The following is a 144,179-nucleotide window of genomic DNA, read 5'->3' as shown; positions in this document are numbered from 1 at the left end:
GTCAAAAATATGACAAAATATTCTGTAGTTCTGTTGCAAACGTCAGATTTTTATGTAATTCTGTAGTACTTTTCTGTAGTTCTCTAGATTTTCGGTAGTAAATTTTTTGTTGTCTGTAGTTCTGTAGCACTTTTCTGATGTAAATACAGAAATGTCTGTCCTTACTACAGAACGTTTTGTTGTCCCAACAGGTTTCCTGTTAAAAACCGCATTGAAATTTTGTTGTAACAACAGAAACCTTTCTGCAGTTTTTTCCGACTGGGCAGTGCATATGGTGCTGACATAATTTGTATGCGTAGCGGATAAATTAGAGTTATATCAATAAAATGTCCAAATCGCATTCATCCTTTCGATACAGGATGCGCGGAGGTGTTCGCCAGCCTTCTCGCCGAGACTACCAGGGAGCTGGGCTCCATTTGCAAGAGCCAAAAGGATGCCAAGAAGGTGGGTTATATACCGCGGTCCCGAATGGTGATTATCCTAGCATGCCGCGACGTCTATGCGAGGCGTTCTGGGAATATCTGAGCCGAGTCTCCGCTGACTATTATGACTGAAGCGCATTGCGCGTGCGCGCGGCGCGAACAACGTCGACACACCGCTGTCCATGAGTCACCACTCTGACTGTGATCGTGGATTACCAAATTCTTTGAACTTATTGGAATATTGGACGCATGTTGCCTGGCGCTGAATGTAAGGAAGCGAGCTGCAGCAACGTTTCTGACAGCATTTCACCGTTGAGTAAAAGAAGCGCCTCTATAATGAACTGTTATATAATATGTATAGAGAATAGTCTGATAATTAGGAGGTGCACCGGTAACGTAGCGTTGAAAGTAGAAGGGCAGATTGTTCAGAATTTTACTTACCTAGAAACATATACTGCCAGCCTGAGTCTCAGGCTTAAACCCTTCCAGGGTCGAATTTTTTTGAAAAAAAAAACTTTTCCAGGTGATCAAATTACTTTATTGCGGATTTTGAAAGTTCAATATGGGTAAATTCAAGGAAAAGTTGTGGAAAAATATTAGGAACTGTATTTTGGTGTCAACGTTGCTCCACACTGTAAACTCGGGAACCTCAGGAAACCACGAGAACAGGAATACCCCGTGACCGTCGATGATAAAAAGCTAACAGCAGCCCCAATAGAGATGGAAATCGGTTTCTGTGGTCCCCGCACCGGGGGTGGCGTTAAAGATAAAAATCAAGTTTTTGGCGCCTTCATTGCGATCATCACGGAAAGGGGGGAGGGCAACCGAAACCATCAATGGCGTTGCCGCATACCGGGCCACAAGCTGTAGCTAGGCATCAGTTCTGTTTATCTCCTGCACGGAAGCGCCCATAAATATAGAAATTAGGTTCGCGCCTCCGTTGCAATCACGTGGCGCAACCGAAATCGTGATGGGCGGCGGCGTTTCCGCTGGCCGGACCACATGCTGCAGCTAGGAATCACTTGTGTTTATCTTCGCAAGAAGGCAGTGCAATAACTTTCAAGCGCTTCTTGTACGTCGTAGGAGGTGGCAGCACGTCCCAGTAAGCATGCATCGTCATTAGGGCGCGAAATTTTAAACAGAGAATTGAAACCGTACCAGTACGGCAAAAACCTTGCGGGACGGAAAACCGTCGCAGTACATTTACAGCAAAAACCCTCAAAGGGTTTTACGCAGGAGTAGGCGTAAATTCTGAGAGTATCGTAGAAAAAAAAAGGCAAGTAAATACAGGAAACCGTATCTAATCACCTTAAAACCAAACCAAGGTTAGGACAAGTAAATTAGTTTGCAGGAAAGAAAAAAAATTATAAAGAAATATGTTGCAACAGAACTCAAAGGAATCCAACTTGACGTCAAGATCTGAATACATGTCAGTAAACAACAATGCAGTAAACGTATTTAGCTTTCAGGAAAGCCTGGTACACAATGACAATATTGCCGCATAGAAGACGACGCAAAAGATGACGACAAGCGCGAGCCTGGAAGTGAAAGAAGCTTGAACACAAGACTTGTTCTGGTCGACCATTCAAACCATCTATCGCTAGGTTCTCCTTGGTCTTCTACCGAGACGTGACACTGGTGGAGGTGCTGGGTATGCATAGGACTCCTTCCGGCAGTCCACAGCGGATCCCAAACATCGACACGCCTGTCCATCGTGCTAGCCGCCGCCTTCTAGGCCTAGCGCCGGAGTACACTCATCTGCCGAACGACTCCTCAAACGCCCAAGTTCCTAAGACCTCTCAAGCCATGGCACATACCAATCCTACACCGGTGACTCTACAGAACACCAAGGTGCCAGAGTGCTTTCGCGGGGAGTACTTGTACACTGGTAGGGTGGCTTGTTCGGCTTGACATTAGGAGATAAAATGTTCCACTAGTGAGCCGTTTTATGAACAAATGATTCTTTAAAAATGTTAGTTTTACAAGTGTGTTATTTAACCATTTAGAGTGATAGGAACATAATGTGCGTGAGAATCTGATTTCTTCTTTTTACTATTGAAGAGTGAGTTACACATAATGATTGCGAGCAGCCTGGTATTATTAAATGCATCAAGGCATGAATTGTATGAAATACGGGCCACTGGATGTGGGACGTCGCGCAGTTATTCAAATCGGCAGAATACATTGCGAGCTTTACTAGGTTGCCTAATATACGCTCGTAAATACTTGAACGCCGATATTGATCCAAGTGATGATGCACCCAGTGATGGCTGTCCAGTCAAGCTTGTCCAGTCAGTATTTTGTCCCCACTCCCCACATTTTTTTTTTCTGTCAAATGCTAAATAAACAAAGATTGAACGTCTGTTTGAGAAGGCAACTGTTGTACTTTGAAACAAATGCTTTGCATTATCCACCTTTTCATAATGAGCCTTTCTTTCCGTTGTTCCTTTCTTCGGAGAAGGGCGGGAGAGGTTGTGAATTTTTGTGCTCACAGCAAGGAATGTTAACCAAATATTTCTCAAAAAAAAAAGTGCGCGATTTTTCGGGCGCGGTGACAAACGCCATTTTCTATCGTAGTCGGATTACATGCGCATGGGACAACAGCGAAAATACAATTGCGGCAGATGAAACAGAGGAGCGCACCCACTGTACCTTCCACGGAGACGTGTCATTAGCCAACCTGGGAAGTTAGAAAGCGACTACACCACAACGGCTCGGCTAATTAAGGTCTCGCTTTGCCGTTTGTCTTTGAGTCCACGCGCGAACTATAGTAGCTCGAAAATCTGCACAGGCGCAGTTCTTTCGCCCACCCTTGTGCACACGCATTCACGGCGTTCTTAACCCGCAGGAAACCCCTGGGCCACCGCACGGACAGTGCGACCCGGATGCGCTCCGCAGCCTCGAGGACATGGTTGCTCAGGGCGAGCAGCTCCTGAACGAAATGCACGACTCCATGTGCGCCATGCTAGTGGGCTCTCAAGCTCCTCCGCCGCCCGCGCAGGAGCAGTAGCTGTCTCCGTAGCCGTGGATGGTGGCGACGGAAAATTGTTTCTGCAAGTCTGAGTAGGCTACGCAATAAAACAGCCTCACAAGCCGAAAGGGGTATTAAATTACTAGGTTTTGTTGTTAGGTTAGTCAACGTTTCACGATAAGGCGAGTGCCACGGAACAAAGCTAGCAAAGCCGCATTACGATTACCTTGTACTCGCTTAGTACCGCGCACGCAGGAGCCTCAAAAGAACGACGCACACATGAAACACAGAGAAACACATGAAGGCAGAAAAGGGAGAGCAGAGAGCTCGTTTCAAAGGGTGGTGGCCTTCGCAGAGTGAGAGAGAGAGGGCTGTCTGCTGTAGTTTCGGCCCATTCAGGCGGTCACTAGCCTTCGCAGGGTTGCAGTCGGCCGTCTGCAGCTTCGCCTCGGGTTTCGTATCGCGCTTTTGACACGCGGACCATACTGTCTTGAAGCCTTCACGCATATTTATTTTCTTCCTACGCTCTTCCAGTGCCGCTTATGTAGAGCGTTCTAGAAGGCACCATCTCTCATTTTCTACAAGGGGAACCTACAACGCCAGTCACTGTAGTGATTCTTCCTGTCTGCCTTACTTACTTATTTATTTATTTATAAAATACTGCGGACACTGAGTCCAAGCAGGGTGGGTGAACAGGTCAATCAAGGTACAAAAGAAAACGCAACACTTCAAAAAATGACAGCACAGTACAGCAGCAATTGGTTAAAAGTCATGGGACAATGGATTAACTAGCTGATTCCAATCTGTTATTGTGCGTGGAAAGAACGAAAATTTGTAAGTGTCTGTTCTAGCGAATATAGGGGTTAGGGGACTGGGATGGTGTTGACGAGTTTGTCTGGTTGGTGCCGGCGTTAAGTATGATGACGGATCCAAACCAAGTTTGTTATGTAATAACTGATAAATAAACTTTAATCTAAGCTTTCTTCTTCGATGTTCAAGTAGTTCAATTTTATTTGTCTCCATTAAAGTGGTTGGGGAGTCAGACCTTGCATATTTATTAAAAATAAACCTGACAGCTCTTCTCTGTATTCTTTCCAGATTTTTTACGTTAGATTTAGTATACGGGTCCCACACTATGCATGCATATTCGAGTTTAGGTCTAATTAATGAAGAATGACAAAGTAGCTTAATGTTAGAAAGAGCATTTTTTAGTTTATGTCTTAAGCAGCACAATTTTCTAAATGCAGCAGAGCAGATATTGTTTATGTGGGAGTTCCACGATAGATTGCTACTTTTGTAGTTGGATACTTGTTGAAGAGGGAGAGAGCCTAATTTATATGTGTAGCAATGACGTATGGTTTTTCGGGTTATCGGCATATAAACACTTTTATCAGCATTCAGAACCATGCCCCATCGGTCGCACCATTCGAAAACGTTGTTCAAGGCACTGTCCAGGTCACATTGATCTTCCCTATTTGTGACTTCTCTGTATAGAATACAATCGTCAGCAAACAATCGAATTTGCACTGGTGGGTTAACAACTTCAACAATATCATTGACATACAACAGGAAAAGCAGAGGGCCCAGAACTCTTCCTTGGGGAACACCGGATGAAACTGGGAGAGAGCCCGAACGTTGTCCCCCCACTTCAACAAACTGTTTGCGGTCTTTTAAGTATGCATTAATTCATGTTACTAAAATATCAGGAATGCCAATTTCTTTCATTTTAAAAATTAGTTTATCATGAGGAACTTTGTCAAATGCCTTGCTAAAATCCAAAAATATTGCATCGATTTGGCCTTTATTATCTATAGAGGAAGCGAATGAATGTATTACTGTAATTAGCTGTGTTACCGTCGAGAGTCCTTTTCTGAACCCGTGCTGGAAGCTAGATATCACGCGATTTTTTTTTTAATTTCGTTCACACAATGTGCAACTATATGTTCTAATAGTTTACAGCATGGAGACGTCAATGATGTGGGACGGTAGTTTTGCAAGAGAAGACGGTCTCCTTTTTTATAAACGGGAACAATTCGGGCTGTCTTCCAGTCATCGGGTATTTTACCCAATGACATTGAAGCGCGAAAAATTATTACGAGGAATTGAGCCAGAGTTTCGGCATAGCGTCGCAGAAATGCGTTTGGAATGTTGTCAGGGTCACATGACGTTTTGGTTTTCAAGTTCAGCAACATTGAAAGAACACCAGGATAAGTAATAACATTCACTTCGGCGGGGTAATACACTCGGCTATTGTCGGTACCTGTGCTCGGGGCAGAAAATACACTTTGAAAATAACTATTAAAATGTTCAGTAATAGCCTTTGGATCACATAACGTAGTGTTATCCACCAATATTTGTGTGACTGCTTTCTTTTTTTCACTAATTTAATTCCAAAACTTACTTGGCTCGGTTTTTATAAAGTTTTGAAGGGAGGTGTTGAAGAAATAATCTTTTGAATCACGTAAGGCACCTGCTAGATTGTCCAGTAATTCCTTTAGCACATCGGGATCTGCGCGTTTTTTCTTGTACCGTTTTACCCTTCGCCTCATTTGAATTGTACTGCGTGTCATCCATGGCGTTTCCTTCCTTTCTTTTTTGTGCCTGTTAGGTACAAAAGTATTGATACAATACAGATTTTTTTTGAAACTGTCCCAGAGTGCGCAGACATCGGCGTCATCGAAATCAACAAGGGAAGTTTCGAGATGTTCAATGATAGACGCGTCATTGGCACGCGAATAATCTTTAAACTAACGTGAAGATAAGTGTTCCTTTTTTGTTTGCCGTACTAGAGAAAAGGAAGCACTAATCAAGTGGTGGTCAGACAGGCCTTGTTCCGCAGAAACCGTAAAATTCACGATGTCGCGAGGGACGAACAGCAAATCTAACAATGAATTCGTGGGACCGACAATACGGGTTGATTCATGAACTATTTGCGTCAGGTTGTGGGTAAGCATTATTTTAAACAATATGCTGGCTTGCTTTGTGCAAGCACCGAGACACTCAAGAAGTTCCCAATCCACACCTGGTAAGTTGAAGTCACCTATCAATAAAATTTTACTGTTTTGGTACTGTAAAAGATTATTTTCTAGTTTAGTTAAGTAGTCAGTTCCAGAACTAGGGGGTCTATAAACAGCCTATAAAATAAAGTTTTGTCCCCAACAGGAGAGTTTCACACACAGGCATTCAATATCATGTACGTCATCTTGCAAAACAGCTTCAATTTGTTTCTTAATTAGGACAGCCACTCCAACACCCCTAGATTCCCTATCTTTTCGACATAAAGTATAAGAGGGAGGAAAAACGTCCTCATCATTCACATCACTGTGAAGCCATGTCTCAGTAATTACTGCAACGTGCGGATCATGGTGTAATAGCTCTAATTCGAACATGTCTGTCTTATTAACTAAACTACGCGCGTTGATGTTTATTATGCGCAAACGTTTGTTCTGATCTTGCACTTCTCGTCATGCTTTGTCCTGCTGATCTACTCTCTTATCCTGGTACACTATCTTAACGCGTTTATTTTGTGATTTATCCCAGAAAAACATATCTTTATCCACTTTTAGCTTGTCGTGAATAAGGGCGACCTTTTTTTTTTTATCCCTCTCTTCTTTCGCGCTATCCCAAAGTAGTTTTCGTGTCAGTAGCGTAGACTGGGAATAATCATTCTGAATTGATATTCCTCAGCCTTCTAGCTTTGTAACATTTTCCATTATTGTCTCTTTTTCTGCAAAATTCTGTAAATAGAGAATAACAGGACGTTTGTCGTTCCGACGCCCCAACCTATGAATGCGCCCGATAGATTGGCAACTGACTTGAAGCTTGTCCTCGAAAACTTCTTTGATTATTTTATCTTTCAGCGTAGCTTCTGTTTCCTTAGGTTCCTCAGTAATACCGTGAATTATGAGGTTGGACCGTCTGCTTCGATCTTCGAGATCGATAGTTTTTTTGCTTGAAAACCCATTACATTCTCTGGTTGGTTTGTTGGTTTGTGGGGTTTAACGTCCCAAAGCAACTCAGGCTATGAGAGACGCCGTAGTGGAGGACTCCGGAAATTTCGACCACCTGGGGTTCTTTAACGTGCACTGACATCGCACAGCACACGGGCGCCTTACTTTTCGCCTTCATCGAAAAGATGCCGCCGAGGCCGGGATTCGATCCCGCGTCCTTGGGAACAGTAGTCGAGCGCCGTAACCACTGCGCCACCCCGGCGGGGTCATTACATTCTCTATTGATTTCGAAGTTGTGTGTATTTCCTGCGGCTGCTCGGTGAAGGATGATGTTTCATTCAGCTTTTTCTCCATTTTTTGTATTAGGCTGTGCAGATCACTTACCATATTTACAGTCTTAACTAGCTCTGCTTTCATTTCACTGATTTCGGCTTGACTGGCCATCTAAAATTTGTTCAATAACTTCCTTTTGAGTCGGGCCAGGATTCGTTTCGATGTCGCCACAAAGGATCAACTTGCAAGCAATAAAACATTCATATGCCAAGGCAAGACAACGGCGGGGGCACGGCAAGACCACTATACCTCGGCAATCGCTACGAATGGGGCTCGAATAGCTACCAATCTGCAGAATGAAGAAGAGCGTCTTCGTAAGCAACATGTTGGGCCCAGCTCCGCCGTACCCACTGAAGGTGAATTCTTGTGTCGCTGCTTTTATACTCGTGGGCTCTGATGACGTCACGGTGCGATGGATGAATGCAGGCGCTGGTAAAACAGTGTCATCAAATGACGATACCGAGTCCGATGCGTTGTCGATGTGAGGTAGATTTCCATCGCAGCCATAGATGACATCGGGCCACACCTGCCCAGTTCGTAACGCGGCGGAACCCAGGATAACCTGCAGAACGTAGAAGAGCGTCCTCGTAAGCAACATGTTGGGCCCAGGTCCGCCGTGCCCACTCATTTATCATTTATCATGAAGTAAGAAATAAAACAAAGAAAATTTATGGACTCGTCATTTTTCCACATTGTCTCCTTGACTTGATATTGCCACGACTCAAGCCACAGGGAGCTGTGAAGGTACACGTAGACAAGGACCCGAGGATAAGGTCGGCTTCTAGCTCCGATAACAGTCCAGCACCAGCGCGTCTCTCAAGCCAACAGCCGCTTCATCGTCGTCGGCACCAAGCACGGCGGCCGCGCGGCGCTAGGCACGTGACATTGTGACATTATCCCCCCCCCCCCACCCCACCCCCCGCGAAAGGGAAACATCGTCCCGATGTCAAGGGGAGAGGAGAACAAAAATTAGCGGTAAGATGAACTGTACAATATGTTAAGGTCTCACTTGCAGGAAGCGTCAAGGTTACGAAACGCGTCGTTGGCGCAGCGCTCAGTCACGTGAAAAGTACGGCTTCAAGCGCGCCACGTGTACAATTTCAGGCCGCTGACGCCGAACACTGACGGTCACACTTCCATCTGGAACAACTTCGTAGTCATCGGTGTTTAAGTGGTGCAGGACTTTATAGGGTCCGAAATACCGGTGTAGCAGTTTTTCGCACAAGCCTTTGTGGCTCAGTGGAGTCCACATCCACACTTGGTCCCCTGTGTGAACTTCCGAAGGTTATAGTGTCGAGCGTCGGTGTCATGCTGCTCCTTGATGTGCAAACGGGCCAGCTGGCGGGCTTGCTCGGCCTGTTCCGCGAAATGGGCGACATCGGGTTCGACCGCTTCATCCCCGCACGGGAGCATCGCGTCCAACATCGTGCGGGCCTCCCTGCCATATACGAGATGGAATGGTGTATACTGCGTGGTTTTCTGCAGCGCCGTATTGTAGGCGAAGGTGACATACGGCAGGACCTCGTCCTACATTTTATGTTCAACCTCGACGTACATTGAAATCATGTCCGCCAACGTTTTGTTGAGTCGTTCCGCTAGGCAATTTGTTTGTGGGTGATAGGCTGTTGTCGTGCGATGATCGGTATGGCTGAGAGTTAGTGTCCCGCAGTAGCCGATCTGTATATGCCTTACCTCGGTCAGTACTGATGGTCGACGGTGCACCGTGTCTAAGCACAATGTCATTCATAAAGAAGTGAGCAACTTCCCCGGCAGTACATCGGGCAAGGGCCTTCGTTTCAGCGTAGCGTGTCAGGTAGTCGGTGGCGACTACGATCCACTTGTGTTCATTTGAGGATAACCAAAAATGGGCCTAAAAGGTCCATGCCCGCTTGTTCGAATAGTGTGAGGGGTCGCTCAATAGATTGCAACATGCCGGATGGCTTGAGCGCAGGTTTTTTTCGCCGCTGGCATTGTCGACAAATCTGGACGTAACGTTTAACGCTCGTAGTAAGATGTGGCCAGTAATAGTTCTGCCGGATTCGGTTAAGGGTGCGGGTAAAGCCAAGATGACCGGAAGTTGGTTCGTCGTGGCAGGCCAGGAAGATTTCATGCCTTAGATCAGCCGGTATGACTAGCAAGTATGTTTTTGCCCTCGATGTAGAATTCTAATAAAGCGCCCCGTTGCGGAGGCAGAACGATGACAGCCCTCGAGGAAGGTACTGGGGTATTGTAGGGTGCCCACCTTCGAGATGGTCGATGATCAATCGCAGCTCGGCGTCGGCACGCTATCTGAAAATGAGGTCGGACATACTGACTACTCCGAGGAAGCTATCATCGTCGGAAGCATCTGGCGGAGGAGGGTCGACGGAAGCGCGGGACAGGCTATCAGGCTATCATCTGCTGCTCGGCGCCCCAGGAAAAGGATGCGTCATCTCGAGTCAGGAGTGTCAGAGGGCTGGTCATCTGTGCAAAGTTTTTAATGAATCGGCGATAATAGGAGCACAGACCTAAAAACCGTCGGACTACTTTTTTGTGGGTAGGTCGGGAATGGCAGCGACGGCAGCAAGTTTATCAGGGTCAGCTCGGATGCCGTCAGCACTCACAATGTACCCAAGAAACTTCAATCCGGTAAACCCGAAGTGACACTTTTGAGGCTTGAGAGAAAGGTTGGCAGACCGAACAGCTACGAGAACAGTTCTCAGGCGGCGTAGGTGTTCCGTGAACGTCGGCGAAAAGATTACCACGTCGTCAAGATAAACAAGGCATGTCTACCACTTCAGACCTGTGAGCACACTGTCCATTATCCGCTGGAAGGGGGCAGGAACGCAGCAGAGCCCGAATGGGAGAACGCGGAATTCATGGTGCCCGTCGGGTGTCACGAAGGCAGCTTTTTCACGGTCCCTCTCATATGCTTCAATTTGCCAATAACCACTTCTGAGGTCAATCGAGGAGAAGTATTTGGCACGGCGAAGTCGGTCGAGAGAGTCGTCGATCTGTGGCAGCTGGTAGACATCCTTCTTTGTCATACTGTTAAGCTTCCGGTAGCCAACGCAGAAACGCAGTGTTCCGTCTTTGTTTTTGACGAGGACGATAGGAGACGACCATGGGCTGCTTGACAGTTGAATGACGCCATCGGCAAGCATCTCTTTGACTTGCTGTTGGATAGCTTCTCTTTCCCGAGCTCGAGACCCACGATGGAGCTGTTTATGGATAGGTCGAGTGCCTTCATGCGTGATCATCCGGTGTTTAATGACCGATGTTTGCTGCACTTTAGACAAAGACGTGAAGCACAAAAACTCCAGCAATAGATCCTGGAGTTGCCTCTTTTCAGCGGAAGAAAGGCTAGAATTGATGTCGACAGCGTATACGGCATCATTTGGTTCGGTGCTAGGCGTAGCTTCCTCGGAAGCAAAACATTCAGCGACTTAATGCAGATGGTCGATGTGCGCAATGCCACGGAACAGATGTCGATGTTCATTGGAGAAATTGGTGGCGAGCACATCCGTCTCTCTGCCACGAAAGAAACAAAGACCTCTTACCACAGAAACTCCCAAGGCGAGTGAGACACTAGGCTCAACAACCCGGAGGCCGTGATGTGGCTCGCCGCAGTAACTGGCGAGGATGCTGGCGCGTGGTGGCACTGTGAGGCTATCATCGGCGAATCGCAGAGCGGAGTGGGACCCACGGTACTCATGCTTTTCGGTTGCCAGTTTAGAGGAAAACGTCACCAAGCGATTCGGGAGATCTATATTTGCACCGTGCTCAGGAAGGAAGTCGATGCCAAGAATAACATTGCGAGAGGATCAGCTTAGAACAAGAAACATTGCGAAAAATGTGTAACCTCGTACCGTAACCCGAGCCGTACACATACCCAGTAGTGCAACCACATGTCCGCCTGCGGTACGTATGTCTGGTCCGTTCCATGGCGTCATCACTTTTCTCAGCGTCCTTGTAAGCCGCAAGCTAAGGATAGACTAATCGGCTCCCGTATCAACTAAAGCACTGAGCTCCTTCGTGTCGACGATAACAGGGATGTCCAGGGAGATCCGGCTCCGACCAGGGCCTGTCGACATCGGTTCGGAATGAAGCGCGCGGTGTGGCGGCGGAAGCTGGGCGGCAGTTGTGTGGTCTGCGTCGGGGCAATTCAGTCGACACGGAGGTGATAACTGGTCGGCGATGCGGACGACGTTGGGCGATCTGGTCTGCGCGGCGAAAACTGGACGGGAATGCGGCGTTCGATGTCGGGGCGAATAGGGCGGTGCGGCGATGGAAGCTTTGCGGCGAATGGGTGTGCGGCGACCTCGCTCTCAAAGGTCGACCGGACCTAGTTTTCCCGACGAGGGCTCGAGGAACCACGGTGTGCAGCGGTATAACGTCGGCCAGAAAGCGAAGAGCGGCGTGGCGTAGGCGAACGCGATTCACGACGCGGAGAATGCGGTGGACTATGCTGGCGGGTGACGTACTCGGCGATGTCCTGAGGCCGCTGACCAGGTCGTGGACTAGGGTTGTCGGGAGAAAATCCTCTCAAGCCCATCTTGCGATAAGAGCACCGCCGCTAGAGGTGATGATGATGATGATGACCTCAGACAAAATGGCACATACCCACGGCGGAGGAGGATTGGCCAGGGTGCATTGTAGATTGTAAATATTTATGTTCAAGGACTGGAGTATTCAGATAAATATGGATGTGTAACTAGAATTTGGAAAAAATAAAAAGGAAAAGACAAGGTAATGAAATCGTACCTAGGATAGAAATCTACCTGTTGAAATTATATAATCATGAATAAAATCGCACACTGGTTTTAAGGCATATCCCTTGATGCTTGCCCCGAAGGAGAGGAGAACTGGAATGGTTAGTGAAAGGCCTAATCTCGAAAGGGGAGTTGCTAAGTAAATTTTGCGGAGAGATGCGAACCTCCGGCAGAAGGGAAAAAAACTGATCTACGGATTCGATTTCTTTGCAAGACTCATAGAGGTTAGTAGCAGTTAGCCCCGAACAACATGAATACAGATTTAGTTTCGGTAATCTGCAGCGCAAGAGAGTCGTAGACACTTCACATAGCCTTGAAACACAAATGCTTCCCGATTTCGTGGAAGGAACCTTATGGTGCGGGAGGCCTTGCCTGGGGTAGCCGTAGGATGATGATGGTCGTAGGTTGAGGTCTGTACCCTCACAGGAGGATCGCACCTAGTGCATCCTTTCTTCCGTATGACAAGGCAAGCTAGAAATACAGATAAAGAGTCAACACACCTTCATGGGCAGTACTTGTCCCCCCCACCCCCCACTCGAGAAAAAAAAGCTAAACGGAATTAACAGGTCGCCACAGTCTCCTATATTCATGACTTTTTCCGTCATTCGAAATAAATATTGAGCAGTGTAATTACGTGTACCTTGTATTTCTGCAGCCGCAAGCTGTCCGCAAAAAGCCACGGTACGCCTTGTATGGGTCAAGGATGCTGTCAATTTTTTTCTTGGTCATTATTGTTCACAATGGCCATTGTGTAAACGATAGTCTATATGAACGTCATATAGATAAAGGGAGGAATCACTGTCTATCTTTTCAATCACTGCAGCTGCCAACCACAAACCAAGCCTTGAAAATTTTTTTATCGCTAGTAAAACTTGTAACTGGCTTGCTAGAGAGAGTTGAAGTCTTTCAAATAAGTTCAGCCAAAAAATCTGCCTTGCCTCACTTATTCGCAAAGAAAAATAAAACTGTTTCCTTGCACAAAATTTCCGAATTGCTGGATATGCGTTGTCTGAATTCTCTTTAAGCTTGGTACAATATTCTGTCATTCTGTCCATTGAAAACGCAAATCTGAAATGTGAGGAGGAAGGAAAAAATAAAGGGAACGGCAAAGAAAAGTGCCCTTCGAATTTTCTAGCGATGACAGCAGGGATAGGCTGTCAGAAAGAAACAATAACCTTAGAAATATTACTAGGGATTTTAGTCAAGGCCAACTCAATGGCCAGAAACTCAGCAGCGAAAATTGGCATATAGTCTGGGACCCGAAATAACTCCAGTCAAGAGCCTGGGAGTATATGGCAATAGCTGCTTTTTCATCCTGCTGAGACGCATCTGTAAAAATGGCAATATGACTCAGAAAATTGTCTAGGTAATCCTCTATAAGGACATTTAATACATTGGCAGACAACTGCTTAGCATTCCTTGGGAGGGTGTCATCAAATGAAATTATAGTTCAGGCCGCCGGTGGTTAACTTGTACCTAAGAGGTTACTGCATGATACTGAAAGTTTCGACAGCAGGGAATTAGTAAACACAACCTGAGGGAGCTTATACCAAGGCCAAATATTATCAAAGAAATATGATGGGATCACTCCAGGGACTGGCTCCAAAAACCTTAAATATGTTCGTATACAGTTAGAAGCTGAAACCGCGAATTTTGATTAGGTATCCGAGCTTCCAAGTATAGCAATGCATTGGCCACTGATTTAGGCAGACCTAAACAAAGGCGCAGAGCTCGTCGTTCCAAAACAAACAGGGGCTCAAGCTTGTACCTTGACGGGAGATGCGACCCGACATGCCCAAATTTCAACCGCGAAAAACCCGCCAATCAAGCTCACACATCCTCTGAGGATGAAACAATATCCCCCTCCCCGGCGGGCAGTTTGTCGACGCCCTCTGCGGGAAGCTGGGGCCAATTACTCACCAGCCAGACAAGACCCTGAAACTTGTCCGGACTTCCTAGGCCGGTAAGGACGTCGCACCAACCTGGAGGCCGCACAGGACCCACCTACTCTGCTTCCCCACAGCCGTGGCAAATAAGCGTGTACAGCGAACGGCATCTAGCCAGGGCACTCGAGTTCGAGCTGTCGTCTGATGCAGGCCGTAGAGAGGTTTCGCCGAGGAACTACCACATATCGCGCCACGGGCGCCTTTCTATCTAGTCGGCGTAGCTAATGCGGTTGAGCCCATAACGAACTTGATGGTTACACGGATTTTGTTACTTGTATCCAAAGTGTGCATTAAGCGGACTTCGATTTCAGCCAAAAAGAATAGAATTTTGACAAACGTGACATTTACTTCTTTAAAGGGTCGATCACTTGTGCCCGTCTCTTTCTTCAAGGCAGACACCATCAAGACGCTTGCATAGCTCCCCGGCGGGATCATATGATCTTGGTTGGTTATGGAACAGCGCAAACGACGGAACATAGTGAAACAGAGAAAGATATATACACAGCGCCTGTGTATATATCTAGTGGGCTGCTACTCACTTCCCTGATTCTCCATAAGATAGCGCCGAAGCTACCAAACAAGATGCGTACACTTGATCTTGAAAACAAAAATTGGCATTGGCTTAGCTCGCCTATGCTAGGATACGTAGCGTTAGCTAAGGTTAAGCTGATTATGCTTAGATTTCCCAGTACGTTTAGCCTTCTCATGTTCGTTCTTCGTATGCTCAACCGCCATTGCCAGGTAACTACTTCGGGATCAGATGAGTTTAGCGTCTCCGCTCTTCTGCGCCGCTGAGCAGCAATTTCGCTCTCCTTCTCCATGGCTATACCACACTGGCAAATGCCCGCTATATATATATATATATATATATATATATATATATATATATATATATATATATATATAGATCAATTAAGGGGAAATGAGGGTGCTCGTTATAATACATGAAGGAAAGAAGCCAACAGTCGGCGAGACCAAGGAAAGCGTTGGGGATGGCACTTTATGTCTTTTTTTTTAATGTTTACTTGGATAATCCCAGAAATTAGTAATGTAATCTGTTTAGGGGAAAGATAATTAAACACAAAGTAGAAGAAAAAACAACGTGCCGATGGTGGGGGCCGAACCCACGACCTCCGAATATCGCGTCCGGTGCTCTTCCAACTGAGCTACATCGGCCGCTGTCCCCCCTGCTACTTGTTTGGGTATTTATGTTGTCTGTATACGAACCTTGAGAGTGTTCACCAGCGCCACCCTCAACCATAGCGGCGGACGTAGTACGTCCTTTGTTACCGCCAGCGCCACGTAGAACGTGATCAAGAGCGAGGGCGAAAGCTGTGCTAGAACCATCTTACGCTACCTATGGCTTCAAGACTGCCAGAACCGAGACCCCCGTGAGCTATAAGCAGATCAATTAAGGGGAAATGAGGGTGCTCGTTATAATACACGAAGAAAAGAAGCCAACAGAAGCCAACATTAAAAAAAAAAAGACATAAAGTGCCATCCCCAACGCTTTCCTTGGTCTCGCCGACTGTTGGCTTCTTTCCTTCATGTATTATAACGAGCACCCTCATTTCCCCTTAATTGATCTGCTTATAGCTCACGGGGGTCTCGGTTCTGGCAGTCTTGAAGCCATAGGTAGCGTAAGAGGGTTCTAGCACAGCTTTCGCCCTCGCTCTTGATCACGTTCTACGTGACGCTGGCGGTAACAAAAGGACGTTCCACGTCCGCCGCTATGGCTGAGGGTGGCGCTGGTGAACACTCTCAAGGTTCATATACAGACAACATAAATACCCAAACAAGTAGCAGGGGGGACAGCGGCCGATGTAGCTCAGTTGGAAGAGCACCGGACGCGATATTCGGAGGTCGTGGGTTCGGCCCCCACCATCGGCACGTTGTTTTTTCTTCTACTTTGTGTTTAATTATCTTTCCCCGTAAACAGATTACATTACTAATTTCTTAGATTATCCAAGTAAACATTAAAAAAAAAAGACAAAGTGCCATCCCCAACGCTTTCCTTGGTCTCGCCGACTGTTGGCTTCTTTCCTTCATATATATATATATATATATATATATATATATATATATATATATATATATATATATATATATATATATATATATATATATATATATATATATATATATATATATATATATATACCCCTGATACCTCTGCGCATGCGCGGCGCTATTAAGCGAATCCAGAGCAGCCACAGACTTGCCCACTACGCAACGAAAGCGCACAGCTGGGCACGCACCGGCATCTCTGCGTCTGCCGCAGCTAAGCCGTCACTCATCTGGAATGCGCTGACAGCGCATACCGGCAAGGTGCGTGCGCGGCTCCGGTGCGCCAGCTTAGTGCCGCGTGACGTCACTGCTCCTTGCGCTTGCGCAGCACGGCTCTCCAGAAGCCACGCGAAAGTGCTCAACCTCGACCAGTGTAGCTAACGGTGTAAAACTATGTTGCTTGCGTGCTGCTGCAAACGACAGCAGCGTTGAAGCGGAGGAGGGGAGGGGGGATCCGACGCACGTGTTCATGCCAGATTTGGTGGGCGGGTCAGCAAGGTATATGTCATGACTCATTCCAATTCCTCCAAGCCATGACTAGTAATCAGACCTCAACTCAGGGATAGTGGTTGATCACCGGCCTTCTAACGCTGTCTTTTGTTGCGGAAGCAACACTCCCTAGTCGGTGAACCATTTCGCGGAGCCCCCGATGAGCCAAACTGCGCATGCGCAAGGAGCGACTGACTGCACACGTAGCACAGCTGGAGAGCCGCGTCGGAGCCGCCGCCGACTCCTCCGCTGCGCGGGTGACCCAGAGGTGCCGCCGCCGCCGCGCCAGCTGCACATGCGTCAGAAGGCAGTGACGTCACGCGATTCACAGCTGGCGCGCCGGGGGCCGGGGCCACCGCCGTCTTCTCCTTGGCGCGTTGACTCAGAGGTGTGCCCGACATCGAGGCACCTAGCTGGGTCCAATCCTGCTCTTACGCGCCTCTCGCCCCCAAATTGGCGGAAGTGACAGTATGAGCACAGTTCTCTATTATAGTGCCCAGGGGTGAGAGGTATTTAGTAGCACAATAGCAAGGGCTCCTCTGCCTTTGACCAGCCTATAAAATTTACTTAAATTGCATACGGTATACGGACCCCGCACACCGCTACCTTATATGGGCCCCTGCTCATCAGTGTTTGGCAGGAAACGAGGCAGCAGACGCAGCCGCCCGCGCGCTCTCTCACCGGGCTGTTTTCTCCTCCTACCCGATCAGGAACCTGATTTTAATCCGGCCTACACCTTCAAAGCTATCACGATGTACTATTAAAATTGTCATCGCCTTTACCCCAGCCCATGTAAAGGTCTCAAAAAGGCGGATGAGCGGCTCCTTCTCTGCCTTTTCACCAATACATTGCTGTACCCGGCTGCCCTCATTTTGACCCCTCCTTTAGTGGCAGCTGCCCACACTGTGGAGCGGTGTCTTCTGACATCTATCTATCACATGGTGTGGGCCTGCCCCTCCAACCCGGCTATTCCCCCCATCCCCAACCCAACCCGGGAGAACTGGGAGGCGGTCCTGCTCGGCTGCCACGACTTACAGGCCCAAGAAGCCTTAGTCGGACGCGCCCGAGCGGCGACAACCGCCACTGGGGTCCCCAACTAGGGACCTCCACCTAGTGCTTGTAAAGACCGGTCCCTTATGGGCCGATCCAAACATACCTCCTGGCCCTTGTGTAAATAAATGTTCTTACCACCATCACCTGCCTTTCACAGTGCTGCAGATATCTTGCGAGACGAAGTATAGAGGTGCCACCGCCGCTTTCGCCGGCCGTGCATGCCGAGCAAAGGCGGATTGCCTTAGGCGAGCAAATCTTTGTAATTCGTTGTTTCCGCAATTCTACTTGAGATGGTCATTGGTCAAACTACGGCCAATTATTTGAGCACTTGCCACTAATATGTTTTTCAACGATAGATGATTTACCTAACCGGAGTATAGATGCAGACACCGACTGATCATGTATGATTTGGCGGGAAGCGTGCCTTTTACGCGATAGCGTAAGGGCGCCGTGCCACAGAAAATCCGGTGTCGGCAATGTTGTTGTCCGTTCTAATGCGAAAACCCACAATGAATGAAAGAAAAAAGTGAAAACATGCTCCGCGCGCGTGTGTGTGTGTGTGTGTGCGTGCGTGTGTGTGTGTGTGTGTGTGTGTGTGTGTGTGTGTGTGTGTGTGTGTGTGTGTGTGTGTGTGTGTGTGTGTGTGTGTGTGTGTGTGTGTGTGTGTGTGTGTGTGAGAAATGCTATTGCGTAATTAATGGTGGAGTCCCCCGTCGTTGCATCGAACGCAAACAGCGCATTCCGCTGAACGTGCACTGGGACACATCGAGTTTTAAGAAGTAACGTTAGTGTGTGTGTGTGGTTTGGTTTGTGGGGTTTAACGTCCCAAAGCGACTCAGGCTATGAAAGACGTCGTAGTGGAGGACTCTGGAAATTTAGACCACCTGGGATTCTTTAACGTGCACTGACATCGCACAGCACACGGGCGCCTAGCCTTTCGCCACCAGCGAAAAGCGGCCGCCGAAGCCGGGATTCGATCCCGCGTCCTTGGGCACAGTAGTCGAGCGCCCTAACCACTGCCCCACCCCGGCGGGGTAGTGTGTGTGCGTGTGTGTGTGTGTGTGTGTGTGTGTGTGTGTGTGTGTGTGTGTGTGTGTGTGTGTGTGTGTGTGTGTGTGTGTGTGTGTGTGTGTGTGTGTGTGTGTGTGTGTGTGTGTGTGTGTGTGTGTGTGTGTGTGTGTGTGTGTGTGTGTGTGTGTGTGTGTGTGTGTGTGTGTGTGTGTGTGTGTGTGTGTGTGTGTGTGTGTGTGTGTGTGTGTGTGTGTGTGTGTGTGTGTGTGTGTGTGTGTGTGTGTGTGTGTGTGTGTGTGTGTGTGTGTGTGTGTGTGTGTGTGTGTGTGTGTGTGTGTGTGTGTGTGTGTGTGTGTGTGTGTGTGTGTGTGTGTGTGTGTGTGTGTGTGTGTGTGTGTGTGTGTGTGTGTGTGTGTGTGAACAACTTTTATTTCCACCAGAATGCAAACTCCCTACTCCCCACCCCGGACGCAAGGGGACGGGGGCCGGGACCTCCGCGATTAGAGGCAGGCAAAGAGATCTTGGTTCCTTGCGACCTCTTCCACCAGGTGGATGGCTTGCTTCTGAAGAACTGGGTCCTTGCTCCGCTGAAGGGTTTCCCAGGCTTCTCTATTAACCATTTTTGTTTTAACCCCTGCGGAGCTAGCATTCCCAAATTACGTGGTCGAGGGTCTCTCTCTCCCCACTTTGCTTACATTTATCGTCCTGTTTCTCATCTTTCTGGACGTGATAGTCCTAGACCGGGTGGATGTAATTCCCTGCCTGTAGACGCCGCCATACGGTCGCCTCTTTGTTGCTCAGACGCTTATCCGGTGGTGGCACCAGCTTTCTGCTTCATCTTTAGTTTTCGACTATTTCTGTGTAAGTTAATAGACGTTCGTCCAGGTTCTGGCGAACGGGCGGCTCCACGGTTACCCGGAAGTAGAGAGCTCGGGCTAACTCATGTGCCGCCTTGTTACCAGGAACAGACGCATGCGCTGGAGTCCATATTAAGCTGAGGTTTTTATTCAGCTGTTTTCCGGTCAGGATTCTCACAGCTTCCGGTGCGATACTGCCCTTTGCGTAATTGTAGATGGCTGAATGGGATGGAAAGGAGGCAAAAGAGAGGAGCAGACGCAAGTAGCGTTCGAGCTTATCGCTGACGTCATCGCTTGGTAGACCATAAGAGAAAATATATAAAATGAAAGAATAAACCTGAGCAAGCTAGTTTTTGTGTGTAAACGCTATCGCATTTAACCCTCATCCCGGACCTTAAGTTTATCGTACAATTAATAACTCTTTCGGCCAAGAATCCCTCCAGACTGACCTAACTAATGTCCAGAAATGGAGCGCGACATATGTGGATGATGACACTCAACCTTCACAAATGCAAGTCTGTCTTTCACTCGTCGCACTAAATCGTTTACATTTTCATACAAAATCGCCCACGTTCCAATAAAAGCGGTTACTCGTTCAAGTGCTTAGGAGTCACGCCACACGCTAACCCACGATATAAGTTGGCGCACACATATTTCAAATGCAATATCATCCGCGAATAAAATAGGCTTTTTGAAATGCCTCTTACTTCATACTCCCCAACAAATTAAACTTCTGCAGCTTAACCGAACGCTAATCCGACATAAGCTAGAATATGCATCCCCTATATGAGATCCACATCATACCTCATGAATGCCCTCGAGTCCGTCCAGAACCGTGAAGTAGATTAATTCACAATGCCTATTCATATCAAGTTAGCGTGTCGTCCCTAAAAGACGGATCTGCTCTATCAACCCTAGTGCTTCGTCGCCGCATCGCCAGCCTTAAACCTGTTTCACAAATTATTTTACAGCGCCCATGACGCAGGCTACATCCCACCACCAACTCGGGCATCTTATCGCACTGGCCATATTCTTCAAGTTGCCCGGCTTCGGGCCCATGCTTTCATATTCGCTGCCTCCTTCTTCTCACGAGCAGCATCAGATTAGAACGGTCTTTCCCACAGCATCGCGAGATTATACCTACCCACCAGACTATGTTGAACCCACATGGCAACCATTGTACTTATTTTTCTGTATAATCCACCCCTTATGTAATAATCCTGTGGGATTTTTTTAAATATAAAACTTAACTGAACTGAATTGCGTGTCCACCTCATTTTTGACTGCGGTGGTGTGGCGAGTAACCGGGATTTTCTTTTCGTTATGCTATAACCGAGGGGTGCCGTCGCGGTTGCTCGTTTTATCTTAGACGTAGTGCTATAGCCCTATTACATATTTTGACGGTGGCTCCACCTTCGTTAGAGCCCCGCCGTGGTGGTGCAGTGGTTAAGGCGCTTGACGATTGTTGCCAAGAATGTGGTATCGAATGCCGACCGCGGCGGCCGCTTTTCGATGGAAGCGAAAAGCAAGGCGCCCGTGTGCTGTGCGATGTCAGTGCACGTTAAAGAAAACTGGCCGCCGCAGCCGGGATTCAATACTGTATCCCTGGGCACAGCAGTCGAGTGCCCTAACCACTGCACCACCACGGCGGGGCGCAGAGCAATATGAGAGCATATGCAGAGTGGAGTGCATAGTCTTGCAAGATAACCTGAAGAAATTTGGTTTTCCATTAACAAACCTATAGATATGTTGCAAATACTAGGGCAGTGTACTTTTCTTCTAGGTTGTGCAAAAGGTTCTCATTAAAAAGAAATTCTACTGGGGAATTTTGATTGCATATGTAATGTGGCTTTTCAGTAGGATATCTTAGCAATGCTCTTCACAGCTTCCTTCTTATTTGCACACAGTCCAGCTTGAACCAACAATTCAAGCAGCTTATATGTACACCACATTCTGTGTCCCGATTTCGTAGAAGGAACCTTATGGTGCGGGAGGCCTTGCCTGGGGTAGCCGTAGGATGATGATGGTCGCAGGTTGAGGTCTGTACCCTCACAGGAGGATCGCACCTAGTGCATCCTTCCTTCCATATGACAAGGCAAGCTAGAAATACAGATAGAGTCAGCACACCTTCATGGGCAGTACTTATCCCCCCAACCCCCCACTCGAGAAAGAAAAGCTAAACGGAAATAACAGGTCGCCACAGTCTCCTATATTCATGACTTTTTCCATCATTCGAAATAAATATTGAGCAGTGTAATTAAGTGTACCTTGTATTTCTGCAGCCGCAAGCTGTCCGCAAAAAGCCACGGTACGCCTTGTATGGGTCAAGGATGCTGTCGATTTTTTTCTTGGTCATTATTGTTCACAATGGCCATTGTGTAAACGATAGTCTATATGAACGTCATATAGATAAAGGGAGGAATCACTGTCTATCTTTGCGTTCACTGCAGCTGCCAACCACAAACCAAGCTTTGAAAATTTTTTTATCGCTAGTAAAACTTGTAACTGGCTTGCTAGAGAGAGTTGAAGTCTTTCAAATAAGTTCAGCCAAAAAATCTGCCTTGCCTCACTTATTCGCAATGAAAAATAAAACTGTTTCCTTGCACAAAATTTCCGAATTGCTGGATATGCGTTGTCTGAATTCTCTTTAAGCTTGGCACAATATTCTGTCATGCCTTTGTTTCATCATTCTTTACGGGCAGTTTTCGCACTTTTTTTGCTTCTGTTCAGTCTTCCTTCTCTTTTCACATTTTTATTCCTCTCCTTCTCCCCTCTTTGATTTCAATGAACCATCTTCTTTTTTTTTTCCATTTAGAAGAACTCTGTCGCACTTTAGAATGGTGATGGTGATAGCTTTAATATTCTTGCACCAGATAAGGAGACCGCCTAGTAAACGAAGAGGCGTCCGTGTGCTGTGCGATGTCAGCGCGCGTTAAAGATCCCCAGGTGGTCGAAATTACTCCGTAGCCCTCCGTATACGGCTCTTCTTTCTCTCTTTCCTCAGGCGCGGTTGAGGTGTCCACAGAACACAAGTGAGACAGTTACCTCCCTATAAATAAATCAGTAAATCAGACCTGCTAGTCCCCGCCCCCGGTTAGGGCACTGTACCCCCGGTACGCAGGCCTAAAGGACGGTGGCCGTATAGTGACCAGGACGTCCGCGATTAGAAGCAGGCAAAAATGCCTTGGCTCTTCGCGAGAGATGGCTTTGACGTGACGTCACAATCATGTCTTGTAGCGCGGCATGAAATAGCCGCGGAATCTTCACTTGTAGTGATTCCTATTCTTGAGGCGGGATGGCTTTATGACACAGCAATGATTATATCGTTTTATTTACATAGCTCGCGCGACGTATCCATTATCCACAACCATCGAAACCGAAACTGGTGAGAAAAGAATTTATAATTATTCAGCAATCATAGGTGAATATGATGTGGTGATCCATGCATAGTAATGACTTAGGCATCATTACAAAGAATAAAACATGAACCCAAAAATTATGTGTCTACATTCCCTTAAAGGAATATATACAATGCCCGGAAACGAATGCGAGCGCATTTGTGGTTATACAGAGATGCCCCACAGCCACTAGTATTCTTAGTAACACTGTCTTTGGCCGAGAAGATATTTTAATTTGTTTTTAAATACAGGCCGGAACACGGAGGGTGGGCCGGAGAGAGAGAGACCTACTAGTTCAGAACTCATCGACAGCGGCATCATTATGACGCGTGATTGGTGGTGTAGTATAAAGGAGGCGATGTGTGTACTCACCGTGGTATCCGTGCTCACGATTTTGTGTCACTGGTTGCAAATACAGTGTTGTGCCTCGATTGGTGTGCCATCGCATCTGCTCTGCAAAGAAATGGTCAAAGTCTACTGTGTGGTAGATTTTTGCCCCAGTAAAACGGGCCACAATGTTGTCCTTCACGGCTTTCCAACCGAGGAAACTCAACGAAAGGCATGGACCAACTTTGTACGCGCCACTGGACGCAAGGATTGGACCCCTAAAAAGAACAGCAAAATTTGCTCGCTGCATTTCTCTTCGGACTGGTACCATTTGAACCCGGTGCTTATGACGAAGTTTGGTTTGTCAGTGAAGCAGACGCGCCTGAAACCTGGTGCCGTGCCGAGCATATACTGCACTGGTCCTGCGGTTCATAACGTCGCCAAAGCGCCAAAACGTGCAGTACGCCAGGTTGGTATGAACCTGCTTGCACGCGGTGCCTTATATTTGACAGCTATGATAAAATAATGCAGGTGAGCGTCGAGTCGGAGTGCACGACTGCCGGGCAGCAAGCCGACAACTGTGACAACCTATCGTCGGAGTCTGCAACTGCTGGTAAGTGCATTCATCGCAAATGTTTATTGTCTTGCTTGTAAATAATAAATTTCGGAGGATATTCGTACTACTCGATCCTAGCGTCGTCCTCGCGAGCAGACCCTTTACGTAATCCGCGTATTCGCGCTGCGGCCATCGTGGTCATATTGTACTGGCAGCTGTGAAGCTCGTCATGTGCTGGCTAAAATTGCGGGTCTTCAGGCAACTTCAGAAATAGGGGTACACGGACATGCGCGCTGCCGCTGAAAACGCGCAAGTATAACGTGCGGGGAGCACGGGGCATGCTGCATATTCAGTCGACTGCAGTACGACTGCCATCGTCAGGACTGCTCATAGAACTTGCTACGCTCAGATCATTTCTCGGGACATCGTTCATTACACGTGATAAGAGCCTTTTCAGTCTTCAACTAGGGTATCTTGCGCCAAATTTGCGTCCTTAATTTACATGCGCTGACTGTACACTTTGCCTTACAGAACTGGCTGCACTAAGCTCGAACAGTGTGCCAAAGAAAGATGAAGGGACTCAAGTCTACAAGCAGGTTGCAGTGAAGTCAGCGCAGGCAGCTTTGAAACCAAGAACATCATCATTTGCCACACAAACGGGTAATAAAAGCAAAGGAAACAGGTGTGTATTGATACTCATTACTTGAAAGCAATGGCATTCATGTTGAGTTAAGAAAGCTAAATATACACTGCTGTCTGTGGATCGGGAGGCAATCTATTCTATTCTGCCATAGGCATGCGCAGAGGGGGCGCGCCCCCTCCCACACACACAATATCTAAGGGGGTGCCAAGTTTGCCCTCATACATTCACTCTGTTGGACTTACGATGTCATTTTTAGTGCCGGGTTATGACCATGTACATTTTTTTGTTATACTGGCAGCCAAGGTGTCATGCTGTTGCATAACAATCCATCTTTTCCTCTGAAAAGCCAGAGTCTTAGTTGAGGAACCGTTTCGATTCTGCATCTATGGCAATGCTTGTTTTGTTTCTTAAGCGCAAAATATTTTGAATGTGCTGCTATTCCATTACATCAAATTAAATGTTGAAAGGGGGGAGGGCGCTGTGGTGCAACCTGGCTCCCCCAATGAAGAACTCTACGCACACCCATGTAGTCTGCAATATGTGACTTGCAATAATGTATTTGAAGTATAAAAAATGAAATTGGATCATTTACACCTGCTCACATCAAGCAATTTTTTTTTTTTTCATCTTGCCAACATGAAGGTGCATTCAGTGTGCCCTAGTATGGAACATCTGCTGAGCTGCAGGCTTATTCACAGCCAGCTGAGTCAGCTAAGGGGGGACATCGTGATTAAACAGGTGCTTACATTATAACTATACTTTACAGAGTGCCATGCTGCTGACTTGCATGGTGGTGTTCAAGAGCATAAACCAGCGGTGTTTATCACCCATACCTTCGGAGCCAGAGCCGTCACTCGATTGTGAGGATGACCCTCATGACGAGACATATTTGCCTACACCGGACACAACAGGAGTGTAAGTGCTTATGATTTGTTCTTCAAGCTAGCAGCACTACTGCAAAGCTTTGCACTTGTTCGGCTAGCAGAGGTCAGTTTGATATACTAAGGCTTAATATAAGAGATGGGTTACCTGTGCTTGCACCACATCCTGCACACAATCGTATTTCAGCAGTTAGCATATTTGTTTTTCTGATTAGCCTTCTACTAGGTGAGTCAGCAACTTTGGTTTGTCAGTTTGCTGTTTTATTATGCATTGGTGTCCCAGCTTGTTCTTCCTGCTATCTTCAGTGCTTTCAGTAAATGAAGCCTTTTCATGCCACTTCCATTTGTGTGCGCACACATTATGCCTATTAAGTTTGGGAAAAAAAGACTGCATAAATTATTAGTCATATACAAGCACTGGCCTGTTGGCCTTCTTTGCAACAAAAACATGTTTGCTTAATTTATCATGAATTCTTGCATTAAGTGTGTCTGAAGGATGGACTTGGAAGTAGCAAAATGTGAAGGCTTTCACACATGCATCTCACAGAGAAACGTTTGTTTACAGGTCGGATCAGGAACCTCTTCCAAGCAGGAAGCTTGTGGTGTATGAAGGATGCCTGTCGGAACTGTTTAAGTTCTGCAATACCTGTCGTCACCCTATTGAAACTACACTGGAGGTGTGCACGTTATCACTTGTCATGTGCACTTGTCACTTCCCTATGCTGGGAGGGTCACTTGCGAACTTGGTTCAGCCAGCCCAATTTGCTTGCATTTCCCTCACTGTCCTTTGCATATATTAATGTTTGGCAACTACATATAGCAAAATTACATGCACGGAATGCGGTTTTGTGCAAAAATGTCTGCATAGGCATGCTAAGTGCATATTGCCGCAAATATTACAATGCCCACCACTAATGTGCAAACACATTCTCCTTTCGTTTTAGATTCTAAACCTGTCCTTATTGTTGTGATGCAGTGTTCCTGAAATGGGAGTCCACAAAGCCAATGCGCGCACGCATGCACGCGCACACACACGCACACACAGTTTGACAGGGTTAAGAGAACACAATTCAGAGCCAGTTTTAGTCCCTAAATGCAAAAGAAATGCGAGAGGAGTGCATGCAGAAATGGAGCGTGTGAGAGAGGGAGAGAGAGCGTTTACAATGTTTGTTAATATGCCAGCATCGGTGAAACCTCAACTCTGGCAACTCTGCTGGATGGGGCTGCAATGCAAAGCATCTCAGGTGTCTGTTGAGGGAGCAGCACTGCACTGAGAAGAGTTGAATCCTCTCTAGCGGCATGCATACCAGCACAGAAGCCTCGCCTCTTCCACAGTCCTCTGCAGGCTATGGTGCGCTGGATTATCAAGCGCGCATATCTAGAAGCCAGTTTAGCCTCGACTCACTCTCAGTTCTGTGACTTTCTCTCAGAAGCGGTAGCAGTGCCCACAGCATAACCGTCCCCCCTCATCCTGCTGCACACAATGTGGTGGTGTTGACACATTTGGAAGACAAAGCAGCTTTTGTTGCCATTATTACTTCTCTGGCCTTAACTAATATGTATATATTCAAACGGTTGTGGTTGGGAGGGGTTGCTTACCAGTTGACATTACCAACCTATTAGTCATCCATGCTTGCATTGCTGCTGACCGATTCTTTGCTGCCAGAACTGCTGCTTGCCAGAGGATCAAAGGTGAAGTGGTTTGCTGGGTTCATTACGTCGCCATAATTGCGGGCAGCAAGACCTTCCCCATCGCTCTCGGATGATGATGACGAAGACATTGCTACCAGCACGCATATGCTTCTCTGAGCAGATGAAAAGCGCAACCCTTGCGTCACTAAATTGTATGTCTATGTGACCACAGCGATCGAAACCGAAACTGGCCGCAATAAACGACCTTGAAATTAATTACGTTGTTCTCAAGCTTGTCATATCGCATTTACACCGTTCTGGACACTAGGCTCCAATTAAAGCAGAAAGCTCGAAACGCAAAATTAACTTGTCTGTAGTCCTTTAACAATGATGGCTATTCCTAACCCCCATTTACACCAAGGTAAGCTAAGTGAATTTAATATTAGTGCAGGCCGGATTGCTAGGCTCTTAAAAAGTATGTTTTAGGCATCAGAATAGGTGTCTGAAAGCACATTTGAGGCATCGAATGATAAGGTACAAATGATTTCAGATCTGACCATCTGCACATACATCTGCTACAATATAGACAAGGGAGATCATTTGAGATTGTGAAAATAGCATAAACTTTAGGATTAGAGTATCTTTTTAAGGCTTTCCCACTGCATACATACATACATGTTGAACAATTCACATGCATAAGCAGGGCAAAAGTGTTGGAAGCTGGCCTGGCTGACAAAATGATGCTCACACTGTTGCTGCAGGTTAATGGCAACTTTGCAGTGTCATTAGAGTCTCGTGTTGATGGAGGAAGACCAGCAGTGTCAGGCATCGTACATCTGCCTTCACCAAAAGCATTGTGATTGGCACTGGCAGCCAGAGGAACGATTCCTTTGACCACTATCAATGACATACCATTGCTGAATGAAGCTGTCTTCACAGACATTCATCCAATCAACATCAGCCGATGAAAACTGCTGGGCCTTGACCACTCTTATTTAATTGGATGACACACTGGCTACTTGGAATTTCAAGTAGACACGCTTGCCGACATGTGGGTTAGTCGTAGTTAGCCAGTTCTGGTTTGTAGACTGTTGAGTGTCCTGCTGTCTGTTTATAAAAAAATGTTTATTAACATTTGTAAAGAAAACTTAAGCTTAGAATCGTGGTCAGTAGAAAGAGCACACATGATTAGATAGGTTGCTATCATGAAAAAATATGAAAGGCCGATTACTTTTGATTTTGCCTTCTACAAAGAAAAATACATTGTTCCACTGCTAGGAAGTTTAATGAAACGTGGCAACTAAGGTTACTCACCTGAAACCAGAGCGATTCGGAAATGGCTTTGGAAATATGCAAAGACCAATAAAGGGGATGAAAATGCGTCAAACTAAGCATCGAAAAGCTAGTTGTTGATGGCAAGAGAAGTTCCACTCTTCAAGCATAAACCAAGATATGCGCTGGCTTTTTTGTGTCTTGCCACTCGGGGGATGGGGCAGAAGTAGAAAGGGGCAGTACGGTGAAGTGGTGGGTAAAGCTCGAGGAACAGGGTGCAAGTTAGGTGTTTGAAGTTAAGTGCAAGTTACTGGGAGATGTGCTGTGCAGAGAGATGGCCTGATGTGCAGGTAATACTTCAAGGCTGTACACTGTGGACCCAGAATGATTTATGGCATGAAAAGGGCCTTTCAAGTATATTGGGAGACTCGAGGTATGCCTGGTGATTTCAGTGTAAGCTGGATCAGGGAAATGTTAGCTGGCTGAAAAGACTGTGCAGGCTGGATACTCTAATTACTAGCTGCTGCCCAGACTCAAGGTTAGCTATAAAGCAAGTGTCACCTGGCATCAGTATGACATTGAGCTAACACATTTCGATGGGGGCAAAATGGAAATGCGTCTGTGTGCTTTGCAATGCATTTCAATGCACTTTAAAGATCCCCGGGTGGTTGAAATTACTCCGTGGCCCCACACTAGGGCTCCTCTTTCTCTCTTTCCACCTTCACTCCCACCTTCCTCCCTACCCTTATGATGATATGCATGTTACTACCTCATCTTTGCTCACGCATTTAATTTTACGAAAGGCTGTTGAAGCTATTATTCTTATGTCTGTCAAATGCAAGCCTGCTTAGTAATAGTTTGGCAAAGCGCATTCACAGTGTGCCTGTATTGCTTTGACCAAACTTGTTCTTGACTAGTAGGTGACCCATCCTTTTACTTGGCCTACTGCATCGAGAAACACTGAAATATTCGTTAGCTCTGTAAACTTGTAACTGGTTCGGCAAGTAGTGAAAGCAGTATCTCTCAAAAGTTTGTAACAAGACATTTTTCTGTGAAATTTTTTGTGCTGTGTGCTTTCTTTCATTTCTTTTCAATCCATTGTTGCGTAAAACAACTTTATGTATAGTATATTATATTGTTTTGACTGTATGCTTCATGCTGGTTTCTTTTTTGCCTGTCTTCCTGCAGGTCATTCCCACAAGCGTACAATGTCTAGGTTCCCCCTGTATGTCCCAGAGTACCAGCTTGGTTTTGTGACTACAATGCTCCTTTGCTGAGGAATTGTGGGGGAGTTGAACTGAGCCCAAATCTGGTAGATAACACATAATTTTTCTCTCATGTTGCTTTTGTTTCAACAGCAGAGCAGTGCACTGCTACATGTCAGATGAGACAATGTTGAGATCACGTGAGGCATACTAACACAGCAGCTGTGTATTTGTTTTCTGCCCTGCTGGCTTTTGTGGCAAGCTGGCATAAGAGTCAGAATGAATCATAATTGCAAAGCAGTGATTACGTTGTAGATTTCATATGCCAAATGTGAACTCAGGTCCTTCAATATGGCATAGTTATCATTCTCCTGTTGAAAGCCATGCCTTCTAGCAGAAACTGAATCATAATATATTATTTGGCAGGCAAAGATGGATTCCATGCGGTGAGCCATTTATAGCAGTGCCTGCATCATTAAAGTGAAGACAAAAATAAATAGGAATGTATAACTCAAAATTTTGTGCCCATATTTATCAGTGACTTTCATAAACCTTTCAGTAAGCTTTAATTAAAGTGATGTGGTCACCTTGAATGATTGCATCTATCATTTCAGACTTGAGCAGCTGTCTGCAGTTTTTGTCAGCTTAAAATTACTTTTCGATCTGCATGTGAGAGAGTAATTGTAGTGAATCCTCATTTGGCACCATTTTATGTATGTGTATTTTGGAACTTCTATGAATGCTGTTTGCAGATTTAGACATACTAATAATCGCACTGGCACTGCAACGGGCATGTCTGATTGTTGCCATGGCAGAAGCTGCTGTTTTTATGTGTTTTTGGGCAAAGCTGAGCAAGAGGACCTGGGCTTCGTGCTGGCCACGGAATGTGTATTTCGTTGGTGGTGAAAAGCAAAAGATGCTCATCCGGTGTGCGATGTCAGTGCATGTTAAAGAGCTCCCGCTGATTGAAATTACTCTGGAGCAGTTCTATATGATGCCTCTCACTAATTTTCCTCTTTCAATCTCTCCTTCCCTTCCTAGCTATCATGCCACAATTGAGGTGCCCACTGTCCACCACACAATAAGAAAATACAACAGTGCCTTCTTATTCTTGAAAATCTATTTCTTTGGCTTGACAGCCACTGTGCACACTTGGCATCTGCTATTGCTTCTTACAGATGCACAGGATTCATCACCAGTCTGCGTATAAGCCACCGTGACTCAGACTACCGCAGTCTTGGGTGGTTTGGGGTGGCCTCACACAAGCTATCTTTTTTTCATGATCTCCTTGTCCCTAGTTCCTCTCTGCCAAAAAACGGCCTTCGTACGGCTCAAATCCGTCTTTTTCACAAGGCCACTCTGCGCATGCGCGGCCAGTAATTTTTTCTGATTTATAAATCACAGTAACTTCATTATGTCAGAATATTTGGACAACCCTGCAGTGGCCACAGGATTGGAGGAGGTCAGTTTACATCCCCATTCCAAAGAAAGGCAGTGCCAAAGATTGTTCCAACTACCGCACGATCGCGTTTATTTCGCATGCTAGCAAGGTGATGTTGAAAATCCTCCAAGGTAGGCTGCAGCAGTATGTGGATCGGGAGCTTCCGGACGTGCAAGCTGGGTTTCGCAAGGGCAGAGGAACTAGAGACCAAATTGCCAACCTTCGCTGGATCATGGAAAAAGCAAGAGAGTTCCAGAAACCCATCTACTTCTGCTTTATTGATTATTCGAAAGCATTTGACTGCGTAGATCACAGCAGATTGTGGCAAGCTCTCCAAGAGATGGGAGTTCCAATTCACCTCATCTGTCTGCTCAGGAACCTGTATGAAGGGCAAGAGGCCACAGTCAGAACTGGGCATGGTCTTACTGATTGGTTTCCGATTGAGAAAGGAGTGAGGCAAGGCTGCATACTGTCGCCCTGCCTATTTAACCTATATGCAGAGTGCATCATGAGGAAGGCCGGTCTGGACGAGTCTTCAGCTGGAGTGAAGATTGCTGGAAAACGTATCAACAACCTTAGATATGCGGATGATACCACTTTAATAGCAGAAAGTGAAGTGGAACTCAAGAGACTTCTGATGCGCGTACAAGAAGAGAGTGAGAAGTTTGGGCTTAAACTGAACTTTAAAAAGACGAAGATCATGGCGTCTTGCCCTATCAAGTCCTGGAGCATCAAGGGACAAGAAGTGGAATCTGTGACAGATTTTCTCTTCTTGGGCTCCAAGATTACCTCGGAAGAAGACTGCAGCCATGAAAGTAGGAGACACCTGCTTCTGGGAAAGAGAGCAGTGGTTAGCCTTGACCGCCTAGTAAAGAGCAGAAACATTAGTCTGCCAACCAAGATCCGTATAACTCGTGGTATGGTCTTTCCAGTTGTGATGTATGGATGCGAGAGTTGGACTGTGAAGAAGGCTGACCGCCCAAGAATTGACGCGTTTGAATTGCGGTGCTGACGGAGACTCTTGTGTGTTCCTTGGACTGCCAGAAGATCAAATCAAATCAGTCAATATTGTCGACCATAAACCCTGACTGCTCATTGGAGGGTCAAATTCATAAGTTAAAGCCCAGCTACTTTGGTCATCTGATGAGAAGAGAGGAGTCGCTAGAGAAAGATTTGATGTTGGGAAAGGTTGAGGGTCGCCGGAGAAGGGGTAGGCAGCGAGCGCAATGGTTAGATGGCATCCTCGAGGCACTGCAGATGAAGTTATGTGATGTTAGGAAGATCGTGAGAGACCGGAAAGTGTGGCGTGACATGGTCCATAGGGTCACGAAGAGTCTGACACGACTGAACGACTGAACTGAACTGAACTGAACTTCATGATGAATTTCAGAATGAATCATGACGAATACATGGTCGTAGTAATTTTATCGGATGAATACCTGTATTATGAATGTCAGCATTTGAGATAAAACTTAAGTAAGAACGATGTTTTTCCTTGTTTTCGTCAAATGCTTCACTTTGCACACTGTCGAGAAGGCCCGCTTTACAAGACGGCTCCGTCACGTTTTTAGGCTTCACTGCTCAGGCTGCAGAGTCAAGCGCTGTGGTGAAGTGCACAGTATGGGAAAACTGAAATTTTAGAATATTCGAAAATTTTGAATACCAATTTTTCAAATATGAATCAAATAACAAATATATTCAATTCATATTCGAAATTTCAAATGTTTGCAACCCCTACTGAAATTAAATTTTGAAGAATTTAAGATTTTCACTTGAACTGCCATGTCAGAATGTTAGTCCCTCAAATGCATCACAACTAAGAAACAGTTCCACAAAGCTGCAATCGGTAAGTAGGCCACCTGCTGTGATCATGTTTCATGTTTTTGCGACAAGTTCAGGCATTTGGGTTTGCCAGAATCACTATGCCGCAGTCATGCACGGCCGCATTGGACGGCAATAAATTGCCTCGGCTATGCTACGAAACAAGCATGTGGTGGGTGTGTTCCTGTTGCAACATCATGATTCCAGCAAAACAAAGTGGCGTCTGCACTTTTTGTGAAACCATATTTGTGGCTGAAGGACTGATTATTCAATTTGGCCTCAAGCTAACACGTTTTATATCGGGTCTTATTTCAGGGAGCTTATACAACATGCCAGCACATTGTCATGCAGCAATTTTTAAATCTTGCTAAATTTATTCTGAAGAAATGTAGCCACGATAAGGACACAGTTAAGTAGGCATTTCTCAACATGCTCAGCAACTTTCGCAGTGAAATTTATTTGGACTGGTTAACAAACTAACTGCTTAATTATTTTAATCAGGAAATAATTAAGGCACATAAATTTATGCTAAGATGATTCAGGTAAATGCTGCAGTAGTCAAATCATGAAAGTGTGCTTTGTCATATTTTTTAAAGTGGGGCAAAATTTGTAAGGTGTGGATTTGGGCTAGTAACTGGTGAAACATAGTGAGCTCAAAAGTGCTGAAGACTGGGACAAGAAAAGCACGGACAAGTGCAATCTTGTTCATGTTCTTTCTTGTCCCCATCCTTGGCTCTTTTGTGTTTGCAGGATTTGTGTTCTGTTAGCAAATATGAACATACTTATGATCAGGAATCTTATTTCTCTAATTGCATATTATGTAAAATTGTCATCAAAGCACTTTGGTTTATATACATCCCAAAGTGACTCGGTCTATGAAGGACGTCATTGTAAACGGCTCCAAAAGTTCAAACCACCTGTGGCTCGATCTTTAACATGCACTGACATTGCACAGGAGATGGGCTTCCTCCAGAAGTTCTAACCATCTGGGTTTAAGTGCTCCGATATGACATGTATACACAGGCACCATTCTTTTCGATTCCATTGAGAAGTGGCTGCTGTGATTGCTATCTAACCTGCATCCTATGATCAACAGTTGAGCGGCGCCCGAGCACTTCGCCACCAGGGAGGGTCACAATGGAATGTGGTATCAAAAGCTGTGTCTTCACACAGCTGATCAAGATGATGCTTTGATCGGTTGCAGTGATCAAGTAATCCTCAAGCTACCAAAGGAGAAACCAAGCCTCAAGCCCGTCTTCCACATTTGGCAGCACTTCCCCCTGTGTAAATAAACTTATCACCCCCTGTTCTGATATCATTTATGTTCACGTTTAATAATATTAATTGCAAAATTTTTTGCACCGCCATATTCCTTTTTTCAGCCAAATACCAGCTGCTTCGCTTTTCATTCATGGCACTAGAAGAGCTATTGCTTTTCTTGAAGCATTTACATGTGTTTCCCTTTTATGTGTTCATAATCCATCATATCAAAATAGCATAAATGCTAGTGGCATGGATGCCTTCGTAATACAATTAAATGCTCTGGCTTTGAGCTACCACCAGGCAGCAATCAGCTGATGTAGCATGTTGCATCAGCAGAAAAGCTTGAAAGGCGAGAGGCCGACCGTATGCTAATGCGGGCAGGTGGCCGGCACGTCTGCGGCACATGGTTGATCGAGTAGAATAGTTCTGGCTGGAGTCTATTGTTGAGATTTGGCCAACATTAGGCCATTATGAGTCCCTAATGCTGGCCCTGGACCTGTTGCCAGTGTTGGACCAGCTGTTTTAGCGTGAGAGTAGCATACTAACAGCAATGTCATGTCATGCTACTACTAAAGCTTCCGCACTGCCGAAAAGCTGTCGTCTATGTGTGTGTGGCCGGTCATGCTAGCAAGCATGCCTCTGGCAGGTGACATAGCCAGCACTGACTTTTTGCCTTGTGCAATATCACGAGACCACATGCTTTGATCAAATTGGCAGGAGCTGCTAACTTATTTATTTTGTGAGATGGGAATTGGACCCACTAGCGGGGCCATCGGAAACCCGAATCAGACAAGCTATTCTTGGGTCATGCAGGTGGCTATATGGGTGGCATGTTTGTACAGCTTGGTTAAAAGCAGGGTTTATGCGTCTCGCACCAGCAAGGTTTTGCAACATACACGATATGGTATGTCGCCCGAGTTAAACCAGTTGAAATCAAGCAAAACCATGGAATGCCAAACCATGCAAAACCAGTGGTAATTGCCACGATAATTTACGGTTATAGCACCAAACTGCTCAATCATCTTTTGTTTAGTCTGCCTCTGGCAGAACTTAATGAGAAAACATATATCCCATTAGCACACAAGTCGGCGGCTACGTCCATGGCATCGCGAGTATATCCTTATTAGCTCTATGCATATCCTAGGTAAAAATTATTGCTTCTCGACATTTGGTTTATTGAACTATGTGTCTGGTCGGGCATTCGTTGGTGGGCGGATTTTGTGACGCCACGGTACCACGTTATGGCCGAATTTGCAGGCGCTATCAAATTGCGCAGCACATTCAAGGTCCATGGCACATTGGACTTGGGATTCGAACCCAGTACCTTTGGATCCTGAGTCAGACTCTTGGACTATTCAGGGCATTGAGGTAAGGAAAGCGGATCCAAGCTTTATTTCTACGTCTCATTCCTGCCGACTTGAGCAGAATATATCACACTGTCCTCCCCACGAGCATATGCCTGAAACGGACGATGATTTCGGCGTTGTCATCAGTGTCATAGAAAAGATCCGCACTATGCTTCAGCTGACTGACTTAGGCAATACTGAATTGCAACGATACGAAAGCTAAGAACAAAAGTATAGTGAACTAGAATAACAAACATGTAACAAATGTAAAGCTGATGTATTATGCTCCAGCATTGGCCAAAAGTAGCACATCTGGCTTGTTTCCCTAGCAACATTGTACGTTTATTTACATCATGGCGGACCGGCTGACGCAACTTCAGGATGCCGTCAATGCGGTTAGTCGACCGACTGTGCTTTTCTTACTTTTACGCGTCAATTTTATGCTTGATGCAGTCGAAATATACGTCGTAAAGCAATCATTCAAAACTGAACAGTTTCTGTGATCAATCGTCTAAATGCGATTATAAACCACACACGCGTGTTGCGCCGGGAAATGTCTTCGGCAACAGTTTCGTGTTTATTTTGACCAGTGATTTGTTTTCTTTGGTTGCAGCAAGCGGACAACTTCTGTAATAGTATTGGCATCTTGCAGCAGTACGCAGCGCCGAGCAGCTTCCCGGAGTTCGAGAAGACTGTGTCTAAACCAGGACAACAACCGCAAGAAGGTGAGGCGTACACAACTCGCTCGCTCTGTGCTTGAAAGCGTTCGCCGCAGCGTCCGTCATTTTTCGTCGATCAAGTATGCAGTGTTTGGAACAGAACACTCCTCGAGTGATATTGTCGCGGTCAAGTGTCTTATATAGAATAACCTTTCCCAAGTGCCTTTGTCGGTATCTCTTGTTCTTCCTTTTAAGGCTGAATCGCATGCACGCGAAAACTCACGCGAACGCGAACGCGACGGCGGCACGCGTCGCGCGAAGCCTTCGCGCGAACAGAAATGCATGTGTCGCTTGGCTCGTCGCTCGGATCTGCCGAAATAGAAAATTTCGCTCGTTCGCCCGGAAGTAACCGTACGTCACTGCCGCTCATATTTCACATGCTTTCTTTATTTTGTCGTGTTGCATTGTGATTGTGCATTACCGCGTAAACATTTCGCTTTGTACGAACAATGGTGGATAGCCAAGGATTCAAAGAACGTCTAATCGCAACCGAAACAGTAGAAAAAAGGGGTCACGTGATATATTCGTGCCGATTACAGTGCAAGTTCACACACATTCGATACGGTTTGCTGTAAATACATTTTACTTTGCCATGTTGTCGAAAAATAACGCCAATTCTTGCAATAGTTATGACTCTTGTTAGATTTGGCAATAGTTTTGCGGTGTACTAAGCCACTAAGCCAGCCAAATGCCAGCGTTGTCGTCGTTTCGCTCGGTTCGCGCTGTCGCGTGCATGCGTCTTCCCCAGTAGGCGACGGAGCGAACCATGATCGCTTACGCCGCGCCGCCTTGTCGCTTCGCTCACTTTTTCGCTTACATGCGTTTCCCGCTTTAGATTACCCGCAGCTCTTCGCATCGCTCATAGCTCGGACGGCGAAGGATATTGACGTCTTGATTGACTCCCTTCCAAGTGAAGAAGCCTCGCCGGAGCTTCAGGTACTGTAGCTGTTTTTTCATGTTCCGATGACAGCATGTTGCATTTCTGTGTGCGGTTTAAATGTTCTCCGTTGCTTTTCACTGGGTGAAGTTGTTGACGTGAGTCCGTTTCACAGTACTGAACTACATTGAGTGAGGCCTTGTTCGATTCGTAGTTCCCAAATGTGAGTCACTGGAGCCGCATGCATTGCACCAGTGCTGCGATAAAAAAAAAACAACAACAACAAAAAAAAAACTATCAGATGCGGAATAATAACTAGGTATGCTGAAAATCACCGAGAGGTCTGCGCTTTTTTTTTTTTTTTTGCGCTGATGGAGTTTGATTTTAATTTCAATAATAACTTGATTTCGCATGCATTTCCATAAAAAGGTGCCCTCGTAAAATTTTCTTGAGACTGCACAAAGTGCTGCGCTGCAGTTTAAGCTGGTGAATGAAGTGCTCAGCTATGGACACTGAGCCTTCAGGTGAGCCTTCAGCCTGAGCCTGTGGTGTTGAAAAATTAATTCTTGTCTAGGTTTCAAACACTGTACCACTGCCTTGTTGCGGTGGATATTGTATCACATATGCTGACTATACTGCATCCCAACATTTTTGGCACTGGCGCCAAGGCCACAAAGCCAAAATGCCCTTTGTTCTCCACAGTGGTATATTGCCCTGGCTACAGTTATGTAACAGGCACTTGGTTTGGGCTAGTTGGTAACAATTTCTTGAATACGTAGCGCAAATTAAGACAAGGACAACACAGAAGTAGACAAGACAGAAGTAGATAGCGCCATTCTATTTACGTCTCTGTTGTCCTTGTCCTAATTTGTGCTATGTATTCAGGAAATCCACATTGAGAATGTATCTTTCTCTTTCCCCTATAACTTTTGCCATCCTCCTTTCCTCAGCTATTTGCAAAGCCTCTTCAGATAACCAGAAATGCAAGAAAGCAAACTGGTTATCTGAAGAGGCTTTGCAAATAGCTGAGGAAAGGAGGATGGCAAAAGTTATCTAGGAAAGAGAAAGATACAAGGTTCTCAATGCGGATTTTCAGAAATTGCAAGAAGAGATAAGAATGCCTTCCTGAACATACTGTGCCAAGCAGTTGAGGACAACAGCCAATTGAGGAACACAAGAGCACTGTATAAGACAATCAAAGACATCAAAGGAAGATTCTGTGCTAAGCTGGGCATGATAAAGGACAAACGAGGCAGGGACCTCACTGAAGCCTCAGAGATAAAGAAGAGGTGGCAGGAATACACAGAAAAACTGTACAAGAAGGACCCGGATGTGTAAACCCAACATAAGACGGTTGTGATTACTGATCTCGAGCCGGGCATCCTGAAGAGTGAAGTTGAATGTGTCTTAGCCAACCTTGCTAAGAACAAAGCTAGTGGAACTGATGGCATTCCAGCTGAGTTGCTTCAAAACCTCAACCATGACGACGCTGTTAACGTTCTGTATACATTATGTCAGAAAATTTCGACAACCCTGCAGTGGCCACAGGATTGGAGGAGGTCAGTTTACATCCTCATTCCAAAGAAAGGCAGTACCAAAGATTGTTCCAACTACCGCACGATCGTGCTTATTTAGCATGCTAGCAAGGTGATGTTGAAAATCCTCCATGGTAGGCTGCAGCAGTATGTGGATCGGGAGCTTCCGGACGTGCAAGCTGGGTTTCGCAAGGGCAGAGAAACTAGAGACCAGATTGCCAACCTTCGCTGGATGATGGAAAAAGCAAGAGAGTTCCAGAAACACATCTACTTCTGCTTTATTGATTATGCGAAAGCGTTTGACTGCGTAGGTCACAGATGATTGCGGCAAGCTCTTCAAGAGTTGGGAGTTCCAATTCACCTCATCTGTCTTCTCAGGAACCTGTATGAAGGGCAAGAGGTCGCAGTCAGAACTGGGCATGGTCTTACTGATTTGTTTCCGATCGAGAAAGGAGTGAGGCAAGGCTGCATACTGTCACCCTGCCTATTTAACCTATATGCAGAGTGCATCATGAGGAAGGCCGGTCTGGACGAGTCTTCAGCTGGAGTGAAGATTGCTGGAAAACGTATCAACAACCTTAGATATGCGGATGATACCACTTTAATGGCAGAAAGTGAAGTGGAACTAAATAGACTTCTAATGCGCATACAAGAAGAGAGAGAGAAGTTTGGGCTTAAACTGAACATTAAAAAGACAAAGATTATGACGTCTTGCCCTTTCAAGTCCTGGAGCATCAAGGGACAAGAAGTGGAAGCTGTGACAGATTTTCTCTTCTTGGGCTCCATGATTACCCTGGAAGGAGACTGCAGCCATGAAATTAGGTGACGCCTGCTTCTGGGAAAGAGAGCCATGGCTAGCCTTGACCGCCTAATAAAGAGCAGAGACATTACACTGCCAACCAAGATCCGTATATCTCGTGCTATGGTCTTTCCAGTTGTGATGTATGGATGCGAGAGTTGGACTGTGAAGAAGGTTGACCGCCGCAGAATTGACGCGTTTGAATTATGGTGCTGGTGGAGACTCTTGAGAGTTCCTTGGACTGTCAGAAGATCAAATCAAATCAGTCGATATTGTCGACCATAAACCCTGACTGCTCATTGGAGGGTCAAATTCTAAAGTTAAAGCCCAGCTACTTTGGTCATCTGATGAGAAGAGAGGAGTCGCTGGAGAACGATTTGATGTTGGGAAAGGTTGAGGGTCACTGGAGAAGAGGTAGGCAGCGAACGCGATGGTTAGATGGCATCCTTGAGGCGCTGCAGATGATTTTATGTGATGTTAGGAAGATAGTGAGAGACCGGAAAGCTTGGCGTGATATGGTCCATAGGGTCACAAAGAGTCGGACACGACTGAACTGAACTGATTCAGGAAAAGATACAGTTATGTGTTTTCTAATAGAATGTAGTGTACTGGTGACACTCATTATTTTGGTCATATTTCTAATATGCTGCACATTTTCAACATTAGAGTGAATTTCTTTTTTTTATTGCAACAAATTGGATGCATCCAGTTAAACACAGTTTCCATACCATGGGGCCAGTTACACTATTGATAGAGGGAAGAAATTGCGTGATTAGAAAGGCACTTCGTTACTGCCCTATGGCCAAACTATTTCTGGAGTTACTCAGATGCCCTGCTCTTTTACCTTTCTCGTCGCAGCCAAAAAATGTTTCCTCGAGTATAGGATGGCTAACAGTTGGCATGATGAGGTCAGATGCATAAACCGAAGCTAAAGCAGTGTTATTTCAATGGATCAGGCTAATCAAGATGGAACGGGATTCAAGCAAACAGCTTTTTGTTTCTAGGTGTGGAGCTGCCTTCGGGTGAATGCTAACTGCACTTATTACCCAGTTTGCACATGTTTGCCGATTGCCTGAGCACACTTTGTAGTTGCCTACTTTTCGCCCTGTGCTGCAGCACAAGCAGGAACAGGCTTCAGGCCAGCCTAAATGAGCCTCTCTTGTGTTGTGCACATGGGTGTACAGTCAAAGAAGCCAAGTTTTTATTTTGTCCTTGTATCATTCGCTTTGTCATTTCTGATTGCAGAGTTAAAGTGGGCTGCAGTAACATTGCAAGGACCAAGAAATGTGAAAATCTTTTGAGCGAAGTTCAAATTTATTTGCTCATGAATCAGTAGGTTATTTTGCCTTTGGTAGGGTTTCTTTGCAGGGCAAATAAACGCTCATCTTAGCTTGCTTGAGTGCTCACATTCTTCATTCTCTGGTCCGAGCAAATTACTGCACACTGTTCACGGCACTGACGACCTTACTAGCTGTCTCCATGCAGCATACAGCAGCTTCCAGTTTATCACCTCACAGCATCTTTTCCTCTCTGGCAGGAGCTTTAGGAAATTTCTCTTGTCAAGAGTCAGAGGCTAGTTCGTGTTCTGTGTTATGAAGAACTTAGCGCAAATACATAGACGCGGACGAAGGAAGCGCATATTCACATCGGTCCGCGTCTCTTGGTTGGAGTGTCAAAGACAGAGATGACAACTGCACAATGACAACCAGCATGTCGTTCTTGTTGCATAATATTGGCTAAAACTGCATTTGTCATTGCATAATAAAGCGCAGTGCACATGGTTATATTAGGAAACTTGTGCTGTATAAATACTTACAATTTATATTCAAGCATTTAAAAGCAGTAATAGCTGGCTGCGTTTAATTTAAGCGTCGGAGGAGTTTCTATGCTGCTAGTGTGCTTCAAGACATGTGCACAGTGTATGTCGCATACATATGGACAAATCTGCATCACATATACTTCAAGAATACAGGCCCAGACCAAGCAAGTGAAGTTGCTCCGAGGGCGAGCTACTCCTTGAAGCAGAGGACCCCAGTTTTTTGTGGAATCAAATATGCTTAAAGCGATTCATGGTTACGTGTTCCTTTACCTGGTTGCGTGCTTCAGTCACTGTCTCTTCGTAGCCATGACAGCCTTGGCAAGCATTACAGCACCAGCTGTTAACGCGTAGGTTTCTGGCCTAAATATAGGCTGTCGATGGCAAGGAGTGGCGCGCAGTAGTGCAACCATTCCAACCATATGGACTATCCCAGAGCAGAAGCATAGTCTGCACTGACATTGTAGCAGAATTGACATCACCTGCTTCTCACTTGAAGCCCCTGCATACCGAGAAGTAGGAGACAAAGATGGAGGGAGGAAGGGCAGGACGAAGGCACGGAGGAGGAAAAAGAAACAACCCGTAAATTTGGCCTTCATTAATATGCAAGGGGGTAGAAGTAGAATTAAATGGGATGAAATTCAGGAGCAGCTGCAAACTGGAAATTTTGTAGTATATGGTGTAGCAGAAACCCACCTTAGAGACAGTGAAGAACCTCCACACATTGAAGGATACTCATGGCTGGGGTGCAATAGAAAAGGGAAAGACCGAAAAGGAGGTGGCCTGGGGGCGCTAATCAAAGGCCAAGATTGGAAAAGGATAACAGAAAGCTGCAGAGAACATATATGGCTCCAGGGTAGAGTGGGAAACCTAGATACAATACTAGGGTTTGTTTACCTAAAAACAGGAAATGACTCGAATGAGGAAAATTCAGAACATTTCAGATGTTTAGCTAAAGACATAGAGGAATTTGGCCAGAATAAGGAAGTGATAATCTTAGGGGATATGAATGCCCATATGGAATTTTTTGATGGAGCTACCGATACGACAGGCAAAATGTTAGGAACATTTTGTGAAACCCAGGATCTCACAATAGTTAATTCAGAAATAAAGTGTGAGGGAAAAATAACATGGGAAAGAAATAACTCTCATTCCACAATCGACTATTGTCTGATGTCCCACAAGCTGTATGACAGGTTAGTAGGTATGGAAATTGATGAAGAAGGGGCGAAGAGCTTAGGAAGCGATCACAAAAGAATTAAACTCCAATTTGGCGGGACAGCGGCCGCAACAAAAATGCAGGTATGTGAATGCAACCAGAAACTCAATGATATGCAGTTGGAAAAAGGGTCAAAGCGCATTGAAGACATAGTAAACCAACAACCAAATAGAGAATGGACATACGATGACCTAGTAGAAGTATTTAAAAGAGAGCTAAAAAAGGGCAAGATTAGAAGAGGAAAGAGAAAATATAAACCAAAAAGCTGGTGGGATGCTGAGGTTAAAGCAGCCATAACGAGGCGTCAAGAGGCATCCAGAGAGCACAGATTAGCAAAGAAGAGGGGAGCCACACCAAGGGAAGTAGAATCCAAATGGGAGGAGTACCTTGAGAGAAAAAGGGAGGCGTCAACCTTAATCCAAATCAAAATAGGAAAAGCTGGGGTCCAGTGGATGATGGACATAAGTAAAAAAGATAAAAATGCTGCAAAGAGGTTTTGGAACCACATAAGGCTACAAGCAAAAAAGACGGAAGGGGTCCAACACTCACTGACCACACAGGAAGGAAAAAGAGTGGAGGGAGAGGAAGCACAGGAATATGTTAGGCGCACAATAGAAACAGCCTTTGCCAGTCTGGAAGTGAATGCCGCAGAAGAAATGGAGAATAATGATGACCACAGGGACGAGAAGCAAGAATACAAGGAGATGACAGCAAGACAATGGGAAAGAATAGAACGGAAGGTCCCCTTGGGAACAGCGACAGGACCAGATAGCATACCCATGGGATTGATTACCAGATTAGGACAAAAAAGCAAAGTAAAATTGCGACAGTTGATTGAACAAACAATAAAGGGCGGTCAAGTACCAAAAGATTGGAAATTAAGCAGGATGAGATTAATATACAAAGGCAAGGGAAGCAGAGATAACATAAAGTCCTATCGGCCAATCACAGTTACATCAGTTATATACAGGGTAGCAATGCAGTTAGTAAAAGTAATGATGGAGGAATGGGCAGAAGAAGGGAATATCCTCGGAGAACTACAAAATGGTTTCCGCAAGGACAGAAGACTAGAGGATAATTTATTTGTGGTTACCCAGTGTATAGAAACAGCAGCTGCAAGTCAGAGACCATTATGGATAGCGTTTTTAGATATTAAAGGGGCATACGACAGTGTAGATCAGAAAAAACTGTGGGACCAGTTGAAGGAATATGGCCTGAATAAAAACCTGGTTCAGTTCATACAAGAAGTGTATGCAGATAATGAGGCAGTGATAGTATGGGGGACGGAAACAACAAAACCAGCAAAAATAAAAAGGGGGCTTAGGCAAGGGTGCCCACTGTCACCGCTGCTTTTCATGATATACATGAGCCAAATGGAAAGGCGCCTGGAGGAAAGTAATAAGGGATTCGATGCAAGCTATATGCAGGGAGGACAGAAAGTAACACAAGTTCTACCAGGATTGATGTACGCGGATGACATTGTACTGCTGGCAGATAAGAGGGATGGGTTGCAGGAGCTGCTTAAGATCTGTGGAGAAGAGGGCGAAAAGCTGGGACTGCAATTTAGCAGTGAAAAATCAGGAATAATGGTATTTAATGATGAAAGGGGGGACGTGCTGGAAATACAAGGCACCAAGGTTGAACATGTGGAGAGCTATAAATACCTGGGCATATGGATCAACGAAGGAAAAAATTACCTAGAAAAGCATGAAGGAATTATGATAGACAAAGGGAAAAGGAGTTCGGATATTATGAAACACAGGGCCCTCTGGAATTATAACGGGTATGAGGTTGTTAGAGGGGTATGGAAGGGTGTTATGGTACCAGGACTCACTTTTGGAAATGCAGTCCTGTGCATGAAATCAGAAGTACAGTCAGGCCTTGAAATCAGACAGAGAAAGGTAGGTAGATTGGCATTGGGAGCACATGGCAACACACCTAATGAAGGAGTCCAGGGAGATATGGGCTGGGCATCATTTGAGGTTAGAGAGGCAATTAGCAAACTAAAATATGATCAGAGACTAACCGAAATGGAGGAATCAAGGTGGGCACGAAAAATGTACAAGCACCTCTTCATGAAAAGCCTGAATACGAAATGGACTAACAGAACCCGAAAGCTCAGATTTAAGTACCTAGAGTTTGGAGATACACCGCAGCAAAACAGCAGCATTGAAAAGCAGGTAAAGGAGGCAGAAAGGAAAATGTGGGAGGAAAGAATGCAAGGAAAATCAGCATTGGGTATGTATAGAACTCGAAAACAGGATATAAAGAAAGAAAGTTTATTCGACAACTCACGAGGGAGCTCATTGCTGTTTGAGGCTAGGACAGGGGCCCTCAGAACAAAAACGTACAGGAAAAAATTTCAGGAAGTAGATATATTATGCGCGGCGTGCAGAACTGAGGAGGAAACAACGGAACATGTTGTTCTAAGGTGCCAAAAACTTCATCCTGCCCTTCCCGCGGAAAAAGCAGCAGATCTGGAGAGAGCGCTGGGATTTGCTGGGGAAGATGGACGAATGGATGAGGAACGCGTTCTGATAACAAAAGAGAGATTAGGGGATTGGTGGAAAAAGTCAAGAGAATAAAGAGAGGAAAAAAAAGGGAGGGGGCAGATACGGGCGAATTAGAAGCTAAAAATGGGGAAGAGATAAATATATTTCTTTTAATTTTTTGGCTAGGCGGCGCAAGCTGCCGCCCGATTCAAAGGGCAGAGCCACTATCATCCATCCAGAAGATGCAAACACTTTTTTTTTTAATTATTAGTTGTGCCATTTTTAATGCGATGTCATTAGTTGTGCCATGAAGACGAACACCATGGTAGGAGGGAGGCGGTTTTAGGGGATATTTTCCTTTCAACCTCCTGTGGATCTTAGGGGGTGAGTAGGAAACGCACCTCTCTGCTTTGTAGGGGAGGAGAGACGAGAGATGCCGGGCTGATAATGACTCAGCCAACGATGAAAATGACAGAGGATTATTGGCAGAGTGAATAAAAGAGCTTGCTTAGAGACTTAGAACGGGAGCAGTTAGGGATAAGGGTAGATAGAGAATACCTCAGTAATCTGCGATTTGCTGATGACATTGCCTTGCTAAGCAACTCGGGGGATGAACTGAAAATAATGGTTGATGACCTAGACAGGAAAAGTAGAACGGTAGGCTTGAAAATCAATATGCAGAAGACTAAGGTAATGTTCAACAACCTCGGGAAGGAACAGCAGTTTACATTAGGTAGTGAAGGCAAATATGTCCACTTAGGACAGGTAGTAACCGCAGATGCGGACCATGAAAAGGAAATAACAAGAAGAATAAGATTGGGATGGAGCACATTTGGCAAGCACTCGCAGATTATGACTAGCAGCTTACCGGTATCGCTAAAGAGGAAAGTATATAACAGTTGCATCTTACCTGTACTCACCTATGGCGCTGAAACGTGGAGGCTAACCAAGAGAGTTCTACTTAAGTTGAGGACAACCCAGAGGGCTATGGAACGAAAAATGGTAGGGGTAATATTAAGAGATAGGAAGCGTGCAGAGTGGGTCAGAGAAATAACTCAAGTTACCGACATTCTAGTGGAAATTAAGAAGAAATGGACATGGGCAGGACATGTAGAGCGAAGGGAGGATAACCGATGGTCGCTTAAAGTAACAAACTGGATTCCAAGGGAAGGAAAGCGTAGCAGGGGGCGGCAGAAAGTTAAGTGGGCGGACGAGATTAAGAAGTTCGCAGGGGTCAAGTGGATGCAGATAGCACAGAACCGGTTTAAGTGGAGAAATATGGAAGAGGCCTTCGCCCTGCAGTGGGTATAGTCAGGCTGATGATGATGATGATGATGAATAAAAGAAATGTTTACAAATAGAAATGGGACAAGTGCAGAATCAGAGCTGAAATAGTTTGGTGGCTAAAACACTATGGAATCGGAGTTGGAATCGATTGGTGAGCACCAGAAAAAAATGCTTCCGCCATTTCCTTCCCGTCAGTCCAGTTCATTAGCCTAAATTTTTATTCAGTTTGACAGTGTGTGCTTAGTGTGGCCTAACTGCATTCTTTCTTTCTTCTCACTGATATGTGCAAGGATACATCTGGGAATTTCTTTTTAACATTTTTTTGCGACCTACTTTGCGAAAATGTGACAAAATCGGGATTGATGGCCGGCCATATTTTGTGAAATCAGAATGAAGAACGCAGTAAATAATTTGGTAAACAGCGTCAGTGAAGAAAATTAATTTGTAAAATGTGTTTGCTGCTGCTCGCATTTCAGCGTTGGTTGGCATGAATTGTGACAGACCACTCACTGGGTATCCTCAGCACCTTGTCCAAGATTGAAAAGAACGCACCGTGCACCTTGAAGGGCAATATTTTCTCTAGGTTTGCATTGACCTTCAGTAGTGAGATGTCTTTTCACTAATGGTAAAAGTATGTAACGTGTGTCAGTTGCGGAATTCAAACTGATATAGTTTTTTATTAAGTACTAATCGACTACTTCTGCAGTGGCTCAGTCAGTGCAGTATTCATTGGCTGCGCCCAAGGTTACAGCATCAAATTCCAAGCGTGGCAGCTGTATTTCAAAAGGAAAAAAAAGTAAGAGACAACCGTGTGCTGTTTAATGCCAGTGCACAATACAGAACCTCAGGTATATAGTTATTTTATTTATTTCAGGATACGGGTGGGTGCAAGATGCAGTCAGATTCTGGATACAACAGTTGAAAATGATCCGGAATCTTCCAGTGTGGCTTCCTTCATAGACCACATGTAGTCTAGGGAAATTTAACCCCACTCAGAGTACCATACCATACTATACCAGTGACAGTATCCTGAATTAGATTGTGCTGTGTGCATGCAGTATCGAATTTTGTCTCTATTTGAGCTTTATGGCGCATTGCTTATTGGTCGCTTAAAGCCTCCTTTTGCTGCTGCTGGTATGGTCTCTGTGTGGTTATGGTGGGTGGTGACGGGTGCAGGCGGCCAACCTTCGGCGGCTGGAGGTGGAGAACCAGGAGGCAGCCCGGCGGCTGGAGGAGGTGGTGCAACAGGGGGAGGCACTGCTCGAGCAGATCCAAAAAGCCCTGCACGACATTGCCGAGTCACAGCTGAGCATGCAGCATCTGGACGATGGGACGCCGCCGCCACCACCTAGCTGAGCCACACACTGGCCGGCTAAAGCAGTGCCAGTGACACGTGTGAACTTTTTCCAAAAGAACTGCACTCTCCAAGGCGCCTCCTGTGAGCAACCTTTGACCCAAAGTGAAGCAGGAGGTGGTGTGTCCTTGCAAGTGCGGGTTCGGCCCAACTTGTTAACTCAAAAGTGGGTGCTCCGTGCTGTTCTAGGATCTGTACATTTGTTGAGCTTTCTCCATTTTTGTCTCTCTGTTCTGTGTTTGCTGCTTTGACATAAAGGACTTTTTTTTTTTTTTTTTTTTTCGTGCAAGTTTTGCAGTTTACCACTTGTCACAGTGGCTTGCTGGCTGTGGGGTTCAGATGGTGAGCCGAAGACCAAGGATTGAATGCTGGCCATAGTTTTCACATTTCAAGAGATGAAAAGTAGAAAAGACACCCATATGTTGTGCAAAGACAGTGTGTGTTAAAGAACCATAGGTAGCCTAAATTTATCCAGAATCCTTCTTTACAGTGCCCTTCGTAACCCATGTTAGGTAGTATTACATATGCTTTGGTATGCTAAGTACCACATACCTTACCTTGTACCATTCCACACCTGCCGTTTATTGCTTTTCTGTTTATTTTAAGAGTGGTAGCTGACTCACTTTTCAGCGACAAAAAAAATCTGTGACATTTAAGTAGATCATGCTTGTTGAGGATGTGATAGTACTGAAGTCTTAAGTCGACTTAGCCTACTTTTTTTTTATCATCATTGCTCGCTGCATACCCTCAGTCAGTGCAGCTAGCTCAACAGTGTCATGTGACCTGCACACCTGCTAACTTGGTCATATGGCTTCACGACGCCACGCATCCCATGCCATTGTTGGATGATGTTGCACACCGCTCAGCCAGTGAGAGCCGAGTGAAGCCAGACATTGCATTTTTTTCTGCTTCTAATGCTATCAAATTAATAGGGGCTTGATCTTATACTGGCAGTGTAGCTATTTGGCCGTGTTGAATCAGTTTTGAAGATGCGAGACCAAACCATTGATTATTGGCTGCAGTGGCTCTCTCATGCCAGTAGGAGCCAACGTAATGGCATCTGTGAACTAAGATATCACTGTGCATGTTTGGCAACACTGGGTGCTCAGGTTTACGTCAGGGTGCTCCAAAACGGCACTTGTCTGCGATTATTGGTGCCCTAGCCGATTCCTCAACTCTCGGTTGATATATTTAATGTGGCGTGCACATACACTTCTAGGGACTTCTCGGGCAAGCTGCGTTGGTGCTGCTCAGTGCGAGGAGCTTGCAAATGAAGGAGAAAGGAGCTTGCTTTCAATAGGAGGGTTTTCAGTCTTCTTTATGCTGTCATGTAGCAACTGCCTGCATGGCATTAGAGTCCAGTATCCTCTTTTTGGCTTGCAGCGAGTTCACTGAAGGTACTGGTTAAAGTAAATAGGTTGGAGTAATGAACGGGAGAAGGCTAAGCCTAACTATTGTGTTTCTAATTTTTGTGCTCATATCATGCTGTTGAGAAAAGATTTTGCGGTGACAGCTCCTATGGCACCCTGCGAATTCAAACGCGTACCTCATAATTTACAGGGTTGCAATGTCCATGGATCGCAGTGTCATAGTTTATCAGATTCAAATGGACGAAGGGTTTCTGCTGATTGGACAGCCCTTTTTCTCTGCCACTGATGTCTTGACACAGATGAGGAGCAGAAACTAGATTGTTATGGCTCGTATGCCATAGCCTGCCAAGCTTTGGCCGTTAGTAAGGCTAATATGGCATAAAATTAGCTTTCCATCTCATTATTGGAAGCCGCAACATTTACGTACCTTCATATCTGCATAGGGACAAGGCGGGCAACGTAATCACGAATATGGACAAGGTAGTCAAAGTAGCCGAGGAGTTCTGTACGGTTCTCTACAGCAGCCAAAGTAGTCGGAACAAGAGTGGCAGTAGGGAAAGGCAGTCAGACGTTCTGCCATTGACAAAGGACGAGGTTAAGAAAGCATTAGAAACTATGAAAAGGGGGAAAGCAGCTGGAGAGGATCAGGTAAGTATAGATTTGTTGAAGGACGGAGGTGATACAGTGCCTGGTGTCATTGACGGTACCGGAACCATGGAAGAATGCAAACATTATCAATTCATAAGGAAGGGGACGCTAAGGACCTGAAAAATTACAGACCAATCAGCTTACTTTCTGTTAGGTATAAGGTATTTACTAAGGTAATCACTCCTTGAGGCGCTGCAGATGAAGTTATGTAATGTTAAGAAGATAGTGAGAGACCGGAAAGCATGGCGTGATATGGTCCATAGGGTCACGAAGAGTCTGACACGACTGAACTGAACTGAAAGGTAATCGCTAATAGAATCAGGAAAACCTTAGACTGCAATCAAACAAAAGATCAAGCAGGTTTTCGGAAAGGGTACTCTACTATCGATCATATCCATACCATCAACTAGGTGATAGAAAAATGCTGGAAATAAAACCAACCCGTATACATAGCATTCATTGATTACGAAAAAGCATTTGACTGAGTAGAAACCTCGGTGGTCATGCAGGCATTGTGAAATCAGGCTGTAGATGAGCCATACGTGAAAGTGCTGGAATATCTTTATAGTGGCTGCGCAGCAGCCATAGTTCTGTATAAAGAAAGTAACAAAATTCCCATAAAGGTGTTAGGCAAGGAGACACAATCTCCCCAGTACTATTCACAGCTTGCTTAGAGGAAGTATTCAGAGACTTGGAATGGGAGCAGTTATGAATAAGGGTAGATGGAGAATACGTCGGTAATTTGCGATTTGCTGATAACATTGCCTTGCTAAGTAACTCGGGGGGGGGGGGGGGGGGGGATGAACTGCAAATAATGATTGATGACCTAGACAGGAAAAGTAGAAAGGTAGGCTTGAAAAATCAATATGCAGAAGACTAAGGTAATGTTCAACAGCCTCGGGAAGGAACAGCAGTTTATGTTAGGTAGTAAAGCACTGGAAGTAGTAGGCGAATATGTCTACTTAGGACAGGTAGTAACCGTAGACCCGGACCATGAAAGGGAAATAACAAGGAGAATAAGATTGGGATGGAGCGCATTCAGCAAGCTCTCACAGATTATTACTAGCAGCTTACCGGTATCGCTCAAGCAAAAAGTATACAACAGTTGCATCTTACCTGTACTCACCTATGGGGCTGAAACATGGAGGCTAATGAAAAGGGCTCTACCTAAGTTGAGGAGAACGCCGAGAGCTGTGGAATGACCAAATGATAGGGGTAACGTTATGAGATAGGAAACATGCAGAGTGAGTCCGAGAAATAACTCGTCACAGACATTCTAGTGGAAAGCAAAAAGAAGAAATGGGCATGGGCAGGACACGTAGTGCGAAGAGAGGATAACAGATGGTCGTTTAGGGTAACAACTGAATTCCATGGGAAGGAAAGCGTAGCACGGGCGGCAGAAAGTTAGGTGGACGGATGAGGTTAAGAAGTTCGCAGGGGTCAAGTGGATGCAGCTAGCACAGGACCAGGTTAATTGGAGGAATGAGGGAGAGGCCTTCGCCCTGCAGTGGGTATAGCCAGGCTGATGATATCTGCCTAAATCTATTTTCACTGTGCCTTTCAACAGCAAGGCCTAGGCAACAGTAAAAAAGAAAACTATCCATCCGTGTTGTGTTGGTACGATAGCACCAAGATATAATTGTGCAGTTAACGGTGCTATTTGCTTCTTACTCTCACATACGTAGCTGTGTAATCAATTGTTCAAGTGATAATGACCTGACCAGAAAATAATTGAGGTACGCTATTTCGCTGGCTATCATAGGTCTAACTGGATATCCTTCCCGTCATTGTTTAGCAAAACGGGAATTGTGCGCTAGCCCTGCTATTCTGATATTGGTGCTGGGCGCTTTCAACACAAATCCATCTGGCATGTGTAGGAGTTCCTTGGTTCTCTCTTATAGACCGTTTTCGCGGCGAGGAGGAGAATAGCCTCGAATTAAAGCGCGCAGCGCCGCTCCTCCTCTCTGGTATGTGGAGATGCGGTGATAGCAGCAGGGGCGCAGGGCATTTTAGGTGGAAATCTCATGCGTTGCGCAGTCTTTTTGCACACAAATTGTCTTGAATAGCCGCAAAGTGTCTAAGCTGGTTAGCTGATGCGAGTGATGCGAATTATTTATAGCCTTTTTATATTTTGCTACGCTTTTTACATTCCCCTTTCTTTCCTTCCTTTCCAGATCTTTTTATTTCCGCCGGCTGCAGTTTATCTGCTAAGAGGTTCCGCAGCTAAAAAATCCTTTTCTTTACGCTGTTACTCGAATTAACAAGAAAATAACAACTAAAAGGAGATGAATAATAGAAGTTAAAGGAATAACAGCGGTGAGGCGCGTGGCGCTCTATACACTGTTCCAGTTGCAACTCTTTCAATTGGGCGAAGACGAGCAGCCTCTAAATTTCAAGCCCCAACCGAAAGCGTTTTGGGAAACAATGCAGATGATATTCCTTGCGACAGATATTTACTTGGTGCCGCCTGGGAAAGAACTATTTCGACGCAGTCACCTGAGGTTTATGAAAGTATGAAAGAATGTGCCCCCACTTGAAGACGATGCCTAATAATCTGGTTTTTAATTTATTATTCAGTAAACCAGCACTACATATTTTGTTTAGAACACGCATCTCGTAAGCTTTTGTTGCCGATAATAAAGGGGAATATGGTCATGCAATGGGAAAACCAACGATTTCTTGAAGCAAGCAAATCTTGCGACGACAAATGGGCTATATAATTGTTGTTAAAAGCAACTTTCACTGATGCCATTATGGGACATAATTTAAGGTCATTATTCCATAAGTATCAATTGTACCTTTTCTCTTTTACCTGGATGTCAGCATGACAGCAGCATCAGATGCACGCAGCTAGCTGCCACTCAGAGAAATTTCAGGATAGCATCTCCTGCCGTTGACAGCAGTCATCGCCACTCCCCACACGCACATACCGACAAACCGGTGGCTGAGTCATGTAGGCAATGCTGAAATCCGATTGTCTGGTAGTAGACGCTTGAACGTCTCGCCACAGCTGTCACTCAACAAAATTAGCATAGGGCTGAGTAAATGGATAAGAAATGGATAATGGATCCTTATGAATAAAACCCCGGTGAAGGTGTGAGAACTCCCGCAATAGCCGCCCAAGCAGTCAACAGTATATGAATGATCGGCTGACCCAACAAATGTAGTGCAGTTAGCATTGCTTCTAAACAAGAGATGAAATGGCTCCATTAGCTTTCTTTCATTGCTCAAATTGTTATGGTAGTGCGTCTCTAGAAATCGTTTAAGGATAAAAAGTAGATCGAAAGCAGCCCTGCCTTGCTTGCTTCACTGCCCTCGTGGCCAGTGGTGCACCACAGCCTCTCTGTGCCACATAAAAGTTGCACACTAATTGCAATCGGACTTGTAGCCTTTAGCTGACCAGATCAGGAACATACATTTTGGTCATTTCTGACCGAATGGCTTCTGCAGAAGTCTTTTTTTTCTTTTAGCCAGGTACTTTCAGAAGGTAAATACTTGCATGCGAATGCTCCGAAATGTCGAAGTGCGCTACTTGTCGCTTGTTCCGCAGATGGGGCCGCACATACCAGCATGGCAGTTCTCAGCTTGGCCGCTAGATGGCACCACATATACAAGATGGCAGTGCCCGTGATAAAACGGTCTATACTTAATGCAATGATGTGCATATCAGCCTTTCATTTTGAACACATCAAGCGCAGAAGACGAGATATGAACCTGAAAAGATAACAAATGACTGAAGTTTTGTAAAATATACCCCTTGGAGAGAAAAAAAAAGATGTATGAAAAACAAAATAAACATGCGGGTAATGAATGATTTGTGCCGATGAGCGAGTCCTGCTGTTTTTCAGCCTCGCACCCCGTGTTTGTGGTTAACATTTTGCAACTATAACAATTAAGCAAACTAAGCTGGTTTATCGCGATACAGAGAAGCATAAGAAAGTGCTTACTCAGTTGTACACATGATGAACATCATGAATGAACTCATAATGAATCAAGTGTGACTGAAACATGTCCTTACACGTAGCTGCTCTTACAGGGCATATTTCTTTGTTGTTTTGTGTAATGTAAGCAAGAGTCCTGCAAACCTGCACTATGGTTGGTGCATTCAAGGTTGCAGTCATGAAGACAAATTGATCTCGGAGGTCTCTGTATAAGAAGTGTTGAAGGGGAGGCAAATTTCATTATAGTGCCTCCTGTTGACGTCTTCTACAATGTGCTTTAGAATATAGGACATAAAATGGGGGCTCATCCTTCATACCTTTTGGCAAAGAGGGACACTGCTCTTCACCCCCCCCCCCCCCCCTCCCTCAGCTTATACTCTTCCAGGTTAGACTAACACATGGATTGACAGGACAGCCCCGCCGTTCTGTCCGCTTTGACCTCATAACTCGGAGGACTAGCATCAGACAGTGCATCTAGCACATGTATGCATCTCTGCCAGTGACTGCATGGATGGCGATAGTCTCATCTCGTTACCAAAGAGGATGCTACTGTAAATGCAAAAATATGACGGGTGTCTAAAAAGTAATGTCCCTCATTTTTTTTTCTTCAAACACAGTTCATTCAAATTTCGTGAAATGCAAAAACATTACACGTGCGTATTCTCCTTGACCTGTAATAATTTTCAACGTTATCCCGATCAACTTTTATGCCTTTGTGCCACAGCCAAACAAGGTTGTGCACGCCTTCTTTGTAAGAGGTTATTCCAAATACTTCATGGTGCCAGTCTTCGCCAGCCTGAAAACGTAAGAAGCAATGGAAAAGTCTGCTACTCTCTAAAGTTTGAAATAATACAGAAGCAGTTGTGCTTGCCCGCAACCCTTCGAGACTAATCTCGGCGCATCTCACGCTACAGAGAAAATGATAAAGTGATAAGATGAAAATGATAAAAAAAACCCGATGATATAGTAATAAGTATGGTATAGTGCAATTGCGCATATTTAACTGCTTGCTAGGAAATTCCATCCTCCTTGCAGTTGTGGCTTGGCACCTTATCTCTGTACATTGCAGATCTGGATTTCAGAACGAGAATGCTATTCGCTCTGCAAAGACATGTCTGTACCAGAAGGAAAAATACTAGTACAAAGGATTCACAACGCGTGCTTTTATTTGCTGGTGACACAAAGCCAAGCAGCTTAACAGAGATTGCATTTCAGAGCAGATATGTGGCTGCATTTTATAGTTTCATAATTTTTAATATATAGTATTTGAAAAAAGAGGGGAATGACTTTTTCCGCACCCCATGTATACTTGGGGCTTCTGGCTGCACCTGTGCAATTTTATCGATTCTTTCATGGGCCAAGATATAATTCATGCCTTTCATTTTGGCAGAGACATAAAGGCATCAAATGGCTGTCATACAGTAGAACTGGAATCTGCGGGCCCTATTTTATGCCTTTCAATCAGCGAGTGCAAACAAACAGCATTCAAAGTAAACACACATACTGTGCAAACAAGAAAAAGGAATGCCCCTTTTCTGATCCAGTAATGCATTTAGCATCTATTTTTGCAGCTTTCAGCATTCATACTGTCTGTAATTTTCTTTCCGAGCACAATGATCGCTGATCCAGCTTGATCTGAAATAAAGGGCACCCGCTATCAGTGTGCAGTCGCGAGCCAAAGTTCACCGGACAGAATTACGTGAAAATACTTACACCTGCGCACCTGTGCAGCCCAAACAGCTGGTATTAGTTTTAACGCATGTCCACGCATGCTTTAAGCTTTTCAACGAGTTCGTTTGCCTCACCATAAGACCAAATATTTCCAACTGTACGCTGTGCACATGACCATGAAGAAGATGAAGAGTACTGAAAGTGTATATTGGTGGCTTTATAAGTAAGTGCGTGGCATTTATTGTGGATGATCTTGCTGGTAGAAATATCACTGCTGTCATTGTTGCCGGTGGCTGTCGATGCACTCAGCATTTTGCCGCATTAATTTCATTCCTGGAACAGTTTCATTGTATCATTATTTTGAGAGTAATAGTAAACAACATATGTAACACAACATTTTCAATAATGAAAACAGCAGAAAGCCTTTTTCTTCATTATTTCGGTATTGGTCAGAGTGGCATGGTTAGGCTTTCTCCAATTTAGGAAAATGTTGTATGTGTTAAGCACAACATTTACTTTAGCAACAATTTATGGTTTGCATTAAGATGAGCACCTAGTGGTGGAGGTAACCAAGCTACTCTCTGTTCCGATTTTGAAAAGAAATTCCCGCATGTCTCCTCAATATGTGGCCCGTCACTCAACAACACGTAATTATGCTTGGTAATGAATTACTACAGCACGGCTAATGGAAGCGATTACTGCACTGGCATGAGGAAATTTTTGCTTTTAATACAAACGCGTTCAGCAGGTCTGGACCACAACTTGAATTGGTTGATTTTTCATTCACGTGGATCCTTTGACTCTCTATTCAAGGTGTGAACATACAAAGGACAAATAGTTGCTACCACAGCCATAGTAACTTGTGCTATGGCTATGGTTGAATATATTTTTTGCTAGATGAAAGGAGCAGTCTTGTCCCTCTGTGCTTAGCAGCACCTGAAAATTAAAATTTCACACTTTTATAATTGATGTGTACTTATCTCACCAAATATTTTTTCTTGTACAAAATGTGATCATAGTAATACCCGAGATTTGCCGAAGCCAACAGAAAGGTAACATTTGCAGTTTTGGTAAGTCTGAGCTCTCAAATAAAACTTCAATGTTTGGTGCCTGTACATTAACCATAGCAAAAAAAGGTGTCGTGAATGGATTCAAATCGCCTATTTACCTCAAGACAAGTTCAATACAGCATCCCCAAAATGCTAAATGTTGCCTTGGTCCAGACTGAGTAGGATAACAAAATTGTTAAAATAACATCTACTTATAAAGAGACAATACAGTCGGCTAGTAACGTCGTACTTAATTTAGATGCAAGGCTTACGGAATTTGCGAAGTCATGGCTATGCGGCGGAAAATGCTTCTTGCTGGTTGGTTGTAAAAAGACAAGAAATCTGCGGTAACCGGGGAAAATCGTGATGCAATTATAGGTTTTTGCGTCTCTCATAGCCTGAACCAATTTGGGCATTAATCCTGATAAACTAAACAACCAGCACTTAAGCGGAACAGGTACTACATACGAGCTACAACAGCGTAATGACAGCTGTATCGTAACTGACATGCGACAAAAGAGACAGTGAGAATGTGATCAGCTGATTTGTTACGCAATTACAGCACTTATAATACCGCGCCACCGAAGTTCAGTGAACAGCTCTGCTAGCGACAGTGTCGCGAGACAAGCAGCCCGTCGAAAAAGATCGCGTGACGGCTTGTCAACATATGGTAAACGCCAGAGGCCATTTACACGAGCTTCAACAGCCAATGTTCGGGTAGCGCACGAATTTGCAGCATTGAAGGTGAAAACAGCGTCGGATAGAAGATGCGCACAAAAACCAGACACAGATAAACCACTGCACTCAAGATCACGGACGACCAAATTCCATTCACACAACCCAACCATGCGACTCATGCATGCAATGTGGCAGTGCACGTAGTGCAGGCAGTGCAGGATGCGGCGTGTTCCTACGCCGGTGTATTTTTGCTGACAGCCGAAAACAATATTTTTAAAATAAAAAATATTATGACAACATCTAAAAATACAATTGTAATAAAAGCAGAAATATATGCAGTTTTAACATGGAACTACAGCGATAATAACTGTTATTGATGCGGACTATATTACCTCGGCAGATACATGGCCGGCGTACGCCATATTGGGTGGAAGTTTGTGCGTACGGGACTGTGACTAGAGCCACTGGAGGTGTTCCTCATTCAATCGTTTTTCGTGAGGAGCGTGTGGCCAAACTCCATCGCGAAGGAGCGGGATTCGGAGCCACGATGACGCAGTTACTACCGATACGGTTTCAAGAGCATTTACAGGTGAGCTGAGTAGACAGCGGCGATTTTGTCTCGCATTATAAGCCTCGTCTCGAAGTCATCAACCGGTACTAGGCCTAATGTGTAGACAGTCGCGTGGAGTCATCCTGGGACCTTTAAAAGCTGGCCCCGCTCGTTGGGCTCAGCTGGGGCCTCGACGCCGGCGGCTGTCGGCAACGATGCGAGACGCCGGCACGGCGCATTTTCCCACGGGTTCGAGCCGCCGGCAAGTGGGGACTAGCGGCTCCGATACGCCCCCCCCGTTGGTCATCGATGAGAAAGCGCAGAGACCCGATGGTGTGACAGCGATGTTTTGACCGGAGGCTGACATTCGGGAAGCGACCATCGGTTCGTCTGCTTTAATAGATCTGTGCTTTAAGACCTTTTTTTCTCAGTGCCGGGTACAGCCGGCGCCGCGTCCTTCGACGATGCGCTGCCTCTGCGAGTGCTGCGACCAAGGGGAGAGCAGAAAAGAAAACGGGTTCTCGACGAAGCCGGAGATTCCTTTGCTCGGTCTATCGGGAAGGCACGCCGCGATGGCCACTGGCTGCAAATTTAGTGGTCGCAACAAGATGGTTTGCAGCTTCATTCACGCGCTATGAGCGTGTCCGGACGTGGTTTCGGCCCCCCGGAACCTCCCCTCACGGTTTCGAAGCGAGGGCGAAACTGGGCCGGGGTCGGCTTTTGCGCGAAGGGTATCGATCACGGGCGGCCTCCTTTTTGTTGCCTTTCTGTGCGGCTGCTTCGCTGTCGTCCAGCTAGAAGCATACCGTTCGTAGAGGGTCCCGTCCTGAGCGAACAGTAAACATTACAATGCGACGTCGGCGCAGGGTTCGGAGCCGAGGCTCAGGCCGGAAGTCGTCCGCTCGCTTCGTCGTGACCAGCCGTGTAGCGAGTAATCTCGGAAGCGCGCTTGCTGTGAGCGGACCCCTACACTCCTATGTTTTTGTAAACAGCGCACGTGCGCGAGCGATATTTTTTGGCTCCTGGCCGGAGGGCCCCCAAAAATATATCGACGTTGCGTAGCGTCATCCACGCCTCTTGGTGCGCGTCTTTGTTCGCTCACGTGAGTTTGTATGCTCGCTTCTCGAGGTCGCATGTCCGGAAGAGAGGCAGACCCCGTCTCATTTCCCGTTAACTCCACCCACTACGCGCCAAGTAGAAATCAAACAAGCAAGGGGATATAAGCACGGCCGTACACACCCTTGTCTCCGCGCTCGATTAGCAGTATTCTTTGGGAATAGCATGTCTCGCGCGAGAACCTTACGCTTCGCGGCTCTGCAGTCTCGCCGCTTCTGCCTTTGAAACGGTTCGCTGCCGGTGCATTGTCGGCGGTTATTGTGCTGTCAGGAGGCTGCGCCTGGCCGTTGCTTCGCGAGCTAGCGGCGTGCTTGCGAAAGAAATAAACATAACGCCTCCTCTCTTCCACCCTGTCTAATGATGCTGGGCTTACTCGCTACTGCCGTCGCAAGACGCGTGTTCTCGCTTTTCGTTTTCTTCTCTTGTTGGCCGGAGAGAGTCCAGTTTTTTTTTTTTTTTATCCTTCCCGGTTTCTGTCATTTTGTTTCCATTTTCCTGCTCCGCCCACTGCAAATGTGGGCCACGCCGCATACGTGCGCTTGTTTTGGTTTCGGACGCGTGGCTGCATGGCAGTCTTCTGCTCCGGCGTCCCGATAGCCGCCCACCGCTTGTCGCGGCGTTGCTTCGCGGAAGTGGGCCCTTTTCCCCCTTCTCCGTTGGCAACGCCTTGCCTTTTCTAACTAGGATCGCAAGTACCTACGTCTGTAAAAGCGCACATCGCTTTCGCCCCCAGTCTTTTACGAGGGGCGGCCGTGGTTAGCCCGTGCAGTCTGTTACGATGCCTCCACCTCCCGGCAGCAATTATCGTTGGTCTGTGCCGCACGGACGGGTTTAGAGGAACCTCCTCCCCCACAATTCCTTTTTGCCCACCGTCGCTTCCCCGTCTGTGCGCCCGGTGTGGTTATCGTAGTCTGTTTTCTGGCTGGGCGCGCGCACCTCCGCGAGGTCCCTGTTCGTAGACCAGGCATGGTGCCGAGTGCGTTGCCCCTTCCCGAATATAACGCTTTTAACGCACTGCTTTCGGACTTGTCTTGTTCTTCCAAAAGTGAATACCCAACAGTGTTCACTCACTGTACCCTGAGCCACGGAGATTTGATTTGTGGGTGGGTGGCTGCAAACTATATGCTGTTCTGGTGTGCATTGGTTAGGCATTCATTTCAGGAGGTAGCAGGCATTTTGCTGCTCAGAAGTGGTCATATTGAGTGTGTATACTGGGACTCTAGAAGTCTAGGCAAGGCATTGCCAGCACGTATGCTTGGTTACGGTGTTCTATGCATGTTGTCTTTTTTGATAATATGCTTAATATTTACTTGTCTGCTGGGCAGGCTGCCATGGTTGAAATGCAGCTCATGCAATTCTGTTGCTTGGAATGCTTCAATGTTCATAACTTTTTGCCATATGGAATGATCATAGCTTGCATGCTGGAAGTTTTCTCCTGTTGTGGGGGCTTTCCATTCTGTGCGTATCATGCAACATTGGTTAAGCGGTAGCAAAGGCTAGCCCAGCTAGAAGGGACGGTGCAACAGTTGCTTATCTGCATCCTGTATTCAGATCCCAGTTGCCTGTTGGCTAGCAATCCTTGGAACAGTCAACTGACCTTCATTTTTGAAACCAATTAATTGGAATCGAGGCTTTTCTCTTGCTATCATGTATATTTGATCAATGTTATGCTTAGGTACAGCTTTATTTGGCAGTGCACATGCCTGGCAGCTATCTGTCCAGACAATCCAGTCAGATTCCAGACTTGTATGCATGTGTATATGGTGCTCGTTGCATGTGTATTAGTGTTTAGCTTTTCGTGCCTTCTTGTATTTATTATGTAAGGTGCCTCTTAAACTCTGGTCTCCGCATTACAAACCAGACTTGTATGCATGTGTATATGGTGCTCATTGCATGTGTATTACAGTGTTTAGCTTTTCGTGCCTTCTTGTATTCATTATGTAAGGTGCCTCTTAATCCCTGGTCTCCGCATTACAAACAAGGTTTTTGCCATCGGCTCTATCTGCCATCCACATGCGCAGTCATCTTTGCAGTTTTGTTTTCTCATACAACTGCTGACAGGAGGGCCGTTTCTGAGGGCATCGTGGCAATGATGTGCCCCACAAACATCGCATGCAGAGCCAGCAGACGTGAAAAAAATGTATCCACCCTTTATGTAATGGCTCATGAAAAGAGGTCTTTTAATGAATTAAAAATGCAATGAAATAAAATATGCAGACAAAAAATGTCAGCCCTACACTTGGTCACTAAAAAGCACTGTGTGTTGTCTTACTCCCTGTGTCCTTTCGAAAGTGCGCTCTTTTTTAGTGATCATGTACCAACTGGCCCGGCTACTCTCCTTGATGCTGCGCTTGGTGTCAGCTTTCTTGTCACTGCAGTAGTCATTGCAGCTGCAAAGCCATCAGCTTCAGGACTGTCTTGATTGGCTTGCAAGTGTGAAAGAACAGTGCTTTAATGGAATCCCTTGCCTCAAACTCGTGGCTGCTGCTGCTTCAGTACTGTAGAGTGTCAACCTCTAGTAGCATTTTTTGCTATTCCTCCCACTTCTGCAAAGAGCAGTCAATGGACTCGGTGTTAAAAAAATTTCAATGTGCGTAATAAGTATTAAGGCAGCATGCCTGCCTTTTTTTTTTCTTTCAGCCTGTACAGCTTTATTTAGTGCGTAGTGTTTCAGTGAATTAGATGGTGAAGGTGAAATTAGTAGAAAGGAGTTTGCTTTGTTGCCCAATAGGTTCGGGAGTTTGTGTCACATACTCTCGGCACGGTGCTCTATATTTCGCTTGTCCTAATGAGTGGTGTGGTGCAGGAATGAGTTTGCCCTTGTTTATGGTAATGTGCCGTACCTGGGCATGATCGGGATGCGGTCATTGTTTATCAAAAATTTGTTCGGTTTTGACATTGAAGGGCTCCGTTTTCATTCATGCTAGGTTTTCATGTGATGTTGCAGTTTTTCTTGGCCCACCTGTCTCTTCAGTTCACGTCCTTTGTCTGCTTTTGTGCCTAAACGTGTGAAGCTGTGTGTTCTTTTCGTGGTAGCTTCGATACATTTCACTTCGTCACCTGCCTTTTGCTTGTTTGATGTGGGCATTCTGTATGTGGTCATAGAACTGCATGTTTAGTGGATCTGTCTTGCTGGCTCGGAGAAAGAGAATGCATTCCACAGCATTGTGACTTGGAAGGCTGACAGAAAGCACGAGTTTTCTGTGCTGATAACTATAAAAGGCTGGAGAAAGTACCCGTGCTTTCTTGGACGCTTTCACGGATGCGGTGATCGTAGAATGCAGTTGGCAGGGAACTCCTCTCGGCTTGTTGTGTCAGCAGCAGTTCGCTGCACTCGTAGTGTTATCCCCTGCGAAGGGTGGGAGCTGCGGAGGCTGTCCGCCCCCTCAGAGGGGTGTCTGGTTTCTAGCTTCTGTTCCCCTGACACTAGGAGGGGGCGACAGCATGGCAGCTGCTGGCTCGGCAGCACATATGCTCTGCCATCATATCTTGGAGCACAGTATATTTGCTTAAAAGGGCAGAAACATAAGTCACATGTTGGAAGGTATCCGTTGCCTACAGCATGCTTTGTTTCATTTCAAAGCCAGAGACTGACAGGTTAACCTGAAAGGCTTTCCTTTTGTTTCATAGTATTTGCATTGAATAACTCCGTATGGAATGCTGCCCATTTCCTGTTGTAGCATGATCTGTTGCAAAACTAGCCCTGGTATGCTTGCTTTTGGGCCTCTCCTGTGAAGGTCTGGTTTTCCAGTGAGTCATGCAGCGTTGCACGCGGTACAAAAATTTGCCATTCTGCCAGCCATGACGATCGTTGCATCACTTCCATGTCTGAGGCAAGACAGGTTTTAATATGTGCAGGTGCACTAGGAAGGCTTGTGTGAGCATGGGAGTTCATCCTGCTTGAGTCTTCCTTGCATGCGTGTGGAATAGTTGGGTCTGCATTTGGATGTACTGTATCTATATAATTGCAAGCATGGCAGTACGCTTTTATTTGTTAAATCATCTTGCTGTCTCTCAATTCTTTTCGCTTTAAGCTTTGATTCAACTCCAGAGCAGCTTGGGCTTATTCTGTGTGCAAGCAGCATCTCTTTATGTTCTGCCCCTTAATATAAGTATTTTGAATCCAGAGATGAACAGTTTCATGTTAGGAATGAGGAAGTTTACATTCACCGGCCTTTGTAGAGCTGGACTGTTGCTCAGTTGCTTGCACTGCAGTCTCTAGTTCATTGTATTGGGCTATAAAAGGGACTGCGTGCAATAAACATCCAACACACTTGTGGCAGTGTCTGTGCTGGTCTCTTCACCCTTTTGCACTCTACCCGGTCACTTGGGTTTGTTGTTGTGGGGGTGCCTGATTTATGAAATGATAGAAAGGCGCGGTACAGCTTGCATCGCGCGAGTGCTTAACAGGAAATGTTCTGAAATATGGTGGTAGGGTAGGGACGGGAAGGCCGCGCTGTTGTTAAAATGGCAGGAAGCTTGGTTTTGCCAATGTTTAGGTGCTTGTAATTTTTAATTAGCTATCGATCCTAGTGTATTCTTTTAGTGGGGTTCAACAGCATTATAATGCTATTCAGCATGAAGAGTTCGCGTCTTATCAAAGCAGGTTGCCTAGTTCGATACCTTTGAAAAGCTGCACATAAAAGCCTCTGCAAGGGCAATGCCAAAGCGGCAGTGGTCCGGAGTGATCTCTATTGAGCATACTATTTCCACCTTGTGCTGAGATTAGAAAGTTGGCTTTTGGTAAGGCTCAATCAGTTGTAGCAAGAATCACCTTGCTACAAGTAATTTCACAGGTATTTACATTGCGTGTAATTGGGTTGCTCTTTTTTTTTTTTCTCAAGGCGCCCATCTCGAACACTGTTTACCAACAAACCCCAAGTAATCATACCACTCCTCCTCCACTTTGAAGGGAAATGGCAGGAATTATACGTAACGGACACCTTGCCCAATATTGCCCAGAGACCTGACCCAGTACAGTCTTTGTACAGCTTTCCCTCTGTGTGTGACCCTGCGCTGACAGTTCCAAAAAAAAGACAAATACCACACATACACATTGCAAGAGTTTGTGGCCTTGGAAGAAAAACAGATCACAAAGCATTTTATACAAGGGATTCTAAAACAGCTTCATATGTAGGTAGTGGTGTAGTAAAAGAGAAATGCAAAAAAAAAGTTGCCTCAGTTTGCATCAGTTTTCATCGCCGAATGCTGTGCCATCTCCTTAGCTGTAGAAAAATTAGTAGAGAGCGTCTTCGAAAAGAGTATAATCTAGACTCCCTGATCATAATCACAGCATTACTCTAAAAATGCAACAGGAACTAGCCCAACAGCAAGTTTTGCTTATGTTTTGCTTACCTTTGTTAGGAAATTAATCGACTGTGTCTAAACGGCCGAAACACAGGGTCACGAAATTAAATTGTGCTGGGTACCTAGCCACATTGGAATCAGTGGTAACAAGACAGCTGATGCAAGCACTGCAGCTGCCCTTAATGCTAAAATAGAAAAAGTAAACATACCACATAAAGATGTACAATTTGTACAGGGAAAACAGAGCAAAATAAATATTCTGGACAATGAAATAAACTCCACCTTTCGAAGTTCATCGCAGTAGCATTGTCACATTTGAATTGGATGCACACATCTGACACGCAATTTTATTCTGAAGAAAGAATATAAGCCAATATGTGGAGGCTGTGGACAAGAGCTCACAATAAACCACATCTTATTCTTGTGTAAAAAGCGTGAAAGACTAAGGAAAAAAAATATTTTGCATTTCTACATCTGACATACAATTACATCTGTCATTGCTCCTAGGGGAGAATGCACTTGTTAGTATGTCCTGTGTTTTTAGTCTTAAAAGAAACAGTGCTAAGCTGATTTCCTAATGTTTTAAACCTCCACCAAGAAAACTGTATACCTCGTGCTCGGCGCATGATAGCCTGAGTTGCTTATGTGCCATGAAGCATAACACAAACTAACAATTTTCATTATCATCCCATTAGTTCATTTCTGAAATTTCATTCCATTAATTCAGTCCGGGGGGAAGAGCTGCTGCAAGTCTTGCACTAGTTAGTGCTCTGATTAACTAGTGAGCACATGTGCTGGGTTTGCTGGCTTTTCTGCCACATTTATGCATTGTTGTGTCTTCAACTTGCCTCAGTTTATTCCTGAGCGAATGCGACATGTGCCTCTGTGTTGTTAAAGTAGCGCACTTGACCTGTATTGTTACTTATCTCCACACTGTGCTATCGCTACTCTCTGTGCAGCCGATATTAGCCAGGCTGGCCTCTAATCAATGTAATTGGTTATTATCTGATAGGTTATCAGCATTTTCCTTTCCTTCCCAGAGTGTTCGGGCATTGTCACCAAGGAATTCTGTTCACTGTTGGACTAGAGAACATATTGAATGTCTCTGCCTTTTCACTTCATGTCGTCTTGTGTAGTAAAATTGCTTAGAGGAATTGGGTAGATTAATGGTAGGCTTCCACTTCCAGTGCAGAGCAGGTATCTCGTTGGGCATATGAGAAAGTTAACACTCCATGAAGAGATGCTTTTTTTGCACTGGCGGGCTGTGCTTTCGAGCTTGTCAATGGTAAATAATATTGGTGCAGCATTCTTTTCTGTCGATTTACTTCTACTGCTGCACTAGTCTGAGGTGGCAGCATCAGCTTTCTTGAAAAAGGTTCTATAGAGGGGACTACACTTTAAGGTAAAGCATTTTTGCTTCATAGGTGGCATGAGCACAAAGAGATGCCAAAAATATCACTAATTGTTATCAAGTTGTTATGCAACTGTCTTTTTTTTAATGTTCAAGGTTGTCTCATACCATTTTACTTGTTCATTTGGCGTTCATCTGCAAGTCAAGTTGAGAAGCTTGTCTGTAGTACGGATTCGAACCCCCGACATGTATGCCTCCAATTCTATGCCGCCAATTGGGAGAGGTGTTCACCGAGAAGTGGGACAGACAACAGTGTGCCTTTCCTTTACTTAAAACCATCCGGTTTTCATTTTGAGGAAGGCACATTTTGCCAAACCCTGTGCTAGTCACTCGGTACTCAACTGCCAAGCAAAACCATGCCAAACGTTACTTTTGTTCATTTGCCCCGCCGGGGTGGCACAGTGGTTACGGCGCTAGACTACTGTTTCCAAGGACACAGGATCGAATCCCGGCCTCGGCGGCCACTTTTCGATGGAAGCGAAAAGCAAGGCGCCAGTGTGCTATGCGATGCCAGTGCACGTTAAAGAACCCCAGGTGGTCAAAATTACCGGAGTGTGGGAGTCCTCCCCTACGGCTTCTCTCATAGCCTGAGTCGCTTTGGGACGTTACACCCCACAAGCCAAACCAAACTTTGCCCTTTCTAATGGATTACTGCAGGTGATCGAAATCTCTGGAGCCCCTGTTATGGCGTCCCTCCTAGTCAGTCTCTTTGAGACAAACCACATATAAACCAAACCAATCTTATGGTGTAAGCAGTTAAAGGGACACTAAAGAGAAAATGAAGTTGGCTTGCATAGAAGAATGCCAGTTCCTGGTTACAAAAAAGCCACTCTTACGGAAAACAGAGCTGTTATAAGGCAGTAAAGAGGAAGAACAGGAGTACAGGTATCGCTGTCACAGCCGAAACGGCCGAGACTCTCAACTACAAATCGCGTGACGCGCAAGGGATCCCGGAGGCTTACAAATGCGAATTACGTTGCTCGTTTGAATGTGGTAGGTTTTGTCTCGACCTGGGGTGCATGAAATACGAGCTCAGAGCAGCAGATGCGCCTACCCTAAGTGCGTATCAAATGATCATGACTGGCACACACCTTCAAAGTATTCTCCGCTCCCCGCGCGCCAGCAATCACTGAGTCTCCTCTTGCGTCATGGTGTGCGTCATTCTACCTTGCTACGAAGTAGGAGAAAAGTTTGAGTTCGACTGGTGGGAACAAAAAGAACTCAACTTCTTATTGCAATATATCAGCAATAATTCAATTTTTTTGCTGCTGGATATGCGGCGACAGTGTCGCCAAATGCCGTTTATTAGATTTTGATAGCATATTTGGGTGACTTTAGTATCCCTTTAAATCCTGGCTGATGTTTTTAACTTGCTCCAGAAAAATGATTGCTGTTAAACTTGAGTCTATGGACACAGGATTAGGTACTTTCACAGGGCAGGCAAAAAATTTGCAACTACTGCATACTCCCTTTTGAAATGTTGGTAATACAGAGATGTTGTGGGCTTGCAAATGCATATCTCCTCACTTTATTGTTTTAAGCAGCCCACTTTGGTTGTAGTGGAAGTACAAAATTGTTTTATTGTGGTGGTCATGTGTAATCATTGGAGCAATAGTTAGGCAGGGGATGACTGCTGTGCCTACAGTCGGTTAGTGTGGAGGAAGGGAGGACGGGAAAAAATGGCTGCTGGTTGCAAACTGAGTAAATAGCCAGTGCGGTGTGGGGTGGTTCCATAAGTGAGGTTTACTTGGTCAGTTTAGACAAGTTGCTTGACAACATTTTTGTTCATGTTGGTTGTGCTTTGAATGGATTCACACACACTGAGTTTTGCGAGAAGTCTCTTGTGATGTGGTGCTGTCTGGTGTTCTCACTGGGCAGCGATGCTGATGATGATAGGTGGGGCAAATTAATGTATATGTTCCTCGCTGCTATGCTAGTGCTCTCTGTAACGAGAGTAGCCATAAGCTCACCTGACTGGTTAGAAATGGCAGATCTCACTCAAAACATGCTTCAACCTGCCTAACCTTGGTCTGCACTGTAGTGCATTGAGTTTTAGTTTAATTTGGCAGTGACCGTGGTTGCAGACTGATTTTCACTCTACACACCTGGCTTCAAATGTCACCTTAGACAAGGACGAAGGCATACAAAACTGTGAAACTGAACCGGCGTTTGTTTCCATGGGCCTGGCCTTTATTAAGCCCGGAAAAAAAGAAAAAAAAAAAAGCAACAGGGCTTTGCTGGCATTTTGTTCTGTGCTTCTTTTTTTTTGTGTGTGTGAAAATTGTGTGAGAAATTGAAGCCAGGCGTTGTCTGTCTTTACTGAAATTTTTATAGGTGCATTATCGCGGTGGAATGTCTGCACCACAGTCTAGTCCTTTTGTTACGCTTGAGTGGTGACCTATGTGCATAGGTGCAATATCTGAGACTGTGCCTCTTGGTTTTTATGGCTTGAGTGCTCCCTTTCCACTTCCTGATATAATCTTCCCAACCCCTTGGCAGATAAAGGAGCTATGTGCATTGAGTCTCCTTTTAATGTCAAGAGATGTGCTTAAGATAGCATGCAAGTAGTTGCTTTCCAATCAGAAGTGTTTACTACACATTAGTTTTTCAGTGGTCGGAATGTATGATAATATTCCTGTCTGAGGAATATACTTAAGGAACATTTAAAGGCCCACTGTCCACCCTCCGGTTGAAAATATTTTCTTCCCCGGTGACTGTGAGACTTCGCCCCTGGAACGCAAGGCCGCAAAATGTTTTTGAAAAGAGTAACTAATAACGCAGTTACAGCCACCGCAATTACCCGATTCTATCCTGCCTCTCTCCTTCCGTTCCCTCGCAAAGGTTTTTCACTCTCCTGCCAGAGGTCGTCTAGCCTCCGCAATACAAATTCCCCTTCCTCCTCCGCGTTTGGCGGGAGGTGGGGCGTGGCTCTCCGCGAGCGCGAAAAAAAAAAAACGGTCGAGGGAGCACGCGCCGCTGGATTCAGTCTGGCCGTGGCGAGGGAAAAGCGCGCTGCGAGCGGTAGACACCCATCCTTCTCCCGTCAGTCAGCGAGGCGGACCAATGGACGTCGTTCCCGGTACGTACGTCATTATCGGGGCCCGTCGGGCCAGCGCAGGAAGCGGTGAAGCTGGCTTCTCAAAGGAGAGCATGAGGGAGCTTTGAATTGTATTTTCGATGCTTTGCGGCGCGCGTCGCTGTAGAATTTTGCACAGACTATCTTCGGTACCTGATCGAAACACTGGGCTCTTTTTCTTAGAAGGGCCTTCCCTGGACAGTGGCCCTTCAAGGGATATATCCATGGGGTATATATGAATATTATGGTGTAGTTGTCTTTCATTAGTTGTCTTTACCATCACTCATTTTCCTACTAAAATAAACTAGACTGCCCCCGTCCCAGGCTGTGCGTGTTTTGGTGAAATGAGGCAGGGGCCCTTGCATTTATTAGCAAGGCACAGACATAACATCGAAGCCTTTTCTTTATTTTTATTTATTTCAGGATGAGCACACTGTAGTCACATTTGCTTGCATTCTTTCACTAGCTCTCTGAGCTGTTAAGTGCAGCCCATCCAGCGTCTAGGCAGAATCGAGCACGAGCCGTTTTTCTTTCCGGCTAAGAACTGGAGGGGAGATATCTGGGAAATGGACATTTTTGTTTAATTTTTTGCTTTTTATTGTATTCTTTTTTAGCTCATGGTTCACAAGGAAAAAATTATGTCCTACCTAATGAGTTTGAGACCGCTGCCTTGCAGGAACCTCTGCGGGTAATCTATTCATGCTCTGTTCACAGAACTCTGGCAGGTCGCAGTAACATGTTCCAGTAGGGTAAATCTGCTTGTCATATACAAATGCCCTTACAATCTATCATGACATTTACATATTTGCCCCATTTTCCCCATAACAGTTGAAGTACCTGTATCTGAAATTACATTGTAAACTGGCGAAGTTCTCGCAGAATTGTGTTCCCAAATCTTGGGTGCGCATTGATGTATAGAGTTTGCCAGGTTTGCTGAAATGCTGAGGACTGTCATTGGATGTTTTTGCAATATTGAAGCCATCCTCTTTAGTATTGCAAATGCTGCACTTTTGTGGAGCACTGGTATGACCGCTTTTTCTCTTGTGTGCAGCTCACCAACATAGGGATCAATGCAGCCAACGTGGGCTTCAACACACTCACCATGGAGTCGGACAAGTTCATCTGTGTCCGGGAAAAGGTGGGCGACGCCGCCCAGGTGGTCATCGTGGACATGGCCAACCCGACCAGCCCCATCCGGCGGCCCATCTCGGCCGACTCTGCCATCATGAACCCGGCTTCGCGGGTGATCGCCCTCAAGGCATCACGCACTCTGCAGATCTTCAACATTGAGATGAAGAGCAAGGTGAAGGCACACACTATGACTGAGGACGTGGTCTTCTGGAAATGGATTAATGTCAACACCATCGCCCTGGTCACAGAGGGGGCAGTCTACCACTGGAGCATGGAGGGTACGGTACTGCAGCTGCACAACAGTTATCGCATTTGCTTTTCACACCTTTTGTAAATCAATTCTCTGGAGTTGTACAGCACGTGCTTGTTCATTTAAAGGAGTATAGACACCATTTTTTGAAGCATCGGAAGGAATACGATTGCTTTCCTGGTTATACAGAGATGCTCCCCAAGCAATCCCAACCTCGCACGTTTCCGCGAAGATATTTTAATTTGATTTTAAAAACAAGCCAGGCAAGTACTCAGTTTTTCAAAACCCATTGGCATCGACATCTCTGTGACGAAAACGTGTACATAGGTAAACAACATGACGTCGTCAAACAACTGTGACGTGGAGTCGGCAAAGCAAAGAGCAGTGACGACACATGGCCGGACTCGAACAGCGCCGCCGCCGCTTCCGGCCGTGCCCTGAGGAAGAACTCCGCTTCTGCTCGCTTTACTCGATGGCTTCTTCGTTGGTGCATGTTACAATTACCTCACCGGTGTACGTATGGAGACTGCCTGCTAAACTCAGGCCCCAACAGCATGCCTGCACAAGTGCAGGGCTTACGGCAACGGTGCCTGTCGATGGCGCGCCGGGAACATACTGCGCCGCTCCCCACCTACCCTAGACGTCGCTAGCCCTAGCTGGTTTCACATCGAAGCGCCAGCGAAAGGCGCTTCGGAACGAGCTAACGCTGTAAAAAACGTCGGAGTTTAGCGCCGCTTTACTGGCAAGCCCATCTCGTAAAATAATTTCTTGCTTTGCGCGACGCCTTCAGCAGCGGAGCTAGCTGACATCAGGTGCGTCGCACCGGGCAGCAGCTGTCGGGAAAAAAAAAGTTCGCTTGTATCACAGTAAATATTTCTACCAGGACCTTCATATTGGCCGAATAATCCTCTCAATTTAATCGTGACTGATAGTCCTTTGTACAAACAGCTATGTAAGCGAATGAATATCGATCTGCGATAGCTAGATTACCGATAGCGGATGCTCAGGCAGCTATGACTTGGGAGCCGATCGCGGTGGCCACGGCTTTACGCACCCAGATTGCCTTGACTGCGCCAGATCGCGCCACATGCTTGGATGGCGGCACGCAGGCCTGCCGCGTCGGGACCAATCAGCGCGTGAACAGGCGTGAGCACGGGAGCCATCGGGAGAGCTTACGGGTTACGGTGGCTGATCGCATCATTACTAAAACATTTTTTTAGAACAGCTTGGCTCACAGCGTTGGCCAACCGGACTGATAAAGCAGCATCTTCACGGTTCCTTTGTTCAACATTCCTACCAGCTGACATTTCCTGCGCGTCAACCCACCAAGCTTTCGTGGCTGGTGCCGATTCCTGCTTCGTCGCAGGCAAGCGGGTCGGGATTTAAGTGCCCGGCAATGTTAGTAACATCCACGCTACTGGGCAAAACAACCTCGCAGTACTAATTATGCTACGCTGAAGCGCTGCTCGACGACGATATTTTCGTGCACGTGCGACAGCAAGCAGACGAAAAACGCGACCCGAATGCGTCATCAGATTTCGTGTTTACGCGATCACCAACCTTGCCAGTAGGGGGCGCTCGTGTGGCGTTCTCGTATCTTTGACGTCATCGCGCGCTCGTGTCCCAAGAGATCGAAACCGAAACTGGCCCTGATAAATGCACTGATAACAAATTAATTGATCTGTGCTGGGGCTTTTTGGGTCGCAGTCCCTCTGTTTTGGACCACTGTGGATCGATTAAAGCAAAAATACCGGAACAGATAATGTACGTGTCTATACTCCTTTAAAGTCGCTGAGACCACAAACTATACTGTTGAGTTCCAAGCTATATTTTCTGGCAGCTCCACTTTGTACTCAACCCACCGCTGTATATTTCTCTCTCTCTCTCTCTCCCCGTGCAGGGGATTCTCAGCCACAGAAGATGTTTGATCGTCACTCGAGCCTCAGTGGTTGCCAGATCATCAACTACAGGACAGATGCCAAGATCCAGTGGCTTCTGCTGATTGGCATCTCGGCACAGGTATGCTCCCTTCTGCCTTGTGGGATGTGTTTTATGCGCAAGATGTTTATAGTTCTCAGTCTGCTCTGTGCATTTGGAAGTATCAACCAAAGTTCGGCTTTGTGAGCATGTTTACTTTTCTTGGTGTTGGATTAAGTGCACCAAAAGGTTGTTTTGACTTGTGGCTCCTTTCGGACCTTAAGGGGGGAGATGGCTTCTGTGAGCAAAAAAAATCTCGAAAAAAAATCAATATTTCAGAACTAGAATTATTGAAATCTCCACCTTTTTCTACTGGTTTATAAGTGATCAGAACACTGGTCAATATTTCGGCTGTAATACGATTAAAAGATATATATTCGCACACACTCGGGGCAGATTTTGATCATGATGCAAAAACCACGCTCTTTCCGCGATACGCAGTTGTCACTCCCTGGTAATGATTGCTGCCATCTTTGTCTCGTTTGAAAGAGCAGCTTTTCATGTTTGATTTCGTGGCATTGCTACGCGCTTATGGCTGTTGGTTGTGTAGAAAAAAAGTGCTAAAACAGGCGACGTGCGCTGCTATTCGCTGGTCGGCACACAGGACTAAAACCTGTCACCCGATTGGCTGACATGCTTCCAGTTGTCTGCTTGTCGCGTCTGTGGCAGACAACTTCTCGCAAGAGTTGGTGGGCACCATCTTGTCGGAGTATCGTCGCTGGTGCATCTCGCAACGATGTCGGCGCCAAAGTTCCGAACGACGCACAAGTTCGGAAAAGAGAAAAAGTCACTCATTGACAACTTGAAGAACAAGAACTCTGCGGAAACTGCAAGCATCGCAGATATGTTCGTAATGCTCTGACAGAGTTAGGCCTGACGTCAATGCTGGCCGCAGGTGCATTCGCTGAGACACGTCGATGCTGCAACCTTCCGATATCGAAGCAATCGGAAGGAAAGCACATGCAAAACTTCAACAGGTGGCATTGACCCCTGCAACGAGCCGCTCGACACGACCTTCGCAGTTATCAGTTTGAGTTCCGTGAATGCGCTGCTAGCATATGTGAAGTGCAAAGTGTGTGTGGTGGTGATGTCAACATTGAAAAAATGTGGCAACTAATATGACCTTGTGGTGAAAATGACTATTTCGTGCGTGAATTGCAGCGACAATAATTGTGGGTGGAGTTCGCCGTGTGTGATCAGTGGACAAAAAAAAGAATCTGGCCATTGTGAACATTCTCGCCGCGTGCGATGCAGGCAACTGGCAATCAACGAATTGCGCTAAATGATATATTCTCTGTAATGAATATATCATGGCAAAAACATGGCAAAAATATGTGAAGCTGACGCCTGCAGTGGACTGTGCAGCCAAGATGACAGCCAACTGCGCGTGATCCGTTCGGGAGCTGTACTCTGAGCTTAATCTCCGGCACCTTGGAAATATTGGTTTCATTTTACGGCTCGTGGATGACACACGGCCATTCCTCGCACATCGGAATTTGAACAGTTATCGAACTTTTCACCGAACTTGTGCTTGATTATGTCGTGCTGAGTAATTTTTTTCGCCGCGTGTGAATGGGGCCCAAAAGATGACCCACATACCCGGCGTGGAAACAAGGCCGCAAATTTCAGGACACCAACAAGAAGGCCGGTGGAATGGAAGTAGAGGCTGCACTTATCCAAGTGATCCGTACAAGAGCACCATCTCTGGTACACGATCATGCTGTCTGTCTGTGGCTACATTGCATTTAAGAAGGAAGATTGCGTAAACAATGTTAAGAAGCGCATGGAAACTGCACTGTGCAGTGTGGTCTTGAAGCAGAGAGGTTCTGGTGAATCCCTTGGTGGCAGAGGAAAGCTTGCAGGAGATCTCATTTCCAAGTGACAGGGACGTCATGCAGCAGGCTGTGATGGCCACGTACCATCACGTCACATCTGATGTCACCTGCAACCACAGCTTCTGCCCAACAGGCCCAGAGTCTTGGTGCAAGCAGAATGCTGCAGAGGCCAGAGTTGAGACCATGCCGCTTCACCGACACAACCTGCCTCTTCATGTTTGTGAAACTTTGCTACCAGTCTATGAAAGGCTTTCCGACAAGAGGCTTCTTGAGCGTGTCAATCGAGGCAAAACCCAGAACAATAACAAATGTTTACATTCAATGGTTTGGGCACTTGCACGTTGGGAACGCCACGCCTCACTCTTCACGCTCCAGGCCGCTATGGCTGAGGCAGTGATGAAATTTAATACAGCGAGTGAAAGAGCTGCAGCTGACCCCCAGACAACAAAACTCATGCAGGAGAGATAAACAGAACAGTGCATGTGCACAGAAGCGCAAGTCTGCAGAAAATGTGCAGAGTACGCTGAAGAAACTCCAAATGCTAGTAAGCAATCTGATTACATTCCAGGAGGCTACAGTGCAGTCCACTTATAACGATATTGAGAAAACCTGAAAATCCGATCATTGTAACGGATTATAGTTTTTGTCTAGACCGGCGAGAAAAAAAAAAAAGCACTCCCACGCATTTTTCCATGTATGTAGGCTTGCTTACTACTAGCAATGAGTAAATCTGAGCAATGCTAATCATTGTAAAGAGGACTGAACACTTTATTAAAGTACACATCAATAGCCATAAAATAACTTAAGCATACTTAAAGAAATCGGAAATTCGCACTCGCTTGGGCAGCAGCTGAATCTTGACAATCGCTGTGAACATCGCTTCCAGTAGCATGTACGCTGGCGGCAGTCCTTTTTGCGTTCACGAAACAGATTACCAGCAGGATGAATTGAAGGACATAGCCTTGATGATAATTAAAACCTTAGAGTGCGAATGTCTTTATTTTTTCACGAGGCTTCCAGCCTTGAAACCCTGCCAAAAATCCCGATTAATCTGCAGTTTCATTTTGTGAGCTATCATGCCATCAGCCAATGTGGTCGCCGCCATCTTCCACAGACGCAAGGATTTGTGATGGCGATGACAATATGGCTGCAGCTGCATCCTTTGCGCAAATGCGATGATAGTGCCCATTTCCTTCAATTTTCACCGCATATGTCAAGTTTTCACGTCATTGTCTTCTTAATATTTCGTTTTATTGAATATTTTGTCGAAGTTTCGTGTTAGACTCCAACCGGGCGGCAATAAAGCTATCATATCTGATGTACTGCCGATAATCGATCATTATATCTGGTTTATTTTTACATAGGGGCAATGGGGAAAATGATAAATCTCAAGAATTTGATCGTTATAAGCGATATATCGCTATATCTGGTATCATTGTAAGTGGACTGCACTGTATTAGCAATTTTCCAAGATGGATAATTTAGACGTCTTCTTCTAAAGACATCACTCTACTTGTTTTTCTTATTTTTCTCAGAACAGAAATTTTGGACTCGGAGTGAATTTCAAAGTGACGTATCTCGGCATTTATAGCTGAGAGAACCACAATTCTTTTCTTAGCATGTAGCTAGGCTATCCAAGCATGCAATGTTGGGAGCAGATTTTTTAATTAATGCTCTAAAATTTCAGAATTGCATGTTAGTCTCAATGTATTGCACAAATTTCATTCTGCTATAAAATCAGTAAGGATGGGAAAATTAGAAAACTGTTTCCAACATTGCATTCCATTTTCTTTCTAGAGTCTGACCATGTACCATTTCTGAGCTTTTATTTTTTACTTTTCTCTCTTAGTGAACAAGAGCGGGCTAATTAATTGTACGTAGAGAATTGCCCTATCAAAAATGTAATCACATTTTTGAAATCAACATGAGAAATTAGTTTAGGATATGCAATTTCATTGAGTTTGGTAGAGAAATAAAAAATTTCTCCAGAAGCAGTCTTCCCCCTTAAAGGGATGCTGAGGATGAATTTGGGATGGCTTGTATTGGTAGTGCGTTCCATCCTAATGACAGAACAGCTGCTTTCTCTAGAAACGGGGCTTTTGTGTTGTCTCACACGATGCTTGCAGTGCTGTGAAAGACAGGGGAACCCTGGCTCATTCAGGATCATGCGCACTATAATGGGTAATTGCGCAAGCACAATAACCTATTATAGTGTGCATGAACCTGTTTAAACCAGGTCGCCCCTGTCTTTCGCAGTACTGCAAACATCTTGAGACCAAGTACATAGGAAACATGAAACAGTGAAACAGAGGTAGTGTGTCGCTTGTCATACTTGCAGGTGTGATGTCAATGCCCTGTTTTGACTGTAGGTCTGTGTCTGGGCCACAGTCATTCTCTCCTAAGCACCGAGCACATTGTGAGGTGAATCAGGTGGCCGGGAAAAAAGATAACTTTTAATGCTTTTTTCTCTCGGCATTGTGCTTCCGAAGGAATGTTGATGTAGCCACAAAGGCCAGTCTTTTTTGTTACTGACCCTATCGAATTGAATGGAGTTTTGTTCAGTGATCTAGTGTTCAGAGCCAGAGTAAGTTGCTTCTCTTTTGTTGCCATGCTCACTGCGCAGCAAAACCGGGTAGCTGGAGCGATGCAGCTCTACTCAATGGAGCGCAAGGTGAGCCAGCCCATCGAGGGCCATGCAGCTGCCTTTGCCCAGTTCAAGCAGGAGGGCAACACGGAGCTCTCCACCCTCTTCTGCTTTGCTGTGCGGACTCCCCACGGGGGAAAGGTGAGAGGCATCCTCCTCCTCACCTTTTGCTGTCATGCTGGAGGGAAATTTGGGGGGTGCTGCACTTTGTTCACCAAGAGGATCACTAGTTTCACCTTTGACACTTGTCTAAAGCGTTTTGGCTTAAGGCTAGTCCAGATTGTCATGCCTTTTATTGGTTTTTTGTCTTGGTACAAGGTCTGCATTGTCTGGTTACTTCATCTGTCATGAAACGCTGCTAAGGAGTATACTAAACAAAACTGCATATGTTGTGTGTACTTCCAAGCTTTAAAAGTACATGTCTTGGGACAACTTCTTGACAGGGACGGTACATTTATTGCACAGGGGTTAGGAAAATGTATTTATGGTAATTTGCCTGCCTTTCGTTAAGGACATCTTTCTTCCTACTCCAAATGATGGTTGTAGGTATCAGCCTCTTGTATGTTCCTATATATAGCACGTGATAAAGTATGTTTCTTATATGTAGCATGTGAGAAAAGTGATCATATTGCTGAGTAACTAACTGTGGCATAGGGTTGTCATCCTTCATTAGCTGCTTGCTCAGCACTAACTAGATCAGTGCTGTGTTAAGGGGGGACAAAACTATTTTTTTTATTTACCAATCAAAATTGATGCAACTTGGTGGGTTCGTGTTGTTCTTTTTTCTTTTGTGATCCAATTATTTTATAAAATAATTACACCAATTAGTTTAATTCTTATAAGAACAATTACAAAATGAGCTCTGGAAAAAAAATTCATATGAACACTTTGCTGGACACTAGAAAGAATAAGGAACACAATGTTGCAAACAGTTTTTCGATTAAGCAATTATTTCTTGTTTTATTGCATAAAAAGTTCAAAGGTCAAAATATAGCATATAATTTTCACAAAAAAATGCCATTTTAAAAATTTGAACAAGAAATTAAAGAATCTACTTGCAACATTGTGTGCTCCACATATTTGGCTTCATGCTAAAAAAGAAAAGAAATAGGTGTCGAGATATTAAGGCCTCAAAACTACAAGTGGTCGACAATGCATGTTTTGAGAAGAGCAAAAAAGAAACAGGGGAATATTTAAGACATTCAGTGGTGCAGTGCTCACATTTACAATTTAAAAGGGCTAGAAACCTCCAGGAATGTAGTCTGTTTTCTTTGCACCTCTTTCATTTTGATTTGCAGTTGCAGCACATTCAAGTGTCACTTTTTCGGCTGGGCGAGTCACATGCAGGCAGCATATATATATTTTTTATGTACGTCATTTTGCTACGTTCTCGCATCAAGACCGCGGTGAGGAACGTTTATTGCGGAAAAGAAATTTAATTTGGAGCTGTTTGCTGCTTCCCAGTGCTCTGCATTGCACTGGAAGCAAGTGCATTCACTAAGGACTATGAACATGGATGAACACTAAGGACTATGGATCGGCGCAAATGCGCCGTGAGCTCTAACGAAGACGTGTCCCGCAGTTTACGCATTGAAGAATAAGTTTGACTGAGGTTTCTTATCCCTGTTCACTTTTTTAAATGCCAATATCGCCGCCGTATGTTTTACGCTTCGCCAATCTCTGCAAATTGTTTAGACCTGACGATCGTTAACTCCGCCTCGCCAAGCGGACTGTTCGCCGCGCTGCCATCGTCACGAAAACAGTCTACCAGCTTCGTTGCTGGAGTTAGCGCTAGTTCAAGCTTTTTTGTTTTGAGCTTGCCTTTCTGCTCATCTGCGGCCTGCGATATCACTGTCGCGGCGGGTGTGACAGCTGGCAGTATCCCTTGCTGGGGAACACGCTAGGCCTACTTCAGGCTCGTACACACGATCATTCGGCGCACGACTTTTGTCGGCCTGAGCACGCACAGCAGGGGCAGTGCATCACTTGAGATGATTAATTAACTATTTTTTTTTTTTCCACTTTTTTTTCAAATTCTTGCCGTGAACGCACCTTGCGGTTCGGAACCAAGCGCAGTCGGCGTCACGTCTCCGCTGTCTCCCCGCAGTTCTGGCCCGCGGTGACGCCTTATCGTCAAAAGGCAATGGGATTGCAAATGCCACGCTTTCTTTATTTATATTTTTTATGCGACCAATGGGCGAATGTAAACAGCAGAGGCGGCAATTTAAAGATGAAAGGCGGCTCTTTCGAATGAGACCAAGATGGCTACGGTGCCGCGCACATAATGGGAGCTACGCTTCGTGCAAAATGGTTGTTTCGGGTGTCGTTTTCGGCCCAAATTTGGGCGACATTGATTATATAACTTGGCATCGTGACTAAAATACCGACCCTAGAGATGAAAAACTTGGCAGATAGGAAACAGCTACTGATTTCGCAAATCACATTTTCTAAAGTGATTTTTTCGTGATTTTTTGGTCCGAAAGATTCGTGTCCCCCCTTAAAAGTTCACGTGAAGATGCTGGCTTCGTTACTGCCAGCATATGATTGTTATTCTGAAGCAAGCTTAGCTTGTCTCAGCAGCCCTTTGGCATGTCTTCATTGTTTGGGAAATATTCACGCTTGTTGTTCTCATTGTGGCCTGTGTTTTTGCATTACTTCACCTTCGCTTTATTTAAAAATTGGTCATTTTTGCTTGCTTACTTGTTAAGTATGCTTAAAAACAGCTTGTACAGGTTTATGTTGACCCAGCTAGCAATGTATCAAGCTTGTTTGGTTGTAGCAGCCTTTTTGGTAGGTCATAAAGACTGGTTGGACATGTTTCTGACATTCATATCATTATTTGTTGCCTCCTGGGATTCATTCTGGACGTGAATGAAGCTTTTTTAATCGCAACTAAGCCTTGCTACAGTTTTGTAGTTTGTTTCAGTATGCTTACTGGTGACTAATATGAGCATTTACTGCCGAGTCGTGCATAGGGATCTGCTCTTTTCATGAATAGGTCTTTTAATTTGTGACCTATTCTTTCTTGCATGCAGCTTCACATAATTGAGGTTGGCCAGCCACCAGCGGGCAACCAGCCATACCCAAAGAAGGCAGTGGATGTCTTCTTCCCACCGGAGGCCCAGAACGACTTCCCCGTGGCCATGCAAGTGAGCCCACGGCACGACGTCATCTACCTCATCACAAAGTACGGCTACGTGCACCTTTATGACCTGGAGACTGGCACATGCATCTACATGAACCGCATCTCTGCTGACACCATCTTCGTGACAGCACCCCACGAGGCCTCAGCGGGCATCATCGGTGTCAACCGCAAGGGCCAGGTGCTCTCGGTCAGCGTCGAAGAGGAGAACATCATCCCCTACATCACTAGCGTGCTGCAGAACCCGGACCTGGCGCTGCGCATGGCGGTGCGTAACAACCTGTCCGGTGCCGAGGACCTCTTTGTGGTGCGGTTCAACACCCTGTTCAGCAGTGGCCAGTACTCTGAGGCGGCCAAGGTGGCGGCCAATGCCCCACGGGGGGTGCTTCGCACGCCCCAGACGATCCAGCGCTTCCAGCAGGTGCCCAACCAGCCCGGCCAGACGTCGCCGCTGCTGCAGTACTTCGGCATCCTCCTGGACCAGGGCCAGCTGAACAAATACGAGTCCCTGGAGCTGTGTCGTCCCGTGCTGCAGCAGGGCCGCAAGCAGCTGCTAGAGAAGTGGCTCAAGGACGACAAGCTGGAGTGCAGCGAGGAGCTAGGCGACCTGGTCAAGCAGGTGGACCCCACGCTGGCCCTGTCCGTCTACCTGCGGGCCAACGTGCCCGCCAAGGTGATCCAGTGCTTTGCAGAGACTGGCCAGTTCCAGAAGATTGTCCTGTACGCCAAGAAGGTGGGCTACACGCCCGACTACGTGCTGCTGCTGCGACAGGTGATGCGCCTCAGCCCCGACCAGGGCACAGCCTTCGCCCAGATGCTGGTCCAGGACGAGGAGCCCCTGGCAGACATCAACCAGGTGAGGAAAGTGTGTGCTGGTTGGGGGGAGGGTGTAGGGACTGCTACGCTTCGTCACCAGGCCAAGGGGCCTCTGCCATACATCTACTCTGCACCTAAAACCCTTTCAGGTGGCAATTAAACCTGTTGAAAAGAAATTTTTTTTTGTGCTGTGCGATGTCAGCGCACGTTAAAGATCCCCAGGTGGTCGAAATTACTCCGTAGCCCTCCACTACGGCTCCTCTTTCTCTCTTTCCACTTTCATTCCCATCTTCCTCCCTTCCCTTACGGCGCGGTTCGGGTGTCCACAGAGCAAGTGTGACAGTTACTGCGCCTTTCCCTTCCTGTGAACCAATTTATCTTTTATTTATCATGCAAATTACAAGTAGACCAGGTAGAAGTGAAATGCAAGGAGTAGCACTATAGTTTTTCATGTTTTATTGTGTCCACATAAGTGAATATGGCACCTCAAAATGGCTACATGTATGTTGCAACACTTTGTTGCTTCTACTGATTGTTAGGCATAACTGTCTGGGTGTGAGGTGATATAGGTTTTAGAGAATTTCTCAAGATGTCAAAACATATAAAACAAAGTTCTGTGATGACAGGCATTGGAAAACTTCGTATTTGTGGTTTCAACCTTGGCTGTTGGATGTGCATCATTGGTGTCTGCACTGTTTGTGAATTTGGTATGTTCTGAACCCAAGGCCAATGGTTGCTCCCATCACAGCGCACTTTGTCCTCAGCATCTGTTCATTGAGGCCTTTTTGAGACTATCTTTCACTTGGCACTTTGAGTGTTGGGGACCTCTGTTGACAGCTTACAAAGTGGGAGCTGGTGCAGGTGCCAAAATTGCAGAGCTGCCAGCATTTGGATCCAGGTAGCACGTTGCAAAATATTTAATTTTCAGAAATTTTGCAGGCAGCAATGGTCTCCACGCAGGAGAGGGCTACATGTATGGCAGTAACGGTTCAGTGAAGATATTTTCCTTAGAAGATTCATCAATAAATGTTGGCAAACAGTTCGCCAGATGTGTTCTAAGGGGAAGGTAAGAATTCTGGTAATGGGTGAATGCACAACTAGCCGATATTGTTCAGCTGGCCTTGTTATCTTTGTAGTCGTTGCTTTTCTTAATCATTGAAGTCTGTCAGACACAGCTCCGTTGGCAATTTTCATTAGTGTTTGAGCATTCAAATGATCCAATTTTCCTCTTGTAAGTGCATGGTTCTGAATGCCTGCTAGCAATAAGCTCATTTGGTGCAGCACTAGCCTGAAAAAACGTGCATACATTCCAGACCCTTTGGTATTTTGGTCAAGGTTCCATGTCGACATTTGTAGACTCAAAATTCTTAAATTCGACTACACTACCCTTTTTTAAAACTCACAGCGCAACAAACTTAGGACAAACGTATAAAGAAAATCTGTATCCTGTTTCTGAGGTGAACTGATTGCGAAAAGGAGAGCTACTTTCTCGTCCTGTTGTAACAGGCTAAGACGTCCATGTTCATTTCCTTTAACTGAGACACTTTGCTGTAGCTGGAAGAGATTGTACGGCAGGGAGGGTCAATATGCTACCGTATTTGCACGATTCTAGCTCACAAAGCATTTAAAAATACATGCACGTTAGTCAGACTCAAAACTGAGAAACCTCTAAACCGAAATCTCAAAACCTGAAACGAAGCAGCTCAAAACCTTCGCCTGAGCTGCTTCTGTTTTTTGGTAGAGCATTTTTTCAGCTGCTGTGCGTGCCTAAATGCTTAAATCGTGGTATTATCCAGAAACGCTGTCGGGCGTTTCTGGCCGTGACACAGCCCCAGTGTCGGCTTGGTTTCAGGGAAAGAGCATAGTGATTTATATTTTATTGATTGCTATACAAATTACATAGTCAATGGAATCTGCACATTTCAGTGTTCTGCAGGGGTTGTTAATTAATTTCATTATTACCGTGGGTATAATTAGATAAAGGATAATATAAAAAAAACTGCTCGATAGTTCTTGAGTCTGAATCTAAGCTCGGCTCGTATTTATAATCAAGAGCCATCGCTCCAGTCCGCAGTCGAAGGTCCCGCGCGGTCAGCCATCCGAAAGTAACCGCGCGCACGGAGAGCGCACTTTCGGTGGCCCGAACAACTGATAGAAATGGCACGTTGTGAAATAAAGACGACAGAGGGAGATGAAAAGAGGCTAAAACAACCTCCTTTGCTGCTGCTAGCCGTAAGCAAGGGCGCGGCAAGAAAGCGAAAGCAGTGATCGAGTCATGCGTCAACCTATTGGAGAGGCAATGGCGCGAGCCCCTGAACATGCTTCGTAGTAGACTTGCCAACATAATAAAAATAAAAATCAGCACATCTGCGGCAGATAGCAGAACAATCCTTGAGCCCGTAACCGCACGTATGCGCTGCTAAATGCGCACGCCGCGTGATCACTTGGTGAAATAGAGTAGTGCTCACGGAGCGACCGCCCCCCCAGCAAAGAAGGGGGTGGGGGTGGGTGCGGTCATACCATACTCTTCAGTATGACTGCCGCCGACCGCGTGCTTTCGTTGATTCATTGATGCAAGAATGAGCGACTCTCTCAAAAGAAAAAGAAAAAAATTGCTGCTTTTTAACCTCCACAGCCGCCATAGCATACCTTCAGCCCGACGGCAAGAATAAACGTCTCTCGCAAAAAGAAAAAAACTGCTATTTTTTGGTGTCCGCGACCGCCGTAGCGTACGTGCGTTCGGCACGACACGAAGCGCTCATCGCACGCCAGCCGCCGTGCCCAGAGCGTTCACAACACACACTGGAGAAGCGTTTGCCACGGGTTGAGTTAGCTTGTCCGCGCATGCGTAGTGAATGCTGCTGCAAACGAGACCGAGAAAGAGAGGAGATAGATAAAGCTCAGCAGAAGAGTGGGCACACCCTTGCACTTCGTTCTATCGCGTTTTTCCCCTCTCCCGAACACCAGGGCTGCGTTGGTTCCCTCTCGTTCCTTCACACACATGACTTGCAAACGTCACGTGCTAGCATGGCAGCGATCACCGCAGATGCGTGCGCTTTTGGGGAAAGGGCGCGGAGCTGCCCTAGACCAGCCGTCGCCGAGCTGTCCTCATTCCCTCCGCGTGTGGCTTGAAAACGTCACGCGGCAAGCGGCCGAGGGGATGGATCATCTTTGGGGGAGGCGCACCGTCCAATGCGTGGTGCGGAGTTCGATATATCAAACGACCGGTGAAATTTAATTCGATATAAGACGCAGCTTTCCTATACTTTTACATGTCATTTTCAAGGGGATATTTCGCGAATTCGATATAGCCAAAATTCGAAATATCCGGGTTCGATATATCAGTGTTCAACTGTAGTCACTCTTGCATTTAAAAAATGCGCAATTTCTATGCCATAGATAGCACTGAAGATTTGTGGTTTTGAGGCAATAAATATTGCTGCGCTTTACAATCGGGGGCGTGTTAAAATCTTGCAAATATGGTATTCATATGTAATTCGGAGGCACAAATTGACCTTTGAGAATGTGCCTTTGCTTAGGTTGTCTATGTATGTGGCTGCAGTGCCTGAAGGATTTAAGGGTGCATTCTGGGTCTCATTGGTTTGGGAAATCCCTGAGAGAATCTCTTGAATCATGACTGCATATTTAGTTAAACATTTATTTGAACGCAGTTCAGTGAAGTTCAGTGGGATGAAATGCTTGATGTAACATATTACATTGGCTTCACAACTTAATGTCAACAGAACCGTAATATCTTTAATCTCATAATAGCAACATATATTTGATTGCACTTTCAACGTAATGAAATTTTATGTACAATTTTTATGTAAACGATGTAAAAAAAAGCACACGGCTCGAAGGGTTGAGCAGGGCGCTCACCGAAGTGCACACCAGAGTGCGCGTTTCAAAGTGGGCACCACTCAGCTAACAGGTGTGGAGTGCATGGCAGATAAAAGTGCAGTGATGGAGGAGCTGTACGGCCAGCTGCGCCATCAGTTTGTACGGGTGAGGTAAGGCATCACGAGCATCTGTCAATCCACCAGACCAGCTGAGTTCTCCAGAGAAGTTGCTCTCACAATCTTGCCAAAACAGTGCTGCACCTGTGCCCAACAGAAGCAGCTCTGAGATTAGATTGAGATTAGTTTATCTAATATGTGAAAATCTGTAAAACAGAAAAGGTTAGCGAATTCATCCATCTGATAACACCACAAAGATGCTATGTACAGTACAACATAGTTGATAGATTTCTTTAAAAAATGTGGGGAAAAACGTATTCTGGAAAATGCATGAACCAAACTGCCTGATTTTGAAAAAAAAATTTAACTGCTGAGATACAAAAGCACTTAGAAATGATTTTCTTTGCGTAATTGTAGATTAACATGTGTAGACATTCAGTATGCATAGCTTTATTTTTTATTTTTTTGCTCTTGCGAAATTTGGTGCGTATTTGCATAGTCCTAAGTGCTGAAGAGATTTAGTAACAAATCCGGTTTACAAAGGCAATGACGAGCTGGGATCTCTTTCTTGGTTACTTCCGGATGTTTTGCCCCCCTTGCAAAAGTGGCATGTGGAGAAGCCATTGCGATGTTGCTCAGTTTCTGCTCGTGCTGTGTCCCCTAGAACCGGTCCGCTCGTATGCAAGTGTATAGTTGTAGTTATTGAATGGTTCATTCCTCTGCCCCAAGGCACTGCAAAGAAGCCACCGCGTTTCTCCTCATGGAGTCGTGTTTCCGCGGTAATGGGCACCTGATATGCTGGCTCGTTGGCTTTCTTTGATGCTTCGCTCCTTTGGACCTAGGCAGTGTAGGAAAGTAACTGTGGCAGGTGGGTGCCACTGGTCATTTCATGTCGTGAGTTCTCGTTAGCACACGTCTGGTTGACTGCAGAGCTTATTATACGACCACAATTTGTCGAAATTTTGAACGTAGTAACCAGGAAATTGTGTTAACCGGTACAAACAGAAGTGCAACTCTGGGAGATGTTTTACTGCCCACGATTTTGGCCATATTAAAGGGGAAGCCATATGAACCGGGCTTGCGAGGTTCTACTGCACATACCCAGACCTGCGTGCTCCATACCTGCGAGCCCTCCAGAATCGCACAGGAGATTCCAGGCTTTTGACAGAACTTTTTGATTGCATGGCCACTGCCCTATGCGTCTGCCTGCACCTATCTGTGCTGGAATTTTTTTTTTTTTTTTCAAAACCAGTCTCACAGGATCTGCAGCTGCATCATAATCGCAAGCATCACAATCAGCAGCTGCACTTGCACCATCTGCATCGTTGGTTAGCTAAGCAGCCGGTCAGAGCCAAATGAAGCCATACCTAAAGTAGCTGTAGCTGATTGCATTTTGTTTTCTTCTTTAGCTGCTTCTGCATATTTTAGGGTTAGCTAGCATACTGGTGGTGCAGTGTGTCGAATTATACTCTTCGATTTCCATGCTTCGGGATGTTGAGAGAACGCAAACATTCTATATAACGTGCAGATGCAACTCTCTCCCAATGGCAAAGGATGATTTGACAGTGAAACTAGAACTTAGTTCTACTTATCAGTGTGCTACACAAACCTCCCACATTTGCCGCTGGTGAAGGGCCACCAGCCTGGATCATGCTTTGAGCTAAACCACTCCAAAACATTTTTGAAGCCAGCGAATTATACCATAAGGTTCCGGCAGCCTCCCCTTCATATTTTTTAAATAAGATGGGGTTTTTAAGAGTGGCTTTCAAAGTTAGCCAGCTGGTGTTTGTTGTAGGGGTGCTTTATGTGGCTGGAAGCATGGCTGAACGTGCATCCCACGTCATGCATGTCAAAGCGTGAGGTGTACAGTTTTTCCAAAACCTTTGCATCAGTGTGAGGATTGGATTGTGGACTTTGATGCTAACCCACTGGCATTCATGTGCCCACTGTGTGTGCCAGAAGCCTGCAAGTGTTGCCTGTGCATGAGGGGTGTTGGGCTGAGAGTACCCTTTGCTATGTATGCAGATTGTGGACGTGTTCATGGAGTCCAACCTGGTTCAGCAGTGTACAGCATTCTTACTTGACGCCCTGAAGAACAACCGACCCTCGGAGAGCAACCTCCAGACGAGGCTGCTCGAGATGAACCTCATGACGGCACCGCAGGCAAGTGTGGTTTCAGTGGTTACTGGTAATCTCACTAGTGTTTGCTTGGCCTATATCAAAGAAGCAAGGCGGCGGAAGATGTGCGCTTACCCTGTCTCTTTCTCCGGATGCAGGTGGCGGATGCCATCCTGGGCAACCAGATGTTCACCCACTACGACCGTGCCCACATTGCCCAGCTGTGCGAAAAGGCTGGCCTCCTCCAGAGGGTGAGTCCTTGGCCCACTTCACAACACTAGGCTTGACAGTGGGTGGGGTCTGTCGTGTTTTAATTGGTCTCTCCTGGAGATGCTGCTAAGTGACCAAGCTGCAATATTTATTTGAGGTGGCATGGGCACTCCATTGATGGAAAGTATGGGACATGCATTTTGGGCTAATGCCCATGTTGGGGGTTCATACTTCCTTTGTGCGAGGCATCCTCTCACTGCGACTGCACCTGTTCTTTCCCCCTAGGCCCTGGAGCATTACACTGACCTGTACGACATCAAGCGGGCCATTGTCCACACTCACCTGCTGAATGCTGAGGTGAGCCCCCTGTTTAGTTTCCCTTGTACTTCTACCATATACGAGGTTCGTCCCTGCTAAGGGTTAGAGACCTCTGCATTCTTCCAAATTGGAAGCAAATGGATGCTTTTAGGATTTATGTCAAGTACTGGTTAGTGTGTTCTTCTGTTTCGCCTACTTGAATGATTAGTCGGCATCAACTGTTTTTGGCTAATGCTAGGTTGTGAATAGGAAAGTCGTCAATTGCCACAAATAATCAAGACCAAAGTGGTTTCTGCAAGGTGGCTTTGGTGTAATGTAGATGTTGTAACCAGTCAAAATAAATCTCAATGATGTAATTTTTTTGAAGCGCTGCTTCCAGTCCAAATAAAGAAAATGTTCCTTCCACTTATCGAATATCTGCAGGAAATGAAAAATGCTACCTCCTTGCACATTTGCAATTAAAATAACTAATTCATTCCTAGCATTTAGTTACTGCGCACATGGATTCCAGACAGTGCACACTGTGGTACTAAATAAGCAAAATTTCTTTTCCTGCTGTTTAGAACAATTTAGCACAAAGGAAATTTACTGTGTCATGAATGATGCACCATGTGGTAAGGGTAGTTAGAAGCATTCAGCTTCTACGCTGGTGAAAAGTGCAGCTGTCGGGCTGACCTTGATCTTTTTCCGTCCTTGCAGTGGCTGGTGAACTATTTTGGCTCGTTGTCGGTGGAGGACTCGCTGGAGTGCCTGCGGGCCATGCTGACGCACAACCTGCGGCAGAACCTGCAGATCAGCGTGCAGGTGGCCACCAAGTACCACGAGCAGCTGACGACGGCCGCGCTCATCGACCTGTTTGAGTCTTTCAAGAGCTACGAGGGTCTCTTTTACTTCCTCGGCTCCATCGTCAACTTCAGCCAGGACCCCGAGGTGCACTTCAAGTACATCCAGGCTGCCTGCAAGACGGGCCAGATCAAGGAGGTGGAGCGCATCTGCCGCGAGAGCAATTGCTACAACCCCGAGCGGGTCAAGAACTTCCTCAAGGAGGCCAAGCTTACGGACCAGCTCCCGCTGATCATTGTCTGCGACCGCTTCGACTTTGTGCACGACCTTGTGCTCTACCTGTACCGCAACTCGCTGCAGAAGTACATTGAGATCTACGTGCAGAAAGTGAACCCGTCTCGGCTGCCCGTCGTCGTGGGCGGCCTGCTGGACGTCGACTGTGCCGAGGAGGTGATCAAGAACCTGATCCTGGTGGTGCGCGGCCAGTTCTCGACGGACGAGCTGGTCGCCGAGGTGGAGAAGCGCAACCGGCTGAAGCTGCTCCTGCCCTGGCTCGAAGGGCGGCTGCACGAGGGCTGCCAGGAGCCGGCCACCCACAATGCCCTGGCCAAGATCTACATCGACTCGAACAACAACCCCGAGCGCTTCCTGCGCGAGAACCCCTTCTACGAGAGCACCGTTGTAGGACGCTACTGCGAGAAGCGCGACCCCCACCTGGCCTGCATCGCCTACGAGCGGGGCCAGTGTGACCGCGAGCTGGTCCAGGTGAAGCACACTTTCTCTCTGCCCTTTTTAAATATTCTGTGATCACTTCAGCACTATTTTGTACTCCAAGGAGAATGAGTTTATCTGAATTTTGCAGTTATAACCAATTTCAGCAATACCCTGCTTTTTATATGTGCAGAGCTGCAACAAAAACAAATTTTAGGTCAGTCTTTAGGGTATGTGACAGCGCTAACAACTTCCGCCTGCAGTTTGTCTTGCAAATCTTCATTCACGTATGTGTACTTTGCTACTCGCAAATCCCTTAATCTGTACTCTATCTTGCTTGTACACGTTACTGTACATTGGTAGGCAGCAAAATTGCATCTAAGACCATCTGATAGATATTAAGCCCTGTCGCAGTCGGGCAATATGAGCATGCCTCTGTGGTCTAGGCATGTCTGACTCTGGATCCGTGTGTCCTAGAGGGTTCGATTCCCACATGAAAGAAGCGTCCAGAGTTAGCAGCTCCTGCCATACCATGCAGTCTAGTAACTTCTTGCAACCAGCGTGTATTGAATGAATGAGACAGACATGTTCGTTGATACAGGATGGAAACTCGTGCTGTGCACTAACCGGAAGTGCCAGAGCACGTTACCGCACTGGCTTGCAGGAGGTGTACAGTTTTAGCGATCACCAATTCACATTAAAGCGCGAACCAGTGAATATCCCGCCCATGTTGCCTGCCATCTACCGCCTACTCGACCGTTCTCTATGGGAGCTTCAAGCAAAAATCTGGCAGCAGGGAAAATGCAGGATCCGGGACTGTGACGCATGGTTTTATTTACATATGGTGCTGATGGTTTCTTGAGTGGCGGCTGAAGGATGATCATGCATTGGCAGAGTAGTCAATGGCAATAGCACTGAAAGAGCCATGGGACAGTGACTTAATTGTTAAAGGCATTGATCTCTGCTTGAAGTTGCCCTCTGTTGTGCTTTGTGTTTCACATTGCTCCCATGCAGCCAAGTGTTTATCAGAGGTTTTCAGGCTAGCAGCACTCTTAAAAGGCATTCATTGTCCCTCCCTGCGTGGTGGAAGAGCACTTCAGAAAGATGTTGTCAAGTAGGGATGGCACCAAAAGTGCAAGTCTGCTACTAGGAACATGATTGCCATAAAGCAAGGCTGTTTTGCAAAATATTGTGCAAACAAAAGCGTTTGCACAAATATAGTTGAACCTGGATACTATAACGAACCTCTATGTAATGAGTTCCTGAATTCAACTAAGTTTTTAAATTCCGCAATGCCACACCCGTTGAAACCAATGTATTTTCGACCTCTACGTAACGTAGGCGTTGCAGTGGTCAACCTTGATGTAACGAACGTTCGAAGCTGATCAGTCATTATTTTTCAAGCTTTTACTGAACATTTGCCCGAAGAAATACATTAATTTAAGGAATATTAAGGAAAAGAAGCCAGTAGCTATGTGAACGCCTGTAATTGCAGAAATCAAGCAAAATTGGCGATGATGATAGTATTACCTTCTAGCGCCGCTCCGTGGCTAACACAGCAGCCTCCTCAGGCGTTGGTAGTGTAATGCAACACCGGGTGGCATTAGTGGCTGCAGTTGATTTCTTGTTGGTACTGCATGTGCGTGTAGCACATGCAATTTTCGCGCACGTTGTGCATTCACCATCTTGTCTGTTCTGCGTCTTGTGCATGTCTCGTGTGTTTGCGGATTTGCGGTGTTGGTTTGCTCGACAGGTTTCGGAAGTGCTAGGCCAGCCTTTCTGCCCGTATTCGTGGGGCTCCGCTTGTATCTGCGGCGTCAGTTCGTCGTGGTGAGTTCAATGGCCAGAAAACGAAAAGTTTTGTCATTTCAAGACAAACTTGCCATTTTAAATGTGGTCTCTGCGGGCGAGAAGGACGTCGCTGTTCGTTTCAACATCCCAGCGAGCACCCTGTCAACAATTTTGAGTGCGGAAGAGATTAGAAGTGCAGTGGAGTCTGCAACAAAGGCTAAGAAAAGATTGAAACTGTCAACATATGATGATGTGGACAAGGCAGTGTTCACCACATGGTTTTCGGACATGCGAGCCAGGAATGTACCCGACCCATAAGCGGAGCGATATTACAACAGAAGGCTAAGGATTTTGCGTGAATCTTGGGCCATGATGACTTCAAAGCAAGCAACGGGTGGCTACAAGGTTTCAAGAGCAGACACAATGTCATCGGAAAAGTAATCTGCGGCAAATCTGCTTCTGCAGACAGCGATGTTGCTGCTTCGTGGGTGGCTGACATTCTTCCTGGAATACTGAGTCACTTCGAATGGGCTGAAATCTATGTCGACGAGACTGCTCTTTTTTATCAGATGCTTCCGGGCCGCACGCTAGCACTTAAAGGAGATGACTGCCGCGGTGGAAAGCAGAGCAAACTCCGCGTAACAGTTCTACTGTGCACCAACCTCGAGGGCACTGACAAGCGAGTCCTGCTGGTTGTTTGAAAAAGTGCCCATCCCAGGTGCTTTAAGGGGACGAAGCGTATGCCTGTGAAATACATGGTGAATACTAAAGCGTGGATGACTCGGGCAATATTTTCTGAATGGCTGAAAGACTTCAACCAGGATGTCAAGTGGCAAGGCCGTCAAGTTTTCCTACTTCTGGGCAATTGTGCTGCGCACCATGTTGAAGGCCTGTAGCTGTCTCTCATCGAACTGCACTACTTCCTAGCTAATTGCACATCACTAATACAGCCGCTGGACAAAGGAATAAACACTTTTAAGGGGAGATGTGGGTCTTAGAACGGTCGTAAATGGAAAAAAAAAATCGATTTTGAGAAAAAACACTTATTTTCTAAAGGTTTAACCTTTCGAGCACCTGCACTCTAATTAATGCTGAAGTCAGTCAGGAAATGTGATAAAATCAGTTATCAAAACATAACTGCAGTCGCGAAATGCCCCGTGAGAAGAAAAAAAATTTGTTTGAAATTCCCGTGCGCGCTGCGGCCGGCCGATCGCCGCCATCTTGGGCTTGGTTTGAAGCTGTTTTCTTTGTGCGCAATTTGCGCTATCTCAAAATGGCATCGCTTAAGTAGTATGGCTTCGAGCGCCGGTTTTCCGAAGGCTGTTTATGGTTTCTGACAGCGAATGACTAGCCTTACGGAACTTTTTCATTACGTTCTTGTGGTACAATTTTATAAAGTAAGTCTTACACCGTTGCATTCAGGAAGAACTGAACTGTGGAGCTATGCTATTTTTATGTTGCTAGGTTGAACTTATCAAATTTGGGGGAGAGTGATGTCGGCTAATTATATTTAAAAATTATGGTCATCGGCATAATTGGACATTTTTATATGGTAACGCACCTCAGTGATAATATAAATAGCATAGCTCCACATGGCAGGTCTTTGGCTACAGCTACATTTTAATCAGAGCCAAATAATATTGAAGGAAAGTGTCTCAATCACCCGTAACAAATGATTTAATTGGTCATCAGTTATGTTTCCATAGTATGAGAACTAATTGAGATATAGTAAAACAAATTATATTTTTGAAAACAGCAGGAAAAAATGCATACACACTAATGTCATTGTGATATCTCTAATAATAAAAAAATTTGTTTTAAGACCAGTGTTTCCCCTTAAATGCTGTTACCGGCGCCGACTGATACAGAAGCTTCTTAACATCCGTCTGGAACAGAAGCTGAAGATCGATATTTAATAGTCAGTTGAAATGCTTGCTGCCTCCTGGCAAGAAGTCAGGGCAGAAGTTATTAAGAAATGCTTTATGAAGGCAGGGGTTACAAAAAATGCACAGGCTGGTGCCGACGACGATGAAGAAGAGACTTCAGCTTCATCCGATGTGGCCGAAGTGTGGAATGAGCTACGCAGCAAAGGTGGTGTCCCAGACTACGTCGACCTGAGCGACGTTTTGTTTGCCGACAACGCTGCTGTAGCTACGGAAGAAATGAATGATGAGGCACTTGCCGAAAGCGTGCAGAATCCTGATGTCTGTGATGATGGTTCCTGTGAGCCAGATCCGTGTGACGTGCTCACCGCGAAGGTGATGAACGCAATCGATGTACTGCGCCGTTTCATCGGCTTGCTCGACAATGAAGGAGCATTTACATGATTTAGCTTCATTGGAGTGCCGTGTCGTGCCTTCGCTCACGCGGAAACAAGTAGATTATGCAGTTTATTTACTGTAAAATAAATGCCTGAAGGGTGAGTTCACCTTCACTGATATCTGAAGCCTTTCGGTTTCGTTTCTGCATCATTCGTGCAAGCCTTCATACAAAACCTGCATGTAACGAAAAATTGCGAACTTTTATCAACTTCGTTATATCCAGGTTCAACTGTAGTAAATTCTTTTTGGGCTACTTAGCAGTGCCATTTCAAGGTAGATTGCAGCAGGTATTCTAATCCTATGTCTTGTTGATCATTTTCTAACTAGTCCAGTAGAATATTGAAAAGCCATGTGTCCTGAGCTGCACAAGGTTTTTTTTAACAAGAGAATGCCAAATTTAACTTGCAGAGAGTTGCTTGTTCTGCAACTGCAGATTTTTTACGGAGTAGCCTAATGAGGGGACATCAGATTTTATTTTTGAGAAAAGTCAGCAGCACAGGCAATGCCAACAGTGTAGAGGGTTGCAGTTGAGTAATGTCTGGGAGCACTTGTCATAATGAATACTTTTTCAGACTGTGACCTTGGTGTTTGTGCGTGCAGGTGTGCAATGAAAACTCGCTGTTCAAGAGCGAGGCGCGCTATCTGGTGCGCCGCCGGGACCCCGACCTCTGGGCTGAAGTTCTGGCCGAGAGCAACCCCTTCCGGCGGCCCCTGATTGACCAGGTGGTTCAGACCGCCCTTTCGGAGACCCAGGATCCGGAGGACATTTCGGTTACAGTCAAGGCCTTCATGACAGCAGACCTGCCCAATGAGCTCATTGAGCTGTTGGAGAAGATCGTGCTGGAGAACTCGGTCTTTTCTGACCATCGCAACCTTCAGAACCTGCTCATCCTGACGGCCATCAAGGCAGACCGCTCGCGCGTCATGGAGTACATCAACCGCCTGGACAACTATGATGCCCCCGACATAGCAAACATCGCTATCGGGAGTGAGCTGTATGAAGAGGCCTTTGCCATCTTCCGAAAGTTTGATGTCAACACGTCAGCCATTCAGGTATGCCTGGCTAGGCTTTGACAGTAGTGTGCATGTTAGTGCTAATTGATGTAAAGCTGGGCAGCACGACCAGTTATGGATGGTTTGCTAGTGTTGCTGCAAAAGCATATGCAAGAGTAGTTTTTCAGTTGCAACTCATCATAATGCTTGTTTAGAGTGTGTAGTTTCTGCCACTTTTAGACACGATGACTTGGCAGGCTTTATGGCCTTCGGAGCACTGTCTCAATGTGAATGTTCCTATATTCAGATTTCATAAGGCCTTGTGCTGCATTCTGTAGACTAGGTTTATCAAGAGTAAGAATGGTAGGTTTAAAGGGACAGGACACTGATCAAAATATGTCATGAGACTGTAGTGAAAATGAAAACACCTTGCCTCGTGTATACAGATTGAACACTACAGCATGCAAGAAAGGAGGATTTGTCATTTTAATTTCACCCCGAAAATATCGTAAAATCATGGGAAGCGCCCTCTTGTGATAAAGCGCGGTCATTTTTGCTGTAGTACCCCACATGGCCGTATCTTTGGAAAATAGCACTATCTAATTACTTGCAGTCTTTTTATTTTGTTTCGGAACTTCTGGTCATGTTTTATATTTCTATATTTTGCCTCTCTGGTGCACCTATTAATACCACCCTTTCGCATTGCCTTATGTCCTTTTGGTATTAACCACTAGATGGCGCCACCATGTTTTTGAACTCCTGGATGAAGCAGTGATTAAAACTTTTGTCGACAGAGTGCACATTCTTATGCTTTAGATGTTGCGACTGAAATGGATGCTACTCGACATTACAAATGCACTTACTGTCTAGCTAAATCGCTTCTGTCGATGCCCAGTCGTTGGTGTTGCTGCTCATGGTTTCCACCATAGGTCTACATAAAAATGATGCCATGAACTGACAGAAAAATTCCCTTAAGATTTTTCTGCAGTGTTTCTAACAAAACAACTGTGGAATAGACTACTTGAGACTGGAATATTTCCATTGTGCCCTTCCATTCCATTGTGTTCTGTTTAAGCCACAGATGAGTTCTGTTCCAGTTCTAGTTGTCTTGAGGGCTGTTTTGAGATCTTTCCTAGGCAAGCAATCTGGTTAACGTCATCGTGCCGTCTCTGGTGCAGGTGCTGATCGAACACATCCAGAACCTTGACCGGGCATACGAGTTTGCTGAGCGATGCAATGAGCCTGGCGTCTGGAGCCAGCTGGCACGCGCTCAGCTGAGCCAGGGCCTGGTCAAGGAGGCCATCGACTCGTTTATCAAGGCAGGCGACCACACGGCCTACCTGGACGTGGTGCAGACGGCCCACAAGACAGGGTCGTGGGAGGACCTGGTGCGGTACCTGCAGATGGCGCGCAAGAAGGGGCGCGAGTCATACGTCGAGTCTGAGCTGATCTACGCATACGCCAAGACCAACCGTCTGGCGGATCTGGAAGAGTTTGTGTCGGGCCCCAACCACGCGGACGTGCAGCGCATCGGTGACCGTTGCTTTGAGGACGGCCTGTACGAGCCAGCCAAGCTCCTGTACAACAACGTGTCCAACTTTGCTCGCCTGGCCATCACCTTGGTGCACCTGAAGGAGTTCCAGGGTGCTGTGGACTCGGCGCGCAAGGCCAACTCGACGCGCACCTGGAAGGAGGTGTGCTTTGCCTGCGTGGACAGTGAGGAGTTTCGGCTGGCTCAGATGTGTGGCCTGCACATTGTGGTGCACGCCGACGAGCTGGAGGACCTGATCAACTACTACCAGGACCGGGGCTACTTTGAAGAACTCATTGCCCTGCTGGAGGCGGCCCTGGGCCTGGAGCGGGCCCACATGGGCATGTTCACTGAGTTGGCCATTCTGTACTCAAAGTACAAGCCGGGCAAGATGCGCGAGCATCTCGAGCTCTTCTGGTCGCGCGTCAACATCCCCAAGGTGCTGCGGGCCGCCGAGCAGGCTCACCTGTGGGCCGAGCTGGTCTTCCTCTATGACAAGTACGAGGAGTTTGACAATGCGGTCGTCACCATGATGCAGCACCCGACAGAGGCGTGGCGAGAGGCCCACTTCAAGGAGATCATCACCAAGGCCAGTGGTTGCTTCCTCTTCTTCAGGGACTGTTGTGTGAACCGGTTGTTTCCTGCAAAGGCTGGTTTCGGGTCTGTTGCACCGCTGAATAATTAGATCGCATTGAGAGCCTCTCCGAGAATATGTTTAATTGGAGCATATGTCGCCTCCAGTTTAATCTGTTCAGCACAAGGAGATGCTGCTTGACTGTGTGCCTTAACACCTTCCTGTCCGCGGGAAAAGGGTTGGTTTGTGGGTGGTGTCATTAATATTCTTTTTTCTTTAACAAAACTTGCTTGGTACAGTAATGTCTAGTATCAAATTGTAGATGAGGAATTCCTCTTCACAATGGTATTAGGACAATCAGCATGTTTATTGAACAAGTGAAGAAAAAAAGAACGCCTTCCTGTCCGCGGGAAAAGGGTTGGTTTGTGGGTGGTGTCATTAATATTCTTTTTTCTTTAACAAAACTTGCTTGGTACAGTAATGTCTAGTATCAAATTGTAGATGAGGAATTCCTCTTCACAATGGTATTAGGACAATCAGCATGTTTATTGAACAAGTGAAGAAAAAAAGAACGCCAATAAATTGTAGTTAAAAAACAACACACAAAAGCATTAGTTTTTTGACACACATAAAACAAAAAAATTTCAAAACATATGTTTTACAGCAGGGACCAATAAAACATTGCAGCAAACAGTATTTGCTGAATTAGGAAAGAAAACAGTAGTCGAGGTCGACCCCTGGTTAGCCTCTAGCGGAAAACACTACTACTGCCCAAAAGATGTTGTCACCCTGCAGATAACAGTTGAGACCTTCAAAACAGTGATTTCTTCAGATAGCGTGCAGCAAAAGCTGAACATTTTGGGGAGCGAACACGAAACTTGTCGAGGCATGGTTGTCGATGGTCCGGGTTGGTTTAACGTAGTTTCGCTGTCAGTGCTAAAGTCTGAAGAGCTGAATTTGTCTTCTGAGTCGTCACTGCTGCTGTTCGCATCCACAAACGAGTTCTCCGATGCGTCAACTTCCGCGGAACCGCGCCTTTTCCGTGCAGCAGGAGCACGCGACGTCGACACGATGATGTAAACAAGGAGTGCCGATCACCTGACTCTGGAGACCATCTAGACGGGCGCTGTTTGGTGGAAAAATTACATCAAAAGCAAAACTGAAAGTGTCTATTTCCCATCGAATGATGCCACTTGTCAAGGAGCGTTTTTAATGCGGGAAAATTTGAATCTTGAATCTTGAAACTATCAATGGGAATAGGCGCAGGCAGGAAAGTGTTAATGGCATTTTCATTGCTCTAATTCTGAACTTGTAGGGTCTAATACAGCCTTATTAAAGGCTGTTCACGCTCCTTGTTATCATACGAGGAAGTTACATTGGCTAAATGTCATTTGATTCATTGCTGGCAGGCTGAACTTATAAAAAGTGGGCTGTGCTTCTGACGCAGCAGCCACTTTTGTTGCTTTGGGAGATGGGGTTGCTGCAACACGTCCATTTATTGCGACGCCTGTTCCTAGGACATTTTAGTACTGGAGAATGTTGTTGCATTCGGCTTGGTCTGCTTAGCATGAGGTTGTGATGAGTCCTCCTGACCACTGAAGATGCTACCACGTTCTTCGTCCTTTTATTAACCAAAGACCATACTTTGTGTGCCAAACTTGGGAGTTGCTTCAAATTGTTGCATAACCGTGAGGACATGCTTTTTAGAGATCTGGTAGTGATTCTCCACCGGCACCAAATTTAGAGGCTTCATGGCTGCTCTTGAATGCAGAGGTGTGCAAAAAATTTGTTTTGAAGAGAACTCAAAGTAAATGGCAAATTGTCTCGAATAATTTCAAAGCAAATAATTTTAACACCTTTTTAAATCGAGAAAAACCAAACTGCGTAGTTATTTTCAAATGCTACATTTTATTGGTCCTGTGTAAATGGTGGTTTTCTGGTTCGAAACAAATCCGAAGGGGAAAGTAGTTTTGTTGCTGTAATTTCAAAGCGAATATCTCTACCTTCTGGCGCATGTCAGAATGTATTGACACAATAAATTTTTAAAACTGCGTTCACCCGACACACAAGGTCGTTACTCCAGAAAAGGGAGTCTGTATTGAAGCTCTGTCACGCTCACCGAGGCTGTTCTAACCTTTTGCAAAAATGTTCGTTGGAAATGGGAGGGGAGGTGATGCGAGTGCACACTCGAGCAGCATCTCACGGTGGTGGGGTGGGTGTAGTGTACAGCTGTGGGCGGCAGAAAGTGTCCGTCCGCAGAGGGTGTCACGCTGTCCCTGTCGAAGAATGATGTGATTTATGAGTAAAGGAATTTTTTTGAGGTAGAGTGAAAAAATGTCTCCATGTGCAAAATTTAATTGATGTGGAATTACTTGATTATAGCCATAAAAGTAAATTCGACATCGAAATTTTGCAAAAAATGTACAAAAATGTTGCAAAGCTTAAATGTCAGGACTCTTCATTCTGTTACGTCGAATACAGTCAGTGAAAAGTAAGAGGAAAAAATTAGTAAGGAAAACCGTGAGAGTAAGGACAAAGGAAAACCGTGAGAAAAAAGTAAAAGGAAAAACAAAACATAGGAAAAAAAATGAGTAAAATTTCAAATTAGTGATGTGGTTGCAGGGAAGGGTTTAGCTTACTGCATATAATGGAGATCTAAGTGCCTGCAACAAATTTTTGTTGAAGCCATGGCCACCTTGCCATTGTGTCTAAACTGCTGGAGAGGTGGGAGTACGCATGATTATTTTACTAACCAGGAATAGAAGTTGTTGGTGCAAATGGTCATGAAGTTGCAGTCATGCAATTCATTGCTCTTAGACTGGCCTTGTTCCCACATGCAGGTAGTGGTTACCCTTTTTTCGTTTACCGTATCTACTCTCATAACGCTCGTGTTTTTTTTTTTGTGTGGGGAAAATTGATGCCAAGTTGGGAGGTCAATAATTACGCGGGAAAAATTTTCGAGCGAATGTTTAGGAGCGCTAAAAGCAAATTTAAATAGATGTGAATCGGGATTCTTAGGCCAGCTATTGTAAATATAACCAAAACATTACTTTCAAGCAGAACTTACCCTTGTTGTAAAAGTGCAGGGTCACCAAAAGCACAAATCGCTAAAGCACTTTATTTGCAGCACGCAGCCTCATCACTACCCGCATTTCATGGTATAATGCTCACAGCAGTCCATACAGTTCTACTCTTGATCAGACTTCACCAAAGACCGTGTCGACACTGCAATCGCTGTCTCCAGAGTGTACTACGCAGAACTCGTTGACGCCAAAGTGCCTGTTGGCAGCGCGGTTGCTATGCTGTAGCCAGTATTAGAAAGCTTTCAGCTTGAAAGCAGCTGTGCAACTTGCATACCGCCCCATCGCAATGCAGCACCAAGAACACGGTAGACGGTGGAACAAAGCAAAGAACAGAGACGGAACAAAGGAACACTGACGAGATGCGGGGACACCTACGAGCATCATAGAAGTACAAAAAAAAAACGAGCATAACCTATGATGATGATGATGATCTACCCAAGCACGCTATCTTCGCCTTGTAGCACGTGCACACGAGGCCAGCTAGGCTCAGTAGCGCTCCAAAGATGGCTCTTGCTACTACTAGCAGACGACTCTCGCGGTGGAAATATTGGTGGTGCGATGATTATGTGAGGAAAAGCAAAATTACAATTTTTGACGCCCAATGTTGGGGGTGCGAGCATTATGCGGGTAAATACGGTACAGATTTGACTACAGCAGTCCGCATTTTGGCCGAAAGGCCATATTGCAAACACTCCATATTTGGCTCGCTAAAGGTATGTCATGTTGGGTGATTATTCGCTGCTTTGGCATTCGAATAGTGCCCCTTTTTTCTTTTTCTTTGCTAGGTAATCTGGATTGAAGAGCCTTTACAGTCTCTGGCTGGGATCATATTGTATCTGTTTGGAGAGGAATAGTTATTGTTAGGAGCACGGTATAAAAGTGAAATTGTGATCTAGCACAGGGGCTGGAAGTAGTATAGACGTGAGTGCTTTGAGACTTTCCTCCCCAGCTTGTGTCGAGCAACTCCCCTGTAGGAGAATGCTGATCCTCTTGTTTCCTGTGCAGGTGGCCAACATTGAGCTGTACTACCGGGCAGTGCAATTCTACCTAGACCACAAGCCCATGCTGCTGAATGACCTGCTGCTGGTGCTGGCACCACGCATGGACCACACACGGGCTGTGGGCCATTTCACGCGGGTGGGCCACTTGCCCCTGGTCAAGCCGTACCTGCGCTCGGTGCAAAGCCTCAACAACAAGGCGGTTAACGAGGCTCTCAACGGCTTACTCATCGAGGAAGAGGACTTCCAGGGGCTCCGCACATCCATCGACGCCTTCGACAACTTCGACAATATTGCCCTGGCTCAGCGGCTGGAGCGGCACGACCTGGTAGAGTTCCGCCGCCTGGCGGCCTACCTCTACAAGGGCAACAACCGCTGGAAGCAGTCGGTGGAGCTGTGCAAGAAGGACCGTCTCTTCCGGGATGCCATGGAGTATGCGGCAGAATCCAAGCATGCGGAGACGGCCGAGGAGCTCCTGGGCTGGTTTCTGGACGAGAAGAACTACGAGTGCTTTGGTGCCTGCCTCTTCCAGTGCTATGACTTGCTCCACCCGGACGTCATCCTCGAACTGGCCTGGAAGCACAGCATCATGGACTTTGCCATGCCCTACTTTGTGCAGGTCATGCGCGAGTACATCACCAAGGTGCGTGTGGGTGGTCTGCAATTGTGATCTTGTGTGGCACACGCATGGCCAGATGCAGATGCGTTGTGAAACAAAGCTGATGTGTGAAACCAGTGTAGAACGTGCCATATGTGCTATCTTTCCCAAGTTTTCACGGAGACTCCCAAATTTTAATTGCAATCCCCTATCATGTGGTACGAAACTGGGTTTTGCCAGAAGTTGTTGGGTTTTGCAAGACGCATGCAGTTAGTCACTAAAGCTCCACTGTAATCAGTTCTGTGCTTGTGGACCACTTTGGTACTGTGCTGCACCCAAAGCTAGGTTTATCCATTCCAGTTTTCCTCGAGTTGGTGTGATCATTTTGGACAGTTCCCGCCAGCCATTGTGAAACGGTCCATATCTAATTTCTCGCAGTGTGATCCAGTGCTTTTAATGCATTTTCTCGGTCGGAAGTTTGCTGGACCTGCGCTAAATCACTAAGGGCTCATCACGTGAACGGAAGGTGCACGATCGGGGTTTCACTGCTGTGGTGAGGGAGGCGTGCAAGTCAACTTCACAGGTCCGCTCCCTGGAGAGTGTGAAAACTGAAAGAAAAAAATGCATAAGGGTGATGCAGGCGCGGTTCAGTACCACGATGCACCTACTGCACCTACAGAGTCACCATGGAGTCTTCACCGCAGCCGTCTCTTCATGAAGTTAAACCCTATACAGTCGAACCCGGTTATATCAAACCCGGATATATCGAATTTTGGTTATATCGAACTCGCGCAATATCCCCTTGAAAATCCCATGTAAAAGTATAGGAAAACCGCGTCATATATCGAACTCAATTTCGCCGGTCTTTCAATATATCCAACTCTGCACCACGCACTGGAAAGTGTGCCTTCCGCAAAGACGATCGCATCACCCTTGGCCGTTTGCCGCGTGGCGTTTTCAAGCCACGCGCGGAAGGAATGAGAGGGGACAGTTCTGGACAGCGCCGCGTCCATTCCCCAAAGGCGCGCACATCTGCAGTTATCGTTTGCCGCGCACCAACACATGACGTTTGCAAGCCATGTGTGTGGGTGTGCCCATTCTTCTGCCGAGCTCTCTCCTTCAGCACGAGCTACGCATGCGCCAAGCCAGCTCAGCTGGTTTTCAGACAGACGTGGGGCGCTTTCTCCAGCGTGTGTCGCAAACCCTCTGCGCGCGGCGGCTGTAGTTATGGCGCCTGCGGACATTAAGAAGCGGCAGCTCTGTTTTTTTTTTTTTTTCTTGCAAGAGTCATTCTTTATCGTTCTGCTGTCCGCGCAACGTAGCATTAGATATGGCGGCTGCGGACGTTAAGAAGCGGCAGGCTGTTTTTTTTTTTTTTTTGGCGGGAGCCATTTATCTTTGCATGTATGAATCAACGGAAGCACGCCGTCAGCTGCTGCGATCATGACTCCCGCCCCAAGCGCGGCGTGGTAAATCGAACCAGGCTTGCGCAATCAAGCAATCATGGGCACTCTGCCAAGTTGGCTCCCTGCCACCGGAGGAGCTATAAAAAGATAAACGTGCCCTGATGTTAACGCTGCGCAACATCTTGGCACGCTGCCAAGAAATGAGCTGTGGATGCGACGACCGAAACGGAGTGACGCGCGCCATCGACATGCAACGAAAACGCTCGCGATTTTCTGCCGCAGCGACACAGAAACCTTGTTTTGAGCTGCCGCGGTGGCTCAAGCGGCCAGCGGGACGCAGTTCCATTAAGTTGGAAATTTTTCGCTCTGTCGCTGCCGCTCGTCGCTGAGATCGCTCAATCGCTTGCATGTGAGTGAGCTGGCCTTAACGCATTTTTATTTTTTTTTCAAATTCTCTGGTGCAAAAGTGGAGAGTGGGTTCATTATGCGAGTGGGTTGATTATGCGGCAAGTACGGTATCGTTTTTTCACATCGTAAGTGCCGTCACAAGCAAATTTCTGTATATCGAATTATCAATATATCGAACGTTTTCGCAATCCCCTTAGAGTTAGATATATCCGGGTTCGACTGTATAACACATTCTATTCTGAGCGCAGTGTGATAACATGATGCAACAGCAATTGGCATTTCAGATTGCTGTAATGAATTGCTCGTCCATATTTTTAGTTCTGATCAATTTGCAAGGCTGTGTAAATGTATTTCAAACCACTTTATGTTCCTCAATGACTGGGAGGGTCCACATGGCATTGCTGTTTCAGGTAGCTTAATAGTTGCTGACTTAATCACCTGTAGGACCCGGGGTGGCATTTATCTTGCCCGAATCTTTGTGCAGCGTGTGCCTGTCGTAGTGTACGTGCAGCAGATGAAAGGTGTTCGATTTCTCCTTTCTCGGTACAGGTTGACAAATTAGAAGAGAATGAAAACCAGAGGCTGGAAGAATCTGCACAGAATGAACAGAAGCCCCTTGTCTATGGTGAGTTGGCCATGTTTTTTTGCATGCAATTTCGGTTTACTTCATTAGCAGGTGAGGTCTGGTATTCTTGGTTGGTCCGCAGCAGGCTGCAGCTATGTTAAGTATTTAGTTCAGACTCTTTGGCGCCATAGTCAACATTGCTGGATTCACTTTTGTTTCAAGCCTGCGGGTGCTTACCATGCAGGTTCGTAGTGTTGCGACTGGGCTTTCGTTCACCCACAGATTTTTGGACTCCAGTCGTACTTGCGCTCTATTTTGGACTTTGCTTAGAAACTGTGATGCATCCTATAGAAACTTGTACTGTAAAAGAAAAATTGGGGTTGACGAGAATGTGGGTCTCCAATTTTCAAGAATGAAGAGTTCTTGAATAGCAGAAGTACTGATGAAAGAGATGTCCTTACCTTGAAGAAAATGACTTACCCGGCTGCGCAGTGGTGAGGTTATTTTCATTTCCATTTAAGCACTGCTCGGATGTGCAATGGATGCCAGATGGCTACAATGCGTGTGAGCTTTACTCGGTCATCATAGACACGGCACTGCGCAAGCTTCTAGTGTAGTCCATCCCCATTGTCATTCACTCTTGTCAAGCCGATAAGGAGGGAACAAAAGGCATAGCCAAATCCACATCCATAGTTATAGTCTGCTTATTCCACACCATTGGTTTTGCATTGTTCATCCAGCGGTTGTTGGGCCTTTTGTCTGGTGCTGTTTAAACTCCCAGTCAACCCAGTGTGCACTGTTGGCGTGCTTTGTTTTGGCACAAAGAGTGTGACTCGGCGGCAGTATTTCACAGCAAAAAGAAGATAACGGCTATAGCCACTGCCAAAAAAACCTGCAATAGAGCTGCAGCAAAATATGAAGTCGAGTTGTGCATTTGCGACTGGAGGAAGAAAAATGAGCATATAAATAACTGGGACAGGAGAGCATTTCGTGGTCCGAAGACTGGCTTGTTACCTTCCACCTCGAGACACAGCTTACCAAGTTCAGTGAGGAGCAGAGGAGTCGTGGCCACGCTGTTTTGACAGAGGTGGCTCAAATGGAAGCCCTGAAGCTGGCCCGGAAAATGAACGTTCCACACTAGTTTCATGCAAGCCGTGGATGGCTTCAGCGATGTGACGGCAAACAACGTTCTAGCGGCTTCCTGATGCTTACGTGGAAAAATTGTTGAGCTTTCAATGATATGTCATGAGACTTTAGAAGGAGCACAGTTACGGTATAAATGCAAGTAAGGGCCCCACCCCATACTTCCCAAAGTAAATATTTAAAAAAATTGTTTTAAGGACCACACCCAAACATTCCACGACCCTTGCGGGAATAGCCTTCAAAATGTACGAGTGCAGGAGTTTCCAGATGCCGCCCAAGGATGACGCCCGAAGTCACAGGTCATCATCATCATATTTTCCCTCCGCTGAGAGCTTCCACAATTCATATCTGCATCAGTATCCGTATCGCCAGCCCCGCCCACCCTGGCTTTGTTTTGTAACTGTCAAAAGCACATGAGTAGTGGTAGTGTGGTTGGTGGGGCCGTAGTTGCGACTGTTGTGTGCTCTCTGCTTTATTTTTCGTGAATGCCATCGAGGATTGCCATTCTAGCATGATGGGCAAGTGGCAGGCTTTAAACTGAATGTAGTGGAGTTTGCCATCGTTTAGACGTGACTGAAGACGACTTTTGGGGTGAACGTGACCAGAGCACAGCACCAGCTCTGAGTAGGAAGACTGCGCGTGACGATTGAACGGTAAATAAAGACTGCACATTCACTGATTGGTTGTTTTTACTGTGAAATAATTTTTTCGTATGTCGCATGTATGGGCTGCATTCTGAAGATTGGCTCTCTGATCTGGAAAAAAAAAGCGTGCCCCTTACACGCGTTTTTATGCTATTTGCGGTCTCTGGTGGGAAATGCTGATCAGACCGCAGTGTAGTTTTCAGATGCTGATGGACATGACTGAAAAAAAAAAAATGGGTTCCAAATCTGTCTTCGTGCTGACCTGCGGAAACTCCAAGCTGCGCTGCACAGTAATGTTATGCGCTTTGGCTGACGGGACGAAACTGCGCCTGTATGTAATATTCAAGTGCAAGACTTGACCTAGCACACCGCTGCCCCTAGGAATCGTGCATGCGGAAGAAAATTCCTGGATGAACAGTGGCCTAGTTGATGACTGGATCAGAGTAATCTGGGAATGAAGACCAGGTGCTTTGCTGACACGCGGTGGATGCTCGTGCTGGATTCCTTCAGAGGCCGCTGCACTGATGCGGTGAAGGTTCGCCTGGCTGAGACAAGTACCGACGTAGTCTTGCATGACGTCCATGCTACAGCCACTGGACTTGTGCCTGAACAAGCCATTCAAGGCACATGTGAAGCAGCCGTATGCCCATTGGATGGCCAACGGCCTTCATGTAAAGGCCCTCAGACAGATGGGGCGAGTGTGAAGGCCCAATATTCCACTGACCTGCCAGTGGATCGTGGACGCGTGGAAAGATACCGGCCGACTTGGTGCGTAAGAGGTTCAAAAGAATGTGCCACCGGTAACAGCTTGGATGTTTCCAAGGACGACTGTCTTTGAGAGTGGCGATGAAGCTTCGTCGGATAGTAGCAGAGAGAGCGGCAACGATTGAGAATTGGATAACCAGTGACATTGTGGCGGTTGTTTGAATAAATGTTTTGATAATGAAATGATCAGACTGTACAGTTGTATCTTCCTAGTGCTATTCTTTTAATTTTTTTCCCCAGATAAATGTGAGGCGTATACGCGAGGACGCAGAGTTCAGTTTGGGTGCGAGCTATATGCTGGAGCGGATTATACGAGAATACAGTATAGCAGTTATGTTTGGCGACGTCTCGCCGAGGCGGCTGATTAGTTAGAGCTGGGAAGGGACACTGTTCGATCCCAGGTGTGGCAACTGTTTTGATGGAGATGAAGTGCAATGTGCCTCTGTGTGCGGGAAGGTTAAAGACGATAGCTGGTTAAAATTACTTGCCTCCCCTTCGGTGTCCTTCGTAGCCCGAGTTGCTTCATAACACTGAACCCCATAAGCATCAAACCAAGCCATGGATAATCTCTATGACCATACCCAGTGCTGGGGGCTTTTTTCAAAGCCAGCTTGATGCTTATGCTGCTCTTGTTTCCTGCTTGCAGCCCCTGAGCCCCAGCTAATGCTGACAGCGCCACCGGGCATGCTGGGTGCACCCGGTTACGCGCCCCCCTATGGCGCACCCATGCCGGGATACCAAGGCTACAGCATGTAGGCGAACACCACACCGACCGCCCAGTGGGTGGCTGAACAGACTGCAAGTGACTCGACGCATCCCGCCCCCTTGTTTGGCCTGGCCTCTTCTGTAAACCCTTTTTCTTGAGCTCTGTGGTCGCAGAAAGGCTGCTTTGCCAGGCCGCGCCCCGTGCTTAACGCTCTTAATTTTTTTTCTTCCTCATTTATGGCTCCGTCAAGTGCAGTAGAAGCAACATTCCTCCCCGCTCGTTTTCACTGTTTCCCAGCCTGCTGGTTCCGGGCGCGCTATGTGTCTTGTGTGTGACTATTGTGTAACACATACTGAGTGTGCACGCATGTTAGCGTCTTGTTGCAAGAGTATCCCGCTCCTCCTTTCTTCGAGAGGCCAAGTGTTTGTAGCCGAGTGGTCAGAGATATTTTTTTTGCTTTTGTGCAGCTGAGCATCTAGCCACTCAGATTGTACTATGCCCTTACCTTATCCACTGTATGCTTGTGCGTATGTGTCCCCCCTCCTTGTCATTGTTGCGTGCCTGGGAAGAGTTGAGTTTGCGAGTGGGGCTGGTTGTACAGTATACATTTGGAGTGCTTTATCTCGTCTTTTAAATTTTCCAAGCCCACAGCACTTTTTTTTTTGCCATTATTCCAATAGCGTCGAGTGGCTGGAAGACAGGACCAGTGTTGCTATATAATAGTGGTGATCAAAAGGGGGCACACACACACACCGTTCACTCTCGTGATGTCGAAGCCGCGAAGGACTCTGCCTAGAGAAACAATCGTGGGGCAGGCCTGAGAACATGCAACTGGGTGGGGGGCAAGCCCCGTTCTGTGCATGTTTTGTGACAAGCTTTCTTTTTTTTCTTTGTCTAACAAAATTGAGTGCTCTATTTATGTACGTGCTGGCCTCTCTGGCTTCTCCTGTGGACTCGTTGGCTTGCAGCAAGCAGTGGCACTTGGTGCCAGGCATTCTGGGCTAATGAGCCTGTGACACAATATGCTTGCACAGCTACTCCCACGTGCTGGGGGAAAATTGCCTGTCTTGCAGAGGAGGAAAGGAGAGGTTTGCTGCCATTGTTGTGTGGGGAGGGAAAGGGAGTTGCAGACTCCTGTCCCTCAAGGTTGCAGGGACAGCATCATGGTGAAGACGTGTGTGCATCGTTTTTTTTTCTGTGTGCCCATTGTTTTCATTTTCTTCTTTTCATCTGAAAGTAAGAAAAGAATGAGATGCTGTGTGCCCTGCCTCTTTTTTTTCTGCCTCACCTTGGAATGAGAGACTTGTTATATATACATTATACATATTATATATATATAGGAGAAGTTTAAAAAAAAAAGAAATGTATGTAGTTTCTGAAGGAGAAATAAAATTGCGTCCTCACATGCTCCATGACCCTTTGGTCTTGTCTTTGTTTAGTGTTGAGACTTTCGACTAGAGATTAGTATTGAGTTTTCCTACTGCTATATCTAACTTCATAAGCTACGGTGTTGTACTGTACTGCAGTCCAGCTGTTAGGGCTTTGGTACCTTGATTACTGATTGCTTTATAAGAATATTTGCATAAGTAACAAATAGTAGTAAAAAGATGTGATTCAGTATTATTGCTATCAGATACTTGTTTGTTTTCTAGCTACATGATTTTTGCAAAGGGAGGCCTATTTGTATTAGATTTAGTTTGGAAAAGGTTCTGGTTTTAAGGCCTTACTTTTCTCGCTGAATTCTGATTGGAGAGGAAAATTATTGTGCACTGTTCGACATTTGTGCATAAATTCCTGGCAGGCCGGACTAACCTGCAGCCCCCCTTTCGTGGTGTGTTGTAGGGACGTGCAGCTTTGAGAGGTTAGTCTTGTATGCACCTTCCTCTGCTTGGGGTAGCTGGTGCAACATGGCGGGTTTGTTTGCTAGAAGCTGAGAAGGCCCATTGTCTCGTGAGTTGCATAGGGCATGGGATTACCGGTTGCCGTTGGCCAAATAGCCATTCAACTCTGTTAATGTTCACGCTTGCAAGGGTAACCTGCAGATTACTTTCCCGAATTGGTCTCTTTTGGAATGATACTTGTCAACCTTGACTGTGCACCAGCAACCTGAAACTGGACTGCTCACTTCTGCACCTCTGATTGGTTAGTGGTTTGTGACCAGCAGTCTCGCAGCTAGGAAATTAGCAGCACGTGACTGGCCTGCGGCTGTTGCTTTTCGACCAATGTGACTATTTGCAACAATCTCTTTTCAGCCAAAATGAGTCACAAGTGTGAACGGGCCTTAAATGCATCGTATGGAAATTGTGGCAGCCTTTCTATGTATGCTTGGCTTGGCCTGTTGAACATACTTTTGTTTTCAGGCTAAAGCCTTTCTCGCCCATGGTGGTTACCTCTCTGCGAGATGTGTTCTCGAAATTCAAGACACAATAGGTTCAGACGTCAGCCAAATTTCCCCAGTAAGGTTCTGATGAAAGAAATGAAATAAGGTAGAGGAATAGGAGGAAAGGCTTGTCATTAAGCTCTCGAGTGAAGCTAAGTGTAATCCTGTAATTATTTTCCCGCTTGTGAAATCGCGCTGTTGAAGTTTGCACTTTGTTCTTTTTCTGAATATTTTAAAGCGTGGGCAGTATTCATGATTGATTTTAGCAATAGAAGCCTGTGTTACCAGATGCTCAGCTCAAAAGTCGATATTTTTGTCTGGTCACTTGCTTGTGCATTTAAGGAAGCACCTGGTTCCATGCACTGATTTAAATTGGAGGGTTTAGAATACCCATTATCTCAATGTGTGCATTGGCAGCTTGAAGCAAAGCGGGGGGAGAAATCTGGCTCCACATTTACAGCTGGGTGGCTGGCGAGAGGAATACCGCAAGTGGTGGACCAGGTATGCCGCATGGTCCACCGTGTTTTCAACAGGCGCGGTGGGTTAGGATGCAAGGACGCGTTGCAGCTGGCGAACGGCTTTGTAGCCTGTCGAATCTTGTCTTCGACTCCCTGTCTCCACCTGCGGAAACAGGAGGATGCCCTTGGTCAAGCTCCACAAAGTCATGAAACGAGCCCTGCAGTTCTCGGTCTCTACCTCTACCAGCCGCATCATGACGCTGGGTGTGGTGAACACGGGAGCTTTGGGAGGCCCACCTCACCAACCAGTGCACGCGTCTGATGCAGGATTGGGTCGCTGCCTTCTAGGCCGACTTAAAATCCAATTCACAAAGATGTTTCATTTCCAATGTGTGACCTCTCCATATCCAAGGAGGACCTTAATGGCCGGCGCCTGGCGCGGGCGGAAGCCTTGGACCGCCATTATGGAAGCAAACCAGGAGACTTCTTTGTGGATGCCTCCGGCCCGAATCCTAGGGGGTGTTACACGGCCGCGGTCATCCATGAGGACTGCCTTACGTTCAAGACCCAGTCACCAACTCGCGCAGAAGAGGTTGCCGTCGCCCTCGCAACCTCCGACTCCTCCAAACACGGAGGTGGAAAGTTTTTTTACCTTCATGCCTCCAAATACATAATTATCGATTCGCGAAGGGCTTTTTGGAATGTCTAGCAGGGATGGACTACCCTAGCTTACCGTGCTAACCTAGACTCGGATCCCGCGTACCGATCTAGGTTTCCACGGGCATGAGGCAGTCGACGCCGCCGCCTAAGCGCTCTCCAGGGCATTTCTCACGAGGCCTGACGCGGATCAGGCCTCCACACGAGGTGGGAGGTATCCTAGTCAAGTAAAATTAATTGCTGGGCTAGTTGGAGCATTACTCATAAAAGGAAAGATTCACAGTGCTAACAAATAGACACACAAAAAGACACACAGGACAGGTGCTGACTCCAATTCTTTTTCGAAATTTTAACACCAAATCGAAACTTCTTCAAAAAACATGCTCCCACATTGTCGCCAACATAAGTATGCAAGTTTAGACCTTCCTATCTAAACAAAATTCAAAAGACCTCACCTCACAGGGAAGGCCTAAACTTACATACTTATGTTGGCGACGATGTGGGAGCATTTGTCTTCTGAAAAAAAGTTTATATGTGGTGTTGTTTCAAAAAAGAAGTTGAAGCCAGCGCCTGTCCTGTGTCTTTTTGTGTCTTGCTAGCGCTGTGAATCTTTCCTTTTATGGGCATCCCATCTAGTGATTGTAAGGATATGTGACCACATATTAAATGTTTTCACCACCACCTCCGCGGTCTCATTGTCACTCGCCAGTCAGTCGGGGGAGGGGGCAGTGGAAGATACGTCACTAGTGTCGCACGGGGAGCGGCGGACTGCAACGATGTGTCATCCATGCGCACACGCACATATAGTGCTCTAGAAGATTGGGCAGTGTGACGACCGGCGCCGGAGAGCGGGCCGCTTTTGCGATGACAGGAACCGACTTCCGCGAGAGGGCGCGACCTGCAACAGGGGTGCCACGTTCGGCGCTCGGCGCGTAGCCGCTGCGGGGACAGCGGAGGTACAGATAAGCGGCGCGGTACTGTTTGGAGCTATTTTCCAACGCTACGCCATTGGTGCAGTATTTAATAAAGAGGCTACTTGTTCCAGGGGCTTAAACTGATCCATGCAATTCCTTTACATCTCTGTGGAGATGCCTTGCACGCTTTGGTATTCCTTCAGAGCTGCGTGCGATGTTTGAATCGCTATTTGAAACTCTTTCAACGTTTTTTTATTCCTGCGGACAGCCACAAATCGTCAGATGAGATATTTGTACGCATTGTTTCCAACGAAGCGTGGACTTTTGTATTCGTTCTTCCCGTAAGGAGCGGTATTATACGCGGAGGAAAACAGTATACGTGAGAATCAATGTTTAATTGAGCTTTATGAGGGCCTTTGCGAATCTTTTACGAACACCTGCTTATATTTTGCAGCTTGCGCTTATCAATATATGACTGAACAATTATCTTAAATCATCAGCAATCTGTAATTTATCTCCTTAATTGGTGTTCTTTCTGCACCTTAATCACCGCTTACACAAATTACAGTGCGCGAGCAAAATATATTTATTCTTAACCATATGAATTGAAGCATTGCACTGGGTACCGGCGAAAATAAACGAACATATACGCCACTCAAGGATTTATTTTTTGTTAGCGATTAACAAATATATATGTCACGGACAATTGTTTACGTGCCGCTCACGAAAGGGTGAAACAGTTGTACAGATAAAAAAAAAAAAAAGTCAAGTACAGCTAGGGCAATGCTTCAAATAAAATACGAAAAATTAAACCAGTCACTTACGAAGGAATGCGGTTGTAGTGGGCACTTGAGTGTGGACGTTTAATAGCATATCAATGGTAGATGTACAGAGCAAATAAAAAAATAACACTTATAATTGCGTGCCACCTTGGCAAGTACTGCGGTTCTTGTCGCGCACCGAGAGAAAACGGAAAACTGCGAAACAAATGAGGAGCACCTAATAAGCAAGTAATTAATATAAGGTTAAATTCAAATTCGGACACTAATGCGTGTTTATTTTCGAGTGTGTGGTACGAAATATGAGTAATCGAATGTATTAGTTAAAGGACTATAATGGGGCGACTTGGCGACTACTCTTTACAGAACTAATCAGGCTATATTTGTTTCCCTAAGAAAATTATAACAAGGTTGATATTACACGTGAAATACTTCCAAGGAAATTTAATTATATTTTCCTTTGGGAATTGTTGTCGCGTTTCTTTGACTTCGCAAAAAGCGAAGCCGCAAAAGCACATGAAATTTCATTACTTCAAGTGTGAGCTTTCTGTTCCAAGCAGATAAAATGTTTCAGCTTCAACACTCTACAGGAATGTTGCAAAATATGAATTGCGCAGGAGTCCAGAAAGACCACCCGAGTCAAATTGTTGGGCAAACTGTGGCCTAGCTTCGAGCCTATTGCGCAGCTTTTGTTCATGGTGAGAAACCGAGTGCCGGTCTTACAACCTCTCTTTCGCAGCGTGTTAAAAGCTGATCGAAAATCCCGCCATAGTAAACTAAACGTTTTGACGTTGTAATAATGGTCTAGCTATTCTTTTTCATTTTGCATGTGCACCAAAACATCCCTAGAGCGATTTTCTGGGAGTAAGAATCACTTGCATATTGCCTGTTGCTTGAGCACGCAGAATAAAAAAAAACTACTTAGAATGAAAACATTTTCTGGGACAATGTTAGCGTCAAGCTATAACGCATTGAGATTAAATGTCTTAAAGGGGTCGTGAAACGAAAATGTAGCAGCCCAGTTGCAATTTTCCTTGCTTCAGTAAACATTAGGTATGCCTATTCCAAAATATCTCGTCGAAATATTGCTTCTGCATTTAATAATACCATTCTGAAATCAAAGCATTTTTGCGTTCCTGAAGCGACCATGCGACCCTGTAGGCCGGAATTAGAAGTACTCGCCTACGTCATGTTTAGCCTTTTGGAAACGCAGATATAATCATTATTTCCCATACAATAGTAGGTTGCTGTTAAAGTTAGCAAATAAAAATACATTATATCAATTATTCGCTCACGCAAACGCATTTCTTCAACAATACTGTCACGTGACGCGCGGTCGGCGGCGGCGGCGGAGCAGGACGGGTGGTAAAGCTCACTTTACGGGTGGTGTCTGCTTCTCGCTGCGCTCTGGAACAGAGCGAGAGGTGACGCTCAAGTTCAGATTTTCGGTAACGACGGCTATACCTCGCTCCGCCGGGTACTCCAAATGACAATGGTTCCAATCTAATTTGTTGTTGTTATTTTCTTTTTCTTTTTGTGAACATTCGTGATGGAGCACAACGTCTTGAGCAGTCTCATACCACCGGTACAACTTGGTTGTGCGGCCGCTGCTGTAATTTTTTTAAGTATTATTATTCCCGGCGTCATTAAAGATACGATCTAAATACGGTTCCAGGTCAAAGAAATCGACAAGTGTGTTCAATCCGAGTGGTGGGTGGAGTGTTTCAGGAGCGGGCGCCGCGGCGCGTACTCGTATAGTTGCCTCCGCGCTGCATCACTGAGAATAGCGTGTCGAGCTTCGCTTCCTTTATTTCGGCCGGATGACCTGAACTATGGCACTACACGGAAAGCCGGAAACCGAAAAAAAAAAAAAAAAGGTTGCTACAATGTACTTGGGTGGCCCTTTCACCCTACGCGTTGTCGCAGCTTTGCTCCCCCACCTTCCCGACGCCTCTCTCGTAACCTTTCTCAAAAAAAAAAAAAAAAAGAGGAAGCATACTTCCTACAACGTCTACAGTGCTCAGACTTCGCCTATTTTTCCTGTCACCGTTAGGTTCTGGGTTTAGGCGTGTTGTGCGTGTTTGAGTGCTCGATATGCCAACCGTGTACGTCGCGATCGATTGCAGCACGGCTTCTCCGAGTGGAAGTAACGTTCGCTTTCACAAGTTTTGGCACACCGATTGGGTTCATGTGTTCGTACTACTTTCTACTGGAAGTCCTAAATGAACCTCGGCGTCATTCGAAGCTCGGCATGGACCGGAAACGAAGAAAGCTCACCTCAAACGATGCGTCGTACCGACGCAAAACCGCTGGCCCAGTGCATTGGCAAAAAAAAGTGTAGGTCGCGTGATAAAGGCAGTAAACGTAGTTGCGATTTGTAGCCTTACAGATATGCTTATTTGAGAACTACTCGACTCGCAGAAGCCACCAGTTCTATTTGATTGTTTCCTGCCAGATTGCCCTCATAGCAGTAATATGCGCATTTTGGATTTTTTTTTATTTTGAGCGATACCGTGAGGCCAGCACAACAGGTGCCCCTACCAGCATATCGTACCACCCAGAACAGGCCCCTTGGTTCCACTTCGATCACGTTCTTTCCACAGCACTCATCTAGCCCCATAGAACCTGATGAAGACTCCAAAGAGGAGGATCATGTTGAGCAGAGCTCAGAATCCTTCACATCATTTAAAAGACATATCTAGGGTAAAAATTGTTCACCTCAAAAGCTCATACGCCCCATGTCCTTGCATTACGATGGTGTGATTACCAGATCAACCATCCAGGAGAAATGCATTCACGCAAGTGTTATTGATTGGAAAGGCGGATAGATTGGCTTAAAAGTTTAATATCTGACCTGCTACAGAAAGAGAAGAACAAAGAGGGTCGTGACTTGATTAAAATATAGGCTGTGGCTAAAGGTACGTCGGACGGACCCGATCAATGGTCTTAAAGGTACGTCCGACGGACCCGGTGCGTTTTTCTTCGGGATCCGTCCGACGGATCCGGGAAATATTTTTCAGAGGTACGGCGGTCGGACCCGATCGGTAGGGTTCTTCCGACGGACCCAACGCATTTTTCTCCGATATGGGCCTTGGGATCCGTCGGGAAAGCCGGACTCAGATGTGGTTGTAGCAACAACATGGTAGCCATATGTAGCCAAATCGAAGTTGGTATGAGGTGTACTACGCGCGGAGTAAGAAGTATGTACTACATACTGCATGCGTGAAATGTGAAATTACAAAGAATAGTACAGTGGCAAGAATAGTGCCTAGAATGGGTGATATACTACGTGATGGCATGATGATAGGTTTACGTGAGTTGGACCGCGGCAGGGTGGCAAGCACGACCAGAGCGCAAGCGCATGTAATCGCGGTGTTGACGGCCAGCCCGCGGCCCGCACGCCCGCTCATTTGGTCCTCGTTATTATGTGGATTAACGTCTACGACGGTCGTTATGTAATTATGTAGTTTTGATTCTTCAAAGTTTCCTCACTTCCATCTGTGATGAGATGCGTCACGTAACGCATCGCTTTCTGCTCGCATTGAGGTTTGGTGCTGCAAGTTCTACGTAGTACAAGCGGCGCTGAAAAAGCTGGGCACCGCCGGCGTGTCTCTAGCCCAAGCATCGCGTCATTCGTGTTTGTTGTACAACTGGAGGTGTGGTTTGTGCTTACCGTGAGATGCTGTGATTACGGATTACGTCCTACTAGAGTGCTGTGTGAGACTACGAAGAGTGCTGTGATGAGTGCGCCGATGTCCGGACGGACATCAGTGTGTCCGTTTATGATCGGCGATGTTGCACGTGCATGTCAGTGTTTATTAGGTGCAGTGGTAATTTATTTACACGCGCTGTGCAACAATCAGACGAAAATAAGTCATCGACAATTTGTTAGCCTGTACTACAGAGCTCAAAACTCGGAAAATGGGAATGCACGATGCAGTTTTCGCATGTTGGAACTTGGAGTGGACCGAAAAATAAGTGCCCAGCCCACACCGCCGGGATGCGTATTACTACAGGTGAAATGGTTCAGGTTTCTGTAAAATAGCTGCCTGGCACAGCACCTTTCTAAATGTTCAGGCTTTGTACTATTGTTGAAGGCAACTTTATCATTAATAAAGGAACGAATATGCTTTATGTGTTAATGACTAATGCTTTTTCAACATATGTTCATTTTTTTTTTCGTTTTTCCTTAGTTTCCTTTGTTTTTCATGCTAGACAAACACAAATAGTACACTTTTAAACTTGTCAGTCCAAAGCTGAACATGAATATCTGCCATGCATGTGACAGCTTTAATGCTAGAAAGGTTGACATGTATAGCATGTACGTACACGCTGCGACATCTTAGTGGCACGTTAGGCTACTTGCCCCAAGGTCGTGATGTTTAATACCAGTGATGGCAGTCGCACTTTGGTGCAGGTGAAATGCAAATGCTTCTGTTTTCTGCAAGATGTCAATTCAAAGTACAAAGCCCAGGCAGTCAAATTAGTCTGGAGCTCTCCACTACGGTATTCTTCATAGCTACATATGTCACTTTAGGATGTGAAACCCTACATGCCACAGGTAGGCTGCATTGTTTTTTAGATTTTGTAACCTCTCATCTATGTTTTGCAACATTTGGCTAATTTTAGTTCCCAAACAGTTGCTAAAGATGAAACCGAAGCAGTTCTTGGCATGGTTTGCTGCTTAGATTAATTTGCTAATTGCAGTTCTTTGAAACTTGCATCAATGCTGGACAGTTCAAATAGCAAGCAGTTGAATTACAGAAATGATGTGGATCATGCATTTCAGTTCTGACAAGTGGAAAGTAACGGTCCCCTCCTTGCATGCATAGGTGCCTTTAGACAAATACATACTCGGGTGTGTGATTGTGACGCATATCAAGGGTCAACAAAAGGCCATGTGGAGCCAGTGTGATATTCTTCATGAAGGCTAAAGTAAAATTGTACAACAGCTGCTGTACCATGCAGAAAAAAAATTGATCATTTAGTGTATGATTAACTGACCATGAATAGCATCTTACTCAGAGTATGATGTGATATATATCTGGTTTAGCATCCCAAAATAACTACGGCTATGAGGAACACAATAGTTGAGGGCTCCGGTATAATTTCGACCATCTGGGGTTCTTTTACATGCACTGACACCGCACGGTGCATGACGGCCTATTGTTTCGCCTCTATTAAAATGTCCCTGCTGTGGCTGGAACCAAATCTGCATCTTTGGGTTCAGCAGCCAAGCACTCTAACTACTGAGCCAGCACAACGGGGCCAAGTATCAAAATGCATGCCATTACATTTCTTTCTAGCCTGTGGTTTTCTTCACAGAACTAATGTATACAAGGAAAAGTAAACAGCAAGAAAACACTAGTTTTATTGCACATTATATTCACATTTCAGCAAACATTCTCTAGGAAAAAATTTCTCATAATGTTTTCATGGAAACCATGAACAAAACAAAACAATGCACTTACTCCACTCGAATTATTAATGGGCAAGGTTGCATCTATGCTACTACACTGCACTTATCACAAAACCACAAGCCCCATCTGCTTTGGCCAATCACTTGATGGAACTAATGGAGACAGATGTCGCACACCACAGACTGGTCGTCTCGCAACATATCTCTGCATATGTTGCATTTCAATTTCATGCCTTTCCACTTAGTTTCAACTGTTGCCAGCATTACTAGTCACCCATCTTTTCTGAAATTCCTTTTTACGCTGTTGGGTTCAGCATCCTTGTTAACGATGGTCTCTGGCATTTTAGATGCTATCATTTTCACATCTTCCTCATCTGGAAGAACGAAGGAAATGACAAGCTTTGAGCAGACAAAAAATTAGGGAGACTCCTAATCTCCACCTGTAAGGTTATGGTGTGCCAGCGTTAATGGTTCTTGTCTGCAGATCCCACTGTGGATTCTCGTTAATTTACATGCCCTTTGCTACAAACATTACTACTAATTCCTTAATTCATGTCTGTTATCTCAGATATACTCATTAGCATACGGTCGTAGGCTGCCCTGTTAGGTGATAGACAACCTGGCATAGACCTCTGTAAGCCTCAACCTTTCTTAATTGGAGCTGAAACGTTGAAGATAAAATATTTCAAATATAACTTTGTAAGCTTGGCTTAACAGCTCCTGCCATGTCGTGTGGCCTCGTGACATTTGGCTCGTGGCACTTTTGGCTTGTGCACAGGGGTCATCTGTTAAACACTGGTTAACATGCATGAAAAATACATTTTCACACAAACTGGTGGCAAATGGTCAAGTGGTGCACTGCAGATTCTGAAATGTATACCTATATTCATGCAAGGATCGCATCATCACATAACATGATCAAGAGTTCTATCAGTACCTGTAGTTACATAGCATTTCAATGCCCATTAAAGGACCACCTCAGACAATGGTTGTTGTTACCTCAAGACCTGTTCTAACAGCGTGCTGACGCCATTCCACTGAGCGATGGACATGTATATGCATACCCTAGATAGCTCATGATTGTGGATCTCATTTATTTCTATGACTTCCAAGGAGTTCCTGTCGTCAGAAACTTTATGAAATCGGGACAGTAGTCTTGAAAGGTGAAAAGAAATAACCAGGTTACCTTGACGCAATGCTAAATTACAGAGGGTGAATATGCTGCATGAAGATACCAAGAAGCTTGTACAAAGAAAAGTGAGAGTGAAATGGCAGGATTTTTGAAACATTGAAATAAACTACAAACTATACTTGTCAAACCTGTCATTAAAGAATGGAAATCATGCAGTAATCAAAAACACAACATGGAGGACATTTTAGGTCATCTTCACAAAACACATACCCAAACCTCACACACAGCTTCATGCTTATGAAAGAGGACAAACCAATATGCAAGGAGTGTGGAGATGAACTAACAATAAACCATATCTTACACATGCGCCAGAGTCGAGAAAAGAGGAAACATTTTGTACAATTTCCAACAGATCCATTTCCATCCCAGCATGATCCTAGGAGAGACGTGCAAATTTCCTGCATTTTTGGTTTCCTAAAATGTTCCTAAACAAGCTACATCCTAAAGAACTTTTAGTCATTACACACAAAATAAATACATTAAATTTTGTTCTTGGTGCATGGCAGCATTAGTCGCTTAGGCACCATAAAAATCAACACAATGCTGTAGTAAGGTGTACCTTGGTTAGCTATGTTATATGAGACAAGCTTTCGGCCTGGTGTGGTCCTTATTCACGTGACAGCGCTGTCATGAGGGTCTATGTCCCAGCGATCGGAAAGTGACCTATTCCAATAATTTTACAAACTGAAGGTGATTGTACAGATTTCTAAAGACTGGATGCTCAACTGTTTTATCAACGTCCGCCTGCTTTGACAGCCTGGAGTGAAACTGTTGAAGAGAATACATTTTTGAACATTTAACGCGTTTCTGAAGGCGTTGCTTTCAATTACGGGGCCAACAAAAAGCAGGTGAATGTCAAACGCCGCCTAGATAGGCTTTCTAGCAAGACAGCGGTGTAGCGTGGAAAATCGCTCCGCCGATCCATCGCTGGCGCCGCTGACTTGAAAGGCGAACTGTTCAAACTTATATAGCTACTGACCACACCTGAAACACTGAATTGCGCATGATCAAGGCAGAATTTCTCTAACACTGAGCACTGGTAGCTATCGATTTCGCGCCCAATATTGTGAAAATCTGTCCTCTCTTCGATCATTGATACGTCCACGGTTGAACATTTATGCTCCTCGGGGTAGGCCAGCCGTGGGAACATGGATGCGTGGTTGTAGCAACGATCGCTTGCATGGCACACTCTGCAAAATTCCAAGAGTCAGCTTCTTCAACGAAATGTGCAGCGCACATTTTCTACCGCGTACCTAAGCCCGGCGATGCATGCATATCGATCCCGATCGTTTCAAAGCTGCGCGGCCGTTCAGTCGGGTCACGCTAACCTCGAGCATGCGGGGGTTTAAACTACATGTACGCAAACTTCAACGACAAGAAAAAGATGCAGCCTAAGCACTTTAGTCTAGTAATCCCCTATATACCAAAGAACATTGCTGTTCACAGGGAATTCGGATCATTCACGCTTCCGGCTTTCCGGTTGTGCACTCTTGCGGTGCGGTGCAGTAGGTCTTCGCCCCGACGAGTCGATGTGCAGGCCTCTAGTAGATTCGGCATGTCTTCTGCCACGGCTCTGAGGTAGAATTTAAACGAAGAATTTAGCTAAAAACATCCTGTTTCCTCGGTCTGCATGTGAGGAACGAGCACAATGCCATTTCACATACATACTTTGGACTGCCGAATGTTCAGCTGCACGACGAGGTGTGTGTGTGTTGTGCCGGCGCTAGATCTTCAGAGGTCGATGCAGGACCTAAGACAGCGTAAATGCTAGGAATAGCTCGCTCGCATTACGGGCAGATCGGGGTGATAGTTTAGTGCGAAGCGAAAGCTGCTCGTGAATGTGCGTATCTCGATGCCAGCTGGTGGAGCTGGTGCAGTACGTAGCATATCGCCTGCAGCTATGTGCTTGACAGCGATGTTTGCCGTACACAACCCTAAGTGAAGACCGTGATCTATGTTAGAACGGATGCACTCTTCGTAGCACCTCATCGAGAGTCGCGGCTAGCTGATATCATAGAGGATGAGATCCATTCACGCGTAGCAAGCGGAATGGGGCCGCGTTCGACGTGCATATAGCCACGAGCCTGTATATCGACGTCCGCCGTATCTTTACGAGAATCGAATGGATCCGTCGGACGTACCTTTAGACACTTCGTAAAATATATGCAGAATCCTTCACATCATTTAAAAGACATTTCTAGGGTAAAAATTGTTCACCTCAAAAGCTCATACGCCCCATGTCCTTGCATTACGATGGTGTGATTACCAGATCAACCATCCAGGAGAAATGCACTCACACAAGTGTTATTGATTGGAAAGGCGGATAGATTGGCTTAAAAGTTTAATATCTGACCTGCTACAGAAAGAGAAGAACAAAGAGGGTCATGACTTGATTAAAATATATACAGGAATAGTAACTTGCACCACAGTCACGAGTCAAGTCCTGTGTCATGCAAGAAGCAGCAGAAAGCCTGCACAGCCTGTAGAGCTTTCCATTTCTGGCCAACCGGCCAATAAGTCCTCTGAGAGAGGCCTGTTGCCAAAACACTTCAAAGAAGTAACTCGAGTTATTGTTTTGCACGCATATACTGGGACACACCACTAGTACACGCTCCAGAGTCTCCGTAATGTCACATGTGGAACATTCTGGGCAGTCCGCCTGTCCAATTAAGTATAAATATTTGTGTGTGAAAACACATTTAGATGGTCTATGGAGAAAGCATGCATAATGGCATATAATTGGCAAGTGGGTATGGATCCACTAAAGCACTACCTTGTGGCCTTGAGGACAAGTAGATATAAGGAACTCAGTGATGTGTAGTGCCAAAGAGTGGTAAGGGTGTGGTGTTGAAAACTTCCAAAAATTTGTAATGCAGGCTTTGAAACTGTGAATTCACACCACTTCTAAAGTGGTTTCCCACAGATGTGGAAAGCCTCTTACCAAGGGGCCACAAGCTCAGCAGAGGTTTGTGGAGAATTATGCCCTTAAAAAAAAGATGAGTCATGTTCTGAGCGGCATCACCACAATTGTAGGCGACGCTTGCGGTGATACAGATCTGTGTATACATGGATAGAGTTGTAATATTCTCACCAGATGTATGTCAGATTAAGTTGCTTGAATCTACTAATTGATATCTTGGATTTCTCCAGTATCCCGAGAACATGCAAACGCACCAAAGGTTGAGTCATTACACACAGAGGTTGGGTGGGGTGGTATGGGAAGTCGTAGCGTGATAGCATTTGTAATTAATGGCAGCGGAGTGTACGTGAAAAACTGCTGTTCAGCTGCTCATCATCAGTGGGTGGCAATGGTGTTGTGCAAGTAGTCGTAAATACACACAAAGTGGTTCGTGTGACAATTATGTAGATATTGGGCAGGCACGTGACATTCTGAAGTAACAGCACAAAACGTGGATGGGAGCACAAGACGAGAAGACGACACAATGTCTCATCGTCTTCTCGTCTTGTGCTCCCGTCCACATTTTGCGCTGTTACCTCAGGATGGAAAACCAACAAGCCCAACCTGCTATTCTGGCTAACATGCCATTGTTTGAGGTGCATTGTGGCAGCCAAGGTTTATCCCAAACACCTGCACTTCTATGTACATGTTAAAGAGTACTGGGAGTGGTGCTCATATGGGTGTGTACCATTTTCCTGGCTCGGGCAATCAGATTGCAGGCGGGCTAGCACACACAGCCCAAAGCACATGTAGTAGAAGTTTGGACTGTCGAACCGCGAAGTCTTCAGTTCAATTCCTTCCCTTATATTTTTCAATTTGTATGAGTATCATACAGTCTGTGCTTGTATGGTTAAATTGCGAGGGTGTACATATCACCTGCGCTCCTGACCAACCTCACTCTGCATAAGTATTCACCAAGCAGTTTTCGTTCCATCAAAAGGCTTTCACAATATTCAGCGACACAAGCAGCTACTCAGACAGCATCAGTGTAGCATTCTTGGAGCTTCGCAAATCTGTGGATACATTGTTTACTAGCAAAACATGCACGGTATGTAGATATGTGTACTAGGACGCATAAGATACCGTGACAATGTGGACTGCCCTTACGTCTACAGCTGCCCTTTAATCCTGTTACATTCTAGCCTGCAGTGAATTCAGCAGCAAGGTTTCACAATTAAATCATCCCAACTTTATATTTCTAGACTTGACCCCAGCACCGACAAAGTTCATTGTATTACCAGCATTTTGGTGGCATATTCAACCAGCAGGCCAATTAACTCAACGTCATGCAGGTTCTAGTGCAGATGTTTTCATGCAAACTACGGGTATCATCAACGAAGGAGGCTTTACTATACATACCTTTTCAGCATGCTGTTTTATGACTGGTTAAAGTCTGGTACATTTCAAAGTATAAGGCACATATTATTGTATGCATGTCTACAGATTGCAGATTATGCTGGCTTGCTTCTGAATGAGACTGCAAAATGCTGAAAATAGTGGCCACCTTTCAAAGCAGCTTTTGCAGAAAACGGTTTGATTTTTCTATTCCCCATGAGCCACTATTTTTCGAGGCCGTGTAAAGGTGAACGCGGCAACTAGAAAATCTAGGTTTGTCAGTGCCACAAGGACCACCACTTTGTAGTACATTTGGGCATTATCTAATGTTACCAAATGAGTGTTAGAGACATGTTGCTTTCAAAATAATTTATTGGTTAGCCGCAGGTTCATCAGCACATACAAAATTTTTAGGCTAGAAGGAAGTTGACCTAGAGCAAGACATCTTTTATTCACGCTTCTTTGCTGTCTTCCTCTCTCCTAAATATACAAATGTGTATATACAGCTTCACAATCATGATGTGTTGAGGTCAGTGCTAAATAAAAAAAAAATGCATCCAACAAAGGTATAGTTAGAGATTGAGTACACAAAATTCATTCTAAGTGAGCCTATATATGTCTTGTAGATTCCAATGGAAGGCAAGTATAGCAGGGGGCAGCAGAAACTCAGGCAGGCAGATAAAAAGTTTGCGGGGATCAGATGGATGCAGCTGACAGAGGATCGGGTTATTTGGATAGATATGGGAGAGACATCTATACAAGCAGGTATATACACAACTGCACAATTATGATGCATTTGCGGTCAGTGCTAAAAAAAATTCCACCCATCAACGGTATAGGTGGGGAGTGAGCACACAAAATTCATTCTAAGTGAGCCTATATATGTCTTGTAGATTCCAGGGGAAGGCAAGCGTAGCAGGGGGCGGCAGAAATTCGGGCAGACAGATGAGATTAGGAAGTCTGCGGGGATCATATGGATGCAGCTGATGTATCTGCGGTCAGTTCCAAAAGAAGAAAAATTCTACCCATCAAAGGTAAAGGAAGGGAGTGAGTACACAAAATTCATTCTAAGTGAGCCTATATATGTCTTTTAGATTCCAAGGGAAGGCAAGTTTAGCAGGGGGCGGCAGAAACTCGGGCAAGCAGATGAAATTAGGAAGTTTGTGAGAATCATGCACCTGGCACAGGATCGGGTTATTCGGATGGATATGGGAGAAGCATTTGCCCAGCAGTGGGTGCAGTCAGGCTAGTGATATCAACAAGACTAACAACTGGATGAGTTGGTACTGATTCATCTTAAAACCAGCCAGAAGACGAAACACGTGAGAGGAGCACAAGACAAAGTTTGACTAACAACTGAAATGTTACTGAAGGAAAGAGGCAAAAGAAGATTCGCACAGAAATGCACGTGCACGAAAAACCCCCAAAGCAGTGAAAGCGTGGAAAGCAGAAAGGGTCTAAAAAATCAAAATCTAAAAAAAAAGCAAATTCCTTATGGTCAAGAACCACTCGTTACAAAAGGGAAGCCACAGATCCAAGTCCAAAGGCACACTATACTGCAAAGGCTAAGGACGTGTGTGTGGCTAAGAAATCGGTCAACAGTCTTTTGGGGCCTTTTTTACATGTGCATCTCTGTGCAAGTCTTCTTTTGCCTCTATCCTTTAGTAAAATTCCAGTTATTAGTCCAGCAGTCCTGCAATTCTCTCTTCTCATATTTTCCGGCTTGTTTCAGAATGAATAAGGTGATGACTCTACAAACCTTGCACAAACTGGAAACCAGTGTAACTGTCAGATGGAAACCTTTCCCTTATTTGGCTTGCATTACAAATAGGGAGGACTTTACTGTGATGTCTGCCGAGGCATCCCCAAAGCCAGTGCGCAAGCTGGCTGTAGCAGATGTAGTGGTGCCTCCTGTTGACAAGAGAAAAAGCAATATTCACTTTTCAGCATAGCAAAATGAAAATATGATTTAGGTCTTTTACAAATTTGAAAGTTATTCATGCATCTGTACAATTAATTCCCATCTAACAGAAGCTGTACAGTGTAACTTTCACTGTCAATTTATTCTCCCTGGAAGTATGGCAAACTTTGAATTCTGCTGCAGGTGATTGAGAGAGAATGAGACCCACCCAATATTAGAACTCCAGTGCAATCACAATTTGCTACTGCAGCAAAATAATGCCTGAAGGCAATGCAGCTTTTGACTGAAAAAACCTGGTAGTCGTCTTACACCCTCTATACTAGTGTTGTGGCCGATGTCAATGTCCACGCTGATATCATCCGCATAGCACGAAGATGTTAAGTATGCGACTTATGCATTAAGCAGCTCTGTGCATGGAGTCATTCTATTCGAAGGAGCCATAAACTACAAGTGCACTTCTGTCAACAGCTCTCCGTTGTTTTCCCACAACACGGCACGTGCCAAACTTTCTGCAAGTGCCGCAAAACTACTCTATAACTTCATTTGCTAACTGTAAAATTTCCAACACTTACTCAAACTGTGGAAGTTTCGGTGTACTGGCCTTTGGGAGAACGTCTTTCTTTTTTTTTTTTTTTTGGTTGTTACATTTCAGCACATGTAAAATGTCAGTGTCAAAGCATTTTGGAGAGGTTTACTGTGTGCAGGTGTTGATGATGGTATCAGTGAAGTCAATTTTTTTAATTATATTTGCACACTATACAACACTCACCTAATGCAAGTGGGTAAAAAAAAAACTAGCAAATAAAACTTTGAGTGCTGGTATGGTGATTGTTCTGGCAGCAAGTGGGGACAGGCTATAACAAGAGTTGTCGGGCTAGTTAGTGATCGTCTGCAGAAGCCAGTCCTGCTCTGTGTGTTTTTCTTTTCTGTGTTGTTTTTTAGTGCATTTTCCCACAGCTTCCGCAGGAGACAGGCTACTAGCACAGAGTCCTCCGAAATGAGATTGCTTTTGTACTTATTTACTGCATTTCTTGTGGCATTCCTTATGTATTTATGTTTTGAAGTGCTGCACTTGCTGAAGGTCATAACTGGCTAATAAAACAAGCAAATTTGTCCGGACAGCGTCCCCCCCCCCCTCGTTACTTCACATCAATGTGCATGCCCTTTCCATTTAGCAAGTTCACACTATCAGATGATGCGTGTTTTCTCATTTACTCGTGCATGGAATTAAGCAAACCAGTAATTTGCATGGTGAAACGTCATGCTCATGCGCTTCTACGAAAACAAGAAAAATATGAAAACCAGCGATGTGTTCGCGCTAACGTGGCGCAATATCAACACTGTAGACAGTGTAGATGATCGCAGGTAAGTAACGTTATAGGGGAAGCTTTATTTTATTAACACTGCCTTCCGCAATAGATTTCATTACAGCATTTCTTGCTCGAGAAAATGAAAAACAGGTGCCGCTTGTTCAAGTTATGTCGCCTTTCGCTCAAGGTTCTTACCTTGTGTTCTCGACTAGCAGTCCATGATCAAGAAGCATTTGGAGTAAATGCGGATGATCTGTAACACCCAGACGGCTGCTTCAGCTACGTAGTCGCCGCCGGGATCTCGCCAGATGCTCTCAAGAGCAGTCGGCATCGGCACGCACCGCCCGCAGCTGCACCTGTTCGAAAGCTTCGGTTAGCGATTGCGCACTCTCGCAACGGTCAAACGTAGGCTAGGCTGCAAGACTCGGACATACATACCAATGCGTAGTTCCGAAACGGCTGGGATCGGGAGGCTGACGGTCGGGGCTTCTGCAAGCCGGAGTTGTGCCGCGGTTACCGCGGCCTCTCGACACAAGTGTTACTGTACCGGTCGCTCGCAGGGTCCATCTTCCCCGACCTGGCACCCGAAAAGTTGCGTCGGCGTAAGGCTCAAAGCCCACGATGTAACCATGTTTTAACAGTAGCGACTATATTCTAGTTCACTATAGCAGCACAGCGACGCTGGAACCCAGGAAGGAACCTAGGCGTCGGCCATATTAAAAAACCCTGTGTGAGCGTAGAGTAGGGCACAATTAGAACCTCTAAAATACACCGAGCTTGGTCAACTTTGGCTCAGCAGGCTCCGGCAACGGGAGCTTCTCATTGGCTTAGCGCTATGACGTACTCTGTTGAGTTGAGGAGGACGCGCGCTAGGAAACCGAAATTCTATTTTTGTCGCTATTAAATCAACGCGGGCGATGAAACGAATCGAGGTATATTATATGATGCAGGACAAGGATTCCATTTAACTAAGCCGTGCAAAATTTCCGGAAAACGTTTCACGACCCCTTTAAGTACTGCCGGGTCCAGCATCGGCGTCAGAGGAAAATGGGAGGATAGTATCGAGGGTGTGTCGTGGGGAGCGGGCGTCTAGGAGGAAGAACGGACTGTATCCTGTGGTGTCATGCCTGGTAGTGTTGAATGAGTATGGGATGAAGGGAAGAACACAGTCCCAGTTTTTATGGTCAGAAGCGACGTACATTGAAAGCATATTGGTTATAGTGCTGCTGGTACGTTCTGTTAAATCATTCGTCTGAGGGTGGTAAGGGGTCGAATGCCTGAAATCAGATGCGCATAAACGAAGAAGTTCTTCTATTACATCGGCAGTAAACTGACGGCCTCTGTAACTTATCACAACTCCCGGTGAACCATGTCGCAACATGACTGAATGCAGCAATAAAAAGCGACACTATGTAGGCTGTAGCGGCGGTAAGAGCGGCCGTATCCCAGTAGCGAGTAAGATGATCCACGCATACAACAATCAAACGATTGCCTTTTTTTGCAACTTTGGGAAAGGACCCAAAACATCAACTCCGACTTTTCAAAAGGAGCCTTGGGTGGCATTAAAGGGTGAAGCATTCCGGGAGCTACACCAGTAGGACTTTTGTGACTTTGACACTAAGGACAGCTGGCCACATACTGGTCAATCGTGCGGCGCATCTGGGGCCAGTAGAATCGCTCCTGAGTGCGGTGCAAAGCTCTCGCCGATCCCAGGTTTCCGGAAGCTGGATTGTCATGCATGACGCGTAAAATAGGCAGACGGAGGCTTTCAGGTACTACCAGCAGGAACCGATGGCTAGTGTCTGAATAAACCTTCGTGTATAGCAGGCCATCACGGACACAAAACTGGCTGTTCGAGGTTGGATCCTGCGCAGCACTGAAGAAAGGCTTCTGGTGGTCGCTGTGTTGCTCTGTTCGGAAGGTGTGAATATCGGGAAAGCTCGCAGATAAAGCAGCGATGTAATGCTCGAAGTTTTTTTGCGTCACATTCTGTTGTGGCAAGTGACAACCGCGAGAGGCAGTCCGCATATGCACGCCGTCGGCCACTCTTGTATGAAATGGTAGAGTCGTATTCTTGTAATCGTAGAGCCTAGCGGGCCAGGAGACCAGACGGATCACGGAGATTGAGTAACCAACATAGGGAATGGTGATCTGTTACCACGACGAAAGGCCGTCCGTACAGGTAGCAGCGAAACCGCTGCACGGCGAAAACAGTCGCGAGACACTCCTGCTCGGTGATGGTGTAGTTGCGCTCAGTCTTACTTGGAGTCCGACTGGCATAAGCAATGACATGTTCGCGGTTGTTATAGCGCTGAAGGAGGAAAGCACCGATGCCTATACCACTTGCGTCAGTATGCACTTCCGTTGGAGCCGAAGGGTTGAAGTGCCGTAAAATAGGATGCGATGTTAAGAGAAACTTCAGTTGCCGGAAAGACGAGTCACACTGAGATGTCCACTCGAATCGAGCGTCTTTATGTAGTAGGCACGTCAACGGGTAGGCGACATCTGCAAAACGAGGGATGAAGCGCCGGAAATAGGAGCAAAAAACTGCGGAGCTCCTTCACATTACGAGGTTGTTGAAACGCGGCAACAGCTATGGACTTCTGAGGATTAGGCCGGACGCCGTCACCATCAACGAGGTGATCAAGCACCAACGCCTGTTGCTCACCAAAACGGCACTTCTTTGAATTCAGCACGAGGCCAGCTTGGCGCAAGCAGTTCAGCATGAGCACTAGAGGGTCGTTGTGCTCTTTGAATGTCCGACCAAAGACGACTACGTCGTCCAGATAGCACATACAGACCTCCTATTTCAGTCCGCGTAGTATAGAATCATGAATCTTTCAAATGTCGCAGGTGCATTGCATAAACCGAAGGGCATAACGTTAAATTCGAACCGTCTATCAGGAGTGATGAAGGCGGTCTTCTCCTTATCTGGTGGGTGCATCGGAATCTGCCGGTATCCAGACCGAAGGTCTACGCACGAAAAGTATGAGGCAGAGTACAAGCAGTCAATAGCGTCATCAATGCGGGGAAGCGGGTAGACGTCTTTTTTGGTGACTGAATTCAGGTGGCGGTAATCTACACGAAATCGCCTTGTACCACCTTTCTTTCCCACAAGAATTACTGGAGTCGCCCAATGACTGCACGGCACTTGAATGACACCCTGCTCAACATTTCACGAACTGGCTCATTGATTACCTTGCGCTCGGAAGACACCACACGGTACGGCTTTTGGTGAACTGGGTGCGCATGTCCGGTGTCAATGCGATGATTGGTGCGTGACACAGAAAAAGAGCGGGGCTCGTGGTTTTCAAGAAGTCAAAAAAGGATAAATACTTCGATCAAATATCTTTCAAAGCATCACGCTTTGTGACGTTGAGGGAATTACTAATCATACCTCGCAGTTGAGCATTCACTGGGAATGCTGCGACATGCCTCTCTGGTACATCCGTAACCAAGGCCACTGACATTGTCACGTCTTCTCTACAAGAGGCAAGCTTCATGCCAGTTGCTAAAATAATTGGCTGCGTGGGGCAATTAATGGTCCACAATCGCGTGCAGCCCTGGTTTACCGACACCAAGCAATGAGGGACCAGGAGAGATGTCTTCACGCAGTTCGAATAATTAGGCGTCACGATCGCATCAAAAGCTTCGGTCGCCCGGCGAGAACACGAAACTGGAACACACTGCACAGACATCGGGGACACAACAGCATTGTCGCACACGCAAAGCACGTCATCACAAACAAGAGGGTCCTCAAAGAAATCAGGCGGAAGGCAGCCTTCAACACTAATCTCGCCCGTGCGACAGTCTACGGTTGCGCCACACATGCGCAGAAAATCAATACCTAGAATTACATCATGTATAGAACGGGGCAGTACTACGAATTCCGCCGAGTACACGGTTCCCCCAAGACACACCTTGGCACTACACACTGCAAAAGGGTACAACAAATCGCCGTTATCGCCATGAAAATTTGCATTTCCATCCCATGAAAATATGACTTAGGGTCCCAGCTGGTTTTTAAACGATAAGCTTATAATCGAAATAGCTGCACCCGTGTCTATTAACGCCATTGCGGAAATACGGTCAACAGACACACGAATCTTACTTTTGAGCATAGTCACAGAAGGAGGTATTTCAGCGAGTAGCAATCGTTCTCCGGCAGCCTCACCTCCATCGGCCGCTGCGCCTATTTTCCGGCGGTGGTGACTGGGAGCGACGCCGCGGGGACGGCGAACGGCGGGTACGAAACGCGGGTGGTGGAGTCAGACTCTGGTCGGAAGCTGGAGAGTGGTTGCGCACGCCACCGGGCTGAAACTGACTTTGTGGAGGAGGTGGCCAGTACCTAGGGGAGTCAACTGGGTAATCACTCGTCGTGCTTGTGTACGTGGGTCGGTCATACCGTGATGGTGGACGACGGCGGCATTGTCTTGAAATATGGTCTGGGATGCCGCATCGGTAACAGGCAGGAGCAGGGTGGAGGAGGGTTTGGGCCTGAAAGGCCTCAATGTCAGGATGGCGATAATAGCCAGGGTCTCGCTGATCGGCAAGCCTGAGTGGTCACCTAGCTCTTCGTGAGCGAAGGTCAGGATGCCTGATCAGGATGCATGGAAGACACAGGGTTGGCGAAATGTTGGCGCGACCATTCGTTGGAAGAGGCAGGGTGCGCTCTTCGGACAGAAGAGTATTCGGGCTGCGATTTGAGCGTGTAGGCAGGTTCGCTCGGAAGAGATGAGCGGCAGGACACTGGTGAGGTGTACCGGTCGTGCAAATGGAGCCGAAGTAGTTCTTAACGAATGATCTGCCTAAGTCGAAGTTGGGTCCGTGGAGACTTGCTCGTCAACGCTGGCGACAGTTGTCACATTGGCCAGGCGTCCAAACTTGGGCGTTATTCGACGCGTCTTCAGCGCTTCAAATGTGTGAATGTGACGAAGGACAACAGAGACAGTCGAGATATCATCTTTGGTAATGAGAAAGTTGTAGACATCCTGTGCAATGCCCTTAAAAAGATGTCCTACTTTGTCCTCACCCGATATACGAGAGTCGATGGTCTTGCACAATTTGAGGACATCTTCGGTGTAGGTAGCACATGTCTCGCCAGGTAGTTGGGCACGATGGGCGAGGGTTTGCTCGGCCCGTTTCTTGCGCGCTGACGAGTCGCCGAAACACTGTTTAAATTCAGTGACAAAACGCTCCCATGTTGTCAGCGTGCCCTCGTGATTTTCAAATGGCGCGCCAATGGCGGGGTATCGAAACCGCACTCTCCAGCAAATGTAACACTATATGTCACTGAGTAAACCAACGTTATTCACACAAAAGTGCACCCGAGCCAGATGGCACCCGAATGCCCACACACTTCTTGTTCGTCCTCTTACACTAAACTCATCAGTAATTTTATGCTCGTTCGTTGCCAATCTTCGGAGCGGCTGAAGCCTCTCCAAACGTGGTCATTCGGCAGTGAAGAAGCAGTAGACGATGATCAGATGGTGGTCAAAAAGGAGAATTATATTTACAGGAGAAAAATAGTATACATTGGCAAACTGTAAATTACAGTAACAAGAGTCACACAGAGAACTGTAACTTAAAACAAAATAGACTCTCACACAGAGAAGTCACTCTACAAGCCCTTGCTTTTCTACCGAGCGTTTCGGTTAAAGCCTAGGGACTGTAAATACGTGCTAAGCACGCAGCCTCAATCTTGACTCCACGTGCGAGTCGCTTTTCACTGCGGCCTTACATCATCCATCTAGTCTGTAACAATATATATGGTATTTCAAGGGCTCAGCCGCCAGGCGGACGGGAATTCGTTGCCGGTCAGCGGGATAACAAAGTAGAAATTACGTGGGAAGGGATAAAAAGTACGGAAGACGTCAAAGTATACAAAGGATTAAGACAAGGCTGTCCTCTATTACTGCTGCTGTTCATGCTTTATATGGTAAACCTGGAACGGAGGATACAAGACAGTAACCTAGGTTTTAACCTGTCATATAGATTAGGTGGAAAGGCTGTAGAGCAGCGCCTCCCCGGTTTGATGTATGCAGACGATATTGTGCTGCTACCTGAGAGTCTGGAAGAACTGCAAACTCTAGTTAAGTATTGCGGAGACGAAGGGGATGCTCTAGGCTTCAGTTTTAGCGCAGTTAAGTCGGGTCTGATGATTTTCAACGGCTCAACTGTTCAGGGTCTTAAAATACAAGGCCCAGAAATACCTAGAGCAGCAGAATATAAATATCTGGGGGTATGGGTAAACGAAGGATTGGCATACATTGGAAAGCATGAGCAATCACTTAAGGCCAAAGGGCGAAAGAATGCCGGGATAATGAAGTATAAGGCATTGTGGGGATACAATAGGTACGAGGTTTTGAGGGGTAATTGGAAAGGAATAATGGTGCCCGGACTTACTTTCGAAAATGCGGTTTTGTGCAGAATCAGAGGTACAGTCGACATTAGAAATAAATCAGAGATCCGTTGGACGATTAGCATTAGGTGCCCACGGCAAAACTACAAATGAGGTGGTACAGGGAGATATGAGCTGGGCATCTTTCGAAGTACGGGAAGCTCAGAGTAAAATATTATATGAGGAACGTCTGAGGAAATTGGACAGTAACAGATGGGCAGCTAAAGTATTTAAATACCTGTACTTAAAAAGCGTTGACTCACAATGGAGGAAAAGAACTAGGAAACTACCTAGTAAGTATGCTAGTCACAAGGATGGAGAAATAAAGAGCATTAAGCAACACGTGAAAAACACAGAAGGTAAAAATTGGATAAATTCGATGGAAAAGAAACTTAGTGTGGAAGTATACCGAAAGTGGAAAATGCAGATCAGGAAGGAAGATTTCTTTGATAACTCAAGAGGCAGTGCCCTACTTTTTTGAAGCTAGATCAGGGTGCCTTAGAACACGCAGCTACAAAAAGAAATTTAACAATGGAGATGACGCATGTGCTTTATGTGGTAACTCCAGTGAAAGAATTCACCATATTATACTCGAATGTAATGGTATCCATCCGGAAGTTGATGCAGGCGCAATCACTGTTCCTGAAGCTCTGGGGTTTAGAGATAACAGTGGCCGGGTGAATAAACCGGCGGTGGAAACTAGCAAAAAAATGACTGGAAGATTGGTGGCTTAAAAGCAGAGAAGTGACATAATGTTAGTAATGTAGGAACAAAAATTTATTAAAAAGAATGATGGTTTAGTTAACCATTCTAAATCAATAATTAAGATATAGGGAGAAAAATGAGCATGATAGCTACTGCTACCACCCCGTTTCAAAGGGGACGCTCCTATATTCCATCCATTCCATCCATCCATCCAGCGGGGACCTCACTTCGCAGCAGGGTCTCCCTGGCTCTCTACTTTTTTGGGTTGTCCCTAGCACCCGGAGATCTAGGTAATTCTCAAATTATGTGGTCGAGGGTCCCCTTGCTTAGCAGGGTCTACATTTATAATCTCTTCTCTCCTCTGTTTGGGTGTGAAAAAGGAGACAGGGTTTGGGAAGTTTCCGGCTTGTAATCGCCGCCAGGCTAAGACCTCTTTATTATTTAAGCTAGGATCCAGTGGTGGCATCGGACGTCTTCCTAATCTATAAATTTCGATGATTTCTTTATAGGTTTGCAAACGTTCGTCCATGTCCTGGTAGTCGACCGTCTCCGCGTTTGCCCGGAAGTAGATATTGAGCTAAATCATGGGCCGCCTCGTTGCCGGGGACGCACGTGTGTGCTGGGACCCAAATTAAGGTGGTTTTGCGATCGATTTTTGCAGCTGATAGAATATAGGCCGCTTCTTTCGAGACACCCTTCCCGATATTCCAGATAACAGTTTTACTATCGCTAAAGATCAAGGTAGCCTTCGTTCCGACGCAAGCGCTATTGCGACCTCTTCAGCAGTGTCTATGCTTTAGCTCCGTATGATGGCGGAGACGACTGGTGCACCACGACCAACCACTACCGCAGTGACTGCCACCCCCGATCGGCCGCTTGCAACGTCTACGTGGGTGACCTCTTGTACTCTGAATTCTTTTTTTCTTTTAACCAGCGCTCCTGCTCTATTTTCCCTGATCTCCTTGTGGTGTTCTGGGTGCGTGTTGCGGTGGAGGGGAGGGACTATGATATACTCGGGACATTGCGGTGGTATGGCGACCTTGTCGCCTGTGTCCCTATCTGTTTTTCAACCCACCCATTCTAAGATGGTTCAACCCGTGATTGTCCTGCTTAATTTTTCATGGGCAATTTTCACCGCTTCAGCAAAGTACGTCCAGCTAGCAGGCGGTCCGTAGAGAAGGAGATAGGTAGATCCAGCGCACTCTTGACTCAATGCCTGATGAGCGGGTCTATTTCATCTGTTTTGTTGGTCCTCATGCTGAAGAACGGTGTGGCGTAGCATATTCGGCTTATTATGTATGCCTGCATCAGTCTCAGGAGGGTTCTCTCTTTGAGGCTCCTGTCTTTGAGTGCGATCCTTCTGAATATCCCTTTTATCTGCGCGGCGTATTTAATGAGTGTTTATAGTTCCGGTGTTATATCCGTCCTTTTGAATAAAAAGTCCGAGGATTCTGATTTGCCGGACTTTTGGGAAGATTTTGCAATTGACCTTAAATTCTAAGTTAAAGTCGCGCTTGCACCTCGTTGCTTTTAGGTTACATATGAAAAGTTCGGATTTTTTTCCTACAGCGCGAGACCCCTTTCATCCGCGTAGAACACAGCGATGTCTACCGCAGCCTCTAGGTGTTCCTTTATGTTGCCGTCGTTGCCACGCGTTCATCCAGAGAATAACGTCGTCCTTGTACATATGCTGAATTTTAGAGCTTTTATGGCCCTAAGAGCGGCGGTAAGACCTCTTATCGCCAAGTTAAAAAGGAAGGTGGAAAGCAGCGAGCCTTACGGAATGCCATTAATTCCCAGGTGGACCGTGGGGGAGGGATTCTAGGCGCTGAAGATTTAGTTTCAACGTCCTGTTTGTCAGAAAATCTATTATGTAGTTATATGTCCTCTCGCCGACTCCTAATGTCTGCAGTCCAGCGAGAATTGCTTCGCGTTTTACTATGTCAAATGCTTTTGTTAAATCTAGCGCTAAAACTACCTTCGCGTCTCTGGATTTCGAGTCCATGATGTCGTGTTGTAAGCGGAGCATCACGCCCTGTGTGCACAATCCTGGTCGGAATCAGACCATCTCGTGCGGCCACAGGCCGTTTTGCTCAATGAAGCCCGTTATCCTTATTTGGATCACGCGTTTCATTAGCTTTCCAATACACGAGTTTAGAGAAACGTTTCTGAGGTTTTACAATTTCGGTTGATTGTCAGGTTTCGGAATTGACACGACGTTTACATTTTTACTCTGCTGGGGGATAGACCACTACTCCATACCTCTTGCATGCATTTTCCGTTATAGAGGCATTGTTTAGAGCACTGAACGGGCCTGATTTTCCGTCCCGGGCCAGGCTTGGGCCCATCTTTTGAAGTCCGAACCAAGCCCAGGCCCATGGCTCCAAGCCTGGGTCCGGCTCGGGCCCACGCTGACATGGAGCGTGCTAAATCTGGGCCCGCGCTTCCACGGCTAGACCCGCCTCAGGCCTTGCAAAGTAAATTTGCACGGAAACCTTAAAAATGTACAGTATAAGGCGAAAGAATAAACGTTTAATTATTTTCAATGCTATTGTAAATAATCTAGCCCTGACTGACAAGTAACAGTACACGAAAAGAGTCCACCTCTCAAATAGCGCACAAAAAGAATTCCATGCCCGTAGAAGAAAAAAGATTTACAAGTCTGCGTCAGGTATTCCTTTTTATCGAAATAGCGTGCGATTTTAACAAACTGGCCAATCGTATAGCATGTGCAAAGAGTCGTGAGTGATTCTCCTCTCTGTTATCTGAATTGTTGAATCAGTGCTTGAAAGTGTGCTGTTAACGAATTTTTTTTTTTGTAGCGAGAGCTACATTGGCCACAGTTTCGCCATTTCGTCGTAACTGTCCAAAGAGCCGAGAAAGAAAAAGAAAACGAAGAAGCAGAAGAAGAAGAAGGAAGAAGGAGAAAAAGAACTGGCAAGAGCTGCCAACTCGGGCCTCTCCTTTCATACCGGAGGGTGTTATCACAATCATCCTGGTAAACCCTTTGCATTCACGTTCCCCTAGGCCACACAGACACGTTCATACAGCTCGGTTAAAGCGGGGCTTTATTTGTTGGCTGGTAGCTTAAGATCTAGCGTCACCGCGAATGTGGGGGTGAAAAGAGAGGAAAGAGATGCCATAGTGGAGGGCTTCGGACCACCGCGTGATAGAGCCTTTCGCCTCATCGCACTTTAATAGTCAGCAGTGTCCCCTAAGGCATAAATAAAGCTGAAACCATAGAGTAAAGTACTGTGCGCAGAAGCCATGTCTGTACTTTCAAGACGAGCATAAGCGTAGTCATGCAGATAGCTCTCGCGTAATTCCAGGTTTAACCACAAGATAAAGCAAATCTAATTTTTCTTCCTTTGGTCATGACTGTATTTCCTGTTCTTTCTGGTGTCTGAAGTGCTGAATCAGCGCTTGTATAGTGTGTTGCTGACGAATGTTTTTTCGTTTTGTCATGACTGTATTTCATGTGTTATTTTTTAGTTTATTAATACGTGTCTACATTCAACGCAACTGTAGGCAGGCGGGCGGTCCGATAACAAAAGCCGTTTATTCATGGGAAGGAGCGATATAAGTACACTTGGAATGGGTGACGTGGACGTCACGTGTTAGCAGTCGGGGCGCTATCAGAATGACAGCGTGATATGGCCACAGCAACCAATCGGCTCCTATCTTACTACTGAACAGGATTGACAGCAGTTTTAAAATAATAAACAATACTGCTTAAATATAGTACATAAGAAAAAAGCAAGTTGACAGAAAAATCTCACAAAATATTCCCATCGGAAAAGGGCATAGTTAAAGCATTGGCAGAAGCAAAGGCTTGGGCAAGAAAGTTTTGGCATGACATTTTATTTAAAGCTATCCTCTCAGTGCAAATTGAAGAGCTATGGATTTCATGTATTTTAAAAACGACTTGTTATCAGCAACTGGCTCTTGAGGCATGTCCTTTGCTTAATCACAGAGTAAGAGACTGCCCCTGACAACTATATATGCTGCAGGAGCCTGCGGGGGAAAAGGAAGGAAAAGAAAAAAAAATTGCATATTTTGTGTAAGAATATTCTTGCAAAGAATTTACGGCTGCACCTCTATAGAAATGATGAAAAGCAAAACGCCTGTTTATTGAGCATGTATATGTGCTTAAATATCCGAAGAAATGCTGTACGCTCTTATCCAATGCTGTTTTTCCTAGCGTAGAGACCTCTTTATTCGGCGGAAAAAAAAAAAGGGGGGGGGGGGAGGGGAGGCGAACAGGCGGCTGAGAGCACAGTGGAAGAATACTGAGTGTCCAGCAGTCGAATGAAGGTCCTACTTCAGGGCTTTTATGAGGCTTCAAAGGTCCAGTCCTCAGCGGTAACACAAAACCGAGAGTGCCCCTTCTGCTAGGTCCGACTGATTGCTGAAAGTTGTCAAGCTAGTAGCGTAGTGTACTTAAGCAGGCACGTACTCGTACAAACGAGACGTGTGTCATGCGCTGTAGCGTCGTCTAGGTTTCTTAGTGTTTTCTTGATTATCCCATCTGGGCCTGGGTCTGATCACGTCTTTAAGCTCAGGATTTCGGCTATAACATATCCACTTCTCTATGGGCGCGTCGAGGGTCTCGTACAGAGGGTGCGCGTATTGCGTAATAGGTAGGGATTCTGTATCGCCGACATAAGTATCTACTAGTTTAGTTATTAGTTCCGCGTCCGTCCCCTCGAATGCATGTCTGCCTTTGCTATTGTTGGGTTCGATTGTGTTTTCGAACTGTCGCGATCACTGAGATATCGTAATAGGCCCCACGTTTGGGAAATGCTCATGTTGCCCTCCCCCCTTTCATCGCACCTGTTGCCGGGAGAGTTTAATTGCATAATCCTAAATTTTCCAATTGTGCCTCGCTTTTTTTCTCCTTGGGTTTCGGTTCCATCTCCGATCGCGGAGGCTTCTTTCCATACCCTTTTTCGCTTCCCACATGTGCAGGAGTTTACTATCGACTGTTCTCGGTGCATCGCCCCTCTCTAGAGCCATGATAGCGGATTTAAGGTGGCACATGAGGGTTCCTGCCCAATCATCAATGTTTTGAATATTTTCTTGCATGTTTGAGGAATCTCTAATTTGTCTCGATTTGGCCCGCTGGGTATCTTTCCGCGTCTTACTTTGACTCCCAGTTTAAACGTTATTTCGAGGACGTAGTGATCGCTCCCCAAAGTTGAGCTCTTTCTTCTTCCACCTAAATTCCTCTACGTTTTTGGTGAATGTTAAATCTGGAGTTGTGTCGTTGCTCACACTGTTTCCCACCATGGTCGGGCAGCCAAGGCCTGTTGGCAGGGTGACGTTTATTTCGTGAAACTCTTCCAATAACTGTCTACCTTTCGGATCGCGCGTATTTTATCCCCGCCCTTGGTGGTTGGCGTTGAAGTCTCCTACAATTAGCGGGGGTTTGGCTCCGGCTGCCTTGATTGCTTCGCGGAATAATGGCTTGAACCTAACTTTGCCCGGCTGAGGAGAGCTGCATATGTTTAAAAGGAATATACTGGGTTCCTTCTTCTTGTCCGTGACGATTTCGACGAAAACTGTCTCAACGTCGCGAGAACTGATTTCATGTTCGGTTGACGAATGTAGTGACCCGGGATTTTTCTTCCTGGGCGCTAGCAAACGCTTGATATCCTGATCATTTAATCACTCTTTCGCAAGTTTTCTGTAGGGCTATGATTAGAGGTTTTTATATTGTTTGCTCGAGGTGTTGTTGCACTAACGCTCGCTTGCGCGGGAACCCTCGGCAGTTCCACTGCCACACTGTCGAAGTATTCTTTGGTAGCTTTTTGCCCATGTTGGAATTGGTGAATTCTGCCTTCTATCGCTGCCCGTCTTCCTGCCATAGCGGCAAGAGCCGCGTTCGGATGTTTAGACTGTTTCTTTCTAAATTACATTGCCGCCAGCGGATTCGTTTCTCCACCTCTCCGTTTCTGCGGGGGAGGTGGTCTGATCTGTTCAGTGAACATTGCTTCCTCCTCCATGTGTGACGCCTTGGGTGGTGTTATATTTGGCATCGCAGATGGAGGTGTCTGGTTACTAGTTTTGCGGTGGGTGCTTGTTGAGGCGAGGGAGAACCGGAATTTGGCTGTGGTTTAGAACGGTGGAGGTCCTGGGTGAGTTTATTATCTCCCTCAGCTCGCCGACTTCATTTCCTAGTTTTTATATTTCTTTATCTTTTTCTTTGCTTTCCTCATCTTTAGCCTGATACTACCTATTGCTGAAGCTCGCGGTTTTATTGTCCCCTTTCGGGCTCCTCTTTCGGGGTGCCCACGGGTTACTTGGGTCGCTGGAGTTAGCCCCTACTCTGAGTTTGGAACCCGACGTGGACTTTGATCCGGACAGTTCTCTACTGTTGTGGTAGCTCGAACGGCGGGCGTCAGTTGGGGGCCCCCTCCAGCTGCAGGAAGTCTCCATTCTGCGCACGGAAGCCTCCGCCCCTGGCTTGAGTTTCTCCGTGTTTGTCACGGTGGTCTCTTCTGGATTTAGGGCGTCCTATGCGGCCGCTCTCGGGTGCAGTGTTGGATTTTTGCTGCTGCTCGTTGTGCTGTTGTTGCTGCTGCTGTTGGATGATTTTCTGTTCCTATTGCCGTTTTTTGGTCTCATAGGGAGTCCTCTAGAGTTCTCTGCATTTTCTGTCGCCGAGCGGATGATCTTTACCACACAGCTGACATTTTACTTCTGACTGCAGGTATGTCCTTGGTCTTCGCAGGAATGTCTCTGCGGGTAAACTTCAGCAGTTTTTAAAGCACCGCTTTTACGCGCCCGTTAGGCAGTTCAGCCGTGTCGTCCACCGTCGATACCATTACCGGTGGAACCGAATTAAAGAGAGTTACGAGCCAAAGACTTTCTCAAACGATAAGAAAAAAAAAGAGCCACGAGCTTTGCGCGGCTCGGTCGCGGCTCTTCTCTTTCTGTGGGAAATTTTCTGTTTCTCGTGACAACAATAGAGGGCTTCGTAATAGCACATACATAAATACAAGCATCTCAGATTCTTGGTCTCAGTATATCGCAAAAACTTTTAAATAGCTCCTCTAAAATTTCGCATTAGGAAGTATCGTAATAGTTCTTAGATTTTATTTTACAGTTAACACCTATCCTTTCGCAGTGCTGCCTCTGTTCGCCTACTTCAATGTTGTTGCTAGTGCAAGGTCGGGCTAATCACCATTGAAGGAGGACGTTACCGCATAAGCAACATCTGTCAGTTGGACTTATTCTGTTCTGGTGCTTGTACGATCAGCAGGAATCCGCCGACCTGTAGGAGGTATCCTGTGTTTAGTCCTTGCTGCTCGAAGATATGGAAGCTTTCGTATGCAATCCGCACATTACTTGAAACTGGCGGAAACATTAATCACACATGAAATAATCGCTTAAGCCTAAAATAAAAGGGCTTAGGAGCAGCGCTATAGACATAAACAGCGGCCGCCCATCTATCCTGGTAATCTCGTAGCAGTCTCGCTAGGACCTAAGCTAGGATGTAAACAATGAAATAAAATTGACTATAAATAGAAAACACATACAAGTACGCGCGGCGAAAGAGACAAACTCATACACTTAAATTTATGAGTAATTACACAGGAACACTAATTACGATACTTTCATATCGAGACTAGCTTATCACTGCTAAGGACTATCGGTTAGGTTGTTTATTGAAACTACCAAACAAGACTGCACGGAGGAACTTTACAGCGAGCCTACTTCACTGTGATTCGTCGTACGCACTAACGGCATCGCAGCTAACAGGCACTGAAGTGAGACCCGTTGCGCGCACAAACAAAAGGTGCCGTAAGCTCGCCCACAGCAAACAGTAAGAATATTAGGCGAAAAAACTGGCGACTCCATTATAGGCAACTCGCCGCAACACATGGCAAGCTTTGGTCGCATATCTCGTACGCTTTCAAGATGCCAGTTGTTTTTCACTTATCACGTTTAACTTGAGACTGATTGATTGATTTCTAGGAAGGGAAAGGCGCAGTAACTGTCTCACTTGATTTCTGTGGACACCTCAACCGCGCCGAAAGGGAAGGGAGGAAGGCGGGAATGAAAGCGGAAAGAAAGAAAAAGGAGCCGTAGTGGAAGGCTACGGAGTAATTTCGACCGCCTGGGGATCTTTAACGTGCGCTGACATCGCACACCACACGGACGCCTCTTCGTTTCGCCTCCATCGAAACGCAGCCGCCGAGGTCGGGTTCGAACCCGGGTACTCCGGCACAGTAGTCGGGCGTCTTACCACTGCACCACCCCTGGCGGGACTTGAGACTCCCGCTTGTTTCTTTTCTGAAGGTCTCCAGGGAACTGGAAAGCCTGTAACCATTATATCGGCGAGGTGGAACACTGCGGAAAGCAGCAATTTGTCATCCTCGATCGCTTGTTCATCCACCCAGCAGTGAACGATCAAGTAATGGGAAACAGCGCGAAATTAAAATGAAAAAGGTAACGCGAAAGGCGACGAAACAAGAATGCGCCATGGACCAAAAAAGAAAAAACCAAACCAAATAACGAAGGAACATCAGGTAAGACAACGCAGGGGAGAACACAAAATCGCAAAAACGATATGAAACAGAGAGACCCACTTAAACATCTGGTACAACTTATCGCAATTCCAGGTGCTTAAACGTCTGCTGAGCAGGACACCGCTAGCTAAGAACAAAGTGCGAAAAAACCCTGGCAATAAAAGGATGTAACGATGAAACAGAAAAATAAAGAAAACACCCACTCGCATAACGCGTCACTGTCACCATGATTAAAATGGTATAAAGCAGGAACTTGCTTACAAGGAAAAATAAACGGAGTGTCTCGTCCCGTGTCTTTGAAAGCGTCAATATCTTTTAAACTCCCTCTGCCCCTTAGGCAAGAGGAGTCACGTGATCCCCTTGCGGCTCCATATCGACGCTGGTGAGATTGACTCCAGTAGTGTAGCTGAGCCATGCCATCACCTATGCAGACGACAATTCGTGATATTGTCGCGTAAACAGCGACCCGTATACGTCTGTGCTATGCTTAATTACTAGTTTTGTGTTTTCCATCTCATACCGCGCTCGTGCGCTTATTGGTGGTGGTGGTAGTGGTTATTTATTGTATATACAAAAGAAAGAAAATATGTTTGCCAGCCCCGGTATCTGCTATCTGATATCTGAAGCAACAGAACTGGGGCGGAGGGAATAAAGGGATAGCGAGGAAAATGTAGAGGAAATCAAAGAGGTGAGCGATAGGGAGAAAGAAAAGGGTAGGTAAAATAAAAAAGAAATATATACACTATGGTACAGGTGCGCTTATTGGCCAAACAGGCTTTACATGTAAAGCATGAATTACAGAGAAGACAGCACCTGCGCACCGTTTTGCACTCGACTGCCGCTAGAAGCGCACAGGTGCATGGTAGCGGGAAAGGGGTGGGGGGTGGGGGGGTGTCATGTGCGAGTACTGCGCATGCGTAGCAGGTGTGCGGTGATCTGTTGTCTGCCCATGATAATAAATCTCCGCCGCTATACTGTTTCGACGTTCGCGTATATTTCCAGTGCGCCGCTCGTGCTTCTATTGGCCACACACGATCATTTGGTTCTAAAACATTACTTCATTACAGAGAAGACATCACTTCTGTACCGTTTAGAATGTTCTTCGTTGTACTTCGTTTTGTCTGACTGCGGGTCATCTTGGCGTATCTCGTACGTACGACAGCGTCCACCGGCGCTTCTTTCGGCTTGGCCTCTATCGCTCTGTTTGTCGTTACGTGGCTTCTTGTGACAGGTGTCAGCGACGGAAGAAGCCCTCGGTTGTGTCTGCTGGATCCCTACAGCCGATCGACATCCCAATAGACCCATTTTGCCGAGTTGGCCTTGATCTCCTCGGGCCTTTTCCTCTGTCTGCTTCGGGGAATAAATAGATTGCGGTGGCTACGGACTATACTACGCGCTATGCCGTTACACGAGCGATACCTACCAGCTGTGCAACTGACGTGGCTGCGTTTCTTCTCCACGACGTCATCCTGCTCCATGGGGCTCCACGCCAGCTGCTCACTGACCGTGGTCGCTGCTTTCTTGCTCGAGTAGTCGAAGAAACTCTCCGATACTGCTCCATTAAGCACTACTTCACCACCGCTTACCATTCACAAACGAACCGAACGTCTCAATCACACACGGAAGTACTGTCATTGTATGTATCGGCGGATCACCGTGACTGGGATATTACCTTTTGTAACCTTCGCGTTTAATTCCTCCCGTCACGATACAGTGGAATACTCATAAATGCTCCGCTGCTTAGTTGTACACGCACAAAGGAACTAGACAAACGCTGAGGTTAGGCGCAATCTACCAACTGAAATTTTATTTCTTAGAAAAGGAAAAAGGAAACACAAGCACACGACGTAATCTGATTAGATAAGGTGTTCACATTTTCATTTTCATGGTTTCATTCCTTAGTTGTTCTTGCTGTTACAGTGCTCTACGATTTGTGTATTAAGGATCCTCAGATTACGTCGCGTGCTTGTGTTTCCTTTTTCCTATTCTAAGTAGTAAAACTTCAATTGGTAGATTGCGCTTAACCTCAGCGTTTGTCCAATTCCTTTGTCGGTGTACAACTAAGCAGCGCAGCATTTATGAGATGTTCCAACTAGTCCAGTCTCAAGCACTTCTTAACAGTTGGCTACTCGCCCTTCTATCTTCTGTTCGGCCGTGACCCTTCTCTTCTGTTTGACAGCGTACTACCTCCCACCGCTAATGCAAGTTCCTAGGTTCGTGACGTCATATCCCGAGCTTACGCCGCCCGTGTTATTGCTCCCCGCCGACTAGCATCCTCCCAAAACTCTTAAAAATGCCGCCATGATTCTCGTCATCGGGATGTCCACTACTCTCCGGACTCTCTTGTACTGCTCTGGACTCTCGCTCGTATAATTGGGCTCTGTGAGAAGCTCTTGCCGCGCTACCGTGTTTTACGGCCAGTCACTCCCGTGACATACGAGGTCACCCCTGTGCACCCACACCGACAGTTTGATATACCACGTAAAAAAATCGTTCATGTCGCTCGCATGAAGCCGTACCACTTCAGCTGTAGTTCCCCGACGTAGTACGCACCGAGACTGTGCTTTTTGTGCCGGGGTAATGTTACGTATATGCCACTGAAGAGGACGACGATGGACTACAGAGTGAGAGACGACGAAGCTGAAGCAACGGTTGGTGGTTGCCTGAACACTTACGTCTCTCATCACCTGTGGTGGTTCCTGTACTAGTCTTCTGCCACGTATCAATATGTTCATGGCAATGTTGTTTTTGAGTCGAAACAAGCAAAAATTTCATGTGAAGTTTTATCAAGTTTTGAAAAGAGAGCGGGGACGGCTTGTGGCTATCACCACAGATGGCGCCACCAATCCACCTGCAGGGAGAGTTTTATTCGAACCTTGTTTCGATAGACCTTAGTGGAGTCAGCTAATTAGAAACGTGGCACGCTATTCACTACGATCGCATTTTTGTCTAGAATAACGCGAATTCGGCAGCTAAAATAAGCGAATTGAGCGAGTATCCGCTAAAACGGCTGCACCAAGCACGCATCTTCCATTCCAAAAGACGGCTTGCCCTTATAGCTCGGAAGCTCCGGAGAGCAATAAGACTGACCAATGCGCAACACTAGCCTTTGCTGCATTCTAGGAAATATATAATTGTGTTATTTCTAGCTCCGTCTGCATCCGAGTCCTCCGCGAACACAGCAAATATAATGATCAGCACTGCGCGACATCGTTATATGTATACGTGTGCCAGGCGAAAGGCAATCAA

General features: G+C 45.9%; 3 protein-coding genes and 2 long non-coding RNA genes across 7 annotated transcripts; 3 read left to right on the top strand and 2 right to left on the bottom strand.

Annotated features, from left to right (window-relative positions):
- Positions 1-25,554: 25,554 nt before the first annotated feature.
- Positions 25,555-34,430, top strand: LOC146195128 (uncharacterized). Of its 2 annotated transcripts, none has more exons than XM_084597688.1 (4): positions 25,555-25,689; positions 26,221-26,332; positions 29,748-29,871; positions 34,123-34,430. In XM_084597688.1, exons 1-3 carry the CDS (start codon positions 25,562-25,564, stop codon positions 29,814-29,816), a joined length of 309 nt encoding a protein of 102 aa, XP_084453814.1. In that variant the 5' UTR covers positions 25,555-25,561; the 3' UTR covers positions 29,817-29,871; positions 34,123-34,430. The 2 variants fall into 2 exon arrangements, with proteins under 2 accessions (XP_084453814.1, XP_084453815.1); XM_084597689.1 differs by having other exon boundaries at positions 34,231-34,426.
- Positions 34,431-35,896: 1,466 nt separating this feature from the next.
- On the top strand, positions 35,897-52,792 carry MED21 (mediator complex subunit 21). Of its 2 annotated transcripts, none has more exons than XM_084597686.1 (4): positions 35,897-36,030; positions 36,249-36,360; positions 37,190-37,290; positions 47,556-52,792. In XM_084597686.1, the coding sequence occupies exons 1-4, from the start codon at positions 35,989-35,991 to the stop codon at positions 47,733-47,735; spliced, it is 435 nt and encodes a 144-aa protein (XP_084453812.1). In that variant the 5' UTR covers positions 35,897-35,988; the 3' UTR covers positions 47,736-52,792. The 2 variants fall into 2 exon arrangements, with proteins under 2 accessions (XP_084453812.1, XP_084453813.1); XM_084597687.1 differs by having other exon boundaries at positions 35,974-36,030; positions 36,288-36,360.
- Positions 52,793-57,495: 4,703 nt separating this feature from the next.
- Positions 57,496-107,382, top strand: Chc (clathrin heavy chain). The gene is made up of 14 exons (XM_084597685.1): positions 57,496-57,679; positions 69,602-69,959; positions 71,832-71,950; positions 76,367-76,528; positions 79,423-80,385; positions 86,327-86,464; positions 86,578-86,670; positions 86,915-86,986; positions 87,647-88,495; positions 93,154-93,606; positions 94,725-95,666; positions 99,740-100,375; positions 102,694-102,769; positions 105,908-107,382. The coding sequence occupies exons 1-14, from the start codon at positions 57,638-57,640 to the stop codon at positions 106,015-106,017; spliced, it is 5,013 nt and encodes a 1,670-aa protein (XP_084453811.1). The 5' UTR covers positions 57,496-57,637; the 3' UTR covers positions 106,018-107,382.
- A 9,120-nt stretch (positions 107,383-116,502) lies between these two features.
- LOC146195125 (uncharacterized) lies at positions 116,503-119,927 on the bottom strand. Its single transcript, XR_014705960.1, has 2 exons — positions 119,435-119,927; positions 116,503-119,339 (listed from the first exon to the last, which is right to left on the bottom strand). It is a non-coding gene; the product is annotated as an uncharacterized LOC146195125 (long non-coding RNA).
- Positions 119,928-122,414: 2,487 nt separating this feature from the next.
- On the bottom strand, positions 122,415-126,144 carry LOC146195124 (uncharacterized). The gene is made up of 3 exons (XR_014705959.1): positions 125,730-126,144; positions 125,487-125,647; positions 122,415-123,971 (listed from the first exon to the last, which is right to left on the bottom strand). It is a non-coding gene; the product is annotated as an uncharacterized LOC146195124 (long non-coding RNA).
- Between the last annotated feature and the right edge of the window lie 18,035 nt (positions 126,145-144,179).

Source organism: Amblyomma maculatum, chromosome 3, assembly GCF_055883805.1.
Source record: "Amblyomma maculatum isolate TAMU_Amacu chromosome 3, ASM5588380v1, whole genome shotgun sequence".
NCBI lineage: Eukaryota > Metazoa > Arthropoda > Arachnida > Ixodida > Ixodidae > Amblyomma > Amblyomma maculatum.
This window is presented reverse-complemented; position numbering and strand designations above follow the sequence as displayed.

Bases quoted from the DNA above. Each gene is read 5' to 3' on its own strand.
- MED21 (XM_084597686.1), top strand. From the start codon at position 35,989: ATGGCGGACCGGCTGACGCAACTTCAGGATGCCGTCAATGCG. The intron at 36,031-36,248 runs GTTAGTCGACCG...CTTTGGTTGCAG, and splicing joins TTCAGGATGCCGTCAATGCG to CAAGCGGACAACTTCTGTAA. The intron at 37,291-47,555 runs GTACTGTAGCTG...TGACGGGTGCAG, and splicing joins AAGCCTCGCCGGAGCTTCAG to GCGGCCAACCTTCGGCGGCT.
- Chc (XM_084597685.1), top strand. From the start codon at position 57,638: ATGACGCAGTTACTACCGATACGGTTTCAAGAGCATTTACAG. The intron at 69,960-71,831 runs GTACGGTACTGC...CTCCCCGTGCAG, and splicing joins CTACCACTGGAGCATGGAGG to GGGATTCTCAGCCACAGAAG. The intron at 71,951-76,366 runs GTATGCTCCCTT...CTCACTGCGCAG, and splicing joins TGATTGGCATCTCGGCACAG to CAAAACCGGGTAGCTGGAGC.
- LOC146195128 (XM_084597688.1), top strand. From the start codon at position 25,562: ATGGTGGTGTTCAAGAGCATAAACCAGCGGTGTTTATCACCCATACCT. The intron at 25,690-26,220 runs GTAAGTGCTTAT...GTTTGTTTACAG, and splicing joins ACACCGGACACAACAGGAGT to GTCGGATCAGGAACCTCTTC. The intron at 26,333-29,747 runs GTGTGCACGTTA...GTCTTCCTGCAG, and splicing joins CTATTGAAACTACACTGGAG to GTCATTCCCACAAGCGTACA.